Genomic DNA, 144179 nt, shown 5'->3' with positions numbered 1-144179 from the left:
GAACAGAGATTAGGAGCCCATCCACTCATCCAACAATGTCTGACCTCAAAGATGGCATTTTAGATGGTTAATATGGGCAAGGAAAGAAGAAAAACACTGCGCCTCTTAGCACAATAACTTCAAGATGGGTTTGTAACTCAAGTTTAGTATCAACCCACCTCAGAGCCGCTCATTATAGAGGGTGGTTTAGTGAGCAGCCACAACACTGAGGGTCAGACTATGGTGTAAGTCCGAAAACAAGAGGAACATGCCGCAGCAGCCTTTCATGATAATTTGTGATGTCTGGGCATCGGAGCAAATAATTAACATAAAATCTGGAGAAAAATACTGGGCCTTGGGTGCTAATGGTTGTTCAAATACCTCTAATTTTATGCCTGGAATATTCAGCATAAAATTAGAGGCATAAAGTTCATGTAACGGACTGACATTTTCATCCGGTCAGTTGCATGAACTTGATACCGCTAATTTTTTGTGTTTGTTGTTTTTTATACAGTCATGGCCAAAAGTTTGGTGAATGACACCAAAATTATATTTTCACATGATCTGCTGGCCTCTGTTTTTTATTAGTGTTTGTCTGATGTTTATGTAGCACCCTGAGGATTCGGCTGCTACAACCCAGAGGTGTGGTATTCCACTCCCGGGTAAGGATGGAGTGTGGAACTGAGCTCAGTAGGCTGCATGTGACGCGCCCCCTGGGCCAGTGTTGTTTGGGGGATACCCGGAGCCGGATCAGATGGGGGTTGTAGTCTCCGAGTGGCGGTGACCCGGTCCGTGCCCAGGGTGTCAAACTCAGTGTGTGGCAGTCCTACAGATGTTGCTGGATGTTCTTTAGTGTTGACTACGCCACCTGTTGATTTGCGGTCAATACGGCCGCCGCTGCAGCAGGGTCCGCTGAGGCTGGTGGTGTGTGTGCAGCTTCTGGTAGTATAACCCCCAACGGGAGGGGTATAGCCTCAGGGGGTCAGGTGTAGAGGATGGTGGTAGTGGTGGTGCAGTGTGGATGGTAAGAAGACTCAGAGTCGGGCTGTGCAGTTCAGGGTTTTTACTTACTGCTGTTCTGTTGGTCACTCTGGCCTTGAGTGACCGCCCGAGCCATGCTGCGTCCACCAGGTCCTGGACTCGGCCAACCCTCAAGCAATTCTGGAGCGTGGTCCTGAGCTCCCTTTCTGACTGTCCTCTCTACTGGCCGTTCCCACCAGGGGTCCACTTATGTCCGGCTCCCTCGGGCCTCTTGGTGGGTGCACCTCTTCGGGGTTCCCTGACCCTATACCTGCTGTGCCTTCTTAGTGGACTTGGTGAGGGGCTGCTCCACATGTAATGTCGCAGCCTCCGGTTCTTAGTTGAGGGTTGTTTCTCTCCTCCACTAATTTGGAATCCGGTTCCCTTGCGTGCCAACCCTTCACCCTTCTGGTCTAATTCTGGGTTCTTGGGGTTCCTTCTTCTTCCCCTCTGGGTCCTTCTCTCCTCCTCTCTCTCTTCTCTCTGCAGGCGCTCCTGGACCTCTCTCAGGACTGACTGACTCTCTACAGAAGACTGACCCTGATCTAAGATGGTTCCCACCTTATATACTCCCTCTATGTGTGAGCTCAGGTGACCAGCACCCAATGAGCTCCTAGCATTACCCAGACTGCTCCCCCTATCTGCCCCTACACTACTGGGATGTTCCACCCCCCTCCCACTCCAGCCAGGGACAGACACTGTCGTACCTGCACATATACCTAGTGGGAGTACCATTGATCTGTCCCCCGGAAATGGGATGTATGTAGTGCATGCAGCCTACTGAGCTCAGTTCCACACTCCATCCTTACCCGGGAGTGGAATACCACACCTCTGGAGTGAGGTGCAATACCCCTGTAGCAGCCGAATCCTCAGGGTGCTACATTCCCCCCTGGTAAATCACAGCACGTCCTCGGGCTGTAAGAGAACAAAACATCCACAAACATACAAATTTTCATAACAACATAAACATATAAAACATTATATATATATATCATCAGCAATAAACCTGTCATATAAAACTTTTCATAAATAACATTCTTGTAAACTTTCTTGTTCCTCCGGCCAAGGTGCGACTTGTGACCGGGTAAAGTGCGACAGTCTCTTTTAGAAACACGGTTTCCTATAAAACCAGTAGGGGGCGCCTTAAAAAGCGCAACTATATACAAGGGGAGGTATGGCCGCTCTCAGTCCTCGGCCAGTGGGATTAAGGGACACACGGGTTAACAGTTCACTCTTGTCCCAACGGGGACATATTTAAAGCAGCAACAGTTCACTGTACCCCGACGGGTAACTATTTACAGTCTCTTTACCGTACTTTAACGACGGCGTCCTCCTGCTCCTTCTTTGTCTTCAGACCCGTCCGGGTCCTCTTGCTCCTCCTCACACCGCAGCTCCTCCTCCGTCAGGCGATGTACATGGAGGGCGTAGGGTCCTTTGGCACACTTGTGCCGGGTGAACGTGACCTCGTCCCCTACGTACAGGTCACGACCTCTGTGTCCCTCCGGCAGATGGCTTTCTACGTCTCTGCGGGTTACAAAGACGTCGCCGGGGGTATGATGGTCTCTTATGAAGCCCCACCCATGCTGCAGGTTGAATTTAATCACAGTCCCGGAGGTACGGGACCATGAGCTGCACGGGGGTTCCTCCTGGTCCGGCTCTTCTGCCCTGCGCTCTGTTCCTGCAGCCGCTGCTCACGGATCCGCCTCTCTTTCCGCTCTTGCTCGAAGGCTGCCAACTGCTGGCGGCAGCACTCCACTCGCTCTGCTGCGGCTGCCCGCGTTTCTTGAGTGAACCCCATGAGGTCTCCTCCGGTGGGGTCCCACTCGAATTGTGCTTCTTCTAGCGGGAGCGGGGTTCTCCTGATGGGCTTCGGAGCCGGAATCAGGGGCTCGCACAGGGGCCTTGCTCTTTGGAGTTCCAGTTGGTAGTACTCCTGGGGCCATACAAAGGGCTGCCCATCCGGGCACGTGTGCTGGGCAAATAGATCTTCGCCCAGGTGCGGCACTCGAGATGTTGAGGGCGCGTTGATGGTAGCGGCGCCCGGGTCGACCAGGCCTTGCGACCAGGCTTGGGGCACCCTAAAGGTAAAGGGCACCGTAAGGACGGCGGCGCCCGGGGGTACTCGGCCCTGCGACCAGGCCGGTGGCTCCGCGGAGGTAGGGGGCGCTGTTGGAATTGCGGCGCCCGGAGGTACTAGACCTTGCGACCAGGCCGATGGTATTTCCTGCTTCGCCGCGCTCAGGGTTGAGGCGCGTGACGTCACAGGGGTCGCGGCCGCGGCTTCTACTTGAGGCCTAGTATGGCACGGTGACGATGCAGCGACGGGCACGGCAGGGGGAATTTCGGGCTCTGCGACGGGGAGCTGGGACAGGTACACGGTTTCTCGGCTCGGGGTAGAGACGTCCCCTTTACCTGCCTCCGTCCGTTCAGCTCCCTTCTCGGCGCCGTCTCCTGCCTTCATTCCTCCTGCGCCATCCTCAGAGGCGGTCTGTCTCCTCGTCTTGGGCGGCGTGCTTTGCTGGCGGGTTCTTGCCTGCAGGGCCATCTCTCGGCTCCACTCCGTCAGCGTGTCTTGCTGCACCTGGGCCATCCTCCGTGCGAGGCCCTCCAGCGCGGTCTGTGCACACTCCCGGTCTCGGGGGAGCTGTGCTAGGATCTCCACTAAGCCTAGTGGGGTTGTTGCTTGCAGCAGGCTCCTGACCACTGGGTCGGTGCTGCCTGTCTCTCCCTCCATCTCCGGGTACGCTTTCTCTGGACTCCTCTCCAGACTTCTTGTCTCCGGGTGCGCTCTCTCCAGACTCCTCCAGGCTGCACCCATCTTCGCTCCTTTGTTCTGTCTCCGCCCACATTGAGGGTGGTCCCGGGCAACTTAGTGATTGTCAGTTCCAGGGGCAGTTCTCTCATGCTGATGGACACTTCCAGCATCACGGTCTCTGTTGGTGGGCGCGGTTTCCGCTTTTGGCGCCATTCTTCGACCTGGCCCACGATGGGAGGTGGCCTTTTGCCACCCTCTGGCACGCCCATAATGGCGTCCGCTCTTCCAAGGCGGGAAATCTTTGGAAATGGCGGGAATCGTCTCCCAGTGGCGGGAAACTCCATGGATGGCGGGAAAAAGCTGCAAATGGCGGACAACCGGCGGGAAACGACCTGTGATGGGGTCCGTTGGCGGGGACCCTCCGGAACCGGCGGGAGACTTCTTTTTGAGGTAACGGTGAACTTTTCTTCAGGCACGCAGTACCCGGTTGTTGCGGGCACGTTATCCTGCCGACTACGCCAAAGTTGACGCGCCCCCTGGGCCAGTGTTGTTTGGGGGATACCCGGAGCCGGATCAGATGGGGGTTGTAGTCTCCGAGTGGTGGTGACCCGGTCCGTGCCCAGGGTGTCAAACTCAGTGTGTGGCAGTCCTACAGATGTTGCTGGATGTTCTTTAGTGTCGACTACGCCACCCGTTGATTTGCGGTCAATACGGCCGCCGCTGCAGCAGGGTCCGCTGAGGCTGGTGGTGTGTGTGCAGCTTCTGGTAGTATAACCCCCAACCGGAGGGGTATAGCCTCAGGGGGTCAGGTGTAGAGGATGGTGGTAGTGGTGGTGCAGTGTGGATGGTAAGAAGACTCAGAGTCGGGCTGTGCAGTTCAGGGTTTTTACTTACTGCTGTTCTGTTGGTCACTCTGGCCTTGAGTGACCGCCCGAGCCGTGCTGCGTCCACCAGGTCCTGGACTCGGCCAACCCCCAAGCAATTGTGGAGCGTGGTCCTGAGCTCCCTTTCTGACTGTCCTCTCTACTGGCCGATCCCACCAGGGGTCCACTTATGTCCGGCTCCCTCGGGCCTCTTGGTGGGTGCACCTCTTCGGGGTTCCCTGACCCTATACCTGGTGTGCCTTCTTAGTGGACTTGGTGAGGGGCTGCTCCACAAGTAATGTCGCAGCCTCCGGTTCTTAGTTGAGGGTTGTTTCTCTCCTCCACTAATTTGGGATCCGGTTCCCTTGCGTGCCAACCCTTCACCCTTCTGGTCTAATTCTGGGTTCTTGGGGTTCCTTCTTCTTCCCCTCTGGGTCCTTCTCTCCTCCTCTCTCTCTTCTCTCTGCAGGCGCTCCTGGACCTCTCTCAGGACTGACTCTCTACAGAAGACTGACCCTGATCTAAGATGGTTCCCACCTTATATACTCCCTCTATGTGTGAGCTCAGGTGACCAGCACCCAATGAGCTCCTAGCATTACCCAGACTGCTCCCCCTATCTGCCCCTACACTACTGGGATGTTCCACCCCCCTCCCACTCCAGCCAGGGACAGACACTGTCGTACCTGCACATATACCTAGTGGGAGTACCATTGATCTGTCCCCCGGAAATGGGATGTATGTAGTGCATGCAGCCTACTGAGCTCAGTTCCACACTCCATCCTTACCCGGGAGTGGAATACCACACCTCTGGAGTGAGGTGCAATACCCCTGTAGCAGCCGAATCCTCAGGGTGCTACACATGCACTACATACATCCCATTTCCGGGGGACAGAACAACGGTACTCCCACCAGTATATGTGCAGGTACGACAGCGTCTGTCCCTGGCTGGAGTGGGAGGGGGGTGGAACATCCCAGTAGTGTAGGGGCAGATAGGGGGAGTAGTCTGGGTAAATGTAGGAGCTCATTGGGTGCTGGTCACCTGAGCTCACACATAGAGGGAGTATATAAGGTGGGCACCATCTTAGGACAGGGTCAGTCAGTCAGTTAGTGAGTCTGCGAGTCAGCAGTACTCCAGGAGAGGAGAAGGAAGAGAGACCCAGAGGCGCAGGACGAGAGGGGACCCCAAGAGCCTGTATGAGAGCTGATAAGGGTGAAGGGTCGGCAAAAGGGTACCGGATCCCAAGCTGGCAGAGGCTCAAGCACACCTTAGCCAGGAACCGGAGGTCGTGGGCAGGATCTGCCACGACCCTCACCAAATCCACCAGGAAGGCACACCACGAGTAGGGCCAGGGAAGCCAGAGAAGGTTCAACCACTAAGAGGCCCGAGGGAGCTGGACAGAGGTGGATCCCTGGTGGGAACGGCCAGAAGAAGGGAGAGTCAGAAAGGAGCTCAGGACCACGCTCCGGAATTGCCTGGGGGTTGGCCGAGTCCAGGACCTGGTGGACGCAGCACGGCTCGGGTGGTCACTCAAGGCCAGAGTGACTAAAAGGACACCAGTAAGTAAAAACCCTGAACTGCATCTCCCGACTCTGAGTCTTCTTCTGCACCATCACAACCCCCATCATCCACACCTGCTACCCTGAGGCCATACCCCTCCCGTTGGGGGTTATACCATCACTGCTGCACATATACCACCGGCCTCAGCGGACTGCTCTGCAGCGGCGGCTTCAAAGCCGCACTCAACGGGTGGCGTAGTCGACACTTAACAACATCTACTGCCATAGACTGCCACTTAGTTTGACACCCTGGGCACGGACCGGGTCACCGCCACAAGGACTACTACCCCCATACAGATCCGGCTCCGGGTATCCCTAACAACATGGCCCAGGGGGCGCGTCAACTTTTGGCGTAGTCGGCAGGATCACGTGCCCGCAACCACCGGGTACTGCGTGCCTGAAGAAAAGTTCGCAATTACCTCAAAACGAAGTCTCCCGCCAATTCCAGAGGGTCCCCGCCATCGGACGCCATCTCGGATCAGTTCCCGCCATTTGCCCGTCATCTGCAGTCTTTTCCCGCCATCTGCAGTGTTTCCCGCCACTGGGAGACGATTCCCGCCATCAGAGAAGATTTCCCGCCTTGGCAGAGCGGACGCCATTATGGGCGTGCCAAAGGATGGCAAGAGGCCACCTCCCATCGTGGGCCAGGACCGAAAATGGCGCCAAAAGTGGAAACCGCCCCTACCAGCAGAGACTGTGATGATTGATATGTCCATCAGCGTGAGAGAACTGCCCCTGGGACTGGCAATCACAAAGTTGCCCCAGGACCGCCCTCAGTATGGGCGTATACAGAACAAAAGAGTGAAGATGGGAGCAGCTTGGAGGAGTCTGGAGGAGTCGTACCCGGAGATGGAGGGGGAGGCAGGCAGCACCGACCCAGTGGTCAGGAGCCTGTTGCAAGCGACAACCCCAGAAGGCCTGGTGGAGATCCTGGCGCAGCTCCCCAGAGATCGGGAGCATGCACGGACCGCACTGGAGGGCTTGGCTCAGAGGATGGCCCGAGTGCAGCGAGACGTACTGGCCACATGGAGCAGAGAGATGGCCCTGCAGGCAGGAACCCGCCAACGGAGCACGCCACCCGAGACGAGGAGTCAGACCGCCTCTGAGGATGGCGCAGGAGGAATCAAGGCCGGAGACGACGCCGAGGAAGGAGCTAAAGAAACGGAGGCAGGTAAAGGGGACGTCACTACCCCGAGCCGAGAAGCCGTGAGCCTGCCCCAGCTCCCCGTCGCAGAGCCCGAAATTTCCCCTGCCGTGCCCGTCGTAGCACCGTCACCGCTCCCGACTAGGCCTCAAACAGAAGCCGCGGCCACGCCCCCTGTGACGTCACGCGCCTCAACCCTGAGCGCGGCCAAGCAAGAGACGCCACCGGCCTGGTCGCAAGGCCGAGTACCCCCGGGCGCCGCAGTACCCACAGCGCCCTCTACCTCTACTGAGCCACCGGCCTGGTCGCTGGGCCAAGTAACCCCGGGCGCCGCCGTCTTCACGGTGCCCTTCACCTTCAGGGTGCCCCAGGCCTGGTCGCAAGGCCTGGTGAACCCGGGCGCCGCTACCACCACCGCGCCCTCAACGTCCACAGCGCCACACCTGGGTGAAGACCTATTTGCCCAGCACACTTGCCCGGATGGGCAGCCCCCTGTGTGGCCACCGGAGTACCACCATCCCCGACTCCGGAAAGAAAGACCCCTGGATGAGCCCCTGATCCCGGCTCCGGCGCCCGCCAAGATCACCCCACTCTCGTTGGAGGAAGCCCAGTTCGAGTGGGACTTTACCGGTGAGGACCTGATGGGATTCACCGAGGAGACCCGGGCAGCCGCAGCCCAGCGTGCGGAGTGCTGCCGGCAACAGTTAGAGGTTTTTGCTAAGGAGCGACGAGAGAGGCGGGTCCGCGAGGAGCGGCTCCAAGTGAAGAGCGCCGAGCAGAAGAGCCGAGCCCGCAGAAACCCCCGTGCTGCCCACGGTCCCCGTGCCAGCGGGACTGTAATAAAATTCCAGTTGGAGCACGGGTGGGGTTTCATCCGGGACCACAAGACCCCCGGCGACGTCTTTGTCACCCGCAGAGACGTAGAAAGCCATCTGCCGGAGGGACACAGAGGTCGTGACCTATACCTGGGTGATGAGGTCACCTTCACCCGGCATCAGTGCGCCAAGGGCCCGTATGCCCTGCATGTGCATAGACTGACTGAGGAGGAGCTACGGGGTGAGGAGGATCAAGAGGACCCGGACGGGTCTAAAGATTACCTTCAGCCAAGAGCACACCGCCACTGATGAACTGTAAATAGAGTATGTAGATAGTTACCCGTGTGGGTACAAAAACTGCTGCTACCAAAGTGTAGTCCCCGTCGGGACCAGCAAGTGAATACCCGTGTGTCCCTATCCCCTAACAGGCTGAGGACTGTGAACAGCCATTCCTGTTCCCCACTGGCCGAGGACTGAGAGCGGCCATACCTCCCTTTGTATATAGTTGCGCTTTCTAAGGCGCCCCCTACCGGTTTTATAGGAAACTGTTGTTTTTTCTACCAGAGACTGTGGCACTTTACCCAGTCACAAGTTGCACCGTGGCCGGAGGAACAAGAAAAAGTTTTATGCTGATGATATAATGTTTATATGTTCTATATGTTTATGTTATGAAAAAAAAAAATTGTATGTTTTTGGATGTTTATTCTTTTACAGCCCGAGGACGTGCTGTGATTTACCAGGGGGGAATGTAGCACCCTGAGAATTCGGCTGCTACAGGGGTATTGCACCTCAACCCAGAGGTGTGGTATTCCACTCCCGGGTAAGGATGGAGTGTGGAACTGAGCTCAGTAGGCTGCATGCACTACATACATCCCATTTCCGGGGGACAGAACAACGGTACTCCCACCAGTATATGTGCAGGTACGACAGCGTCTGTCCCTGGCTGGAGTGGGAGGGGGGTGGAACATCCCAGTAGTGTAGGGGCAGATAGGGGGAGTAGTCTGGGTAAATGTAGGAGCTCATTGGGTGCTGGTCACCTGAGCTCACACATAGAGGGAGTATATAAGGTGGGCACCATCTTAGGACAGGGTCAGTCAGTCAGTTAGTGAGTCTGCGAGTCAGCAGTACTCCAGGAGAGAAGGAAGAGAGACCCAGAGGCGCAGGACGAGAGGGGACCCCAAGAGCCTGTATGAGAGCTGATAAGGGTGAAGGGTCGGCAAAAGGGTACCGGATCCCAAGCTGGCAGAGGCTCAAGCACACCTTAGCCAGGAACCGGAGGTCGTGGGCAGGATCTGCCACGACCCTCACCAAATCCACCAGGAAGGCACACCACGAGTAGGGCCAGGGAAGCCAGAGAAGGTTCAACCACTAAGAGGCCCGAGGGAGCTGGACAGAGGTGGATCCCTGGTGGGAACGGCCAGAAGAAGGGAGAGTCAGAAAGGAGCTCAGGACCACGCTCCGGAATTGCCTGGGGGTTGGCCGAGTCCAGGACCTGGTGGACGCAGCACGGCTCGGGTGGTCACTCAAGGCCAGAGTGACTAAAAGGACACCAGTAAGTAAAAACCCTGAACTGCATCTCCCGACTCTGAGTCTTCTTCTGCACCATCACAACCCCCATCATCCACACCTGCTGCCCTGAGGCCATACCCCTCCCGTTGGGGGTTATACCATCACTGCTGCACATATACCACCGGCCTCAGCGGACTGCTCTGCAGCGGCGGCTTCAAAGCCGCACTCAACGGGTGGCGTAGTCGACACTTAACAACATCTACTGCCATAGACTGCCACTTAGTTTGACACCCTGGGCACGGACCGGGTCACCGCCACAAGGACTACTACCCCCATACAGATCCGGCTCCGGGTATCCCTAACAACATGGCCCAGGGGGCGCGTCATTTATATCACATACAGAAATATAATTGCAATCATATTATGAGTACCAATAGGTTATATTGACAGTTAGAATGAGTTAATGCAGCAAGTCAATATTTGCAGTGTTGCCCCTTCTTCTTCAAGACCTCTGTAATTCTCCCTGGCATGCTCTCAATCAACTTTTGGACCAAATCCTGACTGATAGCAGTCCATTCTTGCATAATCAATGCTTGCATTTTGCCAGAATTTGTTGGTTTTTGTTTGTCCACCCGTCTCTTGATGATTGACCACAAGTTCTCAATGGGATTAAGATCTGGGGAGATTCCAGGCCATGGACCCAAAATCTCTATGTTTTTTTCCATGAGCCATTTAGTTATCACCTTTGCTTTATGGCAAGGTGCTCGCTCCATCATGCTGGAAAAGGCATTGTTGGGCGCCAAACTGCTCTTGGACGGTTGGGAGAAGTTGCTCTTGGAGGACATTCTGGTACCATTCTTTATTCATGGCTGTGTTTTTAGGCAAGACTGTGAGGGAGCCGATTCCCTTGGCTGAGAAGCAACCCCACACATGTATGGTTTCAGGATGCTTTACAGTTGGCATGAGACAAGACTGGTGGTAGCGCTCACCTCTTCTTCTCCGAATAAGCTGTTTTCCAGATGTCCCAAACAATCGAAAAGGGGATTCATCAGAGAAAATGACTTTGCCCCAGTCCTCAGCAGTCCACTCCCTGTACCTTTTGCAGAATATCAGTCGGTCCCTGATGTTTTTTCTGGAGAGAAGTGGCTTCTTTGCTGCCCTTCTTGAAACCAGCCCTTGCTCAAAGAGTCTCCGCCTCACAGTGCGTGCAGAAGCACTCACACCAGCCTGCTGCCATTCCTGAGCAAGCTCGGCACTGCTGGTAGTCCGATCCCGCAGCTGAAACAGTTTTAAGATACAGTCCTGGCGCTTGCTGGTCTTTCTTGGGCGCCCTGGAGCCTTTTTGACAACAATGGAAGCTCTCTCCTTGAAGTTCTCGATGATGCGATAGATTGTTGACTGAGGTGCAATCTTTGTAGCTGCGATACTCTTCCCTGTTAGGCCATTTTTGTGCAGTGCAATGATGGCTGCACGTGTTTCTTTAGAGATAACCATGGTTAACTGAAGAGAAACAATGATACCAAGAACCAGCCTCCTTTTAAAGTGTCCAGTGGTGTCATTCTTACTTAATCATGACTGATTGATCGCCAGCCCTGTCCTCATCAACACCCACACCTGTGTTAATGGATCAATCACTAAAACGATGTTAGCTGCTCCTTTTAAGGCAGGACTGCAATAATGTTGAAATGTGTTTTGGGGGTTAAAGTTCATTTTCTGGGCAAATATTGACTTTGCAAGTACAGTAATTGCTGTTAAGCTGATCACTCTTTGACATTCAGGAGTATATGCAAATTGCCATTACAAAAAATGAAGCAGTAAACTTTGGAAAAATTACTATTTGTCTCATTCTCAATACTTTTGGCCATGACTGTACTTTCGAGTAACGTTTAATACAGTATTATAATACATCCCATCGTATCTACTTTTTATTCCATCTGGGCTTCCTCATCCAGAAGCATGGAAGGCTCAGGATTTTACTACAGACTCCTGAATGAATGGACACACTACAAAATCTTGTAGAAAAGTTTTCCCTGAAGAGTGAAAGCTGTTTTAGCTCAAAGGTAGGACCAACTCCATATTAATGCATATGGATTTAGAATGGGAGGTCTATTGAGAGTGTACTGTGCAAGTGTCTAATACTTTTGTCTAATACTTTTGTCCATATAGTGAAGGCTGTCAGCCTAGAATAGTCATGCACTGAGTAAAATGTCTGATGTGGCACTGTCAAGAGGTACTTTTGGCAAATTCTTGCTATGAGTTTCCTAGTTGCCCTTCAGAAGTCATTTTCCACTTTACAAAAGAAGGTTTAGAGGCGGTGTACACTGATATTTTTTTATTTTTCATTTGTTTCCTAAATGCAAGACAAAGCAAGCTAGCTGAGTGATTTGCAAAAATGTTACAAATCTATCAAAACTCCTGCTCCTGGTTCTGACTGCTCTCTCTTCATCACATCCCTTTTCTCAGTGTTAGGGATAGCAGCAGTTGTTGTACACAGGTCTGAAGAGTGGAGAAAATGTACAGTCTCAAGGAGGGAAAGAAAACAGGCTACAGATATGGAGGGCAGACATGCACACTGTACTCATATGAGTTAATGATGATATCAGCACCCTGGATACACAAAGACCTCACATCCAGCCTATATTTCTATATTTCTATGAGAGACACTCCCATAAGAGAAAAATCTGAAACTTTGATCAGACTGAAAACTGTTATCAGTGTGTATGAAAATGAATGAAGGAGTGAAGATTGCAGACTGAAACTTTTATTGATTTTATGAACTAAAGTAAACCACTAACACTTGTAAAAAAATATTTTTCAATGTTAAAAGTGTCCAAAGCTTTCAAAGGGGAGTTTTCAACTTTCTGTACTAAATCATCGTCTCTGTATTTAAAATAATAAAATGAACTGTTAACTCACCCTCCCCAGGTCCCGCACTATGTCTCCGCATTAAATAATTGATCAGCGCTCAGTTTAATATCTTCTGTTTATAGCTGTCACCCGTCCATCCCCAGAGTTAGTTGAAAGGAGAACCTAGTAATAATAATCGGTAATAATGTGAATTTAATTGCCATTTTGAAGTCAGTGTAATGTCTATTAATCTTCTTACTTGTAGGTCACAAGTTTTCTTAGGTTTCTACTTTGCAAACCCAAATATCTGGAAATTCCCCTTCAAAAATAAAAAAAAAAAAACCTTTAATAATTTATCAAAAAAAATTTGCCCTGCTAAATTCTAAACCAACAGTGAATATCTAAACATTTGAAGGGTTAAGAGGTCCAGTCTGGAGGCATGGGAACCAGTCTGACCCAGGAGATCTGGTGTTGATATGGAAGGAATGTTAAACTTCCTCTGGTAATGATTTAACCCCTGCAGGGAGTCGGCGGGCTCTGCATTTCTGTATGTCCTGGTCACTGTATCCTCTGGAAAGGCGGAGGTGGGACAAGTCTAGTTCTGTGATGGATTTAGCAGAGAGGAAAAATAAGGGATAGTTGAAAATGGTAGATAATATAGACTCGAAAAGAAAAAAAAAGTTTTTATCATTATGTAGAAATAAACCACTATACAAAGTGAACACAAATATGTGGGAATGATGCAAAAAAATAGAGGTTGAGCCAGACAGTGCGGCAGCCAGGCGGCCGATGCTCCACCCGTGGCTACACGATTGTGAAACATAATTGTGCAAAAATTGTCCGGAGTGATGGAAGGGCAGAGGTTCAGACACATCAACCAGCCAGCCGCACCATCTGGCAACACCCTAGAGCAGGGGTGGGCAATTCATTTTCCCGAGGGGCCACATGAGACACCTTTGACTGTTGTAGAGTCTGAACCATTAGGCTGAATTAATTTTGTTCAATATTAATATTGACCTATTATTATTATTTTATATTAATATTAATTGTATCACTTAATATGCAGCATAAGTATGCTGACACCCGCATATATACCGTATGAGCCCACACAGCCCCCTATATACAGTATGAGCCCACACACAGCTTCCCTATATACAGTATAAGCACCACACAGCTTCCCTATATACTGTATGAGCCCACATACAGCCCCCTATATACAGTATGAGCCCTCACACAGCCTCCCTATATACCTATGAGCCCACATACAGCCCCCTATATAGAGTATGAGCCCATATACAGCCCCCTATATACAGTATGAGCACCACACAGCCCCCTATATACAGTATGAGCCCCACACAACCTCCCTATATACAGTATGAGCTCCCACACAGCTTCCCTATATACAGTATGAGCCCCCCACACAGCTTCCCTATATACAGTATGAGCCCCCCACACAGCTTCCCTATATGCTGTATGAGCCCACATACAGCCCCCTATATGCAGTATGAGAGCCATACAGCTCCCCTATATACAGTATGAGACCCCTATATACAGTATGAGCCCCACACAGCCCCGTATATACCGTATGAGCCCACACACAGCCCCCTATATAAAGTATTAGCCCTCATACAGCCTCCCTATATACAGTATGAGCCCTCACACAGCCTCCCTATATACCGTATGAGCCCACACACAGCCCCCTATATACAGTATGAGCACCACACAGCCCCCTATAAACACTATGAGCCCCACACAACCACTCTATATACAGTATGAGCTCCCGCACAGCTTCCCTATATAGAGTATGAGCCCCCACACAGCATCGCTATATACAGTATGAGCCCACACACAGCTTCCCTATATACAGTATAAGCACCACACAGCTTCCCTATATACTGTATGAGCCCACATACAGCCCCCTATATACAGTATGAGCCCTCACACAGCCTCCCTATATAACTATGAGCCCTCATACAGCCCCCTATATACAGTATGAGCCCACATACAGCCCCCTATATACAGTGTGAGCACCACACAGCTCCCTATATACAGTATGAGCCCCACACAACCTCCCTATATACAGTATGAGCTCCCACACAGCTTCCCTATATACAGTATGAGTCCCCCACACAGCTTCCCTATATACAGTATGAGCCCCCCACACAGCTTCCCTATATGCTGTATGAGCCCACACACAGCCCCCTATATGCAGTATGAGCCCCACACAGCTCCCCTATATACAGTATGAGACCCCTATATACAGTATGAGCCCCACACAGCCCCATATATACCGTATGAGCCCACACACAGCCCCCTATATATAGTATGAGCCCTCACACAGCCTCCCTATATACAGTATGAGCCCTCACACAGCCTCCCTATATACCGTATGAGCCCACACACAGCCCCCTATATACAGTATGAGCACCACACAGCCCCCTATAAACACTATGAGCCCCACACAACCACTCTATATACAGTATGAGCTCCCACACAGCTTCCCTATATAGAGTATGAGCCCCCACACAGCATCACTATATACAGTATGAGCCCCCACATAGCTGCCCTATATACAGTATGAGCCCCCACACAGCATCACTATATACAGTATGAGCACCCACACAGCTTCCCTATATACAGTATGAGCCCCCGCACAGCCCCCTATACAAGGGAAGACATATAATTGGTGCAGTATGTGAAGCCGCACAGGGCCCAAGAGGTAAGGGGACACACTGCCACCTTCAAAGCAAGGGGAATTGTGCATTATGATGAGCTATTGGACTACAAAAGGTCAGTTTACGGCTCTTGCACGGCGACGCTCTACTGTCTGTGTCCGACAATGCCCCTATATACAGTATGAACCCTCACATATCCCCCTACATCCCACACACATAAAAAAAACACATACTCACCTGGTTCCCATTCTCCCGGCACTCTGCTCCTGTCTTTGCAATGTGCACTGACGCTCCACACAGCAGATGTGATGTAGCAACGTCATCACGTCAGATGTCTCAGACGAACATGCTGAGTTGTGGAAGGAGGAGCCTGTGGCTCCGTCCTCCATCATTGCATTCACCGCTATCTGCATCCAGTGTCTCATGGTGCGGCCCACGGGACACTGTTTTCAGCCCATCATTTGTCTCGGTCTGCAGGCCGGACTTTAACAGCCAGAGGGCCGGATGCACTTTGCCCAGTTCATTGTCTATGGGACTGCTCTACCCGAGTACAGTGCTTGACTTTCTCAGGTAATCACATAGACAATGAGTGGAGACTTCAGTGCACAGCCACTACTCCATTCTGATGGGGCATTTCCGAGCGCCATTTTTAGGATTGCTGGGAGATAATAATTAATAATAATAATATTTAAAAAGCACCAATGTAGCGCCCCGAGGGTTCGGCCGCTACAGGGGTATTGCACCTCAGTCCAGAGGTGTGATATTCCACTCCCGGGTAAGGATGGAGTATGGACCAGGGCTCAGTTAGCTGCATACAGCACACACACCCCATTTCCGAGGGACAGCTCAACGGTGCTCCCACTAGACAGAAGTGCAGGCACGACCGACTATGTCCCTGCCTGGAGTGGGGAGGGGGGTGGAACACCCAGTGCTGTAGGGGCAGATAGGGGTTGGTTCCTGAGCGTAGATAGGAGCTCATTGGTTGCTGGTCACCTGGTCTCATGGTCAGAGGGAGGTATAAAAGGTGGGCACCATCTTAGAACAGTGTTCGTTCTGTGGAGAGGAGAAGACAGGGAGCAGCAGCTCAGGCTGAGTGCTGCTCCAGAGGCAGGCCTAGGGAAGAGGCCGGGGCCTGAGAGGAGAAGGAGAAGTGGGCCTGGAGAAGAGGCCGAGGAGGAGGTGAAGGGGAGCTGAGATTCTGGCTCATCTCAGCTCCAAGAGAAAGGAACAGAAACAGAAAGGAACTGCAAAGAAGGAGAGACTGAGAAACAGAAGGGCTCAGGAACAAGAAGGTGGAAGGGACCCTAAGAACCCACGAGAATCCAGGGTGCAGGGTCAGGCAGATTAAGGGTACCGGATCCCAAGTTGGTGGAGGAGAAACAACCCTCAGCCAAAGACCGGTCGTCGTGATCATATATTGGTGCGACACCTCATCAAACCTGCTAGGAAGGCACCATATAGGACAGCGGAGGACGGGGCCCACGTTTAACCGCACGGGTCCGCGGCAGCTGGACAAAAGTGGGTCACTGGTGAGGCAGGCCAGAGAAAGGATAAAAGGGGGTCCTGTGCCATGCTCCTGAACTGCCTGGGAGTTGACCGAGCCCCTCACCTGGTGGACGCAGCACGGCTCGGGCGGTCACTGCTGGCCGAAGTGACCTGGAACAAACGAACTGTGAGTAAAGACCCTGGACTGTAACTTGTTGTCTGTGTGCTCCTTCGCGCTTCCAGCACTATTAGCACCGGGACTCGCACTACCATCACTCCCACCATCCACTACACTGCCCTGGGGCTGCACTCTTCCCGTGGGGAGTCACATCACCTCAGCTGCACCCATCATCAGCCCCAGCGGACTGCCTTGCAGCGGCGGTTCCTAATAACCGCAATCCACGGGTGGCGTAGTCGGACATTATCTGAAGCACTTAGCAGACTACCATTGGTCTGACCACCCTAAGCCGCGGGACCGGGCCGCCACTACTACTCCCAGCGTCTCCCTATCGCCCGGTTCTGCGTGCCCCACGGCCCAGGGGGCGAGTCAGCTTTGGCGTAGTTGGCAGGATCATTACCAACCCGCCACAAGCGAGTATTGCGTGCCTGAAGAAAATTGCACATGTACCTTAAAAAGAAGTTTCCCGCCGTCCGGAGTCGTTTCCCGCCGTCCGGAGCCGATTCCCGCCATCAGACGCCATCTTGGACCGTTTCCCGCCGTCTTCATCCGTCTTTCCCGTCCTGGCAGAGCGGACGCCATTATGTGCGCACCAAAAGACAGCAGGAAGCCACCTCCCATCGTGGGCCAGGTCCCAGAATGGCGCCAAAGAAGGAGCCCGCCCCCACCAGCCATGAATGCAGCAGTGGAGATGTCCATCAACATGGGGGGGCTGCCCCTGAAAGTGATTGTCAGCAGAATGCCCCAGGACCACCCCCTCTGGGGGCGGAGAGAGAAGAAAACTGTGGGGCAGGGTGCGGTCTGGATCAGTCTGGCCAGGCCGCACCCGGAGATGGAGGGAGAAACCAGTTCCGGTACCCTGGCAAAGGGCCTGCTGCAAGCTACACCACCATGCAGCCTCACAGAGCTGTTAGCCCATCTCCCCAAGGAGGACCCCGAATATACACGGGCGGCGTTGGAAGAGCTGGACCGGAGGATGGTCCGGGCGCAGCAGGACGTGATCGCCGGATGGAAGAAGGAAGTGGCCCGGCGGGCTGTGATCCTGCAGCCGAAGGCGCCATCGACGAGCAGCGCACCAGCCACCGAGGGCAGTGAAGGCCGAGCGGAGGCCGAGGACGACGCCGCGGAGGAGGCCGCGACAGCAGAGGCAGGTAACGGAGACGCCCCTGCACTGAATCCTGAGGCCGCCGACCTGCCCCTGCACCCCGTCACGGAGCCCAATGCACCGGGACCCGCCGTCGACACCGTGCCCCCGCCGCCATCAACCGGCCCCCAGGCCGTCGACGCTGCCGGTGAGCCCCGCCCCACGCCGTGCCCTCTGACCCCGGGCGTGCTCAGCCAACCACCATCGCAGGCCCGGCCGCAAGGCCCTGCGCCCCCGGGCGCCGCTGCCCCGACGGAACCCCCTGCACCTGCTGTACCGCCCTTGGGAGCAACCAGGAAACGACCAGCACGGGCCTGGTCGCAAGGTCACGTGCCCCCGGGCGCCGCCAACCCACCTGCGCCCCCTGCTGCTGCAGTACCACCACTGGGCGCGGATCTCTTCGCCCAATACACCACTCCGGATGGACTGCCTTTCATCTGGCCCCCCGAGTTTGTCAACCCCCGCTTCCGGAGAAGCCCGTCCGCGGAGGTCGAAGTACCCTCTGAGCCCCTCATACCTGCTCCGACGCCTCAGGAAATCCCCCAGCTGCCATTGGAAGATGCCCAGTTTGAATGGGACCCCACAGGGGAGGACCTGATGGGGTTCACGAAAGAAACGCGAGCGGGCGCAGCTGAGCGGCGGGAGGCCTGCCGCCAACAGCTGGAGATGTTTGAGAAGGAGCAGCGAGAGCGGCGGGTGAAGCAAGAGAAGCTGCAGGTCCAGAGCGCGGAGCAGAAAATGAAGGCGCGACGAGATCCCCGAACTGCCCGCAAACCCCGAGTCACCGGGACTGTGGTGAAGTTCCAGATGGAGCGCGGCTGGGGCTTCATCCGAGACCCCGAGACCATCAGTGACGTGTTTGTGACAAGGAGAGATGTGGAGAGTCACCTACCGGAGGGCCATCGTGGGCGGGATCTATTCCCAGGCGACGTGGTGTCTTACACCCGACACCAAGGCGTGAAGGGGTGGTACGCCCTACACGTCCGCCGAGTAGTAGAGGAGGAGGAACAGCACTACTCGGACGCTGAGCACCAGGAGGGCCCGGACGGGCCTGAAGATCCGTATGAGGAGGAAGAAGGAGCGTCACGAAGACACCGTTACCAGTGAACGGTCAAGTGGCATTGTAAATAGTTACCCGTAAGGGTGCAAAAGGAACTGTGTGGGACTGTTTCAAATTGAGTGTGGTCCCCGTTGGGACTGATATAGGACTGTGTGACTGTTGCCCTATCCCCTAAGTAAACTGGCCGAGGACTGAGAGCGGCCACTCCCTTGTATATAGTTGCGCTTCCTAAAGCGCCCCCTACTGGTTTTATATAAAAACCGCAACGTCTACCTCAAGACAAGTTTACTGGCACCTTTAAGAAGAAAGAACATCTGGTCGCAAGTTGCACCGCGGCCAGGATACAAGAATATGCCGTATTTGAAAATGTTTTACATGAGAAAGTTTTATATGCTGCTAGGTGATAATGCAAATGTTTTATATGATATTTTATATGATAAAAGAGTTCCGGTAGTATTAACAATGACAAAGAAAAGTGTTTCCCATAAAGGGAATTGTCGTCCGTTTCTAAATGTAAAAAGTTTTAAAAAGTTTTGCATGTCCTGTCATCAACTGTTTTTGCTCTTTTCCAGCCCGAGGACGTGCTGTGCTTTACCAGGGGGGAATGTAGCGCCCCGAGGGTTCGGCCACTACAGGGGTATTGCACCTCAGTCCAGAGGTGTGATATTCCACTCCTGGGTAAGGATGGAGTATGGACCAGGGCTCAGTTAGCTGCATACAGCACACACACCCCATTTCCGAGGGACAGCTCAACGGTGCTCCCACTAGACAGAAGTGCAGGCACGACCGACTATGTCCCTGCCTGGAGTGGGGAGGGGGGTGGAACACCCAGTGCTGTAGGGGCAGATAGGGGTTGGTTCCTGAGCGTAGATAGGAGCTCATTGGTTGCTGGTCACCTGGGCTCATGGTCAGAGGGAGGTATAAAATGTGGGCACCATCTTAGAACAGTGTTCGTTCTGTGGAGAGGAGAAGACAGGGAGCAGCAGCTCAGGCTGAGTGCTGCTCCAGAGGCAGGCCTAGGGAAGAGGCCGGGGCCTGAGAGGAGAAGGAGAAGTGGGCCTGGAGAAGAGGCCGAGGAGGAGGTGAAGGGGAGCTGAGATTCTGGCTCATCTCAGCTCCAAGAGAAAGGAACAGAAACAGAAAGGAACTGCAAAGAAGGAGAGACTGAGAAACAGAAGGGCTCAGGAACAAGAAGGTGGAAGGGACCCTAAGAACCCACGAGAATCCAGGGTGCAGGGTCAGGCAGATTAAGGGTACCGGATCCCAAGTTGGTGGAGGAGAAACAACCCTCAGCCAAAGACCGGTCGTCGTGATCATATATTGGTGCGACACCTCATCAAACCTGCTAGGAAGGCACCATATAGGACAGCGGAGGACGGGGCCCACGTTTAACCGCACAGGTCCGCGGCAGCTGGACAAAAGTGGGTCACTGGTGAGGCAGGCCAGAGAAAGGATAAAAGGGGGTCCTGTGCCATGCTCCTGAACTGCCTGGGAGTTGACCGAGCCCCTCACCTGGTGGACGCAGCACGGCTCGGGCGGTCACTGCTGGCCGAAGTGACCTGGAACAAACGAACTGTGAGTAAAGACCCTGGACTGTAACTTGTTGTCTGTGTGCTCCTTCGCGCTTCCAGCACTATTAGCACCGGGACTCGCACTACCATCACTCCCACCATCCACTACACTGCCCTGGGGCTGCACTCTTCCCGTGGGGAGTCACATCACCTCAGCTGCACCCATCATCAGCCCCAGCGGACTGCCTTGCAGTGGCGGTTCCTAATAACCGCAATCCACGGGTGGCGTAGTCGGACATTATCTGAAGCACTTAGCAGACTACCATTGGTCTGACCACCCTGAGCCGCGGGACCGGGCCGCCACTACTACTCCCAGCGTCTCCCTATCGCCCGGTTCTGCGTGCCCCACGGCCCAGGGGGCGAGTCACCAACATATTCTGCAGCACTTTACAATTAAGCGGGGACATATACAGATAATACAAAATAACACATTTCAACAGTTACAGGAGGAGTGAGGGTCCTGCTCACAATCTATAAGGAAATAGGGGGGACACAATAGGTAAGAAGTGCTTGTCATGTACGGTCCAGCCATCATTATAAGAAATAGGAGTTTTCATATAAAGTTGCAGGATCCGGTCACCAGCCAGTATCTGTGTAAGTGCAGTTACCTTGTGCTATTGGGTGCGTGGAGGATGTGGAGACAGATGAATAGGAGGGAACAGGGGAGAGTTAAGCCCCCGTCTCACATAGCGAGATCGCTAGCGAGATCGCTGCTGTGTCACGGTTTTGGTGACGCAACAGCGACCTCACCAGCGATGTCGCTATGTGTGACACTTTGCAGCGATCAGGCCCCTGCTGTGAGGTCGCTGATCGCTGCAAAGTGTCCTGGACAATTTTTTGGTCTTTGCCCTCCCGCTGGTCAGCACACATCGCTGTGTGTGACCAGCGGGAGCAGCGATCAGGCTGGTAACCATGATAAACATCGGGTTACTAGGGGCACACGCGCTCCTAGTAACCCATTGTTTATCATGGTTACGAGCCTGCTAAAGTGAGCGGTAACCTCCCGCTCACTGTAGCAGAGTGGTAACAATGATAAACAACGGGTTACTAGGAGCGCGTGTGCCCCTAGTAACCCGATGTTTACCATAGTTACCAGCCTGCTCCTGCTTCAGCAGGCTTGTAACCAGGAGCAGGACATCGTGGAAAGATTCTTTCCACGATGTCGCTGCTCCCGTGATCGTTGGTGAGCCTGCCTGTTTGACAGCTCACCAGCGACCACATAGCGACGCAGCAACGATCCCTGACAGGTCGTATCGTATTAGGGATCGTTGCAGCGTCGCTAAGTGTGACGGGGCCTTTAGGTTAGTGAGTTGAAGTGATAGGTCTGTCTAAAGATGTGTATTATTAAAGCACGCTTGAAAACATGGGAGCTACATATTAGTCTGATCGTTTGGGGTAGTGCATTCCAGAGAACTGGCGCAGCACGAGAGAAGTCTTAGAGATGGAGGTGCTAGGTTCGGATTATGAAGGATGTTAGTCTTAGATCAGTTGCAGAACCGATCAGTAAACTATCACCCATCCTGTAAATATGTGATAATTTGCATTGTTGGATAAATTCCATTAACAGAAAGTTTTCCATTTGAGCTAATGAATTTTATGAAAATTATTGAATTATTGGATTATTGAGATTCGTTACTATATCGACAAAGACAGTCAGTACATGTCAGTACTATATGAATGTTCCAGTTCTATTATTAACAAGACTGCTAGTATTAGGGCCTGTCAAATTCAGAATTTACAAGACTGTGGCCAGAATAAAGCTAAGAACAGAAAATCTCCAGAGAGCAGCAGTACAAGGAAACTGGTGTGATGACAAGAGGCACAGTCATGTGCAGGCTACACTCCAGCAAAAATCAGCTGAGTAGTGTTGTGCCAAATGTCCGAACTCGTCTGTACTTGGCATGGATGAGCTGTTACAGTTACTCCACACAGTACAGATTTGGTGCAGCTTTGTTGTATTTTTTTTAAAGGGGTTATCTATTATTATGATATTCATGGCCTATCTTTTGGATAGGTTATTATCATATCAGTGGGGGTCCACACCCAGCACCATCACCGATCCGCTGTTACCAACTCCGACAGCAGCCGGATGTACAAAGTGTATGAAGCAGAACAGCAAAGCTCCATAAACTGTTTAGTGGCCGCTCCTGGGTACTGCAGATCAGCTCCTATTCATACAGGATAGGTGACAACTTATTGATCACTGGGGGTTCATCCATTACAACCCAACCAATACCAAGAATGGGACTTTTCAGCATCATGTCTGCATGCAGCGAAAGTGGAGGATTTGCATTTCAGCTCCATGCTCTATGGGACTGCTAGAGGCAGCAAAATTACTATGTCTGCAATTTCCGACAGTCCAATAAAAATGAATGGAATAGAGATGTGAATACTTAACTTTCTCTCCATTTGCAGAGCTCTGTTCTCAAGATTGATGGACGCCCCAAGAGTTGGATGCCCAGCTATCAATAAGTTATCCTCTATTGATAAGGGATAACTTACATACATGGTACAACCCTTTAATAAAGGTTTTTTTATTTAACAGAAGTCAAGTTTCCTGAAGCTCTTAAAACCTTATTGCTACAAGTCCAGGAAGTTGCCTTCTTGCATGGCGCTGGACGACTGGAACATCTTTTGGGGATGTCTTCTGACCTCAAATCTTCTTCCAGGAGATGAACGTTTTTGGGGAAGAAATAGTCAAGCACAGCCTTTGCCCTGATCATGCACCTCAGCAAAAGTGTTGGAGCCCCAGCCAGGAACTCACCAGCATCTATTGCCAGGAGGAATCCATCTGTGCTGTTGGAGAGGCAACTGGAGTTTCTCAGATGACAGGCCCAACCACAGCTCAGTGGCAAAGAAGTGAGGTTGTTATGGCCCTACTGATGGTCTAAGCACTAGGGAGGCTTAGCAAGCAGGACAATGGTACCAGTCAGTGGGGAGGAGGAGCAAAGTTCCAGATCTGCTGAGCTTGTGAGTAAGACGTTCAGGGTGAATTGCCATCTTGGTTTTCATCAAGGTGTCTGCTGGCCAGACGTCTCAGGAAAGGCCACTAATCCCCATTCCCAAGTGACAGACGTTCCAAATGATCTCTCCCCTTTATTTTCAGAAGTAACAATGGATTGGGTGTCCAGAAGTCAAATATGATAAGGCCTTTGTCTGTGCTCAACAGACTGTAAGCTTTGTCCTGTGCCTTGGATATCTGAATGATTGTGGAACTACCTTATTGGATGTCTGGATCTATTGGAAAGACCATTGCTGGGTCAATTGTCCAAGGATGGCCAGGTGGGTGCACCACCTTATTTTAATTCTGAGACAGTAGTTAGGGGGAAGTTAAGACTGGTGGGTGTTTATTTTTTATAGGGATTTTGGGGTCGTTTGAGAAAGAAATAATATGAGATGATAGCTACCTTTTTAGGTGAGGATGATGTGGCACTGCAAGATTGTTACCTGACATGTCACCACACACTTAGGAGACAGTATTGGGGATGCCGACAGATAATAGTTAGAGGTACGGCTACTTGTGGCTTTCATCGAAGGGAATGAAGGGAATTTGTTTGCCGTAAAGGTGTTTGTGGTTATATGTGTTTTGTATGGGAAAAAAACCTGGCTGGGTGGATCAGTGAAAGGAGGACAGTTGCATCCTGTTTAGGGTGTTGCTAGCAGTTTTTTAAGGCTGTTGTAACTTTTGTTAAATATGTTGATACAAACACAAATGTTCTGGGTTTGAAGGAGCATATGATGTTCCTGGCAATACCTTGTGCAGAACATCTTCAGAGCATCCTACAGCTTCTGCACTGCCACTAATTCAATAGTCTGAGAAGAGCAAATTCAGGTTTTACAAGACACTTGTTGACATGGACCACTGGTTGGTGGCTCTTGCCCCTTGCTGCAAAGGCAGAGGTGAAAGGGATGTGACCAAGACTGTCCTTGTACAACTGGCCATGAAAGGTTTTTGTATTGGAGAGCTGGTCTCCAGTACAAAAACCTTTCATGGCGAGTTGTACAAGGACAGTCTTGGTCACATCCCTTTCACCTCTGCCTTTGCAGCAAGGGGCAAGAGCCACCAACCAGTGGTCCATGTCAACAAGTGTCTTGTAAAACCTGAATTTGCTCTTCTCAGACTATTGAATTAGTGGCAGTGCAGAAGCTGTAGGATGCTCTGAAGATGTTCTGCACAAGGTATTGCCAGGAACATCATATGCTCCCTCAAACCCAGAACATCTTATATTCACATGTTAGACCCACCAGATACCGGCATGGATTTGACATGTCAGAGATTCAGGCCAAATGATTAGAGGCAAGGAGACTGATGTTGAGTAGTCTGTTTTCAGAAGTCCAGTTCTATGCAGGGATCAATAGAACCTCAAATAATATTCGTCATCCATGCTGTAGGAAAGTATCTAGGGATGACGCCATCCATGGAGCTTATTAACAATGTCAAGTTGGACCTCTTGTGATTATAGACATTATTATCGGTTGGTCAGACATTGTAGTTTTGCCAGGTTTGGAGACAGGTCAGTGCATAAGATGTTAACAAGGTGGCAGAAAAATTAATGAATAGGGATTAGGAAGATGCTTCTGGTAAATTCCTTCAACCAAGATAGGGTTAATCTGAATGCTATAGGTCTGGATATGTGACCTCAGAAAGAAGTGGACAGTAAAGAGAGGGGGATTATAGGGAAAATTCTAGTTTTCTCTTTTTTTTTTTAAATCCACGCCTAGATCTAGTTTAAAAAATAGCAGTAAAAACTGCATCAAATGACGTGTGTAACAGCAACGTTTCTTCAATAACGTAATAACAATGCAATAATGAGCAGCATCAATTAGAAAACACACCCAAAAATTAGAAAGCGTTTTTCAAAACCAACATTTGCATGCATTTATTTTAACATATCAAAATTGTATATACGAAAGCACCTTTATGTGTGGTTTCATTTATAACATATTGGATTCCGTTTTTGGCAAACTAGACAGAGACTGGAAAAAGCTTTTGTCTCCAAAACTGAAGGGCGTGATTACGACTGCAGAAATATATGAATCATTGTTTTTTCAGTATTGAAAAATAATAGAGTTACATCAGTTATATGTCATTTTCTGTCCACGATTATATCACTGTTGTAAAAGCAAATAGTCTGAAGTTGATATAATAGACCAGTAATAGCCAAAACAGTTAATGCTACCGACAGTATATGTAGAACATACAGCTGAAATCAATATTATTCAACATTTACAAACTTTCTGCCGTTTGCAGTAAACCAATCAAGCAAGAACCATTTAAACAGATCAACACAACTAATGTAACAAGCGGTTTCTCCAAATTTAACACAAAATGTCACTTTGTAGTTGTAAGTTTCAAAATAATTACCCCCCTCCATGACAAGCGTCTTTAGTACTTAGCAGGGCCCCTCTGGCTGTTATGACCTGCCGCAAATGTGATGCAAAGCCAGACACCAGCTTTTGACAGCATTCCTGAGGAATCTTTACCCATTCATCATTGGTACTAGCCTCCAGGTCACTAATAGTCTTAGTTTGTCAAAAGAGTGGTTCAAGAAGTTAAGAGAAGAGATATAAAAGCATTGAGTATTCCCAGAGACACAGTTGGAGGCAAAGTTCACAAGTTCAAAGTTACAGGAACACTGGTTACACTTCTTGGACATGGCACAAAGAAGCTGTCATCAGCTGCCACCAGATTCCTGAGGAGGCAGATGGACAAAAACCATCAAATGACTGCAATAGACCTGCAGCAAAATTTGGTGGCAGCAGCACTGAGGTTTCAGTTTGCACAGTAAAGCACATCCTATTACTTGAAGGTCTCAATAACAAAATTCCAAAACCCAGACTGCAAGTGATCCAGAACTACAAGAAAAATAAGCTCCATTATGCTCAAAACGATTAAAATAAACAAAAAGTTTTGGGATTTTGTTTTGCGTAGCAGTGAAACAAAACTGGAACTTTTTGGGCATATGGATCAGATTGTTTGGAGGAGGAAGAATGAGGTATATGAGGAAAAGAATACTCTATCTGTGAAACATGGTGGTGGCTCATTGATGCCTTAACTAAAGCATGACAGTGACTTGGTGATGTCTACAGACAAGCATGGCGGTAGCTTGGTGATGCCTACAGTGCAACATGGCAGGGGTTCGGTGATACCTACAGTGAGGCATGGCAGAGGTTCAGTGATGCCTACAGTAAAGCATGGTCATGGTTCTGTGATGCTTACAGAGAAACATAGTGGTGGCTCGGTGATTCCGACAGTAAAGCATAGCAGAGGCTCAGTGATGCCTACAGTGAAGCATGGTGAGGGTTCGATGATGCCTACAGTGAAACATGGCAGGGGTTCGGTGATACCTTCAGTGAACAATGGCTGAGGCTCAGTGATGCCTACAGTAAAGCATGGCAATGACAGAGGCTTGGTGATGCCTACAGTGAAACATGGTGGGGGCTCGGTCATGCTTACAGTGAAGCAGGCAGGGTTCAGTGATGCCTACAATGAAGTATAGAGGGTGCTTGGTGATGCCTATAGTGAAGCATGGCAGAGGCTCTGTGATATCTACAGTAAAACATGGCGGTGGCTCGTTGATGCCTACAGTGAAGCATGGCAGGGCTCAGAGTTGACCTGCCTGGAAACCTGCAGCATGTGGAGAGCAAGATAGAGTCAATCATGTATCAGGAAATACTAGGAGAAAACATAATTTTCTTGGAGGAACTGAGGTTTTTGAATTATTGGACCTTCCAGCAGAACCATGATTCTAAGCAGACCTCAAAGTCCACCACCGCTTGGTTTCAGATGAAGTCTTGGAAGATTGTGGAATAGTCATTACTGTAGCCTGATTTAAACCTAATAGAAAATCTTTGGTGGGGATTATGAAGAAGGCGGTTGGAGCTCGCAAACCCAAAAATATTAGTGACCTGGAAGTCATTGTCCATGAAGAATGTGCTAAGATTCCTCATCAACGGTGACTTATCAACAGTGGTTATGCACGACATCTGCAGCAGGGCATAACACTCAAAGGGGATTAACTAAGCACTGAAGATGCTTGACATGAAGGGGTTAAATAGTTTTGAGATTGCAATAGTCAGTAAAAGTGGCATTTTGTGTTGGCTTTGGAGAAACCACTTGTAATAAAATTTACTTAAATTGTTCTTGTTTGGTTTATTGCAAGCAGCAGAAAGTTTGTAAATTTTGCTAATAAACCAAGTTTGCAATAGGGGGTTGAATGATTTGTTTAAAACTGTAAATGAGATAAAATGTAAAGGGAAGAAACAAAGTCAAACAAGGTAATACACAGAACTGTGGGAGTAAAATACTACATATCAGCTCCCCTCCTACACCCGGACTGAGCTGTCCACACCCAAATCTAAACCAGATTGTGAATCCCACCCTGCCTGGAGGGATGGGGGGATGACCCCAGATGTCTGGGTGGTGCCACTCTAGAACACTGATTATATGTTTAACTCTATAGCAGATTGGTAAGAAGGTTCAGGACCAAATGAATTAGCCGTAAGGTCTATGATTCCAGGCACCAACAGCAAAAGAAAGCTGAAATCTGAGATCTTTAATGCCCCCTATTACGTACGTTACTGACGTAAAGGTGCAGAGAGAAAAGATCTCTGCGGTAAATCTGTTTAGCCAAAGCGTATGACAGATATTTCCAGCACTTCCTTGGCTGATCAAGAAATATCATAATAAAGGATAAACCTCTAAAGGGAATCTGTCAACTGTTTTTTGCCATGTAATCTGAGAGCAGCATAATGTAAGGGCAGAGATCCTGATTCCAAGTTACTAGGTCGCTTAGTGAGCTGCTTCTTGTAGTTTTGATAAAATCACAGTTTTATTAACAGGAGATTATCACTAGAGGACTAGTAAACCTGCTGCCTCGTAGTCCAGCCACGCCCCCACCACTGATTGGTAGCTTCCTGCCTATGCACAGTGTACACTGCCAATCAGTGGTGTGGGTGGGGTTATACACAGTTCAGCATTCAGAGAACTGGTAGATAAGCAGCAGTTATAAATGTGATTTTTATCAAAACTGCAGCAAGCAGCCCAGTAAGGGACACATCATTGGAATCAGGGTCTCTGCCCCTACATCATGATGCTTATAGATGAAGTAGAAAAAATCTGTTGAGAGATTCTCTTTAAGACACTATTCTATGCATTACACTTTCAATATCATTCAAAGACCCTCGGAGACGGCAGGTAGAAATTAACCATTTTTAACATATACAATTTTGTGAATAAGCAAACTAATGACCTATATTTTTCCTCTACCAATGACACTTATTGTATATGCTGCTCACAAGTGTACACATTAAAAGAATGCAGGGTTTAGGAACTTCCGGAATAACACAATTTAAAAAAAAACATTGACATCCACTAGTTTATTTGTTGTATAGAAATTCAGCAATTATTCACAGGATATTCTATATATGATTTCTATTCATTGTTCATATCTTGCTACAATTCCCTGGTAGTGATCGTAGTGCCTGGAATGGCTATCAAGAATTGGTTCAATTAATTAAACGGTTGGACAGTGCTCTCCCCTCTCCAACATGTTTCGCCACACACCCAGCTTCATCAGAGACTTTGGGCTTTCTGTGATAGTAATTAATACACCCCACTGACAAAAAGTGCAGAGGGAAAAGATTTCTGCTGTAATCCTGTTTAGTCAGAACTTGTGACAGATATTTCCAGTATTTCCTTGGCTGAGAAAAGCCATATCATGATAAATGCTACACGCTGAAGACAGTGTGGCGCCCATGCGGGTTCAGTCGCCACTGAGGTACTGCATCTCACCCAGAGGTGTGGTGCCCCACTCTTAGGTTAGGAGGGAGTACTGCCTGGGACCCACACACCCACAACCAACACTACACCATTCCAGACCAGCAGGCGGGGCAAGATGCGCTGGCTTAATACTGAGCTCTGTCCCTGGTTGGAAGTGGGGGGAGCCAAGAGAGGGGGAACCATGTAATGGGTGTGGGTGGAGGAAGCAGAACAGGGGAGCACCTTCAGTAGGAGTATAAAAAGGAGAACCATCTTGAGGGAGACAGATCAGTCTGAGAGGAGAAAGAGTGGAAGCAGGAGCTCTGTAGGAGCTCTGCTCAGGAAGAGAGGAGAGAGGAGCGGGCCTAGACGGAGAGGCCCAGGAGGACAGGCTGGAAGAGGACGGGAGCAAAGGGAAGGCTCCAGAGACAGAGGGGATCCCAGGGGCACGGCGAGTGCGGAAGCCACCCATGCGCCCGAACCTACACGGACGTGGAGGGATCAGGCCACAGAGGGGACCAGCCCCTAACTAGTGGAGAACAACCAGGCTCAGCTAGGAACCGGAGGCTACTGTACTTTCAGGGTGCAGCTGCTCACTACCACAATTATATCGCCGAAAAGGTGGCCGCATAGGATTCAGGGGACTGCACGTTGCCCGCCAAAATCTGAGGCTACCGGCTTGGGACACTGATTGTGAGGCGCAGGGCAGGAGGGTGAGAGCCAGCGCAGGAAGACGACCGAGGAAGGCACATAGAACAGGGTCCCATTAAGTATTCCCGAAATACCTGAGAGATTGCTGAAGCCCTTCCTTGGTGAACACAGGATGACGTGGGAGGTTACCCTGGCGCTGGTAACCTGGAGTCTGAACAACTGTGAGTAAATCTTGAAAACTGCACCCCACTGTGTCCTAGAATTATTGCTGCGCCATCACCTGTATTAAACCGCACCAACCACATCTACCCTATAGCATCACTACATCCTGCCCTGGAGAGCTGAACCAACTCTGCTGCGTCACCATCAGCTCCAGAGGACCTGCACCGCAGCGGCGGCTCCATATAGCCGCATACCACAGGTGGCATCACGAACATTATATATAAAAACTTTATTCCCCTTTCACTAATCCCCTTTTGTTGACCGCCCTGGGTCATGGACCGGGTCACTGCCACTGTGACACATCCCCCAGCATCGACCGGCCCGGCTACCAAGTACCCCACGGCCCAGGGGGCATGTCAACAGCATTCTAAGCATCACACTTTCATTAAAGGAATAACTCAGCAGGAAAGACATGGATTAGTGGAATAACGAGGCTATTTATTCACAGTGCAATATAGTCAAGTCAAGAGAGAATTCAGAAGAATACCCATTCCCGATCATTCCAAACAATGATGATCTTCACTATTCAGTAGGAACCTGCTGTCCACTCGGGTGTGGGTGATATTGAAAGCTGATGCGAATAAATAAAATAATATATTCCTCCTTTAAAAAATGAAATATGGCACTCGCCAAGCTACTTCATCATTTTATTCTACCAGCGGCATAACAACAAGCAAAGCAATGCCAAGCTGGAGCTGCAACGAGGTGACGTTTTCCAGAGCAATTGTGCAGTGATATTGAAGGTGGTGCCATGGTTTGGGACATTTTTGACTCAAAACAAATAGCTTAGCTGATCTCAAGTGAGGTGGAGATCGAAGATTTGGCAAATGCCAGGAGAATGTTTCCTGCCTGACTTTATTGTGCCAGTTATAAATTTTGATGCAGACGCTATAATGTTATGGGGGTTGTTTTTCAGGGGTCGGCCTTGAGCACTGGGCACAGTCACGGGGAACTTTTCTGGAGAGATTGTGACCCTGGCTTTCTCGTCCAACATTAGTGTCTGACCTCACAAATCCTCTTCTGGATGAGAGGGCAAAAATCCCCGCAGACACCTCCAAAATCTTGTAGAAAGATCTTCCCAGAAGAACTTTTCTTTTTAACAACCTTCTGCTCGATGTCGATGGCTGGATTGATGGATGAATGATCTGTAGGAAGATCAATCTTGTGCAAGCCTAGATAGCTCCACTGGGGTCTTCTCTGCCTTATCTTGATAGTATCCAGCCATCGGGTTGCTGGTCTTCCTCTTTACCTTGTTCCTTCAATTCTTCCCACCATGATGTCCTTCTCCAGTGATTGCTCTCTTCATATGGTGTGTCCAAAGTAGGCAAATCGTAGCTTGGTGAGCCTTGATTTGAGTGACATGTCTGGCTTGATTTGTTCCAAAATTGATTTGTTTGTTCTTCTTGCCATCCATGGAATTAATAACATGCTTCTCCAGCACCACAGTTCGAAGGCGTTGATTTGTCTGTCTTGTTCCTTTATCGTACAGGTTTCACATCAGTATGTTATCACAGAAAAGACCAAACTATGTATGAGCCATTTCTTTGTCGCCAGTGATATGTTCCCCGATTTGAAGACCTTGTCCAGTGGCTTCATTGTTGATTTGCCCATAGCTATTCTCCCATTGACTTTTTGTCGCTGTATGTTGAATGATCAATCCGAGTAGGTTGAACTCCTTTACAACTTCCAGTTTGTCACCGTCCATCTCAAATGTGTTCCTCCCGATCATACCTGGCAGTAGTCAATATCTACTTCTTCTTTGTGTCGACTAGCAGTCCCATGTTCGAGCTTTCCATCTTGACACTCTGTAATAAGTCCTTCATTTCATCTATGCTTGTTGCTATCAGTGTTGAAGAGCTGTTATATCTGCAAAAGAAGGATGAACTCCATATTAATGTCTATAGAATAAGAATGTGAGGTGTTAGGGGACCCAACTCCGCTGCCTCCAAATGTCAGAACAATTACACAATTGACTGATGAGTGATGGATGGTGCCATGGCTGTTTTCCCTATTAGGCCAGTTATTGGGGAACTCACAGTGAGCTTATGGTATATACACCTCCAATTCCAACACATGGAATATATATACAGTGCATTGTGAAAGTACAGTATTTGGCCCCCATGAACTTTTGTACCTTTTGCCACATTTCTGGCTTCAAACATAAAGATCTAAAATTCTAATTTTCTGGGGAAGAATCAACAACAAGTGGGACAAAATCGTGAAGTGGAACGAAATTTATTGGATATTTTAAACATTTTTAACAATTTTTTTTTTAACAACCTGGACTAAAGCATCCGCCAACTCCTGGACAGTCTGTGGTGTCCCACATGATGTCCTAGATGTGCTCAATCGGATTCAGGTCTGGGGAACAGGCGGGCCAGTCCATAGCTTCAATGCCTTCATCTTGCAGGAACTGCTGACACACTCCAGCCACATGAGGTCTGGCATTGTCCTGCATTAGGAGGAAACCAGGGCCCACTGCACCAGCATATGGTCTCACAAGGGGTCTGAGGATCTCATCTCGGTACCTAATGGTAGTCAGGAGCACATGGAGGGCTGTGCGGCCCTCCAAAGAAATGTCACCCCACACCATTACTGACCCACTGCCAAACCGGTCATGCTGAAGGATGTTGCAGGCAGCAGATCTCTCTCCACGGCGTCTCCAGACTCTGCCACGTCTGTCACATGTGCTCAGTGTGAACCTGCTTTCATCTGTGAAGAGCACAGGGCGCCAGTGGCGACTTTGCCAATCCTGGTGTTCTGTGGCAAATTCCAAGCGTCCTGCACAGTGTTGGGCTGTGAGCACAACCCCCATCTGTGGACGTCGGGCCCTCATACCACCCTCATGGAGTCTGTTTCTAACCGTTTGTGCAGACACATGCACATTTGTGGCCTGCCGGAGGTCATTTTGCAAGGCTCTGGCAGTGCTCCTCCTGTTCCTCCTTGCACAAAGGCGGAGGTAGCGGTCCTTCTGCTGGGTTGTTGCCCTCCTACGGCCCCCTCCACGTCTCCTGGTGTACTGGCCTGTCTCCTGGTAGAGTCTCCAGCCTCTGGACACTACGCTGACAGACACAGCAAACCTTCTTGAAACAGCTCGCATTGATGTGCCATCCTGGATGAGCTGCACTACCTGAGCAACTTCTGTGGGTTGTAGAGTCAGTCTCATGCTACCACGCGTGTGAAAGCACAACCAACATTCAAAAGTGACCAAAACATCAGCCAGAAAGCATTGGTACTGAGATGTGGTCTGTGGTCCCCACCTGCAGAACCACTCCTTTATTGAGGGTGTCTTGATAATTGCCAATAATTTCCATCTATTGTCTATTCTATTTGCACAACAGCATGTGAAATTGATTGTCAATCAGTGTTGCTTCCTAAGTGGACAGTTTGATTTCACAGAAGTTTGATTTACTTGGAGTTATATTCTGTTGTTTAAGTGTTCCCTTTATTTTTTTGAGCAGTGTATATATACATATACATACACCCCGATACGGTCACTGCCAACTCCACAATAACAACATGAACTAGCTACCACCATCAATCGTTTATACAGGCCGATTGGACACCTGTAACAGGTAGCGTATTGCTTCAGGGGTGCGGTTTACAGAGCAAGAGGAACGGCGGTATTAAATTTTATATATTTAATCCAGAAAGGTAGGCAGTGTTTATAAAAAATATGCAAAGATGTTACAAAATGGGAACAAAACAATACGGTATATAAAATCTGGTCCAAGAAAAGGATAACAAAGAAAAGTACTAAACCTATGTCACGGAAACGGCTCAACACTTAGTGGAGGGAAGCATTCCTTAGAGCAATGGACAGGACCACAGAACACTGTATCTTCCAGAACAGACAAATAATAATAATAATAATAATAATAGTTTTTATTTTTATAGCGCCAACATATTCCGCAGCACTTTACAAATTTTAGGGGGGACATATACAGACAATACAGAATAAGCATATCTCATATCGAAAGGAGTGAGGGCCTTGCTCGCGAGCTTACAGTCTATGAAGAAGTGGGGGAGACACAAAAGTTAAAAAGTACATATATTGTATAATGCAGCCTTGATATACTGAATAGGATAAATAATAATACATGGACTGGTCGCCAGCCAGTATGTGTGCAGTCCTGACCGAGGCTATTAAGTGCATGGTTGGTATGAACCCAAAGTTGAAGAAGATTTTAATATGGGGGAAAACTGGGACGGATAGAGTGTGTTTAGGCGATACGCCAGTCTAAAGAAATGTGTTTTTAGGGTTCACTTGAAACTGTGGGTATTGGGAATTAATCGAACTGTCCTGGGTAGTGCTTACCAAAGAATTGGCGCAGCACGCGAGAAATCTTGGAGACGGGAGTGGGAAGTTCGGATTATGGAGGATTTTAGTTTTAAGTCATTTGCAGAATGGAGGGCACGTGTAGGGTGGTAGACTGAGACAAGGGAGGAGATGTAGGGGGGTACTGAAGCATGGAGCGCTTTGTGGGTAAGCGTGATAACTTTAAAATGAACTCTATATTGGATGGGCAACCAATGCAATGACTGGCACAGGGAAGAGGCATCGGAGTAGCGGTTGGCAAGGAATATGATCCTGGCTGCTGCGTTCAGGACGGATTGGAGAGGGGAGAGTTTAGTAAGAGGGAGACCGATTAGTAGAGCGTTGCAATAGTCAAGACGAGAATGAATAAGAGCTACAGTAAGAGTTTTTGCTGAGTCAAAGGTGAGAAAAGTCCTGATTCTTGAGATGTTTTTGAGGTGTAAATGACGCGCCCCTGGGCCTGCTGTGTCGCGCAGCGTCTCGCGCACGGGGGCTTACCCGGAACCGGATCAGATGAGGGTTGTAGTCTCCGAGTGGCGGGGACCCGGTCCGTGCCCAGGGAGTCAACTCAGTGTGTGGCAGTCTTGATAGATGTTATTTGAGTGTCGACTACGCCACCCGTTGATTTGCAGCTATGGAGCTGCCGCTGCAGGGCAGACCGCTGAGGCCGGTGTAGAATTGTGCAGCGTGATAGTATAACCCCCAACGGGAGGGGTATGGCCTCAGGGCAGCCGACGTGGAAGATGAGGGTAGCAGGAACCACTCAGAGACGGTGCGGTGTAATTCAGGGTCTTTACTGGTAACAACGATAGACCCTCCCGGAGTACTTGCTAGCGAACGGGGCCTGGTCAGTCCTTGAGCAGATGGGATCTCCCCTGGCCAGGCGGAGTTGTAGGCCTCCCAAACTGACTGTACTCTTCTGGCTACCTTGCTAGAAGCGGATATAGGTAGCCCACGTCCCTGAGTGTACCGTGTGGTGCTCACCCGTATGGCCGGTGACTCGGGGCCTTCTAATGGCTTCCGCTCCACGATGGCGGCGCTGGTCCCACGCGTGTGACCGTGCCTTCGGGTTTCTGGGCCTGAGGACCTGAAATCCCCTGCCGGTCGGCTTCTGCTGCTGGGTAAGAGTTAGTCCCCACAGCCTCGGACGCCGGGTCCGGTAAGAAAGCTTCTCAGTCAGGGCGAGCTCTGCAGCTGCCAGCCCCTGATTTGTAGTAGTATTGCTCCCACTGAGCTTCTGCTGTTTCTTCCTGTGACTGTTTCTTGTCTCTACTCTCCTTGACTGACTAACCCTGCTTCAGCCCCGGGTTTATATAGGGGAAGGTCTTCCCCTCCCAAGACTGGGCAGGAGGTGTGGCATGCACAGGATCCCTGACCAAAGGACCTCCCACCTGCTCTCAGACATAACATTACATTACTGTGGGAAACCAGACCCCTGGGGTGCCACATAAATGACATGAACGAGCGAGTGATTTGATGTGAGGAGTGAAAGAAAGATCTGAATCAAAAATGACCCCAAGACAGCGGGCTTGTTGCTGGGGAGTAATGGTTGAGCCACAAACGGAAATGGCAATATCGGGCACAGGTAGGTTAGTGGAGGGAGGAAAGACGAGTAGTTCAGTTTTTGACAGATTCAGTTTTAGGCAGAGGGAGGACATGATGTTAGACACAGCAGAAAGACAATCACTGGTCTTTTGTAGTAATGCAGGGGTGATGTCCAGAGCAGAGGTGTATAATTGGGTGTCATCAGCATAGAGATGGTACTGAAAACCGAATCTACTGATTGTTTGTCCAATAGGAGCAGTGTATAAGGAGAAAAGAAGGGGACCTAGGACTGATCCTTGAGGAACCCCTACAGTAAGAGGAAGTAGGGAGGAGGAGGAGCCGGCAAAAGACACAGAGAAGGAGCAGTCAGAGAGATAGGAGGAGAGCCAGGAGAGAACAGTGTCCTTGAGGCCAATAGTGCGGAGCATAGTGAGGAGGAGCTGGTTATCCACAGTGTCGAATGCTGCAGAGAGATCCAGGAGAATCAGTAGGGAGCAGTGACCATTAGATTTAGCTGTTAGTAAATCATTAGAGACTTTAGTGAGGGCAGTTTCAGTAGAATGTAAAGAGCGGAAACCAGATTGTAAAGGGTCAAGAAGAGAGTTGTCTGAGAGATAGCGGATTAGACGGGAATGGACCAGGCGTTCCAGGAGTTTAGAGATAAAGGGAAGATTGGAAACAGGTCTGTAGTTGGCCGTGCAGTTCTGGTCAAGGGATGTTTTTTTAAGTAATGGATGTATGCTGGCGTGTTTGAAAGAAGAGGGAAAGATACCAGATGAGAGGGAAAGGTTGAAAATTTTAGTTAGGTGAGTGGTGACAGCTGGAGCAAGGGACTGAAGGAGATGTGAGGGAATAGGGTCACTGGTGCAGGTGGTAGGGCGAGAAGATGCAAGGAGCCTGATCACTTCATCTTCCGTGACTGGTTCGAAGTCAGAAAATGAGCAAGATACAATGTGGCGGGGGAGAGCATGCATAACATTTGGGGATTGGGAGAAAATTTCCTGTCGGATATGGTCAATTTCTTCTTTGAAATAATTGGCCAGATCGTCAGCGCTGAGGTCGGTGGTCGGGGCCTGTGTTGTTTGATTGAGGAGAGAATGAAATGTGTCAAAGAGTCGTTTAGGATTATTGGAAAGTGAGATTATGAGGTTGCTAAAGTAGGTTTGTTTGGAGAGGTGAAGGGCAGAGTTATATGTTTTCAGCATAAATTTATAGTGGAGGAAATCTTCGGGCAGATTTGATTTTCTCCACAACTGTTCAGCGCACCTGGAGTACCTCTGGAGAAGACGTGTTTGAGGCGTGTGCCAGGGTTGTCGCCATCTATGCCGAATTTTTCTTTGTGTAGGAGGTGCGGCTTCATCCAGGGCGCATAGCATTATTTTGTTATAATGCTTCAATGCAGAGTCGGGACATGAGAGGGAGGAGATTGGGGCCAATGATGATTGCAACCTTTTTATAAATTTCTGGGTGTTAATGGCGCATAAATTTCTATAAGTGTGGACGGTGGGAGTGTCTTGAGTAGAGTCACAGTTCTTGACAGAGAATGAAAGAAGATTATGGTCAGAGAGTGGAAGGGGAGAGTTAGTAAAGTCATGTACTGAGCAAAGCCGGGAGAAGATCAGGTCCAATGTGTTCCCGTCCTCATGTGTAGGAGAATTAGCAAGCTGTGAAAGGCCGAAGGAGGAGGTTAGTGATAAAAGATGCGTGGCAGATGGGGAAAGAGGATCGCCAATTGGGATGTTAAAGTCTCCCATGATTATCGTGGGGATGTCGCAGGAAAGAAAATTTGGAAGCCAGGCAGCAAAGTGATCCAGGAATTGACGGGGGGACCTGGAGGGCGATAGACAACTGCCACTCGCAGGGAGAAGGGCCGGTAGAGTCTGACTGTGTGGGCCTCAAAAGACGGGAAGATAAGCGAGACTACAGGGGGGATAACCTGAAAAGTACATTTTGTTGAAAGAAGCAGACCAACACCTCCCCCTGATCTGTTGTCAGGTCGCGGGGTATGAGAGAAATGTAGGCCACCATAGGAGAGAGCTGCAGCGGCGGTGGTGTCTGACTGCTGGATCCAGGTTTCAGTGAGAGCCAGAAGGTTGAGGGAATTAGAGAGGAAAAAGTCATGGATGCAAGAGAGTTTATTACATGCTGAGCGTGCATTCCAAAGGGCACAGTTGAATGAGACAGAAGATATGCAGGGAATATTAATGAGATTAGCAGGGTTTCTGAATGTAACAGGGAAAGAGTTAGTGTTATTACTGGAGGGTCCTGGGTTGGGAGAAATATCACCTGCGACTAATAGAAGGAAGATACAGAGAGTGAGCAGATGATTGAGTGATTTGTGAGAGCGTTTCCTGCGTTGTATGGTGGGAATGAATGGATCTGCGTGGTATAACATTGTGAAGAGAGCATGACAACTGTACATAGGAGAAGAGAGGAGTGAGGGATTAATATGGATGAAGTGTGCCACAATTGTGGGAGAACGGTGAATGTGGATGATTGTAGCAGCCAGAATATAAATGGCACAAATACAAATGGTGAATACTGTTTGCCAAAAACATGACCTTGAAGCAAGTTTGTTTAAATCTCTTGCATGTCTTACCTGTCTCCTGCCCTGTGCAACTGCCATTTTCTAACTGCCAGGGCACTTTGATAAATTATGGCACTTGGATAAAGTATGCATAAATGCTATATGCATAAATGCCCCCGCATAAATGCTGCCCCTTGACTAAGTCTCAATATATAGGGACATATCTGCTTAGATCTATACAGATTTAACTCGTTAGCAATCAATCAGTAGCTTAAAAGACAACAGGAGACCATAAAGTGCAGGGGAAAAAAAAATGACAAATGACAAAAAACAAAACTGATTTTTATTACATCAAAGTCATGCCCACATACCTCCCCTTGGTGAGCTCATATGGGGGGGCTAGTCGTGGGATATGCTAGGTCTTTAGGAGATTATGAGATCCCTAACTTTCAGGCTATTTTCACCCCTGGAGGTCCCAGGCGGCAAATATTGTTGTCATGTTTCCCATCACAATTTTAATTTTCTATAAAGATGAAACAAGGCATGGACAGCATCATCCATCCCTCCGATACGGTGATGTGAGTGAAGGCGCTATGTTCGTCACTTCACCGCAACACAGAAAATTTATCTCCCATAAATATGGGATCGATGCAAACCCCAATATTCATCACTAACCACTGGCTCCAGAGTATCTGAGATAATTCCTATGAGCAGAGGAAGCCCCCGTACTTCTCAGTCTCTGAGTATACGAATTCTAGACTTAGTGGCTGGCTCTCAGCAGATCCCCCGATGTAATTACCTGTTCATGGCAGCAGGTTCTACTGCAATGGAGGTTGAAGTGTCAGCTCTTTCTCACTTCCCCAGTTATAATTAATCCCATGTTCAATGTGAAGATGATATGTCCCCTCTCCATTGATGTCTTTACATATTTTACAATTTTTCTCTACGACAGGAGGTTTTAAGAGTTTCTGTACATGTAATGCGGAGGGGGCACATACTTTTGTCCATATAGTGTATTAGGGTGTTGCACTTGCACTGCACTTTGGGATTCTGGAGGATTCCCTGATGAATAATTACCGTGGGAATTTCCAAAACAAGAAAATATATCAGATGTAAAATAAAATTCTGGAGTAACTAGAAGGAAAACTCTAGTGAAAGCCAAACATGAGATAACTTTTTAAGGAAAAAAAACGACACTGTCTGCCAATGGCACCTACACGGCTGGCATTAAATTGCAGGACCTGTCACGTCTAGGACATAAGATGTGGGACCAGGGATACAAAATCCCTCTTTAGTGGAGTGCTAGGAAGAAGCCCATAGAACAATGGAGTTCACATTTGGGTCATTGAACAGCTGTATTAGGGCGAAATGAATGACTTAACGATGATAAGGGAGTGGCAATATTCTACGGGCAAGAGGGAGTCGTGTTCATGTCACTCCCACTGCAAAGTGACGCAAACAGAAGTTGGATTTGAGTCCCACTGCATCATTGTCAGGAATGAGAAAAATCCTATAACGTGTTAAGGAAACATATGGGAAGATATGGTTCTATGGGAAGTCTAAGCCTCTTATTCCCCTATATAGTGGTATTTCGAGGACTTCTGCATTTTATGACTTCACTGCCGACCAATCAAGAAAAAGCAATGTGGTCCAGGGCAGGAAATTCTCACGGTGGAGCCGAGTAGTGGATAAGCAGAGAGAGGGTCACGGTGACAAATGCCTCAATCTCGGAAAAATGCGACATTGCGGATATCAAATATGTGACTGTGTGTTACTAAGTGAGTGCGGGGTGAGTGGGTGCAGTGACTTATGGAAATAACCGTTAAGTCGACAGGAGGAGCGGGGGGGGGCGCCATTTATAGGAAAACAAGGATTAAACAAACAAGCTAAAAAGGATAGAATTAAGAAGGAAAACATATTCATAAAGTTCACATAACAGTGCCACTGCCAAATGCTTCTATCCAAACAGGAAACGGTCTTCGTAGAATGAACATCTGCTCATAGTGCCGGACAGCCTGGGACTCACAAGATACATAGAAAGGAACGCTTTACCTTCCATGTCACAGCGCTGTCATTGGATCTGAAGCTACAGAGAAGAGTCCTTCAATTTGTTTAGGCGATTGTTGTCAAATTTTCCTGATATATTGCCACTTACAAAAATTGGGCCAAGAACATACCTGCTTTTAAAGCCATAAAAAATGGCTTTTGATGGGGTCAGCACTAAGCCAGATGGGTATGGATCACTAATATCTGAAGTTTAAGAGGACCTCTTGTTTAAATCATTTTATAATGTAAAATACATTTTTAAAACATTCTTTTTTTTTCCTTTTAATTTGCTATACTATTGTATTATCTATATTGACATACAAAAATTTTGTATTTTTAACACTGCCCTTTAGGTCTTATATAAGAGACTCACACTTCTTGATCCTTACATAAGACTTTTCAGCGATCTCTTTATCATCACAGACAGGATTACAATGAAAGTTAACACCATACAGTAAATAACACAGGAACAACCAATCACAATCGGCTGATTTCAAAGCTCACCTCCCCCCACCCCACCCCCCATATTCGATCACTAATATCTGAAGCTTAAAGGGACTGAGCATGGACCTCCTGATTCAATCATTTTTTTATTTTAGATGTATTTTTAAAATATTTTTTTGCTCATTTTGTTTTTTCTAATTTTCCATACAATTATCTGTATTGACATACATAAATTTTACAATTTTGACACGGCCCTTTAGGTCTTATACAAGAAACTCACACTTCTTGATCTTTACATAAGAGTTTTCAGCGATCTCATTATCATTACAGACATGATTACAATGAAACTTAACAACATACAGTATATACAGTAAATAACACAGGAACAATCAATCACAAGTGGCTGATTTCAAAGCTCCCCCTCCCCCCCTCATTTAATCACTGATATCTGAAGCTTAAAGGGACTGTGCCAGGACCTTTTGATTCAATTTTTTTATGTTAAATGTATTTTTAAAACATTTTTGCTTATATTGTTTTTTAATTTTCCATACAATTATCTACATTGACATATAGAAAAATGAGCAATTTTCACACTGGCCCTTTAGGTCTTATACAAAAGACTCACACTCCTTGATCTTTGCATAAGATTTTTCAGTGATCTCATTATCATCACAGACAGGATTGCAATCACATGTAACACCACTATATACAGTAAATAACACAGGATCCACCATTCACAATAGACTGTTGTCAAAGCTCACCTCGACCCCTCCCTTCCTTCATAAAGGCTTAGAGGGTTTCTATATAAAATATGGGATCAGTCTATGGCTGCTAATGTTCATGTGCCCAACAGGAAGTAGGAGTCTTAAATTACCCCTATTGGCCAGGAAGAAAAATTGCAAGATTTTTTTTGTTTGTTCATTTTTTAATATAGACTGTGATATGCAAAAAATTAAACATTTTCAACAATTAAAAAATAATAATTTAAAGGGGTTGTTCCTTTTCAATTAAGTTTCTATCCTGTTTGCAGTTTGTTATGAAACAAGAAACCTCACTGTACTCACTTTCCCTGGGTCCACCGGTGAGTCTCTGCCACTGCTCTCGGTGTGTCTGACATTGACTCCAGTGCTGACATCATGTCAACAGCGCTGCAGCTAATCAATGAGCTTGTTGGCTCTGAAAGACATGTCCCATCTACACTGATGCCATTGAATTCACTTAATGGCTGTTATGCTGTCAAAGTGACGTCAGTGCCGCAGCTAATGCCAGGCATCGAGAGCGGTGGCAAAGACTCACCGGTGGACCCAGGGAAAGTGAGTACAGTGAGGTTTGGGTTTTTTTTCATATCAAACTTCAGCCGGTGTAGAAATTTAATTGAAAGGGAGCAACCCCTTTAACATAAAAACTTGTTTTGTACAAATTTTTGGCAATGTTTTTTTTTATACATTAGAACCTGTATTAAAAATAAAAAATCGGAATCTTGCAATTTCCACACTGGCCACTGTGACAATTTTAGACTTAGGCTATGTTCACACTAGGCGTTTTTTCAGCGTTTTTTTCCTGCAGCAAAACCTGATCTCTTGGCAGGAAAGAAGCTGCGTCAAAAACACAGGTTTTGGTGTGTTTTTTTGTGCGTTTTTGCCTTTTTTGGTGCGTTTTGCAGGATCCCAAAGTACAGCTTTGCTTCCACCACAGAAGCATGAACACAGGTCACCAATGCAAGATATATATGAAACCATATTAACCAGAATTACAAATGTAACAGCGGGGGGAGGTGAATTGTTCAAGAATAGTTTTACTAAGACACTGGCAGTGCATTGAGATTGTAGGACACTATTTATTTTCACACTATGGCCTGCCATTGAGTTACTCAAAGATTGTTCAATTTTACACCTCCATGGGCCACAGGTATTGTTCAATCTCACACCTAGCTCAGCCAATGTTTACATTGTACAGATCACTAATTTAATTAAACTTAATCCAAACTGCCATCTCAGGTGACCAAGACAAGATGGCAAAATAACAAAAATTAATGAGTTTCACATACTGCTGTACTTGCTTTTTTCCCTAAAAACGCTGCAAAACTTGATAGCTATGTTTACACTAGGCATTTTTTCAACATTTTTTCACCACCCATTACTTTCAATGGGTGAAAAATGCTGAAGAAAACACAGAAAAGATGCTGAAAGAAGTGGCATGCTCTATTGTGCATAAAAACCATGCAAAGCAGAAAATACTGTTGACACAAAAACCAATGTGTGTGCATGAGATCTCTGAAATCTCATAGACTTCGCTGGTACTGTAAAACGCAGATGAACATTTACATTAAAAAACGCAAAAAAAAAAATACGCTGAAAAAACGCCTAGTGTGAACATAGCCTTACACTTCCTTTTGTTTCAGGAAACAACATATGTACATAGCTACAATGGTCAGATCCTGATCCTATTTTTTGAATTGAAGCATCTAATGAGCATGTGCAAAGACAATTGTGCAGGGAGGGGGAGGAGGGTCAGCTGTGACATCACCTATAGTTATTAGTAAATCCTGTGTTATCAGCTATCTATAGAGGTGTCACCTGTCACTGCAATCCTGCCTCTGATGATAAGGAGCCTGCTGAAAAATTCCCAGGGGCCAGTTTGAAAATTGCAAGATTACTAATCTTATTTGTTTGTTTTTTAATAACCTGTTTTAAACAATAGGTGATTTTCTGATGATTGCTTCCCTTTCAAATAGCAGACAAGCAGTTCTTACCTGCTGAAGAACCCTTCTGGTCCAGCAGTTGTTAAGAGGCTGAAAGTATATGGGCCTTCAGCCCAGATTCAGACGCAATGTCCAGACTGATCGACTCCAAGTTACAGGTCCATGTGTCTCTATGAGGCTGTAAATTCAGGTTGGAAGACCCATAGTCAGTCCAGGAGTTACGGTGTATATATGGCCCGTGTGAACGGGGTATTATTTAGAGGTCATGCCCTTTATTCTTTAGTTGCTAATTGCTAATTAATTGTTGTTCATATTCAGACTCTTAATGAAAAATATATTGATCCTTAGAAAAGAGAACGACAGGGTCCGCATCAGATTTTGCAGGAATTTCCGTTATTAGGATTAGGAGAAATGCTTTGCACGTGTTTGTTCCAGATATTGTGCATGTTGCCTGATACAGTCCCGTGTTCCTTCCTGAATGTGTTTAGAATTTTCTCCCATATGAATTAGAAAAAACATGTACAGCATGAAAAAACATATCCGAGCCGCAGGGAAAGCTCATCCCAATCTGTGAGATCTGCCTATACTCCCAGTCAATTAACCCGCGTTTCGTCTGCTGTATTGTACAACCAAAGCCGTTACACAGCCTGGTAACATGTGTCCGCTATCAGACATGTTATCAGCCTTCACATGGGAATCTCTGACCCATGGAGGTTTTTTTCCATTCTTTATAAAGATAAATGTCTTTGTTTGAGATATACATTTCTTTATGTATAGGGTGCGATGAGGAGAAGCTTGGCAAACCTCCACCCCTGGGGCATTGCTAGGGTCCTGAAAGTTATGGTCAAACACACACCATTATACCACTGTACACCTCTATATACCACTACACAATGACTATATTGTACCACCAAAATAAATGAACACTATAAAAAAACAATATTACCATCATAGAGTGACCATAAAGTGGTAGATGCCAGTTCTGCAGATCGTATATTACAGTACAGTTATATATGGTGACTTTATTTCTTATGGGAGTCATTCACTTTTCCCATTTTTCCATCAGGACCAGGCATATATGATTGATGACTTTTGTCTGCAGTGTGTAACACGGACACATTTGACTTCTCACTTTTCTAGCCCCATTTTTACCTATTGCCAGCCTGCCTGCACAAGCTCCCCATTCTGATGCTACCCCTGAATCTGTGGCTCAAGTGACCTCTCCAGTAATAATGCCCCCTAACTACACCGTCTTAGAATAATGCCCCGAGAGTGTCCTCTTCAGTAATAATGTCCTGTAGGTACCTTCTCCAGTAATAATGTCCCTAGAGTGCCCTCTCCAGTAATAATGCCCCTAGAGTGCCCTCTCCAGTAATAATGCCCCTAGAGTGCCCTCTCCAGTAATAATGCCCCTAGAGTGCCCTCTCCAGTAATAATGCCCTTAGAGTGCCCTCTTCAGTAATAATGCCCCTAGAGTGCCCTGTCCAGTAAGAATTTCCTGTAACTTCCTCCTCCTGTAATAATACCCCTGAAAGTTTTATCCAGTTATAATGCCCCTCACTACCCCATCAGTAATTATACTGCAAGTGCCCCTTAAGTAATAATTCCCTCAGAGAGCCCTCTCCAGTAATAATGCCCCTAGAATGCCCTCTCCAGTAATAATGCCCCTAGAGTGCCCTCTCCAGTAATAATGCCCCTAGAGTGCCCTCTCCAGTAATAATGCCCCTAGAGTGCCCTCTCTAGTAAGAATTTCCTGCAACTTCCTCCTCCTGTAATAATACCCCTGAAAGTTTTCTCCAGTTATAATGCCCCCTCACTACCCCATCAGTAATTATACTGCAAGTGCCCCTTTAGAAATAATTCCCTCAGAGAGCCCTCTCCAGTAATAATGCCCCTAGAGTGCCCTCACAGTAATAATGTCATGTAAAAACCTCTCTTGTAATAATGCCCCCAGTGTGCCTCTTCAGTAATAATGTGCTCATAGTGTTCCCTCCAATTATAATGTCCCCAGATGCCCTCTCCAATAATAATGTCCTGTAACTCCCCCCTCTTGTAATAATGCCTCTATTGTGCCTTCTTCAGTAAGAATGTGCCCATAGTGTACCCTCCAGTAATAATGTCCTGTAACTACCCCCTTGTAACAATTCCCCCAGTGTTCCTTCTTCAGTAATAATGTGCCCATATTGTCCTCTCCAGTAATAATACCCCCAGAGTGCTCTCTCCGGTAATAATGTCCTGTAACTACCCCCTCTTGTAATAATACCCCTATTGTGCCTTCTTCAGTAATAATGTGCCCATAAAGACCCCTCCAGTAATAATTTGCCCATAGTGTCCCCTCTAGTAATATGTCCCCAGAGTGCGTTCTCCAGTAATAATGTCCCCCAGAGTGTCCCTTCCAGTAATAATTCCCTCAGAGTGACTTCTCCAGTAATAACACACCCTTACTACCCCCATCAGTAATTATATCCCGAGTACCCCCTTTAGTTATAATGCCCCAGAGAGCCCTCTCTAGTAATAAGGCCCCACTGAATGTGGTCTTGGTAATACTGCACCCATAGTGCCACAGCTTCTTTAAAAAAAATAAAGTTTATACTTACCCAATCTTCTCTCCCAATGTCAACACTCACAAAGCCCTCTGCCCTGCACACAAGGGGGAGTCCACGCAGACGGCGCAAAGCAGTGACGTCAGTAGGCTGCGGCCTACAAAACACCACCAGCTGGTGATCGAACTGTATTGGCGTCAAAATTTCAAAATGTCACTTGCCAGTGGCCCGGGACCAGAGCTCCAGATCTTTGGCACTAGCTACATGTTTTTTCTTTGTTTATTTTTTAGAAAAACACATCACACACAAAAAACGGACCTCAAACCAAAACCGGATGAAAAGCAAATACAGCACATTGATGAAAAACTGTCCAATTTTTGCATACAAGCAAAATCACAGACATGTTATTTCAGTCTCACACCTACAGGTCATATCACTAGAATGGCATAAGACCAATCCAAACATAGCAGCACTCCACGAGAATTTGAGATGCAGCCAGTAGGTTCCCAACCCACTAGCAACTTTAGAATATAACATCTGCACACTCAGCAGCATTAGGTTGCTGATGTTTAGACACAATTTTTTCAGGTGTTCTAAAACGGCAAATTTTTCACGCATAAAAACAGATTTTTAAGCATATTTTTTATTTTCTTCAAGTGTTTGTTTGAAGAGGTTTTAAAGTGGTTTTGACGAATTTTTGAGGCTTTTTTTCCCCCTGAAAAAGCAATTTTTTTACTTGTGTCAAATTTGCAGCAGATTCCAGAAATCTACCTCTAAGGCCACGGCCCCACTATCAGTATTTGCTCAGTATTCGGTCAGTATTTTTTCTCAGGAGTGTGAGTCAAAACCAGGAGTGGGTGATAAATGCAGAATTGGTGCAGTTGTTTCTATTATACCTTTTCTCTTATTGTTCCTTAAGTGGTTTTGGCTCCCACTCCTGAGAAAAAATACTGACCGAATACTGACCAAATATTGCTAGTGGGGCTGTAGCCTTAGAAGTAATATGTACTTTCTTTTTTACCCAGCAGGCATTATTCAAAACCTGAAGGCGAAAAAATGCTCCAAAAACTGAGCATGTGAACAGCCAAAAAGGATTTATGTTGAAATAAATAGTAAGATTCTTTTAAAAGTTTTTGAAGCAATTTTTACTGCGGTATTTGCTAGAAATCCGCTACCTAAAAAACTTCCCAAAAATCCCATCTGAACATAGCCTAAAGGTGCATTTACACCAGCTAACCGAAGCTATTAAACGACCATCAATCGGCTATATACGAGGGGCGTTCATTAAAGATTTCCCCTGACCCACTTCTATTTATCACAGGACGCTGAAACTTCATAAGTGTAATGATATAAGTCTATAGGTTACGTGCCAATTTGCAACTCAGAACTTATAACGGTCGTGATTTTACAGGTGCTGAAGTGGTGTGAGGTTTGATAATGGACGCAGTGGAATACAGAGCAGTCATCAAGCTCCTTTACTTGAAAGGCCGCACAGCAAAGGAGACGTTCAACGAGATGAAAGAGGTTTATGGTGAAGATTCCCCATCATATGATGTAGTCAAGAACTGGCATCGTCAATTGAAATGTGGTCGGACTTTGGTGCAAACCACTCCAATTCCAGGGCGACCCCACTCTGCTATTGATGAACACACCATCCAGCAAGTGGAGGTCACCATTTTGGAAAATCGCCGCTTAACCATTCGCCACCTAGACAAAAATGTCAAGATTAGTGTGGGGTCCGTGGAAAAAATCATCCAAGACCATCTTCACATGCATAAGGTATCCGCTCGCTGGGTTCCAAAAGCAGGAACGAGTCGAATGCTCTCAGGCTCTATTGACCATGTGCCATGGAAACCAGGAGGACTTTTTCAGCAAACTGATCACACAGGATGAAAGCTGGATCCATCACGATGATCCTGAGACTAAAGTCCAGTAAATGCAATGGAAGCATCATGACTCACTACCTCCAAAGAAGGCACATGCCCAACCCTGGGCAGGCAGGGTCATGCACACAGTATTTTGGGACCAGCACGGAGTAGTATTGATGGATTTCCTAGCAAAGGGCACCATGATTACTGGGGCATACTATGCTTCACTGCTGCGGAAATTGCGGGAGTCCATCAAAATCAAGAGACGTGGCATGCTCCCCAAAGGTGTCTGCCTTCTGCAAGACAATGCACCAGTTCACAACTCACATGTTGCCCAAATGGAAGCTGCTCCTGTGGCTTTGAAATTCTACCGCATCCCCCTCGCATCATCGGACTTACGCCTCTTTCCAACAATGAAGTTATTTTTGCAGGTCAAGCATTTTCCAGATGACGAGACTCTGATTTCCGAAGTCACAACGTGGCTTTTGGAGCAACCTGCCGACTTCTACAAGCGAGGTGTTTACAGTTGCTTAAAGAGATGGGAGAAGTGTGTGTCCCTAGTTGGCATCTATGTAGAGAAGGACTAATAGCAGTGCCAAGTCTCATTGCTCTCAGGCCACAGGAAGTGGGTCAGGGGAAATCTTTAATGAACGCCCCTTGTACAAATTGATCGGCGTTTTTTTAATGGTCAGTTTCAACCAAAATTCTATGCACACAGAACGATTGTTAATACGATTGTTCTTAAAATATCATTGTTATTGGTGGGATAAACAATCCAATTAACTGTTGAATGTTCATTTTGTTAATTCATCAGATGATAGGCGATAATTGACAAACAAGCATTCTAAGAAACCTTTTTCAAAGAATACTCCCACAGTATATTCTTCCCAACTGTCCATCTACATACGGACTCATGCTTAATCTTTTTTTGATGCTCACTGTTCAGTCACTAGGCGGAGGTAATAATGCTTTTTATTCCAACCCTCTTTGACTTCGCTACGTCAGCAAAAAAGGGTTCTCTTTCCCTCCTCCAAAATCATATCCAGATGTTCCCACTACCCCCCAGTGCTGGGAACCTGGGACAGATGTGGGAGGGGAAGCTGAGCCGGAACAGCAGAAAGACGGTACAGATGGAGAGCCGAGAGTGTGTGAGGTCCGCACAGAAACCACAGTAAGGATTAACGTATGCTGAGATTCAACAACAACGAGTGCATCGTAGGTAAACAGAACCTGAAAATTCAGTATCACAATCGATGCAAAATACGGGAAAAAATCATAACCTGGACGCGAGTTCAGAAAACCCAGATTCACGCAAGATATAAGAACATATTGCACAAAGGAGTGTATGTAACATGCTGCATTTACAGGATGGAGATTAATTGTTTTTGATACTTTTCCATTATTCAGATTCTACAGCCAAACCGAGCCTCAACTTTAAGCCTGGGAACTTGCACTTCCATTTTGTGGCCACAGTTTCTACTTGGTTCTTCCCTTGCTCCTCTGATTAAGACCCTCTCAATGTGTCCTCCACTGATCCCAAACCTCTGGGAAGGTGGGTCGGTTACCAATACCATGCTCCCAATACTCAACCCAGGACTAAAAGGGGAAACTGACGCTCTAAAACAACCCCACTTATAAGGGTGGTCCAATAAGCAACAAATATCACCTAACCACAGGATAGGTGCTAAATATCCATCATCTGGGGTTTCCACTGATCACAAGAATGGAGAAACTAAAGTCCATGTTTGAGTAGAGCAGTAGTGCGTATGTGCAACCACTGCTCCCCTCAATAAAAAGAAAGTAGAACTACCCCAAAAAATTGTAAAAAAATGTTTTCATCTTTATTTGACAGAAACAAGAAAATAAGCACAGGAAAAAATGCGGTATCTCAGTTATTATATGCAAAAAAAAAAAATAAAAAATAAAAAACTTTCCACCCTCCTGGTGAAATGGGAAGACTCATAAACAAAGTACAATCTCAGAATTTTATATATCTTATATCATATAAGTCAATTCTCTATAGTAAAGACCAATAATATCTTCAAATTAAACATATATGATAAATAGTTTGACTAAAGTGCAAAGTAATGTTTAAGGTGCCATCAAAAGTGCATAGTGCATAGTGCAGTATAAAGAGTTATTTATGAGAGAAATATACCAATAGGATGTAACCACTCGGTACTACACTACATCGCTCCCGTGTGCATGATTTGCAACTGTTTGACAGCTTTATTACATGTGAGGAATGTCTATTTCTTACACATTCCTCACATGTAATAAAACTGACAAACAGTTGCAAATCATGCACAAGGAGCGATTCAAGCTTATCACCGAGCAGCTGTAAATACTCGGAGCTCGGCCCGAGCATACTCAGACAGAACATACTCGCTCAACCCTAGTGCTGATGCATCATACACATATCAGGTTACAAAACTATATAAACACAGGTTGTAATGTAACAAAATAGGTAAAAAGTCAAAGGGGTGAATACTTTTGCAAGCCACTGTATATGTGTCACGGGTGTGTCAGAAGTGACAGACAGTCGCCCTGCAGTGGGTTGCAGGAGATCTCTACGTTTGGCATTACAGACATCTTAGAGGCTGTTTCTAGGATCCAACAGCTACATTCCTCTGGCTAATTAACTCCCTGGCCTGGGTGTATAAATACCTGCAGTGTTCCAGAGGAAGGTGCCGGCGATATTCATTACTACTTGTGAAAGCTTTAGCAAGAGCAGTAGTTCTTCCTCTCTGGAGCTTGAGGATGTGCGTGCATTTGTCTGGTGTCATCTGGCGGCTCAATTGACTCCGTGACCAGGGAGGGACCAAGCAGAGGGACCAGGTGCTACTCTGGGGACGACCTTGTAAGAGAGCAGGTGACTCCCACGGGTCAGATGGTAAGGACTTACCGGTTCAGCAGATGAGCACGGCAAGCAGGCTGACGGGTGGTCCGGACAGACGGACTGGCAGACACGGCTGGAACAAGCAGGAGCCTCCAGGTAGGCTGACAGGTAGGCACAGCAGGTAACAGGTGGGAGCCTCCAGGTAGGCTGTCAGGCAGGCAAGGCAAGTAACGAGCAGTAGCCTCTAGGTAGGCAGTCAGGTGGTCACGGCAAGTGACAGGCAGGAGCCTCTAGGTAGGCTGTCAGGTGGTCACGGCAAGTGACAGGCGGAAGCTTCCAGGTAAGCAGGCGGACAGAGCCCATAGACAGACTTGCGGACTGGACTGTAGACAGACTGTCGGGCTGGAGAGTAGACAAGCAGACGGGCTGGACTTGTAGTCAGGCTGGCGGGCTGGACTAGAAGTCAGGCTGGCGGGTAGGACTGGTAGTCAGGCTTAGCAGCGGGACCTGAGGGCTGAAGCAGAGTTTAACACACAAAGCTACAACCTTGCATGGGCACCTCCATATTGGAGGAGGTGCCTTTTATAGGGGAAGTCCTCCGGCCATTGGCCGGGGACTTTTTAGGACGGCGCGCGAAGCCCCTTTAAGAGGGAGGGAGCACGCGCGCGTGCCCTAAGCACAGAGCCGGGGAAGCTGCGTGCACCAGCAGCAGCTGCAGGGAGGCCAGAAGACGCCGGAGGAGGACAGCGGCGGTAAGGAGGACGGCGTCTCTGCCGGGCAGGAGGCAGAGAAGCCGATGCTTCAGTACCCCCCCCCTTACGCCCCCTCTTTTTCAGGCCAGCAAAAAAAAATTTAAGGAGAAGAGGGGCGTGGATGTTCTCCCTGGGTTCCCAAGTTCTCTCCTCAGGGCCAAACCCCTTCCAATCCACCAGAAAAAAGGTTTTCCCTCTTACCTTCTTCGTGGCCAGAATGTTCTCTACCTCATAGACGTCCTCAGCGGAGACCGGAGCTGGGGAGGTATCTCTCCTCAAACCACAGCTGGTTTGAGGAGAGATACGTGGAAAGAGTTGGGAATTTGTAAGGTGGCCGGGAGTTTTAACTTGTAGGCTACTGGGTTGATTTGCTTGAGGACTTCAAACGGGCCGATGAACCGTGGACCTAACTTATAGGAGGGTATTTTGAGATGAACATGTTTGGAGGAGAGCCAAACCTTGTCTCCCGGATGGAATAGAGGTGGATCCAGACGTCCCTTATCAGCATGCTTCTTCATCCGCTCGGAGGATTGAAGAAGTGCAGATCTAGTGTCCTCCCAAATGGTGTAAAATTCGCTGACCAGAGACTCCGCGGCCGGGTTGTCCACCGAAGCGGAGACCGGAAACGGAATCCGGGGATGTTGACCGTAGACCACAAAGAACGGGGACTTGGAAGAAGATTCGCTCTCATGGTTGCTGTAGGAGAACTCGGCCCATGGTAGGAGCTCCACCCAATCGGTATAGTGAGCGTTGACAAAGTGCCGGAGGTAGCTGGTAAGGATCTGGTTGATATGCTCCACTTGGCCATTGAACTGTGGATGATAAGCGGAGGAGAAATCCAGGGTGACATCCAGCAGCTTACACGTAGCTCTCCAGAAGCACGAAGTGAACTGGACCCCGCGATCAGACACAATGTGGAGGGGTAGGCCGTGGAGATGAAAGATGTGATGGATTATGTCCTTAACCAGCACAGATGCAGACGGGAGACCAGGCAGAGGGATAAAGTGAGCTATTTTAGAAAAGCGGTCAGCGACCACCCAAATGACTGTACAACCGGCAGAAACAGGAAGATCCGTAATAAAGTCCATAGCAATGTGTTGCCACGGGGCAGCAAGTACGGGAAGAGGCAGGAGACGGCCGGCAGGAAGATGTCTGGGAACCTTGTTGCGGGCACAGGACGAACAGGCCGTGACGAAGTCTACCACATCCTGGCGCAGAGTAGGCCACCAGTAATGCCGGGTAATGAGCAGGAAGGTCTTCTTCTGGCCAGCATGGCCGGCTAATTTGGATGAATGACCCCAGTGAAGAAACTTCTTACGATCCGGAACCGCTACAAACGTCTTACCGGGTGGGAGACGAGACAGATCCAAGGGGGCAACATTCATCACTTTGCAGGGATCGATGATATGCATAGGCTCCTCCTCTTGATCGGAAGACAGAAAGGCTTGGGATAAGGTGTCGGCTTTAACGTTCTTGTCCGCCGGGCGGTAATGTAGGGTAAAGTTAAAGCGGGCAAAGAACAAAGACCACCGAGTCTGACGCGGATTGAGTCTTTGTGCGTTCTGAAGATAAGCCAAGTTTTTGTGGTCAGTATAGATGACCACCGGGTGCAGAGTCCCCTCGAGCAGGTAACACCACTCCTCCAGTGCCAATTTGATGGCTAGCAGTTCTCGGTTTCCTATGGAGAAGTTGCGCTCAGACGAGGAGAAGCGCTTGGAGAAGAAGCCGCAGGTTACCATTCTCCCGGATGGAGATTTCTGGGTGAGCAGCGCTCCGGCTCCGGAAGAGGAAGCATCAACCTCCAGAAAGAACTGCTTGTTGCTATCCGGATGGTGCAGCACAGGGGCAGAAGAGAAGGCTTGTTTTAAGGAGAGGAAGGCCTCCTCTGCTTCGGACGACCATTCCTTAGGATTTGCTCCCTTACGGGTGAGCGCAGAGATGGGAGCAGTCCGGGAAGAGAAATGCGGGATGAAGAGACGGTAATAGTTGGTGAAGCCCAGGAATCGCTGAATCGCCTTCAACCCCTCCGGACGGGGCCACTTTAAGACGGTAGAGACCTTCTCGGGGTCCATCCGTAGACCTGTCTTAGAGATAATATAGCCAGGGAACGGAAGAGAGGACTGCTCGAAGAGGCATTTCTCAAACTTTGCATATAGGTGATTCTGCCTGAGCCTAAGCAGGACCTGACGAACATCCGTCCGATGTGAGAGAAGATCCGGGGAGAAGACCAAGATGTCGTCCAGGTACACCACCACACAAGAATATAAGAGGTCACGGAAGATGTCATTAACTAATTCTTGGCAGACAGCGGGAGCATTACAGAGACCGAAGGGCATCACACGGTATTCATAGTGACCGTGCCGGGTATTGAATGCCGTCTTCCACTCGTCTCCTTGGCGGATCCGGACCAGGTTATACGCCCCACGAAGATCGAGCTTGGTGAAGATCTTCGCGCCTTTAAGGCAGTCGAACAGCTCAGAGATGAGCGGCAGGGGGTATTTGTTTTTGACAGTGATTTGGTTGAGTCCTCTATAATCGATACATGGACGTAGTGAACCGTCTTTCTTTTTAACGAAGAAGAATCCGGCTCCAGCCGGGGAGGAAGATTTCCAGATGAATCCCCTAGCCAGATTTTCTTCGATGTACTCCGACATGGCCCGGGTTTTGGCCAACGACAACGGGTAGATACGCCCACGGGGTGGAGTGGCTCCGGGTATCAGGTCGATAGGGCAATCATATGGCCTATGGGGTGGCAGAGTCTCTGCCTCCTTCTTGTGGAAGACATCAGTATAGGACCAGTAGGCTGTCGGTAGACCGGGTAAATTAGACGGAGTAGATTGGGGTCGAGCCGGGCGAACCGGAAGCAGGCAGGTCTCATGGCAATCCTGCCCCCAACGGAGCACCTCACCAGATTGCCAATTCAGAACGGGTTCATGTTTCTGTACCCAGGGTAGACCTAGCAAAAGGGAGTGAGAGAGTCCCAATAGCACATGGAAGGAAATCCTCTCAGAGTGCAGCATTCCCACCTCCAGGGTTACGGGCTCTGTGACGAGCAAGATGGTCACCGGAAGGAGTCTTCCATCCACGGAAGCGACTTCCAATGGTTCGGCCAGAGGTTTGGTAGGAATCTGATACTTCTCTACAAGGGACTGGGATATAAGATTCCCAGCGGCTCCGGAATCCAGATGTGCGGTTTCAAAGAAGCGGTTCTCTCCACAGGAAATGGAGATGGATAAAGTCAAGAACAGAGAGGATTTACTCTTGCCTAGGACGACCTCTCCGAGCGGTCCTAGACACTGGAGTTTCCCAGCTTCACCGGGCAGAAACGAATCAGGTGCTCCTTACTACCACAGTAGAAACAGCTCCCCTCGGCTAGGCGTGTCTCTCGGCGAGATTTAACCATCTTGGTCTGGTCGATCTGCATAGGTTCGGGCGAGAGTGTCCGGGGAGTTGCAGGTTGGGAAGCAGGGTTCTGGAAAGCAGGAGCAAGACGAGGAAATCTTCTCTCCTGGGTAGTCTCCTTCGCACGTTCTAGGAAACGGATGTCAATCCGGGTTGCTAGTGACACCAGGTCATACAGGGTGGTAGGAATGTCCCGGCCGGCTAACTCGATCTTAATCCGACCGGAAAGGCCCTCCCAGAAGGTGGACACCAGGGCCTCGCAGGCAAGCTCAGAAGCGAGGGTATGGAACCGTATGGCATACTGGGCCACGGTGAGACTCCCTTGGCGGAGACGGAGCAATGAGGAGGCAGTAGAGATCCTACGTCTGGGTTCATCAAAGACCTTCCGGAAGGCAGTGAGGAAAGACGGAAGATCGGACACCAGGGAGTCACCTCTCTCCCATGGAAGGTTAAGCCATGCCAATGCTTCCCCGGTGAGGTGAGACATGATTAACGCCACCTTGGCCCGGTCGCAGGGAAACTGATGTGCCAGAAGTTCAAAGTGCAGCGTGCACTGGTTCAGAAAGCCACGACATAGGACGGGGTCACCTCCAAAGCGAGGAGGCGCAGAAAGCCGGGGTCCTAGGCTGGATGCCGTGGTACTGGTAGGCAGCGGCGCTGCCGGAGTGGGTGTCGCTCGACTTGAGGCGGACACAGGTGGGACAGACAGCGTGTTCAGGCGAGAGTTGACAGACCGCAGGAAGGTCAGGATGGTTTCCTGTTGGGATCTCTGACAAGAAACCTCCTGGTAAAGGTCAGCAAGCGAAGGGGCCTGGGGGCCACCGGGTTCCATGGCCCATGCAAACTGTTACGGATGCGGGTGGTGGAACCTCTGTGCTGCGGTGCAAGGAGGGACCCAGAGGGGCGTAACTAGGTATCAACTCGGACCGACCAGGGTCGTACGGCGGCTCAATCGACTCCATGACCAGGGAGGGACCGAGCAGAGGGACAAGGTGCTACTCTGGGGACGACCTTGTAAGAGAGCAGGTGACTCCCACGGGTCAGATGGCAAGGACTGACCAGTTCAGCAGATGAGCACGGCAAGCAGGCTGACGGGTGGTCCAGACAGACGGACTGGCAGACACAGCTGGAACAAGCAGGAGCCTCCTGGTAGGCTGACAGGTAGGCACGGCAGGTAACAGGCGGGAGCCTCTAGGTAGGCTGTCAGGCAGGCAAGGCAAGTATCGAGCTGGAGCCTCTAGGTAGGCAGTCAGGTGGTCACGGCAAGTGACAGGCAGGAGCCTCTAGGTAGGCTGTCAGGTGGTCACGGCAAGTGACAGGCAGGAGCCTCTAAGTAGGCTGTCAGGTGGTTACGGCAAGTGACAGGCGGGTGCCTCCAGGTAAGCAGGAGGACAGAGCCCATAGACAGACTGGCGGACAGGACTGTAGACAGACTGTTGGGCTGGAGAGTAGACAAGCAGACGGGCTGGACTTGTAGTCAGGCTGGCAGGCTGGACTAGAAGTCAGGCTGGCGGGCAGGACTGGTAGTCAGGCTTAGCAGCGGGACCTGAGGGCTGAAGCAGAATTTAACACACAAAGCTACAACCTTGCACCGGCACCTCCATATTGGAGGAGGTGCCTTTTATAGGGGAAGTCCTCCGGCCATTGGCCGGGGACTTTTTAGGATGGCGCGCGCGGCCCCCTCATGAGGGAGGGAGCGCGCGCGCGCCCTAAACACAGAGCCGGGGAAGCTGCGTGCACCAGCAACAGCTGCAGGGAGGCCAGAAGACGCCGGAGCAGGACCACGGCGGTAAGGAGGATGGCGTCTCTGCCGGGCAGGAGGCAGAGACGCCGATGCTACAAGGTCTAGGAGAACTTCCAACAATCTTGAAGGAGTTCCCAGAGATGCTTAGCACTTGTTGGCCCTTTTGCCTTCACTCAGCGGTCCAGCTCACCCCAAACCATCTCGATTGGGTTCAGGTCTGGTGACTGTGGAGGCCAGTTCATCTGTCGTAGCACCCCATCACTCTCCCTCTTGGTCAAATAGCCCTTACACAGCCTGGAGGTGTGTTTGGGGTCATTGTCCTGTTGAAAAATAAATGATGGTCCAACTAAACGCAAACCGCATTGAATAGCATGCCGCTGCAAGATGCTGTGGTAGCCATTCTGGTTCAGTATGCCTTCAATTTTGAATAAATCCCCAACAGTGTCACCATAAAAGCACCCCCACACCATCACACCTCCTCCTCCATGCTTCACGGTGGGAACCAGGCATGTAGAGTCCATTCGTTCACCTTTTCTGCGACGTACAAAGACACGGTGGTTGGAACCAAAGATCTCAAATTTGGCCTCATCAAACCAAAGCACAGATTTCCACTGGTTTAATGTCCATTCCTTGGGTTCTTTAGCCCAAACAAGTCTCTTCTGCTTGTTGCCTGTCCTTAGCAGTGGTTTCCTAGCAGCTATTTTACCATGAAGGCCTGCTGCACAAAGTCTCCTCTTAACAGTTGTTGAAGAGATGTGTCTGCTGCTAGAACTCTGTGTGGCATTGACCTGGTCTCTAATCTGAGCTGCTGTTAACCTGCGATTTCTGAGGCTGGTGACTCAGATAAACTTATCTTCAGAAGCAGAGGTGACTCTTGGTCTTCCTTTCCTGGGGCGGTCCTCATGTGAGCCAGTTTCTTTGTAGAGCTTGATGGTTTTTGCAACTGCACTTGGGGACACTTTCAAAGTTTTCCCAATTTTTCGGAATGACTGATCTTCATTTCTTAAAGTAATGATGGCCACTCTTTTTTCTTTACTTAGCTGCTTTTTTCTTGCCATAATACAAATTCTAACAGTCTATTCAGTAGGACTATCAGCTGTGTATCCACCAGACTTCTGCACAAGACAACTGATGGTCCCAACCCCATTTATAAGGTAAGAAATCCCACTTATTAAACCTGACAGGGCACACCTGTGAAGTGAAAACCATTTCCGGTGACTACCTCTTGAAGCTCATCAAGAGAATGCCAAGAGTGTGTAAAGCAGTCATCAAAGCAAAAGGTGGCTACTTTGAAGAACCTAGAATATAAGACATATTTTCAGTTGTTTCACACTTTTTTGTTAAGTATATAATTCCACATGTGTTAATTCATAGTTTTGATGCCTTCAGTATGAATGTACAATTTTCAAAGTCATGAAAATACAGAAAAATCTTTAAGTGAGAAGGTGTGTCCAAACTTTTGGTCTGTACTGTATATGGCACCATTACATTCCACAGCGCTTAACATACATTATCACTATTGTCCCCATTGGGGCTCATAATCTAGATTCCCTATCAGTATGTCTTAAGGCTATGTGCCCACGATGCAGAAATGCTCCGGATTTTTTTCCTGAGCCTTTCTGCATCTCCCTGGCAGAAAAAACTCATGTGGATTGTACATGCGGATTGTACATGCGTTTTTCCTGCCAGGGACGTGCGGATGTGAAGCGTTCTTCACTTGCATTTCCGCATGCGGGTTGACAAGCGCTTTCCAAGCGATTTTAGCATAACTTGGAAAGTGCTTGACAACTTGGTCACACTATATAAATCCATGCAAACGGCATGGATTTATATAGTGTGACCGTATAAGAATAGTAAAAATTAAAAAAATAAATCTATACTTACCTTCCGATGGCCCCCAGAGTCTTGCTTCGCTCCGTCCTGGCTTGCCGGCAGGTCGCGGTACACTGAAGGACCTGCCGTCACATGACTAAATGACGTCAGCGCAAGTCCTTCAGTCCACCGCGATCTGCCGGCAAGGGAAGACAAGGAGACCAGGGGCCATCAGAAGGTAAATATCATATTTATTTTTCATTTTATTCTTTTTTTCACAGTTTCTATGGTACCCGGGTCCTGAGGAGAGTCTCCTCTCCTCCCCACCCGGGTACCATCCGCACATTGAAACGCTTGGATTCCGCATGTACAGATGCAGTGATGCGGAATCCATGCGTTCCAATGCAAGTCAATGGCAGCAATTACGCTGCATGTCCACAAAATATTGGACATGCTGCATATTTTTCCGCAATGATAATCCGCAGCGGAAATTTCCGCAGCATGTGCACAACGTTTTTGCCGCTGCGGAGACGCTTAAAAAACGCATCGTGGGCACACAGCCTTAGAGTGTGGGAGGAAACTCGAGAACCCAAGAGGAAACCCACGCAAACACGGGGAGAACATACAAACTCCTTGCAGATGTTGTCCTTGGTGGGATTTATTCACTTTAGAACACCTCTTCTATACTGTTTATATCATGTAAAAAAATAAGCAGATCCTTTCAAACACCTACATTTTTTGGCCAATTGAATTGATCTTTTATAATTGATCCAATAACCACAGTCTGTATGACATGAGATTCAATGAATACGGATTTAATAATGTTTTCTTCTAGAGCCACTTCAGTAAAGCCCCTGGAACTTTAGTGTTTAGTTTTATAACTGCAAAAGGTTAGAATGATATTTAGTTAATTATTCATCACAGAATTTACCTTTAAAGTGAATTGAATAAAAGTTAAAAAAAACAACCTATATGGACATTTAATAGTCTACAATGTCACTACGAAGTGACCACATAACTTTATTTATTCACATTTTTGTGGGATTTTTCCACCAAATACTGCCCAGTTACTATTATTTATGACTTTAATGGAGTGTTATTGAAGAAGGATCAAGATTTACTTTGGACATGGCTTTTTTTTTCTATATTTCATTTTTACTACATAAGTTGGCAGGTAGGCAGAAATGAACATTCCTGAACATGGGTCAAAGTGTGTTACATTACAAATATTGTTGAGGGTCTCGTCACTTAATTTTGGCGGAAAAGCAGCAACAAATGCAATAAAACGATGAATTAAATTAAAATGTAACATGTAAGTCAAAAGAGTCTGTCTGTAAAATCTGCGTCTTTAGCATCTGTAGCTATGGGTTGGAGAGCTTATACCGGGAAATGACAATTCGTATATCAACGACAATACAGACAGTGTAGTGCGATCCCTGCACTCTCTCTTGGATTTGTGGTTGCCGTCTGGCCCTGATACCCTGAACACTGCGCTATAAGATAACAAATCCAGCGCTACCGCACTGAGAAGTGCGACATCGATAGACTAGTCGTCGAATATATATCCCTGCTAATCCCTGAATAGGTAACCACTGCCTATTAAACTCACTAAACCTTGTGTGGCTTGGTTATACTCTTACTTAGCTACACACCAAGAACGTATAATACAATTACAGTTGTAACCTCAATATTCACAAAAGGCATATGCAACATACATCGTTATACGAATATCGGTATATATGCTGATTAATCAATAATATTAAGGATATGTTGTGCTGTCATTTGACAGTGTCTGGGCTAAATCCGGGTAGGCCTCCATCAGCCCACTTTAGCTTCTAATGGCCCTAACAGGTGCCACACTACACTCTCCTGCTAGGCCGCAAGTCTCGCACTGTGGGCCATAGACAGTTTTTTCTGCCATCGACCCTCTCCTGTAGCTTTCAATCCCTAAAGAGAAAAGTCACGCGCTCCTTCGCTCACACGACAGAATCTCCATTTCACAAATCAGGTTTCCTCTCACACGACCGAATTTCCGTTTCTCCAATCAGGTCTCCGCCATCTGTGATCTTAGCTTTGGGTATCGGGATCTTCTATCCTCTGTATCGAATCTGTACCCCTTGCTTCATCGACATCTGATGCTGACCTAGTGTTTCTGGATACGTTCTCATAGGGCTTGGCTGTAAGCCCGTGCAGGCCTCGCTCCCACAGGTGACTTGTTAGTAAGTCTGGGCAATGACTGACTTTTTGTCCTCAACTCTGTGGCTTTTGTATTTTTCTTCTGCGTCACAGCAGGTCAAATGTCCCCGATGTATCTAGCTTCTGCTTTCTTCCCTTTCAACCTGTCCTTTGGTTCCAGTACTCTTTCAGGTTCCAACATCTACTCCCTCTGTTCACAAGATGTCAGCATCTGCAGACAAATGTTTTACAGTGTATTCCTATTATATGAGTCACTCCACTCCTCTTACCTATCTCAAATGACTAGTCCAAAATGTAGGGCACTAGTGCCTTCTCCCCGCCCTACTCCACTAGATTGACAGGTCTCTTCCCATATGTGTAGAGGGAGAGACCTGTCAGTCAAGGAGATCTAGGCGGGGAGAAGATTCTGCTGGGGTCCTGCCTTTTGGACTAGTCATCCTAATTGTATTAGCCATCTTTTTCTGAAAAATTGCAATTATTCAGCCGGTCTCTGATTCATTCTGCCCATGATTTCATTCTGCACATGCTTTAATATCTTACAAGGAAGCAATATGAATATATTTGGGCATATAGTCATCATAAAAGAGGGTTCTTTTGCTTGAAATGACTCTCTAAGAGCCAGGAAAAGAAGCCAAACTCAGCTTCCCTTGACAATGACATCTTTCTTGGAAAAGTTCAACCTGCAGCCGCCAGATTCTTTTTGTAAAAAAAACAACTTAGTTTTTATAGGATCACTGTTTTGAAAGAAAAGGCAAAAAATATATAAATCACCTGCATTTCACATAGCAAGCCACCCCTTGCTGATAGATATATGACTTTCCTCCATCTCAGTGTAGGTGGGATGCTTACTGCATTTTTATGCGCTCAATGATTTATTAGGACCTTTTAAGATCACTTCACTCTTGACTAGTGCTGTCTTCTTGTTAACTAAAATAATCTCAGCATTTTGGTTTCTAATATAAACAAGAGGAACTTGCTAAGCTCTTCCTCGTGGATGAAATTCTTCACCCTCTTACTCATTATATTATTCATCTCTGTACTTTGTTCAACTCCACAATGTCCTTTATTTGACCTTGTGCCAAAAACAACTTCCACATTTGAATCTGGGGTTTATGTGTATCTGAACTGAATATCAAGCCTCAGCTCAGGTTATTTTGGACCAAATTCACATAAAACCTCAGGTAGATGACTGTATTGTGGATTGCATGAAGCTGCGCCCACTGTCTTCTGCGCCAACATAATTTACCTTTGTGCCTCTGATTTTTGCAAATTTGTATCATGAAGTCCATATGAATCTGAAAGCAGCCGTGTCAGCAAAGACCAGCAAAGAGGTGACACTTGAGCAGCAGGGGCTTCAGAAGGTCAGTACGGCTTATTTTGTTATTTTAAAAATTATTATTATTTATTTATATAGCGCCCTTGATTCCATGGTGCTGTACATAAGAAGGGGTTACATACCAGATACAGATATCACTTACAGTAAAGAAAACTAATAGTGATAGACTGGTACAGAGGGAAGAGGACCCTGCCCTTGCGGGCTTATATTCTACAGCAGTAATGTAAGCAGACTTTGCCTCATTGTTTTCATAAAACCTGGCAACCTCATTAATATGTCCACATGCCATCAATAGCTCCTATTTTTGCTTTTAATTGAGATAGAGAACCTCCGGCTGCAGCCCATTGCTTCTGAATTAAAAAAAGGATTTGGCGTTGAAATTCAACATACCTGTTACGCACCTGTCCCGGGTCCGGGCTTTGCTCCCCTCTCCCCAGTCTGCTGAACACTGTTGTGCTCCACATTGGGCTTTGTAGATGGTCCGGCGTGATCCCATGTGATCATCTACCTAGACCTATATAAGGCGTACCAAGCAGGGCTGTGGAGTCGGAGTCGTGGAGTTGCAGTCGGAGTCGGTGTCCATTTTGGTGGAGTCGGAGTCGGTATAAAATGGACCGACTCCGACTCCTAAAATACAGTATATAATAAATTGGGTACAGTAGTTCAATGCAGTTTGTGGGGAATATTTTTTCATAGGAATTTGGGAAAGTTGTGAAATGTCCTATAAATGTCTGTTCTATTCCTCATCTTAGGGTCTAGACTTTTAGTTGAGATGAATCTGTACTGCAGTTTATGTACATGATAAGTAGTGAAACTCCTCCTCTACAGATAAGGGGGAAAAAAGCAAACACACAGGGAAGGAATGCCTGCACTCATCTCAGAACTGTTGGAGTGAACAGGAAAGCAGGATTAAGAACAAAAAAGAACAGGTTCTTGCTATTATAACTGATAATGCTTCAAACATGATAAGTACAATTAAACTGATGAATAAGAATAATTAAGGTGAACAGCAGCTAGAAGAACATTTCAGATTCAGTATGTTGATGGAAGGCCACAGTCCTGTTCCCATAATGGTGGAACAAACAGATATTACTACAGAAGAACAGCAAAATGATTCTTTACAATTAGATCAATCTTGTTGAAGCTGCTTCACACCTCTCTCCTATTCATCACATGCACTGTGTTGTGCACACGCTGTGTGACGCCTCTACTCAGAGAAGCCCGTGTTTTACCCTGGGTGTTGGGGGACTCGGTGTCGGGCCCTGTTGGAGAGATGGGATGCAGCCTTGGCCCGGGCCCGACTCGTGCTCAGGGCCGTCACATTAGAAAGAGATGGTGTGGGCTTGTCCGGGTTGAGTGGCTGATTAACGACTATGCCACCTGTGGTGCCTGGTGAAGGGTCACCAGCGCCGCTACAGTCCGCTGAGGCCAGGTGTCATGGCGGACAAAGCTCTCACTGCTCCCCACAGGTGAAGCAAGGCCTCAGGGCAGGCAAACAGGAAAGAGAAGGGGTAGTAGTGCGGGGAGTACGGGCACCGCGTCACATGGTATGGCACGTAACGAACAGTCCGGAGGCCATAGGGGTGAACTTCCAAGGCTTTACTCACTTAGAGGTGACAGCGGGAAGGCGACTCCCTGCTCCCCGCGGATTCCTGCGGCCACCAGGGACGGGGGTCCGACTACCTCCGAGAAAGTCCAGTGTTCGGTAGCGACCCTACACCAGAGTGTTCCTGCACTACAGACTTCACCCTTTCCCGTCTGTGCGTGTGTGGATAGGCCGGGTCTCCCTCTGAGCTCCTCTCAGGACTAGGGCACGGGTGGCAATTCCTCTCCATCCGATGCCCGGCGGGATCCTCAGGGCCTAACCGGGCTTTCCCGTCCAGGACATAGAGTACAAGGTCGGGTGTCGGGGGGCCGGTACCCCTCTTGCAGCCGGAATCCCTCTGAATAGATCAGGTAGGCGAGGACAGGTGGCGAGCTCCGCTCCGTCTGCATCCTCCCCTGGACCCATTTGCTGGGGAGCCACACTCTAAAGCTCCCAGGGCCTTCTTGATCCTGGTCCTTGGCCGGGTTGAGACATTCCTTGTCTACAACCTACCTCTTGTCCCAAGGCCAGGGTACGAGGGCTGTGTCCCTTACCGATGCAGGCCCACACAGGATCTGCGCTCCGGGAGGGAGGTCAAATTACACACAGTAGTTGACAGCACAGAACAGCCGAAGAAGAAGAAGAACCAAGGACCAAGATGGCTTTCTATTAAATATAAAATCTAAAGTGTAACTTACTGGTAAGTCCTCCACCCTCACCCACTAACTGGTTCCTACCACTTTGTGTTCCCCAGTCTCCCTGTAACCAGGGGAGCAGCACCTAGGGCATACTAGCTCCCTCTGGTGGAGAAGTGTGGTGTTGGATGCAAAAGGTTAGGTCACAACCATCGCACTGGGCTTACCTCAGAGGAGGAACACCACACTCCATTAGAGAAGTGCAGCATTCCTGTGGCGGTCGAACCCTCAGGGGCGCCACATTCCCCCCTGGTAAAACACAGCACGTCCGTGGGCTGCAAAAGAAGTAACACCCAGGAAATTTTCTTTTTATAATAACACAACTATCTTCCCTTTATGGGAGGCACATTTCTTAAACGTTGCATAACAAGGTGCATAGTATAAAAGTACAAAAGTATAAAATTATAAAATTATAAAAGTGCTAGCATTTTTCCAGAGACATTAGCGCAAACAGACAAGTTAAAGTGCAAAGACTCAGAGTCAGTTGAGGTAGAAATATCCGCGATTTTGTATAAAACCAATATGGAGCACCTAAAGAGATGCAAACTATATACATGGGGAAGGAGTATGTCTGCTGCCAGTCCGCAGGGACACGTGTCTCTAGGAAAACTGGGTTAGAAATCAGGCATAATAGAAAAAAGTCAATTTTTAAACTTGTAAACAAAACTGCAACAACAGTTGGGGGCTGCTTTAAACTTCGGGCTGCCTTCTTGGAAAGGGCTCATTCCTCCCGACGGAGGCTAGCCGGTCCCCTGAGGCTGAGCGCGGGGTGACGTCGCTCCCGGACACCTTGTGTACGTCCAGGGCGTACCACCCACGCTCCCCCTGGTGGCGAGTAAAAGTCACTGTGTCGCCCGGGAAGAGGTTACGACCGGGGTGTCCCTTCCTGAGGCGCTGCTCGACGTCCCGCCGGCTGACGAACACATCGTCCTGGAACTGGGGACACCGGATGAACCCCCACCCTGCCTCATGATGAAAACGGATGACTTGGCCTTCGTACCGGGGACTGGGACGGGTGGCCTCCTCCTGACGCGCTCGAGTCTTTGCAGCAATGGTCCGGGCCTCGAGGCGCTTGCAGCGTTGCTCCCGCCGACGCTGCTCCCATGTAAGCTGGAATATCTGGTCGCTGCACCACTGGCTCCTCCTCCGCGCTTCAGCCCGGGTCTCCCGGGGGAAGCCCATTAGGTCGCCCCCCTGGTTTTCCCAGGCCCACTCCTCAGCCTCGGGCCAGGTTACTGCCGGTGCAGGTAGCGGGGTTAGAACGAGTTGCTGCGAGTCCTCTGTAGATGCGGACCAATCCGGGTTGGAGCCGGTAGTTTCCTCCGCAGCTTCAGGCACCTCCGTATCAGGGTTTGGGCGGCATCGCAGGTCCCCACCCACGGCTGCCGATTGCAGCTCTGGAGCCAACGCTTGCTCCCAGGTGACCGCGTGGGGAATTAGGTACTCCGTCATGAGGTCCAGGATAGTCACGGTAGGCTCTGCAGCCGGGGCAGGGGTTGCACACTCACCCGCCTCTGGGCCGCTCTCGACCTCTGTCACTGAGTCGACTTGTCCTGGGCCTTCAACTCCTTGGCGGCGGTCCCGGATACGCAGCAGCATCTCCTCCCGCCACGCAGCCGTCGCCGCCTCCTGGGCCTCTCTCTGCCTTCTTAGGAGTTCCGGAGCTTCCTGCTGGAGAAATGTAATATCTCCCGGAGTTAATACGCTGCCGCCTTGCTCTCTGCCGGGTGAAGGGCCTGATCCGGGTTTAGTAGACGCATGGTCTTGTTCCCCAAAGGCATCCATGTCTGCCTCCGTTGACTGCCAAGCTCCATCTGCAATGGCCGCACCTTGTTGCTTTGCTTCTTCCTCCTCTTTCGGGGTGGTTCCTGGGCGGAATGCTGACAGGCCCGCCTTCGTTCAGCCCATCCAGTTTGACGGGCATTACCCCGCGGACAGTCTCTGATGGAAGGGGCAGTCTACATTTTTGGCGCCAAACGGGAGCCCCGCCCACGATGGGAGGCATTCAAAGAAAGTCTTTTTACAGCGTTATGGCGTCTGTTCTTCTTGGGCGGGCGCCATTTTAAGTGTAAAACAACAGTTCAAGGTGTAAGGCACACAGTACCCGATAGCAATGGGCACTTCTTCCTTTGCTGCGGGCACGCGATCCTGCCGACTACGCCAGGTTTGTGTCGCCTCTACTCAGAGAAGCCCGTGTTTTACCCTGGGTGGTGGGGGACTCGGTGTCGGGCCCTGTTGAAGAGATGGGATGCAGCCGTGGCCCGGGCCCGACCTGTGCTCAGGGCCGTCACATTAGAAAGAGATGGTGTGGGCTTGTCCGGGTTCAGTGGCTGATTAACGACTACGCCACCTGTGGTGCCTGGTGAAGGGTCACCAGCGCCGCTACAGTCCGCTGAGGCCAGGTGTCATGGCGGCCAAAGCTCTCACTGCTCCCCACAGGTGAAGCAAGGCCTCAGGGCAGGCAAACAGGAAAGAGAGGGGGTAGTAGTGCGGGGAGTACGGGCACCGCGTCGCATGGTATGGCGCGTAATGAACAGTCCGGAGGCCATAGGGGTGAACTTCCAAGGCTTTACTCACTTAGAGGTGACAGCGGGAAGGCGACTCCCTGCTCCCCGCGGAGTCCTGCGGCCAAAGGGGCGGGGTCCGACTACCTCCGAGAAAGTCCAGTGTTCGGTAGCGACCCTACACCAGAGTGTTCCTGCACTACAGACTTCACCCTTTCCCGTCTGTGCGTGTGTGGATAGGCCGGGTCTCCCTCTGAGCTCCTCTCAGGACTAGGGCACGGGTGGCAATTCCTCTCCATCCGATGCCCGGCGGGATCCTCAGGGCCTAACCGGGCTTTCCCGTCCAGGACATAGAGTACAAGGTCGGGTGTCGGGGGCCGGTACCCCTCTTGCAGCCGGAATCCCTCTGAATAGATCAGGTAGGCGAGGACAGGTGGCGAGCTCCGCTCCGTCTGCATCCTCCCCTGGACCCATTTGCTGGGGAGCCACACTCTAAAGCTCCCAGGGCCTTCTTGATCCTGGTCCTTGGCCGGGTTGAGACATTCCTTGTCTACAACCTACCTCTCGTCCCAAAGATCGGGGTACGAGGGCTGTGTCCCTTACCGATGCAGGCCCACACAGGATCTGCGCTCCGGGAGGGAGGTCACATTCCACACAGTAGTTGACAGCACAGAACAGCCGAAGAAGAAGAAGAACCAAGGACCAAGATGGCTTTCTATTAAATATGAAATCTAAAGTGTAACTTACTGGTAAGTCCTCCACCCTCACCCACTAACTGGTTCCTACCACTTTGTGTTCCCCAGTCTCCCTGTACCAAGGGAGCAGCACCTAGGGCATACTAGCTCCCTCTGGTGGAGAAGTGTGGTGTTGGATGCAAAAGGTTAGGTCACAACCATCGCACTGGGCTTACCTCAGAGGAGGAACACCACACTCCATTAGAGAAGTGCAGCATCCCTGTGGTGGTCGAACCCTCAGGGGCGCCACAGCTGCAGCTGGCAATAAGAGATAGTCTGCAAGAAGGATATGCTGCAACTCTGATTAGCAAAGTGAGGAAATTGGCTATTGCTGCCAGAACCCCTAAATTGATTCCATCTTGAAGAGACGTGCTGGAAAAGGGACAATTCTGAAATTACAAAATTTTTCACTTGCTCTCAAAGAAGTAGAAGAGTTCAATCATTCATCAAAACTGACTGTGCACGAGGCAATTCCTTTATACGCTGAAATTGTTAGAGATGTTGCCCATGTGGTTACTGCTTTGCCACCAACCCAAGTTAGTGTAGAGAGGTTGTCCTCTAGCTTTACAATAATTAGGTCAGATTTGAGGTCATCTATGAAGGAGGATCTGATGGAGGCGATACTATTTCTCAGAACAAATTCATACGTTCAGTACGTTTTGGTTGAAAACTGTTTTTTTTCCACTTACTGCATAGTGTATAATAAATTGTAAATATGCAAAAGTTTTTTTATTCTAAAGTTGTATTCCAATAAATATATTTTATGTTCTATCTAAATAGCTTGATTATTGTATCATAATAATGATTAAAATCCTGATGTTACCAATTTACTACAGTAAATTTATCACTTAAACTTAAACATGAGCCATGTATGAGGGAGTCGGAGTCGTGGAGTCGGAGTCGGAGGTTTGGCTTACCGACTCCACAGCCCTGCTACCAAGAAACACACCTGTGTCTTGGTATTAACACTTCTAAGTGCTCCGGAGTCCTGTGTGTCTGCTGCCTCCAGGACTTCTGCTACCTGTTCTTGGTCTCCTGTCCTCCTGTGGTCTCCATGACCACTGCTACCTGACTGTGATCTCCAGGATCTCTGCTACATGTTTCCCGTGTGCCTCAAGTGCCTGCTACACCGAAGCCCGTGGCCCATGTGCCCACCCGGACCTTGGACTTTGACAAGCCACCTCACCAGATGAGCCTAATAATACCTAATCCTTCTTTCACCTGACATGATCTGTAAGGAGAGAGTCAGTAGACCCAATGCAAATAACATATTAGGCTTTGCTGTAATGTGTATGTTACACACCTGTCCCAGTTATCTTAGAATGATAGAACCATAGAATACGAGAGTTGGAGGGGACCTCCAGGGTCATCATGTCCAACCCTCTGCTCAATGCAGGATTCGCTAAACCATCTCAGACAGATGTCTCTCCGGCCTCTGTATGAAGACTTCCATTGAAGGAGAACTCAGCACCTCTCGTGGAAGCCTGTTCCACTCATTGATCACCCTCACTATCAAAAAGTTTTTTCTAATATCTAATCTGTATTCTTCCATTCAATTTCATCCCATTGCTTCTAGTCTTTCTTTGTGCAAATGAAAATAAAGCTGATCCTTCTGCAATGTGACAGCCCTTCTCTGGCTTAGTTTCCTTCCCCTGTGTCTGCTGCCCTCTGCTGTGCTCCACGTTGGATTTTGTCCAGAGTGGATCAGTGACATCATCTCCCTAGATGTATTTAAGGCCCATTTAGATACCTGTGTCTTGGGATTGAGAATCTAGACCTAGACCTTATCTTTGGAGTCTGTGCTTTTACTTGCGTTCATATCTGCTGGATTCCACTTAATCTTTCCTGCTGTTACCCAGATTCCTGTCCAGTCCTCATCACAGCTTCCTCTGAACTCTTCTTTCCACCTCAAGTGATGTCCTCTTCCTGCACCTTCACTCTGTGCTATGGATTCCATGGTGACTATTGTTTTTTTTCTTCACCCTTTTCCTGGCAATCTACAAATATGCTGTCATTTTGTTGAATTTGCACAAAGAAAGTCATAAAAATGTATTCAGGATAATTCTATTTTTTTAGTAAAATTCTAGGTGAAATTATTTTGCCTCAAACTGCTTTGCTCATATTTAGTGTATAGTCACCTTTAGGCCAATTTCACACACATTATGGCCACAGCATTCAGAAGTGAACTTAGACCATCAAGTCTATCCTCATCGAATTTCAGGTTAGTAGAACCTTGGATGGTTCAGATATTGCAGTCATAATACCAGAGCTAAAATGCAGAATGAACTTTTGTGATTTTCCTTGGGCTGATCATTCAACACTTTGAAGACGTTGTAAATGATAATTGGAGGTGGAAAATTATCCTGTTGTTTAACTAATAAATGTAATATTAGCTTATATCATTAATATTTTTAATGCTGTCTTATATACAAGATATATACTTTTATACAACTATATAAAGTAAATTTGGCTTCCTTGTCACTAGAGATGTTATGTTCTGCTACCAAAGCTAAGGAAAGAGAGGAGATCTGTCCCTACTATAGGACTCAGCTGAATCCCTACGATGTAACAGGGAACCTGATCCTGCGATCAGACCTGCTAAAGTCCTAATCTAGTCTGTACGGAGACCTATAGATGTGGGGAGGGAATCCCTACAAGTACTAAGGACTGGGAGGAATATGGGACACCTCCTAACAGAAATAGTAGCAGACAGACGAACAAACAAAATAGATAGAACATAGAGGTCCGTAGACCAAGCAAACTAACAGAGATAGATACAGAGCACAGGCTAGCTAGAAAGTAGATATACAATGAAGTCCAGCAAAGCCAGAAGGGCGGAGCAGGATTAAATAGGCCAACAAGGTCATGTGACCAGCAAAGGAAAAAAAACCTAACAGCAAGGTTCTAACAGTACCCCCCCTTCTAAGAGGATCCTCCGGATCCCCTAGGACCAGGCTTATCAGGAAATCTCCTGTGAAACGCTCTGATAAGTCTGGACGCGGAAACATCATCTGACCTCACCCAAGAGTTATCCTCGGGTCCGAAACCTTTCCAGGCCACAAGATACTGCAAACTACCTCTATACCGTCTAGAGTCAAGGATGCGAGAATAACTCTTGGGTGAGGTCAGATGATGTTTCCGCGTCCAGACTTATCAGAGCGTTTCACAGGAGATTTCCTGATAAGCCTGGTCCTAGGGGATCCGGAGGATCCTCTTAGAAGGGGGGGTACTGTTAGAACCTTGCTGTTAGGTTTTTTTTCCTTTGCTGGTCACATGACCTTGTTGGCCTATTTAATCCTGCTCCGCCCTTCTGGCTTTGCTGGACTTCATTGTATATCTACTTTCTAGCTAGCCTGTGCTCTGTATCTAACTCTGTTAGTTTGCTTGGTCTACGGACCTCTATGTTCTATCTATTTTGTTTGTTCGTCTGTCTGCTACTATTTCTGTTAGGAGGTGTCCCATATTCCTCCCAGTCCTTAGTACTTGTAGGGATTCCCTCCCCACATCTATAGGTCTCCGTACAGACTAGATTAGGACTTTAGCAGGTCTGATCGCAGGATCAGGTTCCCTGTTACATCGTAGGGATTCAGCTGAGTCCTATAGTAGGGACAGATCTCCTCTCTTTCATGCGCAACAGATTGTATGCCCCCTTAAGGTCAATTTTAGAGAACCACTTGGCCCCCATTAACTGGTTAAACAGATCAGGAATCAATGGCAGTGGGTAAGGATTGCGTACCGTAATTTTGTTAATCTCACGAAAATCCAGACAAGGACGTAAACCGCCGTCCTTTTTTTTTTACAAAAAAAAATCCAACCGCCACAGGAGACTTAGAGGGCCTAATGTGACCGGCGGCCAAACTTGTCTGTATGTATTCCTCCAAAGCCTTCCTCTCAGGAATAGTAAGGTTAAATAAACGACTTTTAGGAAGAGTCGCTCCAGGGACAAATTCAATAGAACAATCATAGTCTCTATGGGGAGGCAAAACCTGTGATTCCTTCTCAGAAAAAACTCTCCAAAAATCCTGAATAGGAACAGGCAATTCTCCCCTATCCAAAGCTGCAATACGCCCGTTACAACACTTGTCATAACATTTATGGCTCCAGGATTTAATTTCACTGGTAGACCAATCCAGTACAGGATTGTGAAATTTTAACCAGGGCAAACCCAATATTACTGGAGAAGGCAAGTTATTCAACACTACCAAATCCAATTTCTCATGGTGAACACCATTAATAGTGAGAGGAGATCTGTCCCTACTATAGGACTCAGCTGAATCCCTACGATGTAACAGGGAACCTGATCCTGCGATCAGACCTGCTAAAGTCCTAATCTAGTCTGTACGGAGACCTATAGATGTGGGGAGGGAATCCCTACAAGTACTAAGGACTGGGAGGAATATGGGACACCTCCTAACAGAAATAGTAGCAGACAGACGAACAAACAAAATAGATAGAACATAGAGGTCCGTAGACCAAGCAAACTAACAGAGTTAGATACAGAGCACAGGCTAGCTAGAAAGTAGATATACAATGAAGTCCAGCAAAGCCAGAAGGGCGGAGCAGGATTAAATAGGCCAACAAGGTCATGTGACCAGCAAAGGAAAAAAAACCTAACAGCAAGGTTCTAACAAGAGATAAGCATAACTTTTGAAATTCAAATTCAATGACTTCACCAAATTTTACCCGAAAACTTGATTTGCAACTGAAAAATTTGTCCAAATTCAATACTGGAAAGCTCATAAATGCTTGGAAAATACAAGTGGTGGAGGTGAGAGATAGAGGACCTCACTGACCATAAGAGATTACACTCTACAGGAGAGAGAGGACCAAGCTGACCATAAGAGCTTACACTCTACCGGAGAGAGAGGACCCCGCTGACCATAAGAGTTTACACTCTACAGAAGAGAGAGAGGACCCCTCTGACCATAAGAGCCTACACTCTACCAGAGAGAGAGAACCACACTGACCATAAGAGCTTACACTCTACAGGAGAGAGAGGACCCCACTGACCATAAGAGCTTATACTCTACAGGAGAGAGAGGACCCCGCTGACCATAAGAGCTTACACTCTACAGGAGAGAGAGAGGACCCTGCTATCCATAAGAGCTTACAATCTACAGGAGAGAGAGAGGACCCCTCTGATCATAAGAGCTTACACTCAACAGACCAGAGAAAGAAATCTGCCAACCATAAGAGCTTTCATTCTCTCTCTCTCTTGCCTGTAGGGGACCCACTGACCATAGGAGCTTATTACACTCTAAAGGATATTTTAAGCTATTAATAAAAGATGTAACCTTATACATTGGTATCATCATCTGTACACGGAGGAGCGCAGACTGTACTCACACCATTTTATCTTAACTTACGTACACTCTAAAGGAGAGAGAGTACCCATTGACCATAAGAGCTTACACTCAACAGGCAAAAGAGAGAGGACCCCGCTGACCATAAGAGCTTACACTCTACAGGAAAGAGAGGACCCCGCTGACAACTCTACTGGAGAGAGAGGTCCCCGCTGACCATAAGAGCTTACACTCAACAGGAGGGAGAGAGACTTACCCAGTGACTCTAGAGATGGAAAGTGTCTATGCCGTATAAGTTGTGCTTCACTGGGAACCACTGATCTGTGATGGCCCCGGTACTGACCACCCCTGTACAAGTTTGATAATCCATAAGATGTAATAGCTGCAGGGCATTACGGGGAGGCCCGATTGTCAGTGCAAAATGACATTACCTTGGGCTCTGATGCTTCGACAATGTGGGAAATTTAGTTTTTTTGGAAACCTTGAATCGAATCTCAAAATGTTCGAATTCATGTGAAACCACAAATTTCAAGAAATTCGACTCAAACTTGATCCTCCAAGGAACGATCCGCTCGTCTCTAGTTGCCACGTGTTTTTTTTTTTTCTTGATGTGACAGTAACCTGCACATCACCAGGACATACAGTAACTCATTTTTCTGCCTGAAACCTCAGAAGTGCCTTCTATAGACTCATCGTTTATATTTTTGCTCCATCATCCCCTTTGCACACTGTATTACAATCCCAAGGCTGAGTACACATATCCCCATATCCATTTCCCATCCCATATGTCTTTCATTAGCCCATTCAGAAATTCCATTCAGATTCCTCTAGAGACAATAAATACCCTGAACTGACTGAACTGTAGCATTAAATGTTGTCTGCTAAGCATAGTCTTTGTTTTTTCATATTAAATTAAATCTCATTCATGAGCCAATGAAAAAGTGGTGAGCAAGACTAGTAGACAGGGTGCGGCGATGGACGTGTGTGGGGAGTATGTGCGGAGCTTCTAATGGGATCAATGTGTGCAGAGCGTGTGAAGTGGCCGTAGCGGGCGAGCATTTCCCATTTCATACAAACATGGAAGGCTTTGCAGATTTATGGTAGTGGAAAAACTTGGGAAACAAAAGATTTTTCACTTCAAATCTATGAAAACAGAAAAAAAAAAGCTCAGATTGAATAACATAATTGAGAAGCTTCTTTCAGAAGAATTTTCAGCAAATGTTTCCAAATTCTGACCAAGCATTAAAATTACCATTCCAAATCAAACAGAACGTAATTTTTCATGCACTTGGGTTGAGCAGCACAATCACTGGTGACCCCCATCCTAACACAATGCAGGTTTTGTGCTTTTTTTTTTTTATTGTGATTTTAACCTAAACCAGAACTTGATTACAAAAAATAAAGAATTATCTTTGCAATCAGTGATGCTCCAGCCTCCTGTTGTCAGAACATTGGGACAGATTTATTAGATGTCAGATTTACCGTATGTCATACAGCACTTTTGATTGGATTTTTGGACAAATAAAAACTACTGAAAAGAAAACCAACCAAAAGGTACTGTCAAGATATAGAGAATGCTCTCTAAGGGTATGTGCACATGGCGCCTTTTAAACGCAGGCGCATTGTTTTTGAAACAGAGGATGTATCAAGAAACCTCTAGCGGTGTTTTTCCCGTCTTCTTTGGCGTCTTTTCGGTTGTTTTTGTGGCCACCAAAAGAATGTTCAGGTCCCATCTTTTAGCAGCTTCATGGCTTTCGAAGCCTGCAGCACTTTAAAAAAGTTCTTAAAAGACGAAACAAGCAAGTCTTACTAAATATACGTAGCCCCAATATATGATGAGATATTTTTCCATTGTGTTTTGCAGTGTCCATCAGAGGTATGTAAAGCTACATACAGCAGAGAAAATATATACTTAACAAACACTAGCCATGTAGAGGCGAAAAGGACATTCTTCATGTGACATTATGTCACGCGATCCCTGAGGCCAATCAGCACTGGCTTCACTCTCTCCTGCTTGACTCCTCCTGCCATTCCCGTCTATGCTTTTGTCTCCAGTCGGCACTGCGCTCTTGTTGCAGACAACGCGATGTGACAACTCTTGTTCCGTCTATACTGGTAGATCAGGAGTTAACTTTTCCATTGTTTTCTTCCTGTGTGGCCTGGGTGGGGCTGCAGGCTATTTAAGCTCCTGAAAGTCTGCTGTCCACTGCCAGTTATAATTTGACTTGTTCCCAGAGAACTTCTCAGCATCCTGCTTTGACTCCTTATAGATTTTCCTGATTTTGACTGCAGCTTGCTTTTTTTGACTACTCTCCTGCCTTGTAATTTTGTCTGTTTAGTGACTTCCTGGTTCTGACCTGGCTATCGGACTATTCTACTTGCCAGCTCTCACCACTGAATGGCAGTTAACTCCATGGCCCCAACATAGAGGTCCCTGTTAAGTTCAAATCCCTGTATAGGGGTTAAAGGGTGAAGGCCAGAGCAATTTCTTGGATATGGAAAATGTCCATGGCAGTGACAAAAAGAAAAGAAAGTTGGTGTCGTCAGAGTGCACGTTATCAACCTTTGCTTCCTGGTAGTGTGATGTAATGTGGTGCACTCCAAATAGTCCAGAAAACAGGGAGGCCAGAGGGGCAATTGATAACATTTACATGTTGTAAGCATACAAAGGTACATCCAGATTAATGATGCTTGAACACAAACTCAATTTCTATGCAGCAATGCGCCACATATGTGACTGCAATTTTAATGAATCCCTGCTGTGATTACTGCTTCATCTTTTATTCTATTGGCTCTCACATAGTATTTTAACCCACAGTTCTCTCCCCCTCTACACACGCCCCCTGAGGAAACAGGGTGAAACATGCATCGGGGTTCCGGACATCACTAGGTATGCCTTTTCCTTGCAGGTGTGGATAGATTATTGTTACTTGTGCCTCTTACACACCTTTGTACTGGGACCACTGATCCAGGAATCTGTATGGATTATCCAGTGTTCTAGTAACATGTGTTTCTAATTGTTGCGATCGTGTGATCCATACACCCTTTCTCTGTTTAGTGCTACCATGACCTAACCCCCCCCCCCCCCCCCCCTTGGCTGTGTTACTATACTATGCTTTACCTAGACACTGTTTTGTACACTAAGGGATCTTATACTTTTTTTTAGGCTGGTTTGATTCTATACATAGACATATACTTCCAATTTTATTACTGCTTGTTATATTATGTATAGAAGGTATTATGGTATCTAGTGTGACTCTAGAACATATTACATGTGGGGACAATGTATTAGCTGTACATTGTTTTTTATATATATTTAAAAATACAGTACCAGATGCAACCTAATTGTTATATGTTAGTCAAAGAAATTGCTACCTGCACATTATATAGAATTACACCTTGACCTTACAATTTTTTTTCTATTTAATTATTAATAGGCCTCTACCCAGTATAGTCCTTGAGGCAACATTGCTTTTTATCGTTGGCGTATATGTTTCTTTTGTTTTGTTTTTTTAAAGTGTTCAATAAAAAATTATTTTACTATGACCACTGGCCTTGGGATCCTTGCATTAGTATCTGAATGGGTGCAATCCCATACTGTTGATATAGGTCGATTTAAGGAGTGTTGTGAGTGTGGTTAGATTTTTCAGTTATATCATGGATTCTGGAACAATTTTTGCAGTTAGTGAAAAAGTTTTGTAAAAGTATTGCAAAAAGTAGCAACCCCCCCCCCCAATGTGTAAACACAGCCTAAGGGCGTAGTCAGACGGCCGTATTACTCGCACAAGGATTGCATCACAATTCTCGGACTGGCCGTCAGCTCTCCTCACCTGAGCATGACAGCTGCATAGAAATACGTGCTGCCATGCTCAGGTCAGGATAGCCGACTGCCAGTCCAAGGATTGCATGCGATCCCCATCCGAGTAATATGGCTGTCTGACTGCGCCCTAAAGCTGCAATACTGATAAGATAAAGTTGCTTTATGATCCATAAATCCATCCTTATTGGAGACCTGTATTCTGAATGTAGGGACGTTCATGTGTAACAAGCCCAAGGGCTGTCGGACGTCCAAGATATAGAAGTTAAAACAGCGATATTACAACTGTATGTACTAAATTAAAAAGGAAGAAAAGGTTTTCTGGTACAGTATGTTCACATTGACGATAGTATAAATGCTGTACAGTCCACTATCAGTCTTCTCATTGACATAATATACACTGGTATAATATTAAAATGCAAACTTGTGACAATCTAAAGTTAAAAATGTCTTATGTTCACCTATGCACTGGACTGAATAGACTGATTTAAAGACTATGGAAAATATAGAACCATGTTAGTGTTTTTCTTTAGTTACAACAATTGTATTAAGTTTCAGTCTGTGATCTTCATTCATTTTAAGACCCCCTGATATTCAATTTCTAGCCTAAATATATTTTCAGATTTTTTTTTTGTCTTGTGGGAGTTTCCCTCTCAGGAACATAGGCTGGAAGTGAGGTCTGTGTGAATCCAGGGTAGTGCTTTCTTCATTAACTCATATATCAGCACTGAATTCCTCTCCATGTGCTTTCCCCCTCTTCTATAGTCTGTTTTCTCTGCCCTCCCTGTGACTGTAGATACTTTGTCCTCTCGCAATGTGCAGATCTATGTACACACCTCCATTCCCCACCTTCCCTTCTGTTATCTCTAACACGGCAAGAAAGAAGAGAAAGCAGAGAGCTGTTAGAATCCGGAGCAGGAGCTCTGATGGATTTCTGGCATTTTTGAAAATTACTCAGCTTGATAAAGGACTGTCAGGCACTCTCAAGCTGCAGAATGGTAGACAATTTTTAATGAAGACTATTTAGAAAGTTGCATTCCTCTCTATGTGCTTTCCTCTTGTACAGTCTGCTTTCTCTGCCCTCCCTGTGACTGTAGATACTTTGCTCTCTCTCTCAATATGCAAATCTGTGTACAAACCCCCTTTACCTACCTTCCCTTCTGCTATCTCTAACACATCAAGAAGGTGGAGTAAGCAGAGAGCTGCTAGAATCCGGAGCAGGAGCTCTGATGGATTTCTGGCATTTTTGAAAATCACTCAGCTAAATAAAGAACTGTCAGGCTGCAGAATGGTAGACCATTTTAATGAAGACTATTTAGAAAGTTGCTTTCCTCTCCATGTGCTTTCCTCCTTTTCTACAGTCTGTTTTCTCTGCCCTCCCTGTGACTGTAGATACTTTGCTCTCTTGCTATATGCAAATCTGTGTACAAACCACCTTTACCTACCTTCCCTTCTACTATCTCTAACATGTCGAGAAGGGAGAGGAAGCAGAGAGCTGTTAGAATCTGAAGCACGAGTTCTGATGGATTTCTGCGCTAGATAAAGGACTGTCAGGCACTCTCAATCTGCTGAATGGTAGACAATTTTTAATGAAGATTATTTAGAAAGTTGCTTCACTTTGCATTTTGGAAACAAATGAACAATAAAATACAGATTTGTACATAGCCTTTAATTCCTATAGTTTATCAACAACATGTAAGGGCAATTTGCAAGAAATGTATTTGCTCTCAGGACAATTTTGCTCATGATGATATCTCAAAGAAATAAGTATTATACTTTCTATGAGAATTTCACGGTTTGATGCTTATCAGTATCACCACATGTGTGTGGGATAGACTAGAAAAGCATTTTTGAAATGTTACTGAAAAGGTTAAAATGGCATGCACACATAATGTATATGGCTGCTATGAAAGATGAAGCCTCAGCAGTTCCCAAAGCAGAGAACAAAAAAAAAATAAACACTCTCTACCGGGGACGGTCCCGTTATATGATCACAGCCGGCTTATAATCAGGCAGCAGTCAGGAAGTAATTAAACAAGAATACTTAATGGAAATGTATCATTAAGAAAAAAGAAACTCGTTATTCCTGACCACAGTAATTAGATGTTTTTTAAGTCATGATGTCTCGAATTAAATGTAACATACAGTTAGACGTAAAGAAAGTGGAATATGACTTTCATACTGAAAATATGTGACCGATAAACGGTATCAAGAATAGACACAAAGAATTAGGGTCCGGCTCCTCCAGACTATTACTCTTGGCATTGAAAACTGAGCGCCTTCCCCTACAGACTTCTGATCTGTAGGGGGGCTCCTGACTGTCCCCTGACAAATGATATTGGGGGGAGATGAGGATCAGGCAAAGTTGAAGTCAAACGCCCAATAATTGGATTTCTAGGTAGATAAGTCAGTGACAGAGGAGTCTGGCAGCGGCTTACTTTGCTCCCCTCATATAGAGCATATTGACGCTTGGCCAAGCTCGGCATTCAAGTATATGGGAAAATTAGGAGAACTCGTTCTGCCAAGAGCATCCTTAGCCATATGGTCAACCAAGGGTGTCAGTGCACACATTGCAGTTTTTTTTTCCTGCTCAGGTTTGTACCAGAAAAGTGAATGAGATTTCTGAAGTCTAATGCACACGTTGCTTATTTTTTCCTTGCAGATTTAAATCTGCAGGATGTCAATTCTCTCAGCGTTTTTGCTGCAGATTTTACCCATACTAATGAGTAGGGAAAAATCTTCACCAAAAACGCATGTAAAAAGCTGCAAAAACATGGCAAAAGCGCAACAATTTTTTGCAGCGTTTATCCTGCTAAGAGATGCAGAAATGGTGCAAAAATCTCTGCTGCACATATTTAACAAGCTCATACCCTATCTCAAGTCTCTCGGCCCTCAGTCAAAAAGATGAACTTGATTCAATCACCTAAATAGTGTAACATAATACACTTATGGCATCTCAATAGGCTAAAAGTTTGATTCGGTTGAATTGGCTGTGTCCCATGCCAATTATTACATAAAAAGGAGCTATGCCACTTCCATGTCCCTATGGCTCTCATTAGCACATTTTAATCTCTGCCCTGGACACACCACTTCAGCCTTTTTATAGCCAGTGGGTCAATCCTGTTGTCAAGTAAACATAAGTTTTGTTCTGCAAATTCCCAGTCTCAAAAATGTTTTGCCACTCATCCTTAGGACCCAAGTGATGCCGAAAGCTGCAAGCCATTGGCATAACTTGAAACTTGTGGGCTACAATGCAAAATCTCCAATAGGCCCCCAACTATCACAAGTCTTTAATAGTATTCGTCTTTGGTCCCCCCTAGGTTCCACTGCAAACACTATAGTTTCGCCCTTGGTGCAAGCATACCTCACGGGTTTCCTTGCTCGAACACTACATGTCCTCCTCCTCTAATTTTACACAGACACAACATCACACTTTTTACTGGGCTACAACTAGTATTGCCATTCGGCTTCTCTGAGCTACAATGCCAGATGGCACCTGAAGAAAACTGGACCCACAACTCATACATGAGAAGGAGAAAATAGGGAGCGAAAAAGTGGTACTACATCAGTGCAAAAGCAGAGCAGGCTCGAAAGTGTATAGAGGAAAATCAGTGACATAAATTAATTGTATGTTTACCTGAAGGGGTTGTGCAAAAGCATAGTACAATGTTATACACACGCCGATAGGTTCAGATAGGGCGAGACGGGTTTCATGAATTCTTTGGAATCCTGGGGGAACTGTTACTCAGGGTGACCATAGGCAGCAGCTTCTCTCAGGCACACAATAGTACACAGTATTCTTTATCCTGCATGGAGATGGAGGGGGGGGGTTGATGAGGGAGATGACCCCTGTGACACAATTCCTTCCAGTCCTTATCTTCCTGCCTGTTAATACTCTGCACTGTTAGTTCAGGGAGTTTATCTGACCTGTGTTTAGTTTCTCTCCTGATCTTAATCCTGTTCAGTTGCCTTCTGTTAGATCCAGATAACACACCACCTTTCTCTTCGGCTTCAGCAAGACTACAATAACAAGTTCCCCACAATCCCCCTTGGGCTCTGCTAAAACACTCCCTGTCTCCTGTGACTGTGTTAACCCCTCTAGTTGCTGGATGCTTCTGGAGCACAACACTTCCTGTCTCCTGTGCTTGTGTTATTTGTAACAGTTGCTGGATGCTTTGGAAGCAACAGCACTACTTCTGCATGTCACAACAACTCTAGTCTACACTTGAACAGGAGAACTTTGAAGGGAACCTCAAGCTTCTAGTTACGCTGTCAGCATTAGTAAGTTACTAATGCTGACAACGTAAGGCTGTGTGCCCACGATGCGTTTTTTAAGCGTTTCCGCAGCAGCAATTCAGCTGCAGAAACCCTTAAAAAATGCATAGTAGAAGGCCTTGTTCCCCAATGATAATCCGCATGTGCTGTGCACATGCTGCGGAAATTTCCGCTGCGGATTATCATTGCGGAAAAATCCGCAGCACTACCAATCATTTTGCGGAATCGCGGCATTTTCGCCGCCATTGACTTGCATTGGACCGCATGACATCTGCATCACTACATATGCACATGCGGATATCATGCGGTTCAATGTGCGGATGGTACCCGGTTTGGAGAAGAGGAGACTCTCATCCAGACCCGGGTACCATAGTACCTGTAAAAAAAAAGAATAAAATAAAAAATATACATTATACTTACCTTCTGATGGCCTCCAGTGTCCTTATCCGATCCGTCCTGGCTTGCCGGCAGCTCGCGATGGTTTAAAAGGACCTGCCGATGTCAGCGGTCGCGTGACCCGTCACATGACTGAATGACATCATGGCAGGTCCTTTTAGACTATCGCGAGCTGCCGGCAAGCCAGGACGGATCGGATAAGGACACCGGGGGCCATCAGAAGGTAAGTATAATATTTATTTTTTACCATTCTTTTACGGTCACACTATATAAATCCATTCCGGTTGCATGGATTTATATAGTGTGACCAAGTTGTCAAGCACTTTCCAAGTGATGCTAAAATCGCTTGGAAAGCGCTTGTCAACTCGCATACGGAAATGCATGTGAAAAACGCTTCACTTCCGCATGTCCCTGGCAGGAAAAACGCATGTACAATCCGCATGTACAATCCACATGTACAATCCGCATGCGTTTTTTCTGCCAGGGAGATGCAGAAACGCTCAGGAAAAATCCGGAGCATTTCTGCATCGCGGGCACATAGCCTAACTAGAAGCTTGAGGTTCTCCTCAATGTTCTTCTGTTCAAGTGCAGACTAGAGTCTACTAATAGTAAACCATCCAAGAGGTTTCTTAAATTCCTTGCCAAAATATATTCCAAATGGGTGAATGTGAACTATTAAACTGGCCATGCATATTAGATTTAGGCAACACCAGAAGACTCATTAATGTCTTTCCTTGATGACAACTCAGATGAGACCATCATGAATGTAGATGGAAGATTGGGAGATGTAAGTGTTGGCTGAACAAACCTTTGGCTGACAGCTATTATGTATCGCCAGCTTCATTGGAAATACTTAAAGAATACAGAAATAGTAGACGATGTCCAAAGTTGTAATAGACATCATCGTTCTGGATATATTCTACTACTTTGAGGTTCTTTAAGAAGTGCCAATTGGAGTTGTTTTCTTATTTGGAACACGTTTGGACAGAGCATCAGAATAAGAATGATGTCTGCAGAAAATGTTCTCATTATTGGTAATGAACACATTGGTCAGAGCATCACAGATCACACAATGCGGTTGTATCCTAGGATTATACAAGTTAAAACTCAGAAAGCCCTTTAATTTGTATGGTGAGATACTGTAGTTCCGCAATGTATGAATATTCCTAGAGGCGGTTCCTCTAGCTCTGGTTCTGTATTACTCACCTGTCCTGGCTCCAGCGCCGGGTTCTGCATCCTACTCCTGCCTCAGCCGGCTGCCATTACCCTTCTATAAGTCATTTTATTATGGCAACCTGCCAGACTCCTGTGAGGTCATGTTCCCATGTCTTATAAGTCGACTCATGTGCCAAGACTCTGTGACAAACCCAGCCTTGCTACGCTGCTAGCTGATACTGCCGAGACTCCACAACAAGTCCAGTGAGCAAATCGCATGCACCATTGATGAATTTTGTGCTTACGTGCTTTGACTTCCTACCAGGTTTAAAACAGCAGAGTTCCAAAGAGTCCGAGGCATCAAACAGTTATTCTTATGTGGAAAACAAAACTTTTATTCCATTTTTTAAAATACCAACAGTAAAAGGACAGGGCAACGATTTGGCCATATTGACCTTTTTCAAGCCAGAATTACAATGGTGAACTACAGCTGGACTCTGTAACAAACCCCACCATGCTACATCGCTGGGACACTCTGCAACACCACGGGCCAGTTCTACCTGGATTCTGTGACAAACCTAGCTCCTCCATGTTGATGGGTAACTCTTCATAACCGCTGTAGCAGCGTTGACTTGGTTTTTAAGACAAACTCAGCTCTGCTACTTCACTGAGTTAATTCTGCTATTCCACTGGACTAGATTTGCCTTAAAACCTCCGGTATCACTCAGCTCTGCTTCTCTGCTTCATAGTCAGTACATTATTAGCGGCTACACCAGTTGCCATGACTTTTACTCTGCTTCATCATCTCTCATGGATCCATATCTGCTTCTTTAGTTGCCGTCCTGGTCCTCACCTATCTGCCTCCACTGTTCCAATTGGATGGTCCTGCTGCACCAGCACCATCTGTCCGTGCTGCATTAGAACTCAGAGCCAAAACATTTTGTGCATGCAGCTCCGTTCAGTTAGAGATCTGTTCTCTAAAGAAATAAGGATGCAGAGTCTGTCTAGATCAATTCAAAGGAACATGTACATCAGACTTGGGATTTGCCATGTCTGTAATTTGCAAATGATAACAGGCTTGACTGATTTAATATATTATATAGATAGGCTATTCATTGGAGCCCAATACACATATTTGTAGCATCCACTAAGCAGAAAACTGTTGCCCATCCAAGGAGTAAATGTAAGAATTTAGTAAAATAAGTTTTATTAAAGTCAGGCAATGTAGAATTAAATAGGACGCCGACTCACTGATGTCAGTGACACCCTTACTAAACCCACAGGAAAGCAATTACATATTTATCACGAGCAATGATCACAATGTTTAGTAGTAACCAAGTTGGGGCCAGTGTTGCTAACTGAAATAAATAGCGTGAAATCGAAAACAGCACGGAAAAGTCACAACCCAAATGCAGCCAGCGGTGTCTACAGTATTCCCTATCGGCACGTAGGGGTCTACATTTGACTGCATATTTTACCTTGTACTCTAAGTCGAACTATTAAAAGTTGTAGCATATTTTTCTCCATCTGTATTCCTATGATGAACCCTACTGATATATTTGCAGGATCAGCATCTCGCAACATATTATGTCATTGTGGCTTAAGGTTATTTTTCTATCTCACATGTGTTCCTTTATGTTCTGCCCCATCGTGACAACAAATGTTATTTCTCTTCTAAAGTGCTGCTTTCCAGCATATTAGTAACTGGTTCAGATGTTATATTATCTCACTATCCAAACATACAGACTGTTCTGCAATTCTTACATGACTGCTGTGTAACTAAGAGACAAAATATTGATATAATATATGAGTAAATTACATATCCATAGTGTAAATTCACTGCCTGTACATCAAGGAGAATATAATGTGACTGTTCACCTACAGTATGTAATTGTGTTCCCTATTGCTTCTATTGTAATGATCTTTATGTTATTTATTGTATAAAAGTTAAGTGTCTTATAAACTGTTGCCTCCAGATGTTTCTTTTGTAACAAGAACTAGACAGTTATAAAAGGGGCTGCTAGCAGGAAGTGAGGCGGTGCGTGTCCGGAGCCGCCTGGTAGGCAGTAGCCCCCTGCTACTTAAGACAAAAAAGATCTAGACAGGCGGTTAGAGGCAATTCTCAAGGAAGACCGCTAACAAACAGGGATCCTCAGAGGTGTGTTGTAGAATTCTGGACTTGTGATGGAAGTGGGAAGGACTTTATGTATATGTCACTGTGGGATCATGTTGGCTGGCGTTGTAATGATGCTGCCTTAAAGATGTTTGCTGTTTGTGTGATGTATATATGTTGTATTGTTCTCTGAAGCATTCTGCTGCTTGGGTACAGCGGTTGTAGTGCACCTGTGGGACCGCAGACAGGTAGCAGAGGTCCTGGAGACCGCAGACTGGTAGTAGAGGTCCTGGAGACCGCAGACTGGTAGCAGAGGTCCTGGAGACCGCAGACTGGTAGCAGAGGTCCTGGAGACCGCAGACTGGTAGCAGAGGTCCTGGAGACCGCAGACTGGTAGCAGAGGTCCTGGAGACTGCAGACTGGTAGCAGAGGTCCTGGAGACCGCAGACTGGTAGCAGAGGTCCTGGAGACCGCAGACTGGTAGCAGAGGTCCTGGAGAGCGCCGACAGGTAGCAGAGGTCCTGGAGAGCGCCGACAGGTAGCAGAGGTCCTGGAGACCGCAGACTGGTAGCAGAGGTCCTGGAGACCGCAGACTGGTAGCAGAGGTCCTGGAGACCGCAGACTGGTAGCAGAGGTCCTGGAGACCGCAGACTGGTAGCAGAGGTCCTGGAGACCGCAGACTGGTAGCAAAGGTCCTGGAGACCGCAGACTGGTAGCAGAGGTCCTGGAGACCGCAGACTGGTAGCAGAGGTCCTGGAGACCGCAGACTGGTAGCAGAGGTCCTGGAGACTGCAGACTGGTAGCAGAGGTCCTGGAGACCGCAGACTGGTAGCAGAGGTCCTGGAGACCGCAGACTGGTAGCAGAGGTCCTGGAGAGCGCCGACAGGTAGCAGAGGTCCTGGAGAGCGCCGACAGGTAGCAGAGGTCCTGGAGACCGCAGACTGGTAGCAGAGGTCCTGGAGAGCGCAGACTGGTAGCAGAGGTCCTGGAGACCGCAGACTGGTAGCAGAGGTCCTGGAGACCGCAGACTGGTAGCAGAGGTCCTGGAGACCGCAGACTGGTAGCAAAGGTCCTGGAGACCGCAGACTGGTAGCAGAGGTCCTGGAGACCGTAGACTGGTAGCAGAGGTCCTGGAGAGTGCCGACAGGTAGCAGAGGTCCTGGAGAGCGCCGACAGGTAGCTGAGGTCCTGGAGACCGCAGACTGGTAGCAGAGGTCCTGGAGAGCGCCGACAGGTAGCAGAGGTCCTGGAGAGCGCCGACAGGTAGCAGACGTCCTGGAGAGCGGCGACAGATAGCAGAGGTCCTGGAGACCGCAGACTGGTAGCAGAGGTCCTGGAGACCGCAGACTGGTAGCAGAGGTCCTGGAGACCGCAGACTGGTAGCTGAGGTCCTGGAGAGAACAGACTGGTAGCAGAGGTCCTGGAGACTGCAGACAGGTAGCAGATGTCCTGGAGAGTGCAGACTGGTAGCAGAGGTCCTGGAGACCGCAGACAGATAGCAGAGGTCCTGGAGACCGCAGACAGGTAGCAGAGGTCCTGGAGACCGCAGACAGGTAGCAGAGGTCCTGGAGACCGCAGACAGGTAGCAGAGGTCCTGGAGACCGCAGACAGGTAGCAGAGGTCCTGGAGACCGCAGTCTTGTAGCAGAGGTCCTGGAGACTGCAGACTGATACTGTGAAGGTCATGGTGCATAGACAAACTATGAGTCTTAATATCAAGACACAGGTGTGTGTCTTGGTAGGCCTTATATAGTCCTAGTTAGATGATCACATGGGAGCTCGCCGGCTACTTACAAATTCTAACGCGGAGCGCAACAATGTTTGACAGATCTGGGTGAAGGGAGCAGAGAACGGACCAAGGACAGGTGTGTAACATGGAGGAGCTCAATGCTGAGATATGAATGCTCGGGTGTTGAAACGCTGTGCCACAGCATTGCTGTAAATGGACTAAGGGGAGTGAAAGCAACAGGATGGTTTAACAAGGGAAAAGACCATGCGGTGCCGGTGTCTGAAAAAAACCTGTTGGACTATGTAACTGTTACGATCGGGATTGTCCATCATGATAGTGTCGGTGGGCTGGAGACCAAAGCAACAGCTCTTTAATCATTAGAAATGAGGAAAGCAGTACACAGTTAATGTGAAAATGAATCTTTAGTATACCCCTATGTTCACAAGTGGCGTTTTTGCAGCATTTTTTTAATGTTAATTTTTCAGCTGAGTTTAAGCTGTTTACAAGAAGCAGGTTTTGCTTAGTTTTCGCTGCGTTTTTTTCTGTGTTTTTGTCAGGGTACATTAGTCTTTTGTGCATTCTGATCTAATCTAATTCAACTTCATCAGGTTTTGGCACCAAAAACGCAGCAAAACCTGATACCTGAGTTTTTGGAAGCGTTTTTGCAGCGTTTTTGCACTACCATTGCTTTCAAGGAGTGAAAAACACAAAAAAACACTGAAAGAAATGACATACTGCATTTTGCAAAAATGCAGCTCTTTGACAAAACAGTCAGGGAAAAAAAACAAGGTGTGTGCATGAGATTTCTGAAATCTCAGACTTTTCTGGTACTGTAAAACGCAGCTGAAAATTTGCATAAAAAACGCTGCAAAAATGCTAAGTGTGAACATAGCTTAATAGTAGAAAAGTTGACCATAAAATGTCTAATAATATTGTAATTTGTATTATAAATGAAAGACATAAACAACGTAATGTCTAGTATTCCTGAAAGAAATCAGATATATTATAGTAAAATGTAAAAAAAAACAATGTGGAAAAAAATTCATTCATCAAGTGTGGGGTATTACTTTTTGGGGGGTTCTAATCTGAGGTTTTATCATTAAGGCTCCAAAATCCACATTAAAAACATTTAAAATACACTTCCTATTGATTTAAGTGGGAAGCCCACAGTGATGTTTTTTTTCTGACAAGGTTTTGGAAACCTTCCCACCGAAAAAAAAAAGAAAAGAAAAAAGTACGATTTGGATTCCTTGTGAAATTTGCAATTAACTTGACACGATCAAGTCAAAAGGTTGCAAAAAAAAAAAAAAATGCATGAAAAGAAGCTTCAAAAGCCATGTCCAAACAGATTTAAAAAACTGCATCAGAACTGAAAACCTGTTAAAAGGAAACGCTCTGCCCTTACCCTAATGTTCACATTGATCTACTACATGATTGAGAGGTTACTATGGGTCATAGCACCTTCTAGTGACATTACTCGCTATACTCCCCAATCACTTTCTGTCAATTTCATGAAAGTTTTTTTTTGCTGAAAGCAACTGTTTTATTACATCAGCTGAGAAAAAGGAACATAAAAATCCAGTGCAACAAGCATGTGTTAGTGCCTCATTTTGTTCATGGAGAAGATATTATTTTACAGCGTGGAATTCATGTCTCCTTCAGCAAATGCTGCGCACACTGACACCTTGTGGTCAATGAGCAGTAGTTCATAGAGGAAACCACAGGCTCGGCATTCATATGTTAATGTACAAAATCTATTTTACACAATATTTTAGGTTATTTAACATTTATTCAAATCGAGGAACATTTCACTAGCGATGAAGAAACGGCTCGTACATAGTTTGGCCTTTTTCATAGCATGGGGCCTGCAACATCGCCCCACTCCTGTCTCCGCCGCCAGCAGCGACCCTGGGACCCCGCTCCACCGCAGCCAGTAAGGTATATTCGCATTATAAGACGCACCCCTATTTCCCCCCCAAATCTTGGGGAAAAAAGTGTATCTTATAAAGCGAAAAATACGGTAATTGTACAAGTTAAGTAATTTTATGTTTTGACAGGCTGGCGTGATACTAAATATGTTTATTATTTTTTTATTTCAATATTTGTGATTGGGAAAGAGTAATGATTTAACCTTTGAGTTTGCTTGTTTTTTTTTTTATACAAACTTTTTTTGCAATCTCTCTAGGGGATTTGAACCTGCAATATCCTATGATGATCTGCCTGGGCTTCATAGATGGTAACTATATGGGCCTTCAGTAGGTTCATGGCTCACAGGTGTGGGCAATATGAAAATCACACCTGAAACTAGATAAAAAGGGGAGAAGTTGACTAAATCTTTGCATTATGTGTCTGTGTGTGCCACACTAAGCATGGAGAACAGAAAGAGGAGAAGAGAATTGTCTGAGGACTTGAGTTCTTAACTGACCTGCAATGCATCTGGATCTAAATCCCATTGAACACCTGTGGAAATCTTAAAATTGTTGTTGGGAGAAGGCACCCTCCAAATATGAGAGACCTGGAGCAGTTTGCAAAAGAAGAGTGGTCCAAAATTCCAGTTGAGGTGTAAGAAGCTTGTTGATGGTTATAGGAACCGGTTGATTGCAGTTATTTATTCCAAAGGGTGTGCAACCAAATATTAAGTTGAGGGTGCCCATTTTTGGGGTTTTGTGTGAAATTATGTCCAATTTGTCTTGTGTTCTCTGTTTTGTTTTTTTCTGTTGTTCCAATACACACAAAGGAAATAAACACGTCTATAATAAAACACGTGTAATTGTAATAATTTTCTGGAAGAAATACTTCATTTTCTGGAACAATTTCAAGGGTGCCAACACTTTTGGCCATGACTGTATACTGTATGCACTATTACTATTTACTTCAGGGTATTTGCTAATTTTGCTTTATCTTAGGTTATATTTGTGTCCTTACTTGTGCTCATATTGGATGAACAATTCACTCGAGAAGAATATAAAAAACAGATCCCAATTATTCTCACACACATGTATCAGGGTTTGTTTGTTTTTTTTCAATCTGTTTTCAATTGATGTTATTGGACAATATACTTGGGAAACTTCATGTTTTTTGTTATATCTGGGGGTTTTCTGTGGCATTTCGTGCGTCGGTTGTGCAATGTGCTGGACCTGTTAGAACCTTCGCCTTCCTGGAATGTCTTAAAACAACCATTTAAAATACTTTGCAGTGAATCAGTGCAATAAAGACCTCCAGTATTAGCTAATATTACCAACTTTTATTATCCAGCAAGTAAAGCTCATTCAGATACAGGTTTTATAAGTTGTGACTCTACATGTGGTTTATTTATTGGTCGGTAACTATGGAGCGGTATACAACCCGCGCACTCCTCTGGGGGGGTCTTTACAAGCTCTTTTACCGCAAGGCTTAAAAAGTTAATTCCATGTTTTCCCAACAACAGATACTGTTACCATGTTTAGTGCATCGCGACTGGCACCGGACGGGCACATTCTGAGTTCTCTCTTCATCTCTTTTCACCAGTAAATATAGATTATCGTCATCTTTTCTTCAGACTCGGTTCTGGTTCTAAAATAACTCTCGGAGCATCGGGTGATTAAGATATAAAAATAAGTCTACGAAACAGCACGAGAATCCTCTTTTGGTGGGGTTCGTCATTTTCATATCTACAATTCACGACATTGAAAACAAAATAAGTCATTTCCAGACATGGGTTACTATAGGGTCACATACTGAGACTCCCAAAATATAGACAAGCCTTAAATAAACTTTCTGCCAGCAGTTGATATATGAAATGAAAATGCCTTAGATTAGAAGATCATTTATGAGCTGAGCACATTCCTGTTAGTAAAATGTCCCAGGAGTCGTCATTGACTTTCAATGATTTTTTTTTTTTTCCGTACGTACGATAATTATATCCAGTTTGGCAAACTAGTTCCCACTTTAAATAAAACTTTTTGGCAAATTTAGAATTTTCCATTACCTTAATTTGTTTTTGTTGTTGTCTCTTCTATAATTTCCAAAACTGGATGAAATTGTGGGAAAGAACAGCCTGCAGTATTATCGTTGTGTCTCATTAAACCATTACTGTTCCTTAAAGGAGTATTATCAAGTTTGGAAGTTACTCCCCGATACACAGGATAGGGGAAAACTTTCCAATCACTAGGGGTCCAACCACTGGGACCACCAGCAATCCCGAGAACCGGGGTTATGAGTCCCCAGCTGAATGGAGAAGAGATCATTTATGAACAATGTAACTCCATTTTTTTATAACTGGAGTGCCGAAAATTTACAAGTCCTGCTCTTGTCTATCTCCGGTTCTCCCATTAAGAATATATGAAGTGGCAAACCGCATGATCAAACACCGCTCCATTCACACGGGACTCTTCAAAGACCTTTTTTGGGGGGTATCGCTGGGGTCCCCAGCACTAGGACCCCCAGGGATTGGAAAGTTTTGAAAACTTTCAAACTTGAAATACCCCTTTAAGGTAGACATTTTTCTTGAATGGAAGAGATTGAGAAGCTGATACATATAAATAACAGAAAATCAAAGCACCTATGTGTTCAAAGAATACTAAAAATTTACCCTTTAAGGACGTAGGCAATTTTTGTTTTTCTTTTTTCTTAACCCTCATCTTGCAAGGGCATTTTTGGGGGGTTGGGGGGCAAGTTGTCGTTTTGAATGTCTCCATTTACTTCTCTATATGTGAAAAGTTATGGAAGGAACTGAAGCTCAGAGTTCATAGAAGGAGACGACGGGACCTTCAGGATTTGAAGAGTGTTTGCGAGAAAGGATGGGTCAAAATCACACCTGAGTAATGCCTGAGACTAGTTTCTCCATACAAGAGCCAATCTTGAAGCTGTCATCACCAACAAAGGCTTTTGTACGAAGTATTAAATACATTTCAGTAAGAGTGTTAGATGGTCTGTTACCAACATCTGGTGATAATTTCATCTCAATAGCACCTTTAGAAATACATTTACTTAGGAAAATGGTGACGTGTTCAATACTTATTTCTCCCGCTGTTCATCCTAAGGATAAGCCATCAATGTTAAAGTCCCGGACAACCCTTTTAAATACTACAGTGCTGTTTCATAGAAATTAGTCATACCCCTTAAATGTCTTAAGATGGCAGCAAATTGTCATGCTTCTGGATTCGAACCCTTGATTCTGTGGTCGGCGTCTTTTCCCACTGAGCCACAACAGATACACCTTTTATTTGGGTGTTTTAGTTCTGTTATCTTTCTGTCAGTTTTGAGTAACAGGTATTTTTCATTTACTCTGTTTGTCTGTCCTATCACTTTTCGGGTGCAGCTTTAAATTCCTTCCCCTACTGGTGTTTCCTGCTGGTGATAAACTTTGTTGGATTCAATCACTTTGCAATAGTTTTGTGTGTGATGTCATTATTCCTTAGGGGACTGCTACTTTAGCGATCCTAGGAGCTGCTAAGGATATTCAGGGTAAGCCGCTGTCGAGTGGGGGCACCATTGCCTTATCTTAGGGTGTCAACCTCCGCGGTCAGACAAGAACGGACCAGGGTCAGAGAAAGGCGTTTCCTAGTCTGAACAGGGACCAGCCAGGTTCAGGTATTTGTCCCCCTGGTTTGTTATCCGTATGAATGTACTTTGGCAGATACAACATGAATACTGACATGACTTGTTCTATATATTCTTTCTTTCCCCTTAGCACACATAGCGTCATCATATCCCACAGCGCTGTACAGAGGATGTCTATATTCACATCAGTCCATCTCCCCAATGCAATTTCTCTATTTTCGACACACACACGCTAGCAGGCTGCTGTGTTTTTGGAACATGGAAGGAAACCGGAGCAAATAAAATAAACCCCCGGAAAAACAGTAAAACGGCATCTGGCTGGAATCAAAGAACGTTTTTTTTATTTATTTTGGGGGAACTTTTTAGACTCTAAGACAAAAGTGGATTCCAAAGGAATGGGAAACACAAATATTGCACTTTTTGGGGGGAGATTTTTTTCCTAATTTCTTTGATGCAGTTTCTTGGTCTCTTGCTGATAAATACACATCAGCTCCCCTCTGTAGCGATTCACAAGAAGTGCAGAGCAATCGTAGGAGTTTCTTTTTTTAAACTCAGATCTATGGCATACGTATGCAATACATGTAGCAACCACTGTGTGTCACTGTTGCTACACTGCCTCACAGCATACAATTGTTGTAAGCAGGTTTTCATGTTGATGCTTTTAAAGCAGACCTGTCACCAGGTTAAAAGTGTTCATTTTTTTCTCTTTTCTTATTCCTGTTGCTCCACTATGTATTTCATTTTTTTCCTTTTTTAAATCCACCATACGGTGCCAGGGATATGGGTCTTTTTATTCAGTGCACATATTTTACAAAAGGGGTGTGGCTCAAAGATAATAATGCAAAGCAGCCTAAAGACACGCCCCCGAGGATCCCGTGAGCCACATCCCCTTAATAAAGACCATAAATAAAAAGGCCCATATCTCTGGAACCATATGGCGGCTTTAAAAATAAGAAAAGAAAATGAATACTGGGGAGCAGCAGGAATAAAATAAGAGCAAAAACTGTCTACTTTTGACCTGGTGTCAGGTCTTCTTTAAAGTGCATCTGACAGCTGTCTCAACTTCTAGTATCAGCAGTACAGGAGCTCCCAAGTAATGATTAATGCAGGTTATACATCAATGACAGATTCTCGTGGGTCCCTCCTCCCTGCTGCTGATGAATCTCTTCCCACCTAGCCTGACAGACAGCTCCTCAGTGTCCTTCCACCCTGCTGATGATGAATCTCTGCCCACCTAGCCTGACTGCTCCTCAGTGTCCCTCCTCCCTGCTGCTGATGAATCTCTTCCCACCTAGCCCGACAGCATCTCAGTGTCTCTACTTATTGCTGCCAAATCTTTACCTACCTAACCTGATTGACAGATCATCAGTGTCCCTCCTCACTGCTGCTTATTGTCTGCCTACCTAGCCTGTCTGACAGCTTCTTCATGGCCCTCCTCCCTGCTGATGATGATGAATCTCTGCCCACCTAGCCTGACTGACAGCTCCTCAGTGTCCCTCCTCCCTGCTGCTGATGAATCTCTTCCCACCTAGCCTGATTGACAGCTCCTCAGTGTCCCTCCTCCCTGCTGCTGATGAATCTCTGCCAACCTAGCCTGACAGCTCCTCAGTGTCTCTACTTATTGCTGCTGAATCTTTGCCTACCTAACCTGATTGACAGCTCATCAGTGTCCCTCCTCACTGCTGCTGATTCTCTGCCTACCTAGCCTGTCTGACAGCTTCTTCATGGCCCTCCTCCTTACTGCTGATGAATCTCTGCCCACCTAGCCTGGCTGAAAGATTCTCAGTGTTCCTCCTCCCTGCTGCTATCTCACACTGCTGAGTACAAGCTGCATCTTTCATTCAAGCTGGATAGGCAGAGACTGAATACACTCAGACTTGTGAGCTTTCTTTATCTGGATTCCTAAACTTCTCATTTCAACATCACGATTATATGGCCATTCTAAAGTAAATTGTCATAGTAAGTACACCAGCCTCATAGTGTCTAAGTGATCTATTTAATAATTTATGCAGTTTGCACTGTGAAATCCGACGACCGGTGTCTATTTTGTTAACTACAATCATACAGGTATATTACAATGGAGAATTAAAATGATAATACTTGGGAGGGTTTTTATAACCCTCAGAACTTGTGACAAAGTAACTTTATTGGTATCAGAACAGATGCACTGACGACATACATTTCTGTCTCTAGATATTAAAGCCTTTGGATTGCAATACTGTCATTTATAATAAAATATACGGTAGAATAATACTTTTTTTTAGCACTTTATAAACCAAATAATTGTTACTTCCCACTATATGCATTAATAAAAAGCACTTTTGTAAAGTCTCTGGGGGAGAAATTTCCAAAATTTGAGCAGTCACTACAAAATGTTATACCTGCAAGTGTTGTATCATAGCAAAAAGTCAGATTTCGAAAAAAGAAAAAAAAAGTTTTTTTTACATTTATGGAAGTTTTATAAAAATGTCCTAAAACATTTTGCTCAATAGCAGGTAAAAAAAACATTATTTTATTTTTCTTCCAAAAGCCATAACTTTTATTAATCTTCCATCGACAAATGAAGGCCTTTTTTTTTGCGAGAGGAGGATTTATAGTTTTGAATGAAACCATCAATTTCTCCATATACCGTAATTTATTGAAAAATAGGAAAAAAAAATTCCAAATGTAGAGAAATAAAAATAAATTCGCCATCGCTTTTTTGGGTTTAGTTTTACGGTGTTCATTGTGTGGTAAAAATGACCTGGAGTAATAATTCTTCAGGTCAGAACAATGACGGCAATACCTAACTTGTAGAGTTTTCTTTTTTATAAGAAATTCATAACTTTTATTTTTAAACTTTATCAGAAATTCATAACTTAAAAAAAAATTGTTTTGTTTGAGTCGCCATTTTCTGAAATGTGTAACTTTTTTTTTCCAGTGATGGAGCTGTACGAGGGTTTATTTTTTTGCGTGATTTTATCTATACAATTTTGGGGTACATCACTTTTTATTGCATTTCTGGGAGTCGTGCGAAGACCAAAAAATGGCAATTTTGGAGTTTTTTGTTTTTTTTTGTCTTTAGTGTTTACCATAAGGGTTAATTAACATTTTCAAGAATCAAACTTTTTACGGACTCGGTGATAACATATATGTTTTATTCTTTAATTGGGAAAAAGGGTGGGATGATTTAAATTTTTATATTCTTTTTTCTATATTTTTACATCCCTTAGAGAACTTGAAACTGTGATCGTTAAAATATTGCAGCATTTAGAAGAAATGATGATCTTCTATAGACCCCAGCCTGTGTGTGGGTTTCACAGTGGGGTACAAAGATGGTCGTGGTGGGGGTGTAGCGCGGGGGTGTGCCGCTGTCAAGAGATTGACGGTGGCATTTAAGTGGTTTAACAGCAGAGATCGGAGCCAGCTCCGGTCGCTGCTTTTAGAGTCAGGTACCGGCTGTGTAACACAGCTGGCACCCGTCGTTAATGAAGCAGGCTCAGCTCCTGAGCCTGCTTCATATACCTGTATGTCACAAGTCAGGAAGTGGTTATGTTTTTTTTTTTTAAGTATTGATTTGATTATCATCCCTTGAACCATAAAGTTTTAAGGTTTGTGCATGTAGCATTACCCTCTACCGGACTGGGAAGTCTCTACAGGTGCATATTCTGTTTTAAAATGTTAGAAATGTAAAGGTCTTTTTGTGTAAGGTTGGCCATGCACATTAGTCAGTCGAACGCTCATTCAGCTAACAGCTATCCATCCAGACTCACATACATGTGCACGCTCAGTCCATCAAGCGTGCATATGTTCTGGATGGAAATTACAGAAATGTATATACTTGTGTTATCCATATTACTGCTTGTAATAAGAGTAATAAGACAAATCGTCGTGGACATAATATATAAGGGGGTGGCAGGGGACCTAAACCGACGATCCAAGAAGTCCATTCAATTGTTAGAAATATAAAAAAAAACTTTATTAATTAAAATACAGTCAAGTAGGGGAAATACAGACGCACACTTGCCCCCTGACGAAGGCTGGTCTGAAACGTGCGTCGGAGCGGATGCGCAGCTAGTTGGAGCCGCTGCAGTGTTGGGAACTTGCCTTAGGTAATTAGTATTGGATACTGTTCTATGTTATATTACCTTTGTCTAGGTCCACTTGGACACTTGAAATTCATCATTTGGCTTTCACTGCAGGTTTATCTATATGTGTTATAGTACATATTAGGTTTATACAGGTTTTTTGATGCCCTTATATTATATACTATTGCTCCTAACCTGTGCGTCCCTTGCACATTCGTTCAGATTGCATGTGTGCTCCTCTATTTACCCTACTTAACTGTATAAATTTTAATTAACAAAGATTTCTAACAATTGAATGGACTTCTTGGATCGTCGGTTTAGGTCCCCCTCCTCCACCTTTTGTAATATGTTCTGGATGGGGAGAGGAGAGTGATCTGCTACCAGACATCTCTGTCAGCAGCTTATCTCTCCTAAAAACAATAGGATTGGGCAAGGTGAAATCCATACATATCAGATAGTTATGTGGCCGCACCAAAATTAATGTGCAAAATTTTGGTAAAATTGTCAGGGCTCTGGTTGGGGCCGACAGAAGGGCAGCAGTTATGCTATGAGGTCCAGTGGTTTCTCTGCCAGGAACAGGCCCCAGCGCTGATCGCCCAGACTGCAACGATGAAGCTTTTCCTTCCAGCCTTCAATAATGTAGTTGTAATCCTCTTCGGAAAAACTCTACATGGTGGAGAGAGAGACACAGCGTAAGTGATCGTACATCCCTACAGCTCGCGTCAGCCTCATATGGACAGCTCCGTTACCTCCAGGAACTCCTGCTTTATCTCCTGTGTACGCGACAGCTCTTTGTTAAGAACTTGTACAAACTGTTCTGTCCGATCCAAAGCCTGAACTCTGACAAAACCGACTTTCTGCAAGAACTGAGGAGTGATACGAAGGGTTACAAGGAGACTCCAGAGCGGGACACATTTACTATTGTGAGTGCTACTTGTCTTAGAGCGTTTTGCAGCAAAATTAAATTTCCCTTGATTTTTACAAAAAAAAAAATTCAGATTTTCTCGAACTCAAACTTTTTGCAATTCGCTCTGTGAATTTTCAGAAAAATGGCCGCCAACTGACCGCCATTTTGCTGAATTGTAGAGGATCGGGAAAAGGATTAAAAAAAAATAATAAAATAATACTAACCACACAGCTCATCTATCTTGATATAGCCCGCTGTCCGGTGACTTCTTTCCGCAGCTGTCCAGTGCACAAATTCCTCTTCTGGTGCCGAATAGGCCTCTGATGTCAAGTCGAAATTTGTGAATCGCTTGACAAGGTCTTGGGCAACACATGTTGTGATAACGTGCGTCGTGACACCAGAGGCCTATTCGGAGTCAGGGGGCATCGGAAAAAAGAGGTCGGACTACGCAGATGACCGGATGGTGGACAGATGAGTAGTGTAGTGAGTATTCATTTTTTATTTCTTTTTTTTTAAACCCTATGTTTATTAGGCTCTGGGGTCTATAAAGACTCTAGAGCAGAATAAAGACAATTATAATCATATTGAATAATTATTGAATTCGAGCAATCTGGCAAATTGGAATCTCGGCAGATTTGCTCATCTCTATTCATGTTTCCCATTGAATTGAACAGGCGCCATGTTATACCACATCCCACCTGTAGTGGCCGCCTGCTGCTTTGCCAGGGATGCCTATTGTCCAGATGGGAAAATTTTTTTAGCTTTAAAATATTAATATCATAACTACCATGTTCTGAATTACCTGGCCATACTCCGCAGGTGTGTATAGAATATATCCTCTCTGCTTCACATACTCCTCAAACACTGGAGACCAAGGCCGTTCACCGCAGCAGTAATCTGTGATTAAGAGCTTCCCTCCAGGTTTCAGCCAAGACTATAGGAAAGAAAAAAAAAATCAAATGTATGGAAAAGTAAGAACTACAATTTTTATATAGTACCTAAACTTTCATTTTTCATTTCTTTTTATAATTTTGTCCATTAGTGGAAAGTTATGAAAATTTGCAAATCACTTCATTAGGGGATTTTTCTTTATTCCTGTAAAAAAAATTGTATGTAAGTGTCTTCCAAACCCCTGCAGCTGCATTGATATCAGAGCGTATTCATTTGGAGTACAGATGATGACAGTGATGGGTCAGTTCAGCACTTGTGTTGCTGCAGGAGATTGGAGCTGACTCATCACTGCCATCATCTGTACTCCAAATAATTATGTTCTAATATCGATGTAGCTGAACACTACTCCAAAAGGCGACAAATCTGCATTACAAAGTCACTCAAGTTTTTATTGGCTCTTACAAAGAATTTCCTAAAAAGTGCTCCCTTGTCGTTGATGTGCAGGATGGTGTCCCGGCTGTACACCACGTCAAATGACGCTTCAGGGAAGATTCTTCTTGTGGCATCTCCTATTTCAAACTGCACCTGTGGGTATGAGAAGAAGCATTTATCTATCTTAATAATAATCAGATTACGGAAATCGGGTCGAATCTATTGACGCTAAAATTCTCCAACCTATCCAACAGGACCAGTCCCATAACTCACCTGTGGAGTCTTCTCCAAGATAGCTCTCTCCATGGCGATCTCCACCATGTTAGACGACAGGTCCATCCCGAGGACTTCAACACCATAAGTCTGTTGAGAATACAAAAAAATTAATAAAAACCGTCAAAAAAACATAAGTAGCCAACATTTTGGCTATGTTTAAATGTGTTACTCCAAAATAATCAGAAATTAAATACATGTATGTAAACATTAAATGTTTTATTTAAGTACACAACTACACAAAAAATAAAAATTTATAATTAAAATCAAGAAACAATTAAAGCAAAGGGAGGCCGATGAGAGACACAAAATAATGAAGATAAGGAGACCACACGAAGGGTAGCCACCAGATGATGATGACGACATGTATATATATGCAAATATGTATATTCACAAGCTTAATTACACTGCAATTCTGAGAGTTAGACCTATAGAAATTTGGCGCAATGTAATGCACACAAATAGTGCAATGTAATACACAAAATTAAAATCAGTAGTAAAGAGATAAAGATGCATTATATTCAGTCATACCCAAAGATAAAAATAGAATGTGACAGCATATCGGCCTCCACCTCCGTTTAGGTAGTGTTATATAAATGAATTAATGTGACCCTACCTTGGCCATATAGAAGTCTCCTCCGCCGATGCCACAGCCCACATCAATGACCCGCTGGCCCTGGACCAGATTAAGCATGGCAATAAACTCCTGCAAGTGAAGAAAAGAGATGATTCCCTGCATCTTAGGGACAGTATCACCCATGCTACTACAAGCCCCTAATATTCTTCTTCTGCATGTGCCTTACCTTGGTGGTTTCCAGTCCTCCAGTGCTCACAAAGCCATCCCCGAATATCTTCTCATAACGGAGTATTCCTTTCCGAGAATACTGCTGGTTATCAAGGAACTGCTGAAACGTCGTATAACCCTGGTGCCCATCGGCATCTCGTGGGACTTTCTGCAGCATCCAGCAAACTTGGTTCTGGTTCTTCTTTATCTGTGGGGCATAGATAATACACCATGTAGAAGAGGAGAAGTCGTATGATGGCAGTGGTATAAGACGTGAGTGTAGGAAGTAAATGGCGTAAAAAAAAAAAAAACACATGGAAAACTGGAATAGATTCACGTGGAACAGAAACAGTCCATTGTGAATCTGGCCTCGAATTCCGCAGCGATATCCACATTTCACATGTGGATTTTGGGGCAGATGTGCCACCAATTTCATTTAATGTAAAGGATGAAATCCACAAGAAGTATTGATTTAAAATCTGCCTCTCGTGTCAAGTTATGTTTTTTTCCCAACTGTCCGTTTCCCTTTAAATGGGTTCACCTACTAAATGCATAAATCACCTATCCACAGTATAAAAGATCAATGTACAAACTGCTGGGGTCCAATCATTGGACCTCTTACCCATCCCAGGAAGAAGGGTCCCAAAGTCTAAAAGCAATGCATGCTTTATAGGAGATAGTTTGTGATTGTACATTTTAGCTGATTAAAGGACACCTGTCACCAAATTGCAAGACTTTATTAAATAGATCTCTTATGCATGATGAGGCTGGTGTACTTACTTTGAAAATCCAGGTTAGAATTTCTTTATAGTCATTTTTGAAACTTTTCATGACGAAAACTAAAATCAGCATTCTACCTAAATTCAAAAAATGCCCGTCCTAAGATCAAGATTATACAACCAATTCGACGTGGAAATTCAAAGTAGGTACATCAGCCTCATCAGGTCTAAGGGATCTTTATCAGTATGGTATGCAGTTTATAGGTAGGCTGTTATATGGTATGCAGTTTGTATTAAGAAGTCTGGAGACAGACCTCCTTTAAAGGATTTGTCCCTCATTTTCCCTGGCTCCCTGCTTGCCGGGGAACAATGAATTTGTGATTGATTGACAGTTTATGTTGTGGCCTGGTTGCACCGCTGGTCCGAACTTTGCACTCTTCCATGCTGCAAACAGAGGCAAATCTGCAGCATTGGACAGGTTCAGAGCAGCGCTTACAAGCTCTATTGGAAAGAGCTAGTAAGCACTGCACTCCTTGCTTCGGAGACTGGCCACCACTGCAGAGGTGGCTGGTAACCTAAGCAAAAAGTTGTATATAAGAAAATTAAAAATCCCACTTTTCTTGAAAACAAAGAGGGTATTTAATAACGGGTAAATTGCAAAGTAGTTGTTTTTACGATCACTTTTGCAATTTTACACATTTACGATGATGAAAATAACCCCTCTAAATTTTCACGGCCCATCCATTTTACCCCATGTGCTGTATAGACGTGAAGCTCTACAACACGTGGCGCTTTGTACGTGGACAGGTGACCACCAGAATAGACAGTAATGGATGTAGACGCTGCCGTCTCACCTTTATATAGGTCTGCACAGACTTGGACATAACAATCTCGAAACCTTTGTCTCCAGACTTTGAGGTGACAGATGTGAGGAGGTGATTATACTGAGCGGGTGTACGGTACACCGTAGGGTTAAATGTCCGCTCACAGTCCCCTGAAAGCAAAGAATTTTATCCATTAATGTCTGCACACAAAAAAACTTCACGACATTGAGATTTTCCATTTTTTGCGTTTTAATTTTTTGCTCCTCTTCTTTCCAGACCCATAACTTTTTTATTTTTTGGTAAATATGGCCGTGTGAGGGCTTATTTGTTGTGGGATGAACAGTACTTTTGAACGGCATCATTGGTTGTACCATATCGTGTACTGGAAAACAGGAAAAAAATTCCAAGTGCATTGGAATTGTAAGAAAAAGTGCAATCCCACAATTGTTTGTTGTTTTTTTCTTACTATGTTCACTAAATGCTAAAACTGTCCTGCCATTACGATTCTCCGGGTCATTACGAGTTCGTAGATACCAAACATGTATAGATTATTTTTCATTTAAGTGGTGAAAAAATATCCAAAGTTTATATATTTTTTAAAATATTTTTAAAAACATTTTTTTTTACTTTACTCTAGCTTCAACAGTATCCATGGGAGAGTGGAAGCTGCGATCATCAGATCGCCTGTGTGTAGCAAATTTGCTCACTTGCTATGAGCGCCAACTACTGGGCAGCGCTTATAGCATGGCAATGACAACCGCAGGGGTCTCCTGCAGACCCCGGGTTGCCATGCCAACCCATCGGCGACCCGCGATCATGTGACCCGAGCACCGATGGGCGGAACTTATGACGTCCTTCCGCCACGGCCATGCTAAATGCCGCCATCAGAGATTGACAGCGGCATTTAACATGTCAACAGCCGCGGGTGGATAAAGATTCCACCTGTGGCTGTTGGGGGCACATGACAGCTGATCTGATCAGCTGTCATGTCCCCGGAGAGGTGCAGGCTCATCGCCGGAGCCTGCGCTGAAGGGAGAGACACAACGTGTGCCATACATGTAAGGCGCATGTCGGAAAATGGTTACGCGTCCCAGTTCCCATCATCTTGTGAAGCCACAGCCCCTCTCCAAAAACACAATAAAAAAAAGCTATCAAAATGACATATGTACCCCAAAACGGTATCAATAAAAAATTGGGATCAGCATGCAAAAAACAAGCTTCATACAACTCTATCGACCAAAAAAACATCAAGGATTTCAGAAAATGACAACACACACCCAAAAATTAGTTTTTACAAAACTTAGATTTTTTTTTAAGCCGTGAAGATAAATTTTTTTTTTAAAAAATAAACATAATTTTGGTATCTCCGTAATCGTACTCATGGCGAATCATATTACCAGATTATTTTTACTACATAATGAAAACCACATACGCGAAAAGAATAAATAAATGGTGGAATTGCAGGGGTTTGAGAGGGTTTCACCATTTCACACCACTTGGAATTTTTCTCTCCATTTTTTCAGTACATTGGATGAATGAATAGTGTCATTCGAAACTACAACTTGTCCCTCAAAAAAAAAAAAAAAAAAAGCATGTCATTGGAAAAAAAAAAATGTTATAGCTCTAGGAAGAAGAGGAGAAGAACAAAAACAAAGCCCAAAAATGAAAAATTGCCCAATCATGAAGTGGTTAATTATCTGTGTTGTGTGACATCATTAAGTGTATTGTCCAATAATGAAGAAGTTAACTATCCGTGTTGTGTGACATCACTGTGTATTGTCCTTGTGTTATGATCCTCGCTGTGACATCATCGTGTTCAACATTATCTGTGTACTATGACATCACTGTGTTTACATGTATAGTGACATCACGGTCCTGCTTTATGACATCATCGTGTGCATTATTTCTCTCTTTTTACACATTGTACATCAGTGCAAGTTGTGTTATGTGAGAATTCGGATGGGCAGTCAAGTCGCCATTGATAATCATGTAATATATGACTTAAGAGTCGGTGCGAAACGATGCGTACGACCTGGGCTATCGACCATGTCTGCAATCTGCGGCAGAGGGAAAGGAGCCCTGAGAACTGCTTCCTTACTGACGGCATCCATGGCTCTTATCTTGATTAGCTGGCCTTGTGCAAGGTCACATGTGCATCATACCGCAATGATGACATCATCCCAGGTTGGCTAATCAAAGGAAGAGCCACTGATGGAGTCAAGAAGGAGGCGGTTCTCAGAGCTCCCATCTGGGGTCCACAGATTACTGATGGACCGACTCTAATGTTCTCACCTGACTGAAAAAAGCAGGACTCTCTAAAGAAGAGATAGCCACCCGGTCTGAGCCATCCCAACATCTTCTGAATCAAGGCGACCAACTCTTCATCCGTCAGATACATGAAGAGCCAGTTTGAGAAGATGAAGTCGAAACTGAGGAGAAGAAAGGCCCCATGAAAATCCGCACGTTCCTTGGATGTCCATCATGGTGCCATATTGATCTGACGTCACAACTCACGTGCCGTTGGGAAGGTCCAGCAGGGTGACATCAGCTTGTTGAAACGTAATGTTCCCACGGTAGCCGTTGTCTTCACGATTCTTGTCGATAAAGTTCTGCATGAAGTCCACCGCGGTGACATTGCTTGCCAACTTGGCCAAGTGTCCTGTATAACGACTGAAGAAAATGTTTGGGGTGAATAAAAAGCTTGATAATTCTCGGCAGACTGCAAGTCCCTTAAAGAGAATGTATCTTCATAAAATGACCTAATGGTTTTTCTTTCCTTCATATCATGAACTTTATTAATATACAACATTAGTAATCTTCCAATTTTCATATTGACCACTGGGGGGGGGGTTTAAACTCCTACTTCCTGTTCTTTCAGGAAAGAGTATTCAGCAGGCTCCTTATCATGAGAGGCAGGATTACAATGACAGCTAACAGGTCTATGGACAGCAGATAACACAGGATCCATCAATCACAATGATAGACCATATCACAGCTCCTCTTCCCTTCACAATGACCTATTCACATGCTCATGAGGCGCTTCAATAGGGTCAGAGTCTGCTCATTGTGGCTAATGTACATGTGAATTTCCTGAAACAACAGGACGTTATAGAGTCTTAAAATAGTGGCCAGTGTGAAAATTGCAAGATTTATATATTTATTTTTAATACAGATTGTGAGATACATACAGTACAGACCAAAAGTTTGCACACACCTCATTTAAAGATTTTTCTGTATTTTCATGACTATGAAAATTGTACATTCACACTGAAGGCATCAAAACTATGAATTAACACATGTGGAATTATATACTTAACAAAAAAGGGTGAAACAACTGAAAATATGTCTTATATTCTAGGTTCTTCAAAGTAGCCACCTTTTGCTTTGATGACTGCTTTGCACACTCTTGACATTCTCTTGATGAGCTTCAAGAGGTAGTCACCGGAAATGGTCTTCCTACAATCTTGAAGGAGTTCCCAGAGATGCTTAGCACTTGTTGTCCCTTTTGCCTTCACTCTGCGGTCCAGCTCACCCCAAACCATCTCGATTGGGTTCAGGTCTGGTGACTGTGGAGGCCAGGTCATCTGGCGTAGCACCCCATCAATCTTCTTCTTGGACAAATAGCCCTTACACAGCATGGAGGTGTGTTTGGGGTCATTGTCCTGTTGAAAAATAAATGATGATCCAACTAAACGCAAACCGGATGGAATAGCATGAAGCTGCAAGATGCTGTGGTAGCCATGCCGGTTCAGTATGCCTTCAATTTTGAATAAATCCCCAACAGTGTCACCATAAAAACACCCCCACACGATCACACCTCCTCCTCCATGCTTCACGGTGGGAACCAGGAATGTAGAGTCCATCCGTTCACCTTTTCTGCGTCGCACAAAGACACGGTGGTTGGAACCAAAGATCTCAAATTTGGACTCATCAGACCAGAGCACAGATTTCCACTGGTCTGTTGTCCATTCCTTGTGTTCTTTAGCCCAAACAAGCCTCTTCTGCTTGTTGCCTGTCCTTAGCAGTGGTTTCCTAGCAGATATTTTACCATGAAGGCCTGCTGCACAAAGTCTCCTCTTAACAGTTTTTGTAGAGATGTGTCTGCTCCTAGAACTCTGTGTGGCATTGACCTGGTCTCTAATCTGAGCTGCTGTTAACCTGCGATTTCTGAGGCTGGTGACTCGGATAAACTTATCCTCAGAAGCAGAGGTGACTCTTGGTCTTCCTTTCCTGGGGCGGTCCTCATGTGAGACAGTTTCTTTGTAGCGCTTTATGGTTTTTGCAACTGCACTTGGGGACACTTTCAAAGTTTTCCCAATTTTTTGCACTGACTGACCTTCATTTCTTCATATCCACCAGACTTCTGCACAACACAACTGATGGTCCCAACCCCATTTATAAGACAAGAAATCCCACTTATTAAACCTGACAGGGCACACCTGTGAAGTGAAAACCATTTCCGGTGACTACCCCTTGAAGCTCATCAAGAGAATGCCAAGAGTGTGCAAAGCAGTCATCAAAGCAAAAGGTGGCTACTTTGAAGAACCTAGAATATAAGACACATTTTCAGTTGTTTCACACTTTTTTGTTAAGTATATAATTCCACATGTGTTAATTCATAGTTTTGATGCCTTCAGTGTGAATGTACAATTTTCATAGTCATGAAAATACAGAAAAATCTTTAAATGAGAAGCTGTGTCCAAACTTTTGATCTGTACTGTATATATCTCTATATCTATATCTAGATATATATAACACTGCAAAAAAAATTAACACAAAAAAATGGGTTTTTTTCAATACAGATTGTGATAAAGAAAAAAAACACTGCCAAATATGAAAAAAAATACATTTAACACAAAAAAGCCTGATTTAAACAATAGGTGCTTTTTCTGATGAAACATTCCCCATAGTTCAGTCTCCAAAAATTCTTAATTCTGCACTGGATAGGTGATAATTTTTAGACCCAATGTAAGTCAATGGCCCTGTGGAAAAAAAAGGATAACAACAGAAGTCATCCATGCGCTGTTTTATTTTACTGTTTGATGGATATAAGAAATTGAGATTTTTCACACGTGCCACAAGGATTGTAAAAGCTGATACACGGACCAAAAATGAATCCGACACGCTGAATAAAACTGGATCGTTTTTCATGTTTAGAAAAATAAGAGGATGTGTGAAACTGGCCAAAAGGGAGAAAGTGAGACCGGTCACTCCAGTCAACTCATCCTGCCATGATGGGGATCCCAGGAAAAAAACATGGATATAAGTCTATGGTTCTGGCAATCAATGGGGGACCAAGAAGTGGGATTCACAGTAATCAAAAAATTATCAACTATCCAATAATGCCGCTGGCCACGGTCGTCATGGCGGGAGAACTCTGTGTGCACGCGCCACAGCCTCCCGCGCTTTTAAAGGGCCCTTGCCCTTAAAAGCTTTTTTTCCCTTCTCCTTCCTCACTATGCAGCGGCGGGGCCCACCTGGCATTTCACCAGTACCCCGCCAAGCCAGTCCGACACTGAATGTACAGTTAAAAAAAACTTTGTAAACTGAAAACCTCCTTTAAGACTCAGTGTTCACTCCTGCAATCTGATCCTGCAATGGCAATATTCAGCAGAGGGCATCAACCATTTTTATTCTATACATTAAAAATTTAATAATCGAGCAGATCGTGCAACAGACACATGAACAACATGCAAAGGCCGAGGATGAGTCGTCTTACACCCAAAAAAAAACCAGACTGCGCCTCTTACCCTATCCCAGCCCCAAGCTCCAATACGTTCAATCCATCTAAACACGGCAGCAGCGAGATGATCTCCGGCTTCTCTTCTTTCGATAAGAGCACAGCACTTGAATCGAGCATCATCTCTTCTACTGTAGCGTCCCGGGAATGTTCTTCCCAAAACTGAGTCATTGTCTGTCTCACCTCTGCAAGGAAAGAAGATAAAATAAATGTTATACAGCCAAATTTCCTTTTAAAATCTACCTGGAGCCCAATGCCCCATCACCCAAGCTGCTCCGTGCAGTACATATTAGATGGGAGTCGCTCTCCGTGACACTGATGATGGTGAAGCATCATATTTGCACTGGGCATAAATGGCTCTTTCTAGACAAATTTATTTATTTTTTTTTAATTTGTGCTTAATGTATTTTATCTGTGATACATTTGTACAGAAGCAGATATAGTAGAATTGTTTCCTAATATTGTTATTAATTATTACTTTGTTTATTATTAATCTTCAGACAATTTTTCATCTTAAGTGTATGGGGACCTTTAGAAAAGAAAGGGTTTCTCCGGGCTTATGATAATAAAATAGATTATCAATATGAGATTGGTGGGGGTCCAACATCTGGACCACCAGCACTGTTATATCACACCCTGTTATGAACAGGGCGGCACTGCACAGCGCCATTCAATGTACAGTGGTCAATGCTGAAAACTGCACCTCAATCTCTATTCAAAAGGGTATCCAGTGTCGGATCCCCAACGATCCCTATCCTAGAATTAGGTCATCAATGTCAGACGCCCGGAGACCTCCAGTGAAAATGTCAAAATAAATGGGGAATTCTGGATGAAGTTCCGCTCTTAAAGATGGTTACAATATGTTGCATTCATATTACGCTCAGCACAATATAGACCTGTAGGATGGATCTGTGGAGGACACAGCTGCCAGGAAAATGAGCCCCAGCTGCTCGGCCTCCAGCAAACATTCCTGGAACTCAGGAGAGCGTAAGATACCAGCCTGAGACAATCAGAGACTGCACACCAAGGGCTTCTGTTATTATCTCTGCCAAGGCTGAGAATGGGGGCTCTGACCCCCAATCAGACCTCAGGTGGCGCTGCCAGCACCCAACCTGGCACCAGCTGCAGGATAACGTGACACGATAAAAGAACTCACGACCTGTCTGCAGATGTTTGTAATCTACAAATTCCAGTTTGCCCTTGCAATGAATGCTGGGACTTGTAGTTCACAACCATTCAAACTATGTATACACCACATGGAATGGTAGATAAATCTATACAAGATCTAAAACCACAAAAAAATCCTTTAATCAACTCCCTGGACTCTAAGGACTTGTCATCTCTTCCTCATATTCAGTAACGACTCTTGAGCAGCCTTACTTGTGTCACTCCTCTGTTGTTCCTCCTGGAAATTGGTGAGGATGTGGCCTTTTATTTGTGGGGGAAGGGTTGCCCCTGCACATGTGACAGGGGTGACATTGTCAAGGGTAATGGTATAACACACAGCTGTCAATTTGTTCATTCATTGCTAGGAGGAATAACAGAGGAACAGCCCCAAATAGAATGGATGTCAACGTCAATCACCGACATTATCATACCACTATAGATAGTGTAAATATATATATATATATATATATATATATATATATATATATATATATATATATACTGTATATCTTATGTATATATAGATATATACTGTTCCCCAAAAAAGGTAACAAGAATAAAGATACATTTTTTCCCCACAAACACAGATCTTCCCTTATCTCTAATGACAAAATTAAAAGTTTTCCAAAACTTTTGCAGAGCAACTTTAACTTGGTAGAAAGTTTTTCCCAGACATTAGAAGAGGTCACAGATCTAGTAACACAATTATAAATCCAGTCAGATGATAAAACTTTACCCCTTATGACATCACCTACCAGTCACTCCGCCCCCAGCCCACGTCACTCACCATTTGCCATGTTTCCAGCTGCAGAATGACGTCACAGGAGCAGAAGGTATAAATATATAATCTCCTACAGTGTTATGCAGAACAATCTATAATAATATATATACACAATCTATAATATATATATATATACAATCTATAATAATATACTCTCCCTATAATTATGTATTATATCTATCTAGCACAGTCTATAAGTGAACGCTGAATTAATAAGAGTGCGGCTCCTGAGTATCACTGTATGTATGGCTACTCTAGTTCTGCTGAAGCTCCTGCTGTATCTATTATATCTCCTGCCCCGAGGCCTCATCCGCACGACTATTCGTGGAAATGAGGAAAAAACCGAAACATTCGCTATTTAAAAGGCAAAGTCTGCGCCACCTCTAGAATGACAGCGACCTGAGTGACGTCACGGGAGCACACGGACACCGCAGGCTGCTGATGAGACGGAAACGCCCATCTGTGCGCTGATTGGTGGACAGGCGCTCAGGCGGTGAGAAGCCAATGAGATAATCGGTGGGAGGGGCTATTATGCTGATGAGGCTGCTGCTAGCGGAGGTCATTCAGTTCAATGCGGAGGAGGCGACAGAGCGGTCGGGCAGTGAGGGGCCCTGCTCTGAGGGGACGGTTCCAGTCACGGCAGCGTACACCTGTTCCCTACGTGTCATTTACCTCGTGCTGTGTGTACACTGAGGTGCAGCCCCTTAAGTGACAATCACACCTCACTTTTTTTACTTTTCCGTTAAGCTGTTTTATTATTATTGCCATTTTGGGGTCTATTGATTTTTTTTTTTTTTGCACCAATTTTACCATTTCGATGTATATTTTTTTCGTTTGCTGTTCAGCACATGGCATAAATGTTTCCGTATTTTATTAGTTTGGAGACTAAGGCTATGTGCCCACAATGCAGAAATGCTGTATATTTTTTCCGCTTCTCCCTGGCAGGAAAAACGCATGCAGATTGTACATGCAGATTGTACATGCGGATTGTACATGCGGATTGTACATGCGGATTGTACATGTGTTTTTCCCGCCAGGTAGAAGCGTTTGTCAAGCGTTCTTCACTTGCATTTCCGCATGCGGGTTATCAAGCGCTTTCCAAGCGATTTTAGCATCACTTGGAAAGTGCTTGACAACTTGGTCACACTATATAAATCCATGCAAACGGCATGGATTTATATAGTGTGACCAAGTAATAGTTAAAAAAAAAAAGAATAAAAATGGTAAAAAATAAGCATTATACTCACCTTCCGATGGCCTCCCGGTGTTTTCTCCACTGCGTCCGGGGTCTTGCACTGCTCGCGGTGGTGTGAAGGACCTGCGGTGACGTCATTCAGTCATGTGTCAGGTCACATGACTCAATGACGTCATGGCAGGTCCTTCACAACACCACGACTCATACAGCAGACCAGACAGAGCGGTGAAAACACCTGCGGGACATCAGAAGGTAAGTATAATCTTTATTTTTTTATTTTAAATTCTTTTTTTCACAGGTTCTATGGTACCCAGGTCTGGAAGAGAGTCTCCTCTTCTCCAAACCCGGGTACCATCAGCACATTGAAACGCATAATATCCGTGTGTGCAAATGTGCTGACACGGATATTATGTGTTTCAATGCAAGTCAATGGCGGCGATTACGCTGCGTGTCCGCAAAATTAATGGACATGCTGCGGATTTTTCCACAATGATAATCCGCAGCGTAAATTTCCGCAGCATGTGCACAGCACATGCGGATTATCATTGGGGACCATGGAGCACGTATCACCAAGAATTTTTTAAGCGTTTTCGCTGCGGAAATTCCGCAGCAAAAACGCTTGAAAAACGCATAGTAGGCACGCAGCCTTACGCACCCGGTGATACCAAATATGGGAAAAGTAGGGTCATTTGAACTTGAAATTCCGCGGCAAAAACGCTTGAAGAACTCATAGTGGGCATGCCGCCTTAGCATGGCCTACTTATGTGTATAATAAAGCCTTTACCTTAGGCTATGTTCACATGGAGCATTTTTTGCAGCATTTTTTTCTTTTATGTAAATTGACAGCTGCTTTTTAGGGTTCGTGCCCACGATGCATTTTTCAAGCATTTATGCTGCGGAATTTTTGCAGCATAAACGCTTGGGAAACGCTTGGTAATCCTTGCCCCATGGTCCCCAATGAAATTCAGTACTTTCAATGCCCATGCTGCAGATTTTTCCACAGCGTTTTTGATGCGCTCAAAAATCTGCAGCATGTCCATTATTTGTGCGTTTACGCATGCGGAATTGCCATCTACAATGCATTAGAAAATGCATGGCAATTCCGCCTGTGCAAAACACGCGAAAAACGCATGTTTCCGGGAAAGGAGATGCAGAAATGAAGCGGAAATTTTCTGCTTCATTTCAGCATCATGGGCACATAGCCTTATAGTACCAGCAGAAGCAATGAGATCTCAGAAATCTCCTAGACACTTTTGTTTTGGTCTTCCTGACTGAATTCAATAACTGTGGTGTTTTTTTAAAATCTGCAGCATGTTGATTTTTTTCAGCGCTTTTGTAGCATTATTTTCACCCAAAACACAATGAGAAAGGGAACAAAAATGCTGCAAAAAAAAAACGGAAACATTTTTTTTGCCACATTTTTGGTAAATAAAACTAACTTTATTAAACATGTACTGTAGACAACACACGTGATCCGCAGCAAAAAAAACGCGGCAAAAATGGCATTTTTAATGTAGTGTTTTTACTGTCAAGAGAGCAGGATTTGGCTACAGAAAAAGAGCAGCGAAAATGCTGTGTGTGAACATAGCCTTATAGTGCTTGTCTCTGAAACTGAGAGCAAACTCTGCGTCATATCATTTCACCTGGTCTGCGGTCACTGTGTCAATGTGGGTGCGCACAATGTGGCTTCGGATGCGCTCTAACACCTGGCTCCTGCTTGTCTGTGGCTCTTGCTTGCTGTACTCGGAAGTATAGCGAGCGAGTAGCTTCAGTGAAGAGCAGCTTCTGATGTGCAGCCGCCATCTGCTCACATGATCGGTCAGCGCTTGCACGCCCAGCCGCCGTTATTTTAGATGTAGAGGTAAAATCTCCAACTTGGCTTTAAAGGGGTTATACATTTTTCATCCCTTTTGGCTCACACCAGCTCCATCTATATCGGCAGAGCCACTGATCCCAGTAATTGTTTAGCATTGATTCGTGGTGTTGTGCAACGCCCTCTAGTGCTCAGAGCAAGAACGGTAATGCTGGCCATCTACTATATAATCGGCTTATCCCGTCTGTCTGTCCGTCCAGGAAATCCCACGTGGCTGATTGGTCCGGTCGCGGCCAATCAGCGACACGGGATTTCAGAACAAGATGACGGCCGTTAGCGGCTCATCTGCCGCACGGAGGTCAGCGGCGCTAGCCGGTGATCTCCCGGCTGCTCGCAGCCGAAGTACCCCGACCGGTGGCCTAGGCGGCGCTGCTCCCCAGTCCTCCCTTCACACTTGCCGTCGGGAGATCAGCGGCCCTAGCCGCTGATCTCCCGACGGTAGCCGCATGGAGGTCAGCAGCGATGCAGCCGGTAGATGACCGGCGCTAGCCAGTCATCTCCCGGCTGCTCGCAGCGGAAGTACCCGCACAGGCAGCGCCGCTCCCCGGTACTCACTAACACTGTTTGCTGATTGGTCGCGGCCGCGACCAATGAGCGATATTGGCGTGAAATTTAAAACACCGCTGTCCTGAATTTAAAGTAGTGCACAACCCATTTAAACACTGCTTCGCTGATTAGTCGCGCCCGGTCAGCCGCATACATATTCTAGAATACCCGATGCGTTAGAATCGGACCACCATCTAGTACAGATATAATGGCTGATGGCCAAGCTTTCTTTCGGATGATAGCTGTCTCATCCAACTACTCCTTAAACAATAACATTCAGCTTGAGGAGCATTCGTGTATTTTCAGAAAAGTTGCTGCCAATCGGCTCTGGCAGCAGCTTATTTCCTAATGAACTAAAGGGTCAGACGTTAAAATTCAAACTACCAAATTTATATCCCCTGACATCATCTGTGAAGAGGGGAGAATTGGGTGGATTCTTGCTGCCCAAACCAGAGGCAGCTAAATCAGATCATGTCTACATGATCGCACCAGGTATGTTCTTCTCTGTAATGCTCCCCAGCGTTTCGGAGAAGGAATAGTTTGAAAGTCGACACTACTCTATCACTACGCCCGGCTGGTTTCTCACTGATCTGCTCCAGGTGATTGACAGGTCTCATGCTCAGTACAGAAATGCAAAAACAAGGGGCCATAAGGGTATGGACACATGTTGAGTATTTCCAGCAGATTTTTCTGCAGCAAAATCTAGCGTGTTGCCATGAAAAACTCTGGGTAAAATACGCATGTTTTTTGCGTGTTTGTTAGATGCATTTTTTCTTACTTTTTTTTCACTATTAATTTAAATGGGTGAAAAACGCTGAAATAATTGACAAGAGGCAAATTTTAAAAAAAAATTGCTTTGATGGTACAAAATCCGCAAGGAAAGAATAAGCAACATAAGCATGAGATTTCAGAAATCTCACTCATTTTGCTGGGACTGTAAAGCGCTGCCTATTTTTTCCCTTGGCAAAAAACACGCAGGAAAAAAAACGTAGCGTGTGAACAAGCCCTAAGTGTAATGTGCAGGTGCACATTAACAGACAGATATAACCTAGAATAAAAACAATGTAGGCACAAGGCCGTAAGTAAATACATTGTAACATGTAAATAACATAGAGTACTTAGTTCACTAAAGCCATCCCACCGCGACCAGGTGTACCCAATCAGGATGGCCCCCAAATCTAGTAACTCACCTCGCGATGTGCCGATGGGGGCAGAGCAGGACCACGACACGACTGTGCTTAACACCTTCCTGTGGAAAGCTGAGTAAAGTTGCTCAGCCCAAGGGGGCGGCCACACACCCAAATATTCTGAGTACAAGAAACTAAAGGGAAACTAAAAACTAAGGGCCAGCACACCTGTTAGCATAGTACATGGTAGTATAGTAACACATGTATATAACATAGGGCACTTAGTTCACATTTTTTTGATAAAAAAAGCATAAAAGCCATCCCACCACAGCAAGGTATACTCTATCTGGATGTCCCCTAACTCGAGTAACTCGCCTCTCTATGTGCTGACCATTCCTCAAAATAGGTGCCTTGTTTTTATTCTAGGGTATATCAGTATCACATGGAAGCAGCGCTGGGAGACATCAACAGTATAAGAAAGAAGAGAAAAGACTCAGGATATACAACCATGCACACCCAATATTAGAAAAATGAAAAAATCTTTATTACATGATTACAGACTGACAACACAGAAAAATAAAAACAATTAAAAACAGACAAAGCATAGCAATATTCATAGGGGAGGAATAATGTAGTGTTCCAAAGTAATAAATCCCCCTAAAGCCACAGGTATCATTTAATATAATATATTTACCATCTCATAATACAATAAGGCTTATTGACCAAGCTATGTCACCCTAATAAAGGGTGGCACAGTACCACTAGACCAATTAAGGATAATAAACCATGTACTCCCAAATAATCGGACCATACATAATGATAAATAGATCAAAGAATAGAGGAATGAGTGGAAGTAGTAGTCTGCTTAAACTAGGGGCCCTTGTAATATCAGCGTATGTCAAAACATATCATCCCACCTGGTATACGATATGGGATCATGAATGAAGGCCCTATATATAACCAAGCAGACACTCTTAAGTGGTCAAAGGAAAAGGTCAAAAATAATAAAGAGACATCAACAGGGAGGGGTGGAGGCTCTTCAAACTATATATTCTCTGAACCCCCGGAGCGTTTTAGAGAAAAGCATACCCGGCTGCAATCGTGCAGCTAGACTCTGATTCATGCCGCATGCAGTTTGAGCAGCATGAATGGAGTGACAGGTTCCCTTTAAATGAAAAGCCTACACGGGCCCGATTCATGATTTGTGATTTTTTTTTTTAATTCACTTTTCTTTCTTGTCTCATGGTATTCGCTGACATTTCTAGCGCTAAATTTGGAATTTTTTAACACAAAATGATGCAAAAATTGCGCTAATGTTTCTGAGGTACATAAAATCGCTTTGCGGAGGAAAGGGGAAGAAACTACAGTACATTTGCTCCAAAGTTTACAACTTTTCAAAAAGTCATAAATGATGAATCAGGTGGAAAAAATCTGGATACCCTAAACTGCGCCCAGAGTGGCGAACTAAAAAAGAAAAAAAACAGATTAAGACATAAAAAAGTGACTTTAAAAAAAGCGCAAATGGAAAGATGAATATGGTGCGAACAAAAAAAAGCGCAAAGCACTGAAAACTCTGCAAAAAAGCAGACGCAATTTCTGCGTATAAAGTATAAGGGTCTATACACTCGTAGAGGTGCTTAGACTCTCACCGGTAACAGAACTAGACACTCGGTAACAAGCGGAGAATATATTTTGCTCACGTATAATTGTTTGTTTCACAAGGAGCATTGCGGTAATAAAGCCGTATCTGACCCTGCATATCACCGCTGATGTCTGCTAATGGGCCGAGAAGTGTGACATGTGGCTTCCCTCCCGCTTCTCTGCTCTCTTGTTGGAATTGTTTCCAGACAGTGAATCTGATACACTGTAAGTCTTCAAAAAGACTCAATAAAACTATTAATTTGAGGATCTATGCAGGAAAAGATTGTGCTGGGACATGTAGTTCTTCAGCTGGAGCGTCATTGCTCTGCTGCCTTCATTCAACCTGCCTGAAGCATATACATCGACAAGAGCAGACAAAGAAGCCTGGTGGAAAATCACAGAGACTCTCCCTCCCTCCTCATATTTGTCTTTTGTTAACTTTGCAAACTGCAACTAAGTGGAGCGATTACATCAGAAAATGCCAGATCACAGTGACTCGCTGCATGCGGGCGCCGCTCTGCTTCGTATCACAAAACACTTGTAGGTAAAACAGTTTTGTACCTATAACCTGACGTTGAATGTTGTGTCAGATTTTGCCGGGTTTTAGACAGTCGTATTGAAAAACAGGACAATCACGCCAGGAAGCGACTCTCTTCGCGTACTTGTCTGCATAGCAGACCAGGGCCAGAGCTGCCTTTCATTACATGCATTATTCCGGTCCATGCTGGTGCTGTGATAGTTTTCCATACAGACCATTGGTCCATATGGAAATTCGGCCATGTATATTGTCACACTGGCTATAACGGGTCCGCGTGCTCTCTATTTATAGTCCATGGCAGACACGGACCAATTATACGCTCGCTCATCTGTTCAAAACCCTAGTCCAACATCTCATGGTCTGACTTTGGACTTTGAAGTCTGGATTGGCCGCAGGTTTCCCAACCCAAACTCAGGACTGGCTATAATGGTCCGTGTGCTCTATTTATGGTGCATGGCAGACACAGACCAATTATACGCTCATCTGTTCAAACCTTTAGTCCAACATTTCATGGTCTGACTTTGGATCGTAAATTTCGGATCGGCCACGGGTGTCCTGACCCGTACTTGGGACTAGCTATAACGGGTCCATGTGCTCTATTTATGGTCCATGGAAGACACGGACCAATTATACTCTCATCTGTTCGAACCCCTAGTCCAACATTTCATGGTCTTACTTTGGACTGTAAAGTCTGGATCGTCCACGGGTTTCCTGACCCGAACTCAACAGTCTCATATAGACCTATTAGGCTGTTGAGCTTGGATCATATAACCTGTGGTCGATCCGGATATCACAGCGAATACTCGGACTGTGACTGTCGGACGTGCGAAACTGGTCCAAGACTGGATTCACATCTGCACTGATATTTTCTGGTTTCTGATCCATTATAGAAACAAAAAACCCGGAAATAAAGGAAGCAATGAACTAGTTGTATGAAGGCAGGCTCGGACGGGCCCACAGGCGAACAGGAGAATCCTCTGGTGGGCCCTTATGCAAGAGTAAGCCACTTATTCCCAACATGAGCAATACTTGGCCAATACATTCATTCGCTTTGTACAGACAAAAGCAGGATCTCATCATTCATTCGACCAACTGCCTAGTTAATTTTTATATAGAAGCAGAAGTAAATTTGAGAAAGAGGGTAATGTAATATTTGCATGAAGCTGAACAGTGGGCCTCCGAGTGAATGCCACCCCAGTCCGACACTGTATGAAGGACACAGATCTCGTAATATTACTGAAAAAATAACCCTGCCTGCTGTACTATTATTCCGTACCCTTTTTTGATGCAATTTAGACTTTGCCCTATTTACACAACTTAACCATATTAGTTCTTCTGTTCCCGGTCACTTTTCATACGTGGTTCAGACCTATACCCCTGTTAGGTGAACACTTTCTCCACCTCATCACATTACTGGGCAAAGTTCATAACTTCCCAGAACTCATAACTGTAATCTGTTAATGGACTAATGAGTGTTCTAGTAATGTCGCCATAATCTGGTTGTCTAATCCTAAAGATTCCCTTATGTCTGACTTTAAGATTATTTCCCATATCTATTTTTCTGGTTCCCATGTAAGAAAAATGTAAGAAAACGTGCTGTGACCTGTCTGTTGTGTGCACAGGTTTATTTTAAGCAAAACAGTGTTTGTAAGACCTAGAAATCTGGCCTCTACCAGTCGTGAGAATGGGAAAATAGCAATGTGACTGCAGTCATTCAAAATAAAAGGGACATGTGGAAACAATCGGTGGATAGGGGGGAAAGCATGCAAGGTCTCTGTGCTGAAATGATTGGGAATTATTATCATTATTTATTTATATAGCGCCATTGATTCCATGGTGCTGTACATGAGGATTATAAAACTTTTCTTATACTCACCTTTCTATTTTTGCTTGATGATTTTTCATTTGCTGGTCTGAACAGTCTTAGAAAATGAAATATGTCTTAAGAGTTGATCCTGATAAACCAGACTGTATGTTAACAGTAAGGTTCTTCACAGAGTAGTCACCACCACAAGCAGCTGACGTAGCGAACATTGCGTTACCACACATACTGTAGGTACACATTCGGATGTGTAACCATTATGCACGTTTGCTTCTGCAGTGTGTGCCATCTGTTGAGGACTGTTCTTGTGAACTGCATTTACACTATATGGACGAGTATTAAGACACATGGAAACAAATTTCGGGAGATTCACTCCTCTCTAAAAAAAAACAAAAACAGAGACCCCTTTCAAAGAGATGCATAAGTTCTAAAAGGACTTATTAGTAAAGGTCCATGTTTATGGGGAACCACCTGTCATATCGAGCATGCAGTCTGATCTGCATACTATAGAGAAGCTGCACAGATAAGGTGACTTTTAAATAAGAAATGTTAGAACATGACTGTGCCTAATTTTCTTGCCGTTTTTCAGTGTTTGCAACTAGTGTTTAGGAACTGCAAATTAATAGTAATAAGTGCGGATCAATTATATGTCAATCATAAAGGGAAGGTGTCATCAGAATCACTATATTAAAAAAAAAAAAAAAAAAAAGCAGAAATTTTGCAATTTTGATCACTAAGCCTTATAATGGTCTCACACTTCACGTTTTGTACAGAAGACTTTTCCGCAATCTCATTATCACCACAGACAGGATTACAATGAATGGTAACTTCTGTACAGTACATATCAAAGGATCCACCATTCACAATAGGTGATGTCACAGCTCACCTCCTCCTCCTGTACAATGACTGATAACTCCTCTGTATACAGTAGATAACACCGTATCCACCATTCACAATAGGTGATGTCACAGCTCACCTCCTCCTCCTCCTGTACAATGACTAATAACACCTCTATATACAGTAGATAACACAGAATCCATCATTCACAATAGGTGATGTCACAGCTCATCTCCCCCTTCTCCTGTACAATGACTGATACCATCTCTATATACAGCAGATAACACAGAATCCAGCATTTACACAACCATTCACAATAGATGATGTCACAGCTCACCTCCTCCTCCTGTACAATGACTGATAACACCTCTATATACAGTAGATAACACAGGATTCACCATTCACAATAGGTGATGTCACGGCTCACCTCCTCCTCCTGTACAATGACTGATAACACCTCTATATACAGTAAATAACACAGGATTCACCATTCACAATAGGTGATGTCACAGCTCACCTCTTCCCTTTACAATAGCCCTTGCCCAGATCAGAAGCTCAGAAGGCATCTGTATAAAAGAGAGGATCTGAGTAAGTCTACCGCTGCTTATGTCCATGTGCTAAACAGCAGGAGTTTTAAATTAGTCACTATGAAAATTGCAAGATTTTTTTAATGTGAATTGTGATGTGAAAATGTAAAAAAAAAATACAGAATTTCTGATTACACATTTCCTTTAATTACATTTTAGGAAACGTAGCTTTGACCACTCCATATGTAAAGTCAAATATGTGCAAAACTGCATATATTCCATAAGTCCAAAGTGCTGATCATGTGAGATAGCATCCTGCAGAGATAATGTCATTTTTTTTTTTTCCGGTGCCAGGTTAGAAAGTAAAATGAGTAACAGTCAGTGAACAGAAGGCCTAGATGATAGAGACGTTGATTGTGGTGACGGTTGATATTTTTATATATCTCCCTAATTGTGAAATCCGGCAAGAATCCGTGTGACGTAAACAGTGATGATATCACCGAAAGATGCCATAGAATTGGATATAACCGCCAATGGAAACATTCATGTTATCATTCCAATCTTGGGTTTTTTCATGACATTGTAACCCGAAGGCGCATGGTAAATGACCACATCTCTACGGCAAAAATTTACATAGAAGTCTTTGATAAATAGGTAGCACTCCGAGGATCGCCCAACGAATCTTGTGTTAGAGAATTCTTCGCACTGTCCCTTTCGTCCAGCCGCTGATAACAGAAGAAGAAACTGGAGGCAGATTCCTTCAGCTTTGCTTTGATCTCTTGCGGCAATGCGTCCGGTGGAAGCTCTTTTTCTTCATCACCACCGCAATGCAAGAAAATGGAGAACTCTTCTGGGTTAGAAGGCTTAAACTTGAGCGCACAGAGACGGGTGAGGTCAGCCACAGTCTGTGATGGCTTCAGTAAGATAGTCTTTGTAGTGCAGCCATTAACTGGATCTTGGTGAGCAACTCGTAGAAAATTCTGAGGTTGAAAAGAAGATGATATCATTTTTTTTATTGCTTTATGTTCCAATTTGTAAAAAAAAAAATCTTAAAATTACACTTTCTTAGACATCAAATAATATTAAACATGTAAATAATATAGAATACATCACAAAAATATGCATCAAGAAAGGATAGGAGCAAAGTAAAACTCCAGGAGATATCAAGAACACTTCTTTCTTTATAGTTCTTTTTTGCTTATTTTTTTCATTAAAAAATAAATTGTCTATACGACATACTAACTTGTATCTGAATTATAAGGACAAACATAAACTTCTTTTCTGAACAGGCAAATGAGTTACTCCACATCTAATTCTCAAATAATGTGCGATAATTGTGCGGCGCTTTCCAAAAGCGTTAGAAATATGATCGTGCACAGTGGACTACTGGTTCCATGAAAGCCAGTTGACTGATAAACTACTTTGAACATTTCTCATATAGATCGTACTTAAAGGGGACGTTTTACATGCTATAAATATATATATTTTTTAACCTGGTGTAAATGCCGCTTTTCTCCTGAATCCGGCATGGTTTTTCTTTTTTTCCCTGTACCTCTCCGTTCCTGAGATATTGACCCCTTTTTCCTTTATATAAATCTATTTTTTTTCCCCAACTGTGGACGTTGCCTTGACTCTTCTTTATAGGAGTCTTCTAGACGACCACACCCACTTAGATAATAAGACTAGATTTACATACAGGGAAGAGGTTGCCATATCTCAGGAACGGAGAGGCACAGGAACAAAAGAAAAACATCACCGGATTCTGGAGAACCGTGCCATTTACATCAGGTAAAACAAAATTACTTATTTATGGCAAGTGATAGGTCCTTTTTAATATTCAGATTAAATCCCACTGCAACAGTTTTTCATCCATGTCGTTGGTTTACTGGTTCTTCTTCTTTGGACACCTATTAGAAGGTGGTAACCCCATCATACCGGGAACATCACCCAAGACCTACCGTTTTTGGAGATGCTCTGAACCAGTCTAGCCATCACAATTTGGCTGTTGTCAAAGTTGCTCAAATTGTTATGCTTGCTGATTCTACCTGCTTCCAACACATTCGCATCAAGATATGATGAATGCACTGTATATATATATATCAAGAGCCTATAGTATAGCTCCTATAGCATAAGTGAAATACCTGCAGGTCATTGAGAGATGGAAGACCTTGCCTTCTTCGATGCCACTCACTTAACGATAGTCCAGCATCCTGGGGGTGAGTGTGTAGTGAGGACAAGACAGAAAGAGCGGCAGAAACACTAGTAAGGTAGTATCCTCCTATTAAACACAGAAAGACAGAAGTAATTTATAAGCAACTAGTTAATTGGTGAAGGTGAAGTTAGGCTTTTTGAAGGCAAGAGTGGGCCCTGTCTATATGTCCAAAAAAAAAATCTTGTGGTCCCCAAGTCATTACTTTAGCTCTTAGTTTAGAACATTTAAAGATATCCATCTATCTTCACCGATTGTGGACGATGCTTTCTAGAATGATCGGAGGTCTTCTAGTCTGCATATATGAGGCTTTGGTGTTTGGGTCAGTAGATTCACAGTCAGTTGTGAAATCGTGGTCCATACTTGGACGTTGATATATGGACGTGTCTGAATTTGGTCTAGTAGTGACAAGGATTCCTACCTTCTCCTATGAGAGCTTCATGAGGAAGAAGTTCTGTGGTGTAGTGAATGTCTACCAGAAGGTAAGGCACGTCACATAGAGCCAAGACATAGCACAAGGCAGGGAGGAACTCATCGGCTCCGCACGCATCATCTGCAGAAGACAAGAGCAAAAATACATTCCACCATTATTTCAAGGATTTTCAGTGGTCAATGAAGAATAAACTCATGACGGGTTAACATTTCTTTGTCTCGTATCTCTAATGTAACTTTCTGATCTGACATTGGATGTGGAAATATACGTACAATGTCAGCCACAAGTAGGTTTTTTTCACCTTGGCCATGTATGTATCTTACCTTGATGTGTGTCCATGCTCCTATAAACGCCCCGACATGCCTGTAGCAACATACGAACTTTATCAACGGGTGAATATTTTTCTTGCATCCTAAGCAATTTTTGACGAATTTTCTCCAGATCTTGAACCACAGGAGCTTTCAGCTTCACTCCGAGAAGAGTTGGCCCATCTCTCTTGACAGCTTGCATATTCTTCCCAAGTTTTTCCAGTTCTTCACTCTCCTCCATTCCTCTCTGAATTTCAGACACTAGAGACGTCCTCAGAGGCTTTAAGATAAGACGATGCAGTGATTTTTCTAAGACACGTTCTGAAATATAATGTAGAGTTGAGATTGTCTTGCCACATTGTGTGACTTACTGTAGATACACAAAACAAAATTTTTTAAAGTTAAGTTACACAAAATCCTGGCTCTTCCCTGCCTCCTCTGCATCATCTACATGTACCAGAATTGTACCATTTCTAGGTTGATCAGAATCCAAAATACATACAAGCCAACCATCCTGAATATGCCTGGAACAGTCCCCGCAAATTTAGCCGTGTCCTTGGCCGAGAAGGGGCAGAGTTTAAACAAACCCAACTTGTAAATTGGATGGTTCCAGGCATGATTGGAGCCGAAGAGTTACAGTAAAGGGCAGATGCACCTCAATGGGAGTCCTAATACAGCAACATTTAAAACGGCGCCATAATTCTGTTGTGTGCATGAGCCCTTAATCTCCATAATGAAACCCCGTCTCTACTAAGCAATGTCATATCTAACCCTTCAACAACGGCAGCCCATTTTCGGTGCTTTGCAGTGAGGCCCTACAGGTTGTGCTGAAAATGTATGGCTCAGGGTGGGAAGAGGTTAAAGAACAGAAACTATTTCATGGAACAACTATACTGTAATACAGAACATCTGATAGGGGGATGTTTGGTTTACAGCACTGTACATGAGCACAGTCATTACAGCAGTTAGACTTTTACATCGATATATCAATGGAGTTCTTACTTTTGGCTTAGAATTAACTAAATTAAAAAAAATCTATGTCCCTTGTTCATTAAGCAGTAGTTTTGTAAAAAAAATTGCAATTTTTGGTTGCTTTACGTCGGTCTTGGCCAGTTCCACCAACTTTTCGAACAGGAGAGGGCATGGCCGAGCGCGGTCAACAGTCATCATAATGTCATGTAGTGACAAGGGTCTGTGTGCACCTATCCGATCTCTCAAACTAGTAGGGGCACCCTAGGCTATCCCTGTCCCCCGGATTACTCCGGATGGTGGAGATGCCGGGGTCTTGTACCTTGCTATGCTCCTATCTTATCCCTTATCTGTTCCCTCCCTCACCCTGGGAGGTGTGAGGCAGAAGTGTATTGGAAAATACTAACCAGACAGACAGGGGTAAACAGACAGGGATAAAAGAGAACTATAATCTTACAAATACACTCACAAAACAACAGAGTGGGAAATAGGAGGCACAAACCAAATGGGAGAGGATAATGATAAACATGTAAACCAACTCCATGCAGAAATCTCCAGAAAAACTCTTCAACCGCCTACACGAAACACTGATCTTCTCATTCAACTCCAAACCAAAAAGTGGAAAAACTATCACTGGCAACACCCAAGTGTCAATGGCGAGCATATATACGAGCATATATACCAGAGGGGAGTGGCCAACACAGAACAGCTAAGGCAATTCAGGATGGAGAACTCCAGGAGATCAACTGAGCTGATTAGCCCTTGCAATGACAGAGCAAGGAAAACCTGCACTGTTTAATAGGATGGTGAAGAAGTTCTAATCCGTGCAGGAGTTTGTGTAACCAGATACCGCAATCTTCTAGCCGCTCTCTGTTGCGGTATCCCCGTGACACATAATTTGCAACAAAAAATTGTGTAAAGTAGTAAATTTTACAAGAGAGTGAAACTCTGGAATGAGATGTGAAAGGAGCCTAAGAGTGGCAGTATATGTGCGGACAAACAGTGGTAACCAAACACGGATCAGGGTAAAGTGTCTTGCTGCATATGTGCCTGCAACTAGAAACCACAGTGAGTACAATCACAGTACGGCAATTCATTAGTAATCCATATGTGGTCACTGAGGCTTAGTCACAATAGTGTAATAAGCTCGTAATAGATAGGTCCACCACCATCATAGCTGTTTTTGACTTTTCTCACCTTGTTCATCAGATGTAAGTGCTTCCAGGTGGGTTTCTGCACTTTCTCTCAGCATATTCTTCATTTTATCCATGAAAGCTCTGACTTCCCTTAATACGCTCTGGTAATGTTTTCCCTCCTCCTCATTTTTATCTTTAGTTGGATTGATATCCATTTTCTGAAGAAAACCCCGCAGTTCCTTCCCAAATTCAGTGGTAACATCTTTGCCCATTTCTTCGATGAATATAATCATCTTGCGTTCTGGAGATAAAAGGGACAGGAATGCTCCACTGACTGCTCGAAAGGAGGAACGGCCACTTTTCTTTTTTTTCCTTCTTGTAAGTTGAGGAGAAAACTTTCCTCCGTCCTCTGATGTCCCATCTTCTGCGCTGCTAACGGAACCACTATCCTGCTCTTCTAAAGGATGCCCCCCATTTATGTGGTTCTCTTTTCCATCCTTGATTTCTTGTACCCTTACAGCTGAAGTAGGAACATTGTAGTCTCCTGCATCTTTGGAACGCATCGGTGACAGTTTAAGTCCAAGGTCACGGCTGCCTTTGCTCAGGCTCTTCCTCAGGCGATGTCTAAGAGATGAGCGAGGTTTTCTATATTCTTGGTCTTCTGATACCTCCTGGGCCTGCACTTCCCCATTGACCTCTGAGGCTTTGACTGATGTCTCTTCATCTTCTTCTTTCACAGACTCTTCATATGGTACAGGTGGTGGTGAATTTAGAGGAGGAGAGAGAGAACCAGAATTTTCAGTAGATACCCTGACTTTAATGCTTTTCTGGAAGTGAGAACGCTTGAGTGCCCCAGAGTCTTTGGATTTGAAGAGTGGGTTTACGAAGAAGAGTGCCCCCTCTTTTCCTTCTAAGGAAACTTCTTTGGGGCTACGAGTTTTCAGTGATGGGATAATAGCTGGACTAATTGTGTCTGGTAGGTCTGGTGATAGAAGATTCAGGGACAGTGCAGCAGAGGAAGTAGCTGTTGAGGCCGAAGAATAATTCCGAGCATTAAGGGAGGAATTCCAAAACTCTGAGCCGCAGCAAAAAAAGTTGAAAAATACAGAAATATTAATAATGATATACCAATATATTAATAACAATAACAACAATAATGAATTTTTTTCCTATAACAAAATAAAATATTTACCATGTCCTAAATGGGAAATGGCCTCTAACTGTTTTCGTGAAGTTACTTTTTCTATAGCTGCAGGAAGTCTAAGCATATAAGGTAGAACGTCCCTGAAAAAGACAATATTTTTAAACATAAAAAAACGTAAAGATGTATTAAAGAGTAACTACTTTTTTTTTTTTAAAGTGGACCTGTTGTTACCCAGTCTAAAGTGGCTTGTTTTGCTCTTATTTTATTCCCACTGCTCCCCTGAATATTAAGACAAAAAAAACATATCTCTGGAACCACATGGCAGATTTAAGAAAAAAAAAGGAAAAAAATGTAGAATACTTAGGAGAGTAGCAGAATAAAACAAAATAAAGAACTGGCCACTTTTGACCTGGTGACAGGTCCTCTTAACTTCACTTGTACTGTTGATTTAAAGGACTTTGTATCCTACTACAGAAAAAAGCCTCTTTCTTTGCCCACTAGTTATTTCTTTCCCGCACTGATCATTCTCAAAAACTACTCAAATCTATCTTCAGTTCTGTGTTCACTGAGGGATCAGAAAACAGATGCTGCTTAAAAGTCTATGGAGAAAAGGGAAACTAGAGGGAGAAAGAAGAAGCTGCTGAGGCTTCTAGTGATTAGAGACTGCAGAGGGGAAAGCTGCTAAATAATGTGGGATGCAACATCATATAATGGCCAGAAATAGTCTTATTCTTCATACACAGATAACTTATTGTGATAAATCACCTGAAAGGACAGTTACATTTTAGATAAATTATCAGTGGGATTTTTTTTCATTATTTGTTTAGATGTCCATGAAATATTTAAAGATAGGCTAGAAAGTGATAAGGGCTACACCACCCTAATCCTCTCCCTCATTTTTTGTCTACCACCTTCTGCTAAGACTAATGTCCTCCAGGATCCAAACCTCACTCTCCCAACTTTTCTCGTGCTGCACCAGTTGTTTGGAATGCACTACCCCTGGCGATTGATTCCCTTTGTCCACAGTTTTAAGCCTACACCACCCAAATCCCCTCCCTCATTTTTGTCTACCACCTTTTTCTCAATTCTGCTAATTATCTAAGACTAACATCCTCCAGGATCCAAACCTCCCTCTCCCAACTTTTCTCGTGCTGCACCAGTTGTTTGGAATGCACTATCCCAGGCGGTTGATTCTCTGTGTCCACAGTTTTAAGTCTATCCAAAAAACGTGTGTTTTTAGACAGGCCTATCACATCACCTCATTATTCTAACCTTTCTCATTTCTCCTTTCCTACATTTTTTTGTTATCAGAATCTAACCCTTTCTATTATCTGTTCCCACACCCTCCATGCACTCAGTAGCACTTTGTATAGATACTGGCTGGAGACCGGTCAATGCAGCTGTACCCTTATTTAAAGTGTATCTGTCATTTCAGGAGAAGTTGCAGTAGAATGTTCTGTGTCTGCCTCTAGCTCCTCCCCTTTCCATAGAATCTTACGAGCACCAACTGTCATCTCCTAGCTCAATCATTTTAAAAATCTGTCCTCACTGAATACAGATTTTACCCATGAATTGAGAGTGAAAGATCAGTCCAAGAGGAGAAAGCATCAGATTTCTGTGATAAGATATATTACAAAGTCGCTTACTTTCTTGTGTACTATTGATTGAGTAGATAAAAATTAAACTGACTTTTTAATGTAAAAGAAGACTGCTCGATACAATACAAGCATTTTTTTACCTTTTGTATCACCCCTACTTCCTCATCGATTGTAAGGAGGATCCTCACTCCCCTATTATTACTCTGTAATGTCTGATATTATTTATACATGTCTCCAATGAATTCTAAAGTGCTGTCGAATATGTCGGCGCTATATAAATAAAAATCATTATTCTTTTTATTATTAATCTAAGGGGAAGATATGCTAAACCAGAGCAAATAATGGTAAGAAGGAAAGACAGTGGATAACAAAAATCACCTTTCAGTACTGTAATACGACACAAGCTTTATAAGATCCGGAAAGGTAAGAGGAGAATTTTCCAGACAAAGACCTGTATGGAGACAAAAAGCAAAGTAATAGAGCGTTTCAGGTTCTGTTCACAATTTTTCTGTTAGAAGGGTTTGCTTACTATAATACGCCATTTGGTTGGCGTTTAACAGGTTTACGTCTTTTACGCTCTACTGAAAATCATATTCTGCTACTTTTTTGGGGGGTGGTATATTTTTAAAGAAAAAGAAAACACCACCAGGAAAAATGTAACAAACATTGCAATTTTTCAAAATTTTTGGAAGTTTTACCTAACTGTTTTTCTTTTTTTTTTGTGCTCAGATTTTTGCTTCTGGTTTCCAGAAATTTCACAACTGATAAACTAATGCCAGTTTATCAGAGTTGAAAGAAAATTGAAAGTAAATGCTTTCAGCTGCGTCCGTGCTCCGATCTGTGTGCGCGCTCAGCCAGACCTGTCCTCTCTTCCTGAGCTGCGCCCTTTTCGGGACGTTTTTTGAGTTATATGGGGGTTTTCAGTTTCCCGGACCCCCACTGATCTGTTTACAGTTAAACTTTTTAAACTTTTAGTTACTTTTTAAATGCACCTAGGTGGCAGGACAGAAGAGGTAGTAGCGATAAAGAGGAGATGTATAGCCCAACTATATTGAAAAAACATGGAGTGAACAATCTTAGGTACTTGATTGTGTTCCTTTCTGATTAATCAAGGATCCAAGAATGTCAAGAGTTGAAGACTACATTGAACATTAACCACCAGTATCAGCACAAGCCGCAGATGTACAGAGTATATAGAATATAGTTCCTTTCTTAGATAAGTAGTAGGGTTAGTACAGTCACTCACTGATAGGGAGGGATATAATGGCACTAAACTCAAATGACCTATTGCATTTTTACCTGTATATTACGCTACTTTGGCTAATAAAGGGGGGGGGGCAGAGGAACCTGTCTATGATGTCCATATGTTTTAAAGGGGTTCGTCCGCAATGTACAAATTGATCACCTCTCCGTACAATAGGTCACCAATATCAGATCGTTGGGGGTCCGCCATCAATCTGCTGTAATCTGCTCTGGGGGTTGCCGATATAAGCAATGTATGGGGCAGATTATCCAGAGGGTAAATAAGCTCTAATTAAGGGCTGCATTAAAACATGACTTTTATTGTTTATTTTAAAAAAGTGGTAATTCAGATTAAAATAACACCAGTGTGTCTGTGTTATTTCTATAGCAATTATAATCTCTTTGATCTGTATGATTCGCTGATCAATCTGATTTACATTGCTAAAGCTATGCTATCTCCACGGTGACTGCAGTTCATGGATTGGAAGTGGCTTAATCAGAGTAACTGTTCGCTAGAATACACACAGATTTCACTAATGCTATCTAAAATAGTCACATAACCACCCCAACAAGTTTCGCCATGACTGGCTTCCTCAGGGGGGCTGGGGCTATAATGATGGGTCTCCAATAGCGGCCCCAGGAGGTCGTTTGGTGGTGTACCCAGCAGCCATAGCAACAAATACAAAAAATATTATAAAAAGCTCGTATTTAGATTTTTTACTAAGCAATGAAGACGTGACCAGAGGTTGGTGAGATCTGTATCTAAGTCTGTAATGGAAAATAAATAAATAAATTACAAAATTAATTAATTCATAAAAAAATCTATATATATACATATAGATGTATTTTATATATATATATATATATATATATATATATATATATATATATATATATATGAATAATAATAAGATAATAATATAAATAAAACTTTATATAGAGAGAGAGAGTTTTATTTTTATTATTATTATTATTTATTATTATAGCGCCATTTATTCCATGGCGCTTTACATGTGATAGGGATATACATAACAAAAGCATTTACATAATCTTAACAAAACGAGTCAGCGACTGGTACAGGAAGAGCGAGGACCCTGCCCGCGAGGGCTCACAGTCTACAAGGGATGGGTGAGGATACAGTAGGTGAGGGTAGAGCTGGTCGTGCAGTGGTGTTTACTGCAGGTTGTAGGCTTGTTGGAAAAGGTGGGTCTTCAGGTTCCTTTTGAAGGTTTCCACGGTCGGCGAGAGTCTGATATGTTGGGGTAGAGAGTTCCAGAGTAGGGGGGAAGCACGGGAGAAATCTTGTATACGATTGTGGGAGGAGGAGATAAGAGGGGAGTAGAGAAGGAGATCTTGTGAGGATCGGAGGTTGCGTGCAGGTAAGTACCGGGAGACTAGGTCACAGATGTATGGGGGAGACAGGTTGTGGATGGCTTTGTATGCCATGGTTAGGGTTTTGAACTGAATTCTATGGGCAATGGGGAGCCAGTGAAGGGATTGACAGAGAGGAGAGGCCGGGGAATAGCGGGGGGACAGGTGGATTAGTCGAGCACCAGAGTTTAGGATAGATTGGAGAGGTGCAAGAGTGTTGGAAGGGAGGCCACGGAGCAGGAGGTTGCAGTAGTCGAGGCGGGATATGATGAGGGCATGCACTAGTGTTTTTGCAGAGTCTTTGCTGAGGAATGCACGGATCCGGGAGATGTTTTTGAGTTGGAGTCGGCAGGAGGTGGAAAGGGCTTGGATATGTGGCTTGAAGGAGAGATCAGAATCCAGGGTTACCCCAAGGCAGCGAGCTTGTGGGACTGGGGAGAGTGAACAGCCATTGACGTTGATGGATAGGTCGGATGGGGGATGTGAATGAGAGGGTGGAAAGATGATGAACTCAGTTTTATCCATGTTGAGTTTTAGAAATCTGTCGGAGAAGAAGGATGAGATGGCGGACAGACATTGTGGGATTCTGGTTAGTAGGGAGGAGATATCGGGTCCAGAGAGGTAGATCTGTGTGTCGCGGGCATAGAGGTGATACTGAAAGCCGTGAGACTCTATGAGCTGTCCCAGGCCGAAGGTGTAGATGGAGAAGAGCAGAGGTCCTAGAACTGAACCTTGGGGGACACCGACAGATAGGGGGCGAGATGAGGAGGTGGTGCGTGAGTGGAAGACGCTGAATGTCCTGTCTGTTAAGTATGAGGAGATCCAAGATAGAGCCAAGTCCGTGATGCCAAGAGATGAGAGAATCTGGAGTAAGAGGGAATGGTCCACTGTGTCAAAGGCAGATGACAGGTCCAGAAGGAGGAGGATGGAGTAGTGTTGCTTGGATTTGGCATTTAGTAGGTCGTTGGTGACTTTGGTCAGGGCAGTTTCAGTCGAGTGATGCGGTCGGAAGCCAGATTGTAGACGGTCAAAGAGGGAGCAGGAGGAGAGGTGGGAGGACAGTTCAAGGTGGACATGTTGTTCTAGAAGTTTTGAGGCAAAGGGGAGGAGTGATATGGGGCGGTAGCTAGTCAGAGAGGAAGGGTCAAGGGAGGGCTTTTTGAGGATGGGTGTGATTGCGGCATGTTTGAAACATGAGGGGAAGACTCCGGTTGTTAGTGATAGATTGAAGAGGTGGGTTAGGGTTGGGATGAAGACTGTGGTGAGGTTAGTGATGAGGTGGGATGGGATTGGGTCAAGTTCGCAGGTGGTGAGGTGTGATTTGGAGAGTAAAGAGGAGACTTGACCTTCTGTAATGGTGGAGAAGTGGGGTTTGGAGGAGGAGGGTTGAGTAGATATGAGGAGGGGTTGTGTGGACTTTAGGCCAAAGTTTTGTCTGATGGTGTCAATCTTCTGTTTGAAGAACGAGGCAAAGTCGTCGGCTGAGATGAGAGAAGAGGGAGGAGGTGCTGGGGGACGAAGGAGAGAGTTGAAAGTGTTAAATAACTGTTTAGGGTTGTGACATAGGGAGGATATGAGAGATGAGAAGTAGGTTTGTTTTGCTGTAGTGAGTGCGGACTTGAAATTAGTGAGGGATTGCTTGAATGCGATGAAGTGCTCGATGGAGTGAGACCTTTTCCATCTCCGCTCCGCAACCCTGGAGGCCCGGCGCAGTTCTTTGGTAAGTTTAGTGTGCCAGGGTTGCCTGTTGAATGTGCAAGGTGTGGTGTGTGTGAGAGGGGCGATTGAGTCTAGAGCTGAAGCTATTGTGGTGTTATATGAAGCAGCAGCAACGTCTGCATCGTGTAAGGAATTTATGTCTGTTAGAGGAAGGAGGGATTCAGAGAGAGAGTGTAGGTCAAGGTGTTTGAGATTTCTGCGAGGGTGTGTGAGTTTGTGGAGTGGGGATTGTGCACCCGGAGAGGAGAGGGTAGAGAATGTGAGGAGGTTATGGTCAGAGAGAGGGAGTGGTGAGTTAGAGAGGTTAGATAGGGAACATAGGCGGGTGAAGATGAGGTCCAGTGTGTGGCCATCTTTGTGGGTGGGTGTGGAAGACCATTGAGTGAGTCCAAAGGAGGAAGTGAGGGATAGGAGCTTAGAGACAGACGAGTGGGGAGTGTCAATGGGGATGTTGAAGTCACCCATTATGATAGTGGGGATGTCAGTGGAAAGGAAGTGAAGCAGCCAGGTAGTGAAATGGTCTAAGAAGATGGTGGCTTGCCCTGGTGGTCGGTAAATGACGGCCAGTTGGAGGTTGGAGGGGGAATAGATGCGCACACAGTGCACCTCAAAAGAGGGGAGTGTAACGGAAGGTGGCAGTGGGATTTGGGTGAAAGCGCAGAGTTCTGATAGGAGGAAACCTACGCCTCCACCATGTTTGCCATTGGGGCGGGGGGTGTGGGAAAGGTGGAATCCGCTATATGAAAGGGCAGCTGGGGAGGCTGTGTCAGAGGGGGTGAGCCAGGTTTCGGTGATGGCGAGGAAGGAGAGTTTGTTTGTAATGAAAAGATCGTGGATGAAGGAAAGTTTGTTGCAGACAGAGCGAGCGTTCCATAGAGCTCCTGTTAGTATAGCTGAGGAGGTGGGTATTAGTTGGATGGGTATGAGGTTAGAAGGGTTGCGACAGTTTGAGGAAGGTCGTGGATAGGAGGTAGAAGTGACTGTGGGGATATGGTGAGGAGGACCAGGATTTGGAGAGATATCTCCAGCAGTGAGGAGGAGCAGAGAAAGTGTTAGCAGGTGGGAACAGGAGAGAGCATGAGGTGGCTGTCTGTGTTTGGAGATCCAGGATTGAATGTTGAGGAATAATTTGGAGGAGGAGGTGAGATGAATGGGGAGGATAGAGGGAGAGATGAAGAGTTTCTTACTTGGTGTAGGGATTTGAGGGGTTATTAGAAAGTGGAGGACTATAGAGGAAAAAGTGAGAGCTAACAGAAACATAGTTAAAAGAGAGTGAGTGGTCAAAGTGTTTGTTACCTGACTCCTGCCCTGACTAACTGCCTCTGAAATAACTGCCACTTCTCTCCGAAGCCACTTTGCACAAGAAGACGCATGCACCCCTTACAGAGAGACTAAATATATATGTAGCACCCTGAGGATTCGGCTGCTACAGGGGTATTGCACCTCAGCCAGAGGTGTGGTATTCCACTCCCGGGTAAGGATGGAGTGTGGAGCTGAGCTCAGAAAGCTGCATGCACTACACACATCCCATTTCCGGAGGACAGACCAATGGTACTCCCACTTAATAATGTGCAGGTACGACCGAGTCTGTCCTTGGCTGGAGTGGGAGGGGGGTGGTACATCCCAGTAGTGTAGGGGCAGATAGGGGGAGCAGCCTGGGTAAAGTTAGGAGCTCATTGGGTGCTGGTCACCTGAGCTCACACATAGAGGGAGTATTTAAGGTGGGCACCATCTAAGATCAGGGTCAGTCTGTGAGAAGTCGGTCAGACAGGCAGACAGCAGCCAGTCAGCCTGTTGTAGTGAAGACTTTGCAGAGCAGTGGAAGAAAGCAGAGGAGCAGAGCAGCCCCAGGCCCAGAGTGAGAGAGGAGAGAACGAAAGACCCAGAGGGGGAGAAAGAAGGAACTCTGAGAGCCCAAATACAACCACAGGGTGAAGAGTTGGCAACAGGGTACCGGATCCCAAACTGGTGGGGGCTACAGCATACCTCAGCCAGAGACCGGAGGCCGTGGGCAGCATCTGCCACGGCCACCCACCAAATCCACCCGGAAGGCAGACCACGCATAGGGTCAGGGAACCCAGAGGCAAGGGTTTACCCAACAAGAGGCCCGAGGGAGCCGGACATAGGTGGATCCCTGGTGGGGAAGGCCAGAGACGAGGACAGGACAGAAAGGGAGCTCAGAACCACGCTCCAGAACTACTTGGGGGTTGGCCGAGTCCAGGACCTGGTGGACGCAGCACGGCTCGGGTGGTCACTCAAGGCCGGAGTGACCGGTACAAGAACAGCAGTAAGTAAAGAACCCTGAACTGCACAACCCGACTCTGACTCTCATTACCATCTTCCCTGCACTTCCACAACCACCATCCTCTGCACCTGACCCCCTGAGGCTATACCCCTCCCGTTGGGGGTTATACCACCTAAGCTGCAATCACATCATCAGCCTCAGTGGACCCTGTTGCAGCGGCGGCCGTAGTGACCGCAATTCAACGGGTGGCGTAGTCGACATAAAGAACTTTAGTAACATCAGTAAGGACTGCCACACACTGAGCTTGACACCCTGGGCACGGACCGGGTCACAGCCACTCGGAGACTACAACCCCCATCTGATCCGGCTCCGGGTATCCCTAACAACACTGGCCCAGGGGGCGCGTCATATAGGCCACATTAAACTATATCAGGTGAAGGGCATTGTGGGAACGGCTTGTGGATAAATTAACAGCTGGTCATTTCAACAGGAGATGGCTGGGTGATCAAAGACAGAGCCAGGACTCTAGTCTCTGCAGTTTAGCACCTCTAAAAATTAGATAAGGTATATAGTGGGGAAGGGACAAACATATGTGAATATTGATTGGAGTGGGACAGATGAAGTAGGGGAATTATGCAGAGCATGTACCAGAGAGATGGGTCAGCAGAGCATTACATGACAGCATACATAGGAGCAGGGGAATTATGCAGAGCATGTACCAGAGAGATGGGTCAGCAGAGCATTACATGACAGCATACATAGGAGCAGGGGAATTATGCAGAGCATGTACCAGAGAGATGGGTCAGCAGAGCATTACATGACAGCATACATAGGAGCAGGGGAATTATGCAGAGCATGTACCAGAGAGATGGGTCAGCAGAGCATTACATGACAGCATACATAGGAGCAGGGGAATTATTATATTATATTATTAATATTCATTTTTCTATATTCTGCAAAATGCATTTTTTTCAAGCCGTCATTATTGCTGTGAGATCGAATAATTGTTTCATGAAAGAAATAAAAAATAACATACAGTGTTTGAGTATATACATTTATACACATATATTTTAATTATTTTTTTATATTGTGAAAAATGCTGTTTTCTTAGGCTGTGATTATTGCTTATGACACATGATAGCGGTGTCACAAAAGAAAGGACTAGGACTGGGAATGTCCAATATCACCATCTTGTGGCCTGCCAATATATATATACGAGAGTAATAGCACCACCTTGTGGCCTGCCAATATATATACGAGAGTAATAGCACCACCTTGTGGCCTGCCAATATGTATACGAGAGTAATAGCACCACCTTGTAGCCAGCCAATATATGTACGAGAGCAATAGCACCACCTTGTGGCCAGCCAATATAATATATATACGAGGGTAATAGCACCACCTTGTGGCCTGCCAATATATATACGAGAGTAATAGCACCACCTTGTGGCCTGCCAATATATATATATGAGAGTAATAGCACCACCTTGTGGCCTGCCAATATATATACGAGAGTAATAGCACCACCTTGTGGCCTGCCAATATATATACGAGAGTAATAGCACCACCTTGTGGCCTGCCAATATATATACGAGAGTAATAGCACCACCTTGTAGCCAGCCAATATATGTACGAGAGCAATAGCACCACCTTGTGGCCTGCCAATATATATACGAGAGTAATAGCACCACCTTGTGGCCTGCCAATATATATGCGTAAGTAATAGCACCACCTTGTGGCCTACCAAAGTCAGGGTGCATATTTTTTGTTCATACTGTTTTTAGTGCTCAGTACCATTGATTAAGATCTGTGTTGTATACAAAGCTTGCTGTGGACCTGCACTGTCCTCCTGTTTTTTATACCACTCCATAGATTACCTTATTATAGAAGAGTTTTATTGCTAGAGAGAAATCCTATTATGAAATATGGACTGGGTTGTGTTTATTTATAAGGATAAGCTTCATTGTCATAAATGCCTGAGCCAAATTTATCACTGTTTAACTCCATTTATGACACCATTTTTTAAGAAGCAAAACTTAATAATGGTGAGAAAAGGGAGTACGTTTTACGTTTTGGAGTGAAGTACGACATATGATTACATTTCTACAAAAAAGACACAAAAAAGTTGCATATTCCAAGAGGCATGGATCAAATACATGCAACCGTTTTAAATAAGCGTAAAAAGTCACAATTTGCTCAAAATTGTATATTAACATGCAACATTTCACACTTTGGTCTCCCACTCTTTTCTAACATTAGGGGTTGTACTAATAGACATATTTAAAAGCTTACATTTTGCGCAAAAACTTCAGATAAATTGCAATTCATGCAACATTTCATCATCAATGTGCAACATTTGGCATATTAGTCTTCCACACTTACCGAACACTGGATAAGAAGCAGGGCCGGCGGAGGGGGGGGGGGGCAAACTGGAGGAGCCACTAGATAGCCACGCCAACTGGATGGCTAGTGACGGGGTGTGGCCTCGCTCTACACAAGTGTATGTAGCAAGGTCGCTCCCACTAGATGGGTTCTGTCTGGGATTATGTATAACGCATAAATCACCACCGTTCCTGGCTAAAAAACCGGTGAATCATCGCACCGCTCAGTTCGTTCGCTGGGGGGATTCATAAGTCTGCAGTCACACAGAGTGACTGCAGACTTATCAATTTAGACCGGACAACACCTTTAACTCCCATGTTCAGAATCCTCATCTCTTGGTCAGAGTATAAGTGGTTACAAAGAGCGTCTCTATCTGGAGGACCCGTCCTGTATGACACAGACAGCTCAATGATGTGAATGGACATGTGTGTGTGTCTGTCTGATATGTGGTTTAGTCTAGAATGTATTGACTCTTGGTGGTATATATATGTGAAGACATATGTATATGTATGTGCTCTGTATACATGTGTGTATGTGCTCTGTGAATACATACATATATGTGTGTGTATATGCTCTGTGTATACATGCTTGTGTGCTATGTGTGTGTATACATGCTTGTGTGCCATGTGTGTGTATACATATGTATGTGTATGTAGCATCCACATTTATAAATCTGGGCAGCGCAGATAAGAGTTCATATTTGTAAACATCTCAGCAATCGCCCGACGAAAGAGCAAAATGCTGCCTATTCATCAGATGATTGGACTGTTTATGGCGGAACAAGAATCATTGTCCTCAGCAGCACATCGCGCGGTGTAATCTGCAGATGTGCTGCCGATAACATGATACAATATGGGGACAGATTGATCTATTAGTGATCATTCTGTGCCCATCATTCTTCGTTAGACTGTATAGAGGCTGGTACACAAGTGCCGAACAACTTCAGTATTGTCGATCGTGCTCGTTGAACTCAGCGCATGTAAATGCAACCGAAATGCTTGAGTGTGATGGTGCCATATGTGAGCATTTAGCGCCCCACTTTAAACTTTTGTCTAAGGCCCCACTTTGTCTAAGACCAGCCCTGATAAGGAGTTGCAGCTAAGATTTTTGGGCGCACCCCAATATTTTTTTTAAATCTGCTTGTTAGCTTACCCGAGGGTCCTTCATGTATATACGACTGATGAATGAAGCTTGGCCCGCAATCGTCTGATAACCGCACACACAGGACCAGCTGCTGCCGAGTGTTTGATCTCCTTACAAGAAAAGTCTGTAAGTTAAAATTTTTGGTCAGTTCATTTATACATGAATACAGCAAACAAGGAAACACTGATTATCAGAAATTAGGTAAAAAAAACCAATCACTTAGGCTCTGGTCTGTTACTTAAAGGGAACCGGTAACCTTGGAAAACGCTATTTACCTGCAGATCAATACATTACAATGCTGCCCATCCGCCTTACTAAGAGTGCGGCTACTGGGAAAAAATAAACCTATTTCCTCCCAGGAGCCGCTGGCTTTCAGTCAAGGGGGTGTGCACGGAGCGTTTACAGTCACTACATATAGCATTGCTCACTATACTGCAAGCAACGGCTGTATGCTCGCCCCAGCACTTTGATTGATGCAGCGCATCTGTACAGAACAAGCTGTCAATCAAAGTAGCGGGGCGTGCTTACAGCCGCCATTCACAGTATAGTGAGCGTGGTTCTGTATGCAATGACTATGCACGCCCCTTTGACTGAAAGCTAATGGCTGCCGGGAAGAAATAAGTTAATTTTCTCCTGGTAGCCGCACTTTTAGTAAGGCGGACGGGCAGCTTTGTAACACTATCACCTTCCAAATTAATGTCTGCAGGTAAATAGCGTTTTCCAAAGTGAATAAGGGATTCTGTCAGCACATCTTGACACCATATACTAAGCACATAGCCTCGTAGGTTTTACAGTCCTTATAAAAATTGCGCCTTTAGTGTTATAATTGCTGCCTCTGTTTTGCAAAAGCTGAAATTTAATCAAATATGCTAATTATGGTGCTAGGTGCACCCTGGGTGGAACCAAGAGGCTCAGTGCAGCGATCCACCCCTCCTCCCTCACTGGTGATTGACCACTGGTTTGCCTAAACTTTCTCTGCAGACAGTGCTGCTGCTGTGGCGCCTAACATACTCTATTGACTATATTTGGGTCCATTAGGCTTCTGAATCTACGATTCATATACACACGTAGTCAAAATTGTTGGTTCCCCTCGTTTAATGAAAGAAAAACCCACAATGATCACAGAAATAACTTGAATCTGATAATAAATTAAAAATCTATGAAAATGAACAAATGAAAGTCAGACATTGCATTTCTGCTTCCACAGAATTTTTAAAAAAATTAACCTCATGAAATAGGCCTGGACAGAAATGATGGTTCTTCTTAACTTAATATTTTGTTGAACAACTTTTTGAGGCAATCACTGCAATCAAAGGATTCCTGTAACTGTCAATGAGACTTCTGCACCTCTCCACAGGTATTTTGGCCAACTCCTCATGAGCAAACTGCTACAGTTGTCTCGTGTTTGAAGGTTGCCTTTTCCATGTTTCAGCTCTTTCCAAAGATGCTCAATAGGATTTAGGTCAGGGCTCATAGAAGGCCACTTCAGAATAGTCCAATGTTTTCCTCTTAGCCCTTCTTGGGTGTTTTTAGCTGTGTGTTTTGGGTCACTATCCTGTTGCAAGACCCATGACCTGTGACTGATACCAAGCTTTCTGACACTGGGCAGCACATTTCTCTCTAGAATCCCTTGATAGTCTGGAGATTTCATTGTACCCTGCACAGATGCAAGACACCCTGTGCCAGATGCAGCAAAGCAGCCCCAGAACATAACAGAGCCTCCTCCATGTTTCACAGTAGGGACAGTGTTCTTTTCTTGATATGCTTCATTTTTCCATCTGTGAACATAGAGCTGATGTGCCGTGCCAAAAACTTCCATTTTAGTCTCATCTGTCCATAGGACATTCTCCCAGAAACTTTGTGGCTTGTCAACATGTAGTTCGGCAAATTCCAGTCTGGCTTTTTTATGATTTTTTTTCAACAATGGTGTTCTCCTTGGTCATCTCCCATGAAGTCCACTTTGGATCAAACATCGACTATGGTGTGATCTGACATTGATGTTCCTTGAGCTTGAAGTTCACCTTTAATCTCTTTAGAAGTTATCCTGAGCTCTTTTGTTACCATTCGTATTATCTGTTTCTTTGATTTGTCATCAATTTTCCTCCTGCGGCCATGTCCAGGAAGGTTGGCTACAGTCCCATGGATCTTACATTTCTGAGTAATATGTGCAGCTGTCACAGGGACATCATCAAGCTGCTTGGAGATGGTTTTATAACCTTTACCTTTAACATGCTTGTCTATAATTTTCTTTCTAATCTCCTGAGACAACTCTTTCCTTTGCTTCCTCTGGTCCATGTTGAGTGTGGTACACACCATGTCACCAAACAGTGAGTATCTGTAGCCCTATATACAGGCCCACTGACTGATTACAAGATTGTAGACACCTGTGATGCTAATTAGTGGACACAACTTGATTTAACATGTCCCTTTTGTCACATTATTTTCAGGGGTGCCATCATTTCTGTCCAGACCTATTTCATGAGTTTAATTTTTTTTTAAATTCTGTGGAAGCAGAAAAGCAATGTCTGACTTTCATTTGTTCATTTTCATCGATTTTTAATTTGTTATTACTTTTGTCAGATTCAAGTTATTTCTGTGACCATTGTGGGTTTTTCTTTCAATAAACGAGGGGTACCAACAATTTTGACCACGTGTGTACCTTTACACTGGTGCTAGTTATTTCTCCATGGTCACCATAAATCCCCCTCTACATGTATGTTGAGGGACATGTACATGGGCTCGGAGCATGTATGACTTCTTTAGTACAGAACAGTACAGCATTCGTGCACCAACATAAAACAACCACCAGACTCCATACCTACAAAAATATTCTCACTTTTTTTTTTTATTCTTTTTGCTTCCGTATGACATTGAGGACGTGCAGAGGGCACAGCATTGGGCTCCAGTACATCTATGACAGCCCTCTTATGGCTCCATATAAAACTAAGGTGTAATATATAAGTAATGGATGCTAAAGTCTGTGGAAGTTAGAGGGGTTCCTGCTTGCCCGACACCTCTACCATCACTGATGCAGTGAAATGGTTGGATGTTGGATTCTTCAGAAATTTTGCAAAACAGTTTCATCAACTTTTAGAATTTTTTTTTTTTTTGGGGGGGGGGGTACATCTATGGAGATAAGTACCCCATTCCAGGTTTGTTGGACTTTAGGTGTGGAACGGTATCAAGTAGCACCTGATTTTTTCTTTGCCATGAGGCTCTGGTCTCCTATGTAGGCTATCAGTATTTACATTGATCCTATTTATCCAGTGTAACTTCTAAGTCAAAGTTTCTGCAGTGTGAAAACTTTGCTCTCTCCCAGAAGTAATGACAATTTTTCTAGCAAGTGTCACCTACTGCTCTACGCTGAAGAACGCCAATAAACAGCTGTCTATAGATGGATCATGCCTGGTAGCATTGAGGAAAAAGATTAGCAGGAACCTGGTCTGATGTCCACATTGGTGCTGGTGGTCAGTGCGGACTTCCTCGGCTGGCAATCGATTGCCGGCAACCTGGGCACCTAGGCTCCTGTGTCATCACGACATGATGCGTTTCATGACGTCTCTTGAGACCTCGTGACTAGATGTCACTGGACATTATTTCTAGCAATCACAAGAGGTGCCCCAGATCCTGGCCATCGAGTGCCGGCCGAGGACGTTTGCACTGCCCTGGTCTGGATGCCACAGGTGTCAACGTGGATGCCAAACCTGGGTCTATGCAAAATTTTTGCTCAGTTATAGTGCCTAGCTTAGGTATTATCCCTGGTCATGTTGCAAAGCTCATTAAAGGGTCAAACATTCATTTATAGTAGGGTGGCTACCTCCTCTAGGTGGCACTTGCGAGACAGAATTTGGGATAGAAGTTGCACACTTTTTTCCATGGATATTTGCCAATAAGACTCCACTTAAGAATTCCTCAAGAATAGCCGTTCCTCTTTCCCTCTTAGCGCGTCTGTCTGAATTGAATCTTTTATAAAGACCAAATCCAAGAGGCAGGTACTGTACTTACCCCGGGGGGCTCCCTCTGCAGAATGTGTAACGCAGTGGCCGAATTTACACTGAGATGAAGCCAGACGCTCTGCGTGAGAAGAAGCCTCTCAGAGACACTGAGAGATGTTGGGGAGCCTCTGGGAGACGGGGAACGGGAGTTTTTTTGGTGTGGATAATCATATACAGGTTCACATGTACTGCAAAGAGAGACAGGTTCCAAGTCAGCAAATATTACAAACTATGGTGACTGCATGGACCGCATTTTCCCTTGCAGCTCGAGGTTCCTAGCATAAATTCTACTGATCTACAACATGTGCATAGACGTTATATCTTTCCGGTATATTAAGCTGCTTTCATATGGGACTGAGAACTAGATATCTAGATATTTTGAACCGGGAACTAGAATCCCTTTTCCCAGAACATTTTTCCATAAATAAAAATACCAATAAATAAGTCCATGATTCTTCATCTGTCAAGTTAGTAAAAAATGTATTTCTCTATCACTTCATTGGGGGACATTGGGGGACACATGAAACTATGGGACCAGAGCCTGCTGCTCAGTAGCTTTAGCTCCTGCCTGTAATGTTGAAGGTTGTGGGTTCGAGTAAAGCTACTGAGCCACAGGCTCTAGTCCCATGGTTTCCTGTGTCCCCCCCCAATGAAGGCTACGAGAAAGAGATTTTACAGTGAGTACCCAAAATTTTCTTTTAATTGTTTCCTCATTACATCTGGTTTGGGAAATTATAAATATATGTTACAAAGAGGAAAATTCAAAAATATATATATATCTTGGGGGTTAAATCCAAGTCTGTGATTTTCAATCCTGGTAGCATCCTGCCCCGAAGAGGAAGAAGAGACTAAACAATCTTCCAAGTGTTTGCAGTTTTTAAAAAAGTTGTAATTATTTTTTATTTCAATTTGGGTTTTTTTGCAACAGTTTTTTTGTATTTTTCAACTTTTATAAGTTGAAGATGATAATTCTATAAATGAGTTGTTTAATGAGACAACACCTGTCCGCATGCGATAATGGGGCATATGGATGACATAGAGGGGACCCCCACTTAGGCATCCATATGAGAGGTGGTGCCGTATTATGGCCCAAACAGCACATCAACCAAGGGCCAAATACTCTGAATAATACTGGATAATATTGTCAATTTACTGAGTACTCAGACCAAGCTAACTTTAACAAAATTATGTACCCACCACATTGCACCCACAGGAGCTTTTTCGATCTCCTATTCTACATACTTGGACAGTTATATCAGTTCCCGCATTTCTGGGAAGGATTTCTACAAGATTTTGGAGTGAGTCTGTAGGAATTTTTATCCATTTATTCAGAAGAATATTTGTGAGGTCAGATACCGATATTGGGAAGAGGCCGAGATCACAATCTCCGATCTAGTTCATACCAAAGGTGTTGAGGTCGGCCTCTGTGCGGCCGGATGGTCATGTTCTTCACTAAACTCCCCCAACCATGGCCTTTATAGACTTTGTGCATGGGGAACAGAAAAGGGTCTTCCCCAAACTGTTTCCACAATAGTCGAAGATTAATTTTCCACAATGTCATCTGCTGGGGCATTAGGATTTCCCTTCAGGGGAACTAAGGGCAGAGGCCAACTCTTGAAAAACAAGCCCATAGCATTATCCTCCTGCACCAAAATGTACAGCGGGCACAATGCAGTCGGGTAATGTCCTCCTGGCATTCACCAAACCCAGACTCATCCATCAGACACTAGAGAGAGATGTGTGATCAGTCACTGCACAGAACACGTTTCCTCCAGAGTCCAGTGGTGGCGGCTTTATGACTTTACACCACTCCATCCGACGCTTGACATTGTGCTTGGTGATGTAAGGCTGCATGCAGCTGCTTGGCTATGTCCCACAAACTTTGAATATGCACAAGAGATATGCAATTCGGAGAACCACTTATGCTGTCAGCATTAGAAAGAGGAAACTAGTCGTTCCCCATCCTTTCCGTTATACTGCAGCAGTAACAAGGGCGCCGATGATCGTGCAACCCAACCAAGAACACATTAATGTGATACCGTACCTTGTAGCACTGGGTTCGGATGTGCTGTCCATGCCGTTAATTCCAGCCTGACCCCTTCCTATGTACAAGATGCTTGTTCTGAATTTAGGGACAGGATTAGAGAGTCACGTTACAGTGAAGGCAGAAAGATTAATACTTCCAAGCTGAACTTTGGTAAAACCTCAGAAATATTGTTCGGTGAGTAAACTCCTTATTACTCAGCAGTGGAGTACAGGAACTGCGGGACAATCATTACGTCTGTACATTCTTATGAGATAACGACTCTTACGTTACCGTCTGGTCACTATAGAAGACAGCACATGTCAGAAGTAACGAACAACGGGATATGTCCCACTTACCTTCTGCCTTCCTTCTGGACACAGAGTCCTGAATCTTTCTCGCCCTGTTTTTCCCACCCCTATGGGCGTTCCCAGGGTGACTAACCCTCAGGGTGTTGCAAGGTGTATACGCAGCTCCTCCACTCAATCTTTCCACTTCTCCTCCCCTCCTCGTCTTTCGCAGTGTCTCACGATGCCTCTTCTCTCCACATGCCTGCTCTGCAGAGACTTGTGAAACAAGTCAAGCTTCTGGGATTCCTGGAAGAAAACTTTCAGTGGTTATGACAGATCCCTTCACATTGGGCTTTGTAACACTAAGCACTAACGGATTATCGGTTGCGCATTCACACACAATGGGGTTTTCCCTGTAAAAAAGCAAAGTAAAGGAGACGGATACATTTCATCTCATTGTATACAGTTCAGCGTTCAGTCATTCGTATCGAATCTTAGCCAAGGCGAAATTAGGTACTCCTGTGCCCCAATACAAAATCTCCAACACCCAACTATCACTGGTTTTAGTAGTATTGATCCTCTCTGCCAAATAGGAACTTATTGGCCCTTGTTGACTCTAAGGAACCCCTGCAACCTTTATAGTAAATTCTTAGTAAAATCACATCAACAGCGCTGCAGCCAAGCAGTGATCATTTGTTTGCTGCAGCGCTGTTAATGTGACATCAGCATGGATAATAATAAATAATTAGCATAATAATATTAAATCATGATTAAATAATAATTAATAATTATAATAAAAAATAACTAATAATAAATAATAATATAATAATATTAATAATATTAAATAATGACAATAAAAATAATAAGACACCAGGAGCAGCGGCAGAGACTCAACACTGGTCCTGGGCAGGGTAAATAAAGCAGAGTTTGTTTTCTTAAACCAAACCGAATAGGGACACAACTTTCCTGAAACACAAAAAAAAAACATTATTGACACCATACACATACAGTAAAAAATATGGGACGGTGAACATCAGCGGGTAAAAAACTACATTGAATTCTTCCAGCCAATGATACTGTATCATCGGCTGAAAAAAATCCATCATGCCTGATTAATCTTCTGAAG

The 144179-nt window shown here is 45.2% G+C and overlaps 2 protein-coding genes across 3 annotated transcripts; both read right to left on the bottom strand.

Annotated features, from left to right (window-relative positions):
• Positions 1-89836: 89836 nt before the first annotated feature.
• Positions 89837-109159, bottom strand: LOC141173892 (uncharacterized). 2 transcript variants are annotated; one of them, XM_073658427.1, is made up of 12 exons: positions 109140-109159; positions 106803-106977; positions 103567-103722; positions 103345-103481; positions 101083-101222; positions 99529-99717; positions 99342-99431; positions 98726-98815; positions 98483-98605; positions 97932-98063; positions 96972-97088; positions 89837-96888 (listed from the first exon to the last, which is right to left on the bottom strand). In XM_073658427.1, the coding sequence occupies exons 2-12, from the start codon at positions 106961-106963 to the stop codon at positions 96763-96765; spliced, it is 1461 nt and encodes a 486-aa protein (XP_073514528.1). In that variant the 5' UTR covers positions 106964-106977; positions 109140-109159; the 3' UTR covers positions 89837-96762. The 2 variants fall into 2 exon arrangements, with proteins under 2 accessions (XP_073514528.1, XP_073514527.1); XM_073658426.1 differs by lacking the exon at positions 109140-109159 and adding an exon at positions 108747-109100.
• Positions 109160-118035: 8876 nt separating this feature from the next.
• RIN1 (Ras and Rab interactor 1) lies at positions 118036-143236 on the bottom strand. Its single transcript, XM_073658425.1, has 11 exons — positions 143123-143236; positions 142785-142862; positions 140751-140928; positions 136755-136869; positions 127022-127094; positions 125094-125185; positions 123963-124976; positions 121812-122117; positions 121477-121608; positions 120988-121124; positions 118036-119826 (listed from the first exon to the last, which is right to left on the bottom strand). Exons 2-11 carry the CDS (start codon positions 142814-142816, stop codon positions 119476-119478), a joined length of 2430 nt encoding a protein of 809 aa, XP_073514526.1. The 5' UTR covers positions 142817-142862; positions 143123-143236; the 3' UTR covers positions 118036-119475.
• Positions 143237-144179: the final 943 nt, after the last annotated feature.

This window comes from Phyllobates terribilis, unplaced genomic scaffold (assembly GCF_046119375.1).
Source record: "Phyllobates terribilis strain yellow unplaced genomic scaffold, ASM4611937v1 Scaffold_13__5_contigs__length_258822181, whole genome shotgun sequence".
Lineage (NCBI taxonomy): Eukaryota > Metazoa > Chordata > Amphibia > Anura > Dendrobatidae > Phyllobates > Phyllobates terribilis.
This window is presented reverse-complemented; position numbering and strand designations above follow the sequence as displayed.

Coding starts and splice junctions, on each gene's coding strand:
- LOC141173892 (XM_073658426.1), bottom strand. Junction 101,223..103,344: donor GTCCTGCTTTTTTCAGTCAG/GTGAGAACATTA, acceptor CTTTGCTTTCAG/GGGACTGTGAGCGGACATTT. Junction 96,889..96,971: donor TAAAGCAGGAGTTCCTGGAG/GTAACGGAGCTG, acceptor TCCACCATGTAG/AGTTTTTCCGAAGAGGATTA.
- RIN1 (XM_073658425.1), bottom strand. CDS start 142,816: ATGGACAGCACATCCGAACCCAGTGCTACAAG. Junction 140,929..142,784: donor TCCGAACCCAGTGCTACAAG/GTACGGTATCAC, acceptor CTCTCTTTGCAG/TACATGTGAACCTGTATATG. Junction 125,186..127,021: donor TCGTATTACAGTACTGAAAG/GTGATTTTTGTT, acceptor TGTCTTTTTCAG/GGACGTTCTACCTTATATGC.